The sequence below is a fragment of the Tiliqua scincoides genome, chromosome 3 (genome assembly GCF_035046505.1).
Source record: "Tiliqua scincoides isolate rTilSci1 chromosome 3, rTilSci1.hap2, whole genome shotgun sequence".
Lineage (NCBI taxonomy): Eukaryota > Metazoa > Chordata > Lepidosauria > Squamata > Scincidae > Tiliqua > Tiliqua scincoides.
The window spans coordinates 106853754-106997932 of NC_089823.1; positions in this window are offsets into that span (position 1 = coordinate 106853754).

Here is a 144179-nt window from a genome sequence, read left to right on the forward strand (position 1 = left end):
CTGCATTTTATGTGGGGTGGAGTAGCCACAGCAATCTCTTCAGGGTAAGGAAACTTTCATTCCCTTACTCTGGGAAAAGCCTCTGTTCCCTCAGTGGATTTCCCTAGTTCTGCGCCAACCATTTTCCTGGCTCAGAACCAAGGTAAATAAGGGAAAGGGGATAGGAAACTGGTAGACATGGGTGCTGCTGGTAACTGCCCTCTTTCATTCCTGTTCTTCCTCTCACCCTCTCACCACCCAGACACTCCTTCCCCTCCCTGCCCCATTCTACCCACCACCCACCCCCACCACCAGCCCACTGGAGCCAGCAGATGCTGGCCCTGGCCTCCCCACTGGTCCATGCCTACAACAGCCAGTCATTGTGCTGGCAGTCTCATTGCGCTCATTGGTGGAGCATCACTTCCACTAGCATCCTTACTTCTGCTGGCAGAATGCATGTTCTGAAGGAGGAAAAAATGGGATGTTTGCCGAGTTGTTCCCAAAGTGCTGTACTTAGTTGCCTCTCTCAAAAATGTGCTCACTACTTAAAACAATGTATGTATTTATTGCTGCTTTGTTTTTGCAGAAGTTGCTCAAAGGTACCACAATATAAACAAGGGCATTCCTTGTACATTTTTGCAAAGAAGAAACATATGACCTCACCGTTCTCTGTGGTCCTCACTGTTCTTTGCTGGTCAACCAATAGCAATCGCACAATTACCTTATCAGGCATCCCAAACTAGGACTCCTGAAATTTACATACTACATTCAGTTTGATATGGTGTGCCCTTATGACTGATACAATCTAATCAGGGGTCTCCAAACCCTGGCCCGGGAGCCAGATGCGGCCCGCAGTGAGCCTCTATCAAGCCCATGGCCAGCCTCTTGTCCCCTGAAGCCTCTGGCCCACTTGACTGAACATGACCAGAGATGTGCTCAGATTGCATTTGGAGGGTGTTCTGAGGGCCGGAGAGGCTGAGTGAATGAACCCACTCATTCATTTATTCATTCATCTAAGTTCCATCTCTAATTTATTTATTTTCATTTTATATTTAAATTTTTTTCCCGGCCCTCAGCACTGCGCCAGATATTTCATGCGGCCCTCTGGTCAAAAAGTTTGGAGACCCCTGATCTAATCATTCAGAAGCGTATTGTTTGCTAGATTCATCCTATTCAGAACATCTCTCTCTCTCTCTCTCTCTCTCTCTCTCTCTCTCTCTCTCTCTCTCTCTCTCTCTCTCTCTCTCTCATGCACAAATACATACACATACCCCTGAAATAGATTATAAAGAGGGAATGTGTTCCATCTCACTATATGGTAGCGCAGCACAACAGACTTCTGAAGACACCCAGCGTCTTGTAAAGCTATTTACTTTACAGCTGATGTCAGAGCATCAGGATTACATGAATATGACCTGGCATGTAAATTTAGGATAGTCCTCAGGGTGTGAGGAAGACAGCGTAACCGTAGATCTACCTCTACAGATGCTTCTCATGTGACTCTCTCTTACAACTCCATTCTTGACCTCATATCATCTTTTGTTGGATAAGATGTCGAGACTTTTGCATATATTTCCTGCATGAGGTTAGACAAGGGAATTTTTACTTCTTTGGCTATGTACATTATAAGATGCTCTGATCGGATTTTGAGTCTGGCCAAACTTCAGTCGATCGCCAATCTTCTGTTGTGGGTGATGCTTAAAGAAACCTCGAATGAACTTGCACGAGGCCATTCGAGGGCTTTTTCTTTCCTCCCTCAGCCCCAAGTTCATCTAAAAGTCTTAAAAACCACTATTTCTCTGCATAAATAAAGCTATTAGGGTGCCTCAGAGCCTCAGGGAATTTTTATATTTATCCATCCTGACTTCCTTAACTCCATGAGGATCTTTGCTAGCTTGTCAACTGTTTTAGCTGTTTCAACTGAGTTTTTCCCCCCCTTTTGACCTAAGAAAGTATTTCCTCTGAATAAGATAAAGAAATATTTTTTAGCAGTGCTGGTACCTAGATTAGCCCTTGCCATGGCATAATTCTAAACCTCTTTAGCTGGACAAGGTCTACAACAATGCCCATTACATTCGTTTATATGTGACAACTGTTTGGCCATGAGTACCTTTGTCATTTGAGGCAGATTCAGGAAGATGAGGTGAGATTTCAGTTGTTCCTGGGATAAGTGTCATTGCTTCCGTAAGGCAGCAGGGACATCAGGCAGCAGTTGTGAAGTGTTTATGTGGATAGTTCATTAAAATAGTAATGCTACTCAACTTCGTTATATCTGTCCATGATTGATTTTTTATTAGGCTATACTGTATTTATATTTATATCAGTGCTGTATCCCTGAATGAAATAATGCTGAGTCACACTCTATTGCTTGTAATGTGAAAGTCTCCCATTGCCACATCTACACATCAGTTGTAAGAAGACTACAATAAACACCCATTAAGTGAGTCTGGCTGGAATCTGAGGGTCATACTAGACATCCACTGAGACACTCATTATTATTTTTTTAATTACTAGCTTGTAGGGATGTTGTGAACCCTGGTGAACTGCAGTGAAGGGTTGTGGGGCTTTACTACTATTCTCTTGTCATTGTTATGATCCCAATCATGTCCCTTGCATTTTTAACTGTAAAAACATTTTCTCTTGAAAGTCAATGAAATGCTTTTTAAAAACTAAAACACGTGAGTGAGTGAGTGAGTGAGTCAGTGAGTGAGAGATCAGGTTCAGAACCATAGCAGGGGCAAACTACTAAAGCCTCCCTTCTCCCACTGTGTTTTCATGACCCCCCCCCCCCTATACACTGTTAATAAATGAATCTATTCCTCCCATCATTGCATATTTAGGGCCAATCCTATCCAACTTTTCTGTGCTGATACAGCCCTTCCAATGGGCCATGCACTGCATACTGCAATGGGGGGGTAGTTACCCTTCCCATTGAGGGGAGGACCCCCCATGAGGGGAGGCCTCATCAACATAAGGGAATATTTGTTACCCTCACTTTACCTCGGTGCTGCACTGCAGAGCTGGAAAGTTGTAAAGGATTGGGCCCTTCGGCACCAGGTTGGCCCTTGGTTGCAGAGATACATGCATAGCCATTAAGAGGCAAAAGAAATTTCTTTCTTTTTTTCAATTAGGTATAAAAAGAACTCAGTCTAACTCCTGCTTCTGTGAGAGATTTTGAGAAATGTAAATATGAATTAGTTGTTGAAAACCATCCAGAACACGAAATGGTTTTCATTTCCTTCCAAGTATCCAAGAATTCTTGCAGACATAAATTCACACATGGAAGCAGTTTTTCCTAAGTGCAAATAGCTCATTTTTCACAGTCATAATGCTTACAGAGCTTTTCTGGAAGCTCAGGGAGCTTACTGTAAGCTTTCAGAATTTACTCTATTTGATATTTACAGGTTTTAGGAGTTTCAGCTATTGCAACTCTCTTTTTTGGTGATATATTTTTTAAATGTAAACAACCTTCTCCCAAAAGATGCTGCCGCTAAGAAGGCAGCATGTATGTCATGCTTCTTTTAACCAATGCCATCTTTAAGAGGTTTTGTGATCAGAAAACCACAGGTATGATTGATAGTAGTATCCTCACTATCCAAAAGTCACTCATCCAGGTTATCAGCAGGTAGGCTCTCTGACTGACTCGATAAGGCATATAAAGAAAATCTAAAATGCTAGTTAGCTAGCTCTGGTGTGGTCTATGTGTGTATATTGTTTCATAGACTTTTGACCTTCCAGTAGTCAGTTGCTGTTACCCACAGATTATTGTTCATTTCTTTTTATTTATAGGGTAGATGGTGTCATTCATAGTGGAACCAGAAACAAACTTTTATTCAAGTGAAAGCTTGAAAGCTCAGGACTACATAAAGGGCCCAATCCTAGCCTCATGATATGCCAGCATACCATGAGTCTTTGGAGCGCTGCTGCTGGTGCAAAGGCCAGAAGGCCTTGTGCCATCAGTGGCTCCATGCAGATCAGCCACCAGTGGGATTCTTCTATTGCATGAGCTAGTATGGAGTGGATGGGGGTGGATCATGGTGGTACCAGCACCTGCTGAATCCAAAAATAACTCTGTAATGCCCAGCCTGGTGCAGGCCCCCACAAGGCTTCACCCCCACAAGGCTCTATAGGCCTTCAGTAATGACCCAAAGACCTACTCATCTACTTACAGCTGCCTGAGAGCGTTCTTTGGATAATTCCTTGCTGCATAGGAAGAGACTATCGAAACTATAAGTAGCTGCAAATGCAGTTTGTGATATGGCAAGGAGTCTGCCACACAAAGACAAATATCAAAATAATGCACTAGCTAAGCGCGTGCCCTCGGGCTAACCTAAAGTTGCTCATTGCATCTCAGTCATTATGTTGTTCAACATGACTTTTGATCATTTCTGTGTCACAGACTATGTGTTGATTCGGAACTGGTACAAGAAAATGGAATAGCTATTTAACACTTCCACTTCTAGATTCCATTCTGCTGAAGTTTGTGATGACTAGATGTATGTAGAGAACTCTGTTCCTTGCAGTTGTTTCTCTCTGTGTTAGGAAATAGATAATCCATCAAGGCAGCTGGAATGTCAAACAAACCACTTCAACAAGAGCCTGAGGAAATAGAAAACAGAGAAGAATGACTCCCCAGCTATTTGGTAAAACAGGAGTGACATTTCTGTTAAATGCTTCAGTGAGAAGGACTTAGATTTCAGTCCCTGGTGGTTCGTTAGAAGTCATGGATTTCCCTATTATTTCTTCTTACCTTTTGTTACATTCAAAGGCTAATATTTCAATACGTGTAACATTCAGCATCAGTAAATGTTTCCCAGCTTTTTTATATAATTGAGAGCGCAATTGAAAGGGCTCGCCGGGCCAGCGCAAGTCCCTTGCGCCAGCCTGAATGTGGCAAAGGTGCCGTAAGGCACTTCTGTGATGACTCAGGAGTTAGGGAGGCCAGCGCAAGGATGTGTGCCGGCCTCCCTGCGCTAGATCCCAACTGGTGAAAGGAAAGGTCGTGCTGGCCTGGGAAGGGTGGTGCAGGGGGATGGGGAGGGAGGAAGGCAGAACAGGGGTGTCCCACCAGAGGGATGGGACTGGCCTCCAGTGCTTAGGCCAAATCCTAACCCCCCTCCCAAGCAGCGTTACACTTGGACCAGCAATTTATCCCCATTGATGTGACTGCTGCATGACATGGGGTGAGAGAAAATAAATCCCCTTACTCTGAGTTGCTCTGGATCCACCTCCTACCCTGCGCTGCTGGATACGGCGCAGGCCAGTCAGCCTGTCTGCTCCAGAGCAGGCTAGGATTGGGCTGCCCGATTATCAAGAATGTATGTTGTCCGGCTTTCACCATTGCTTATGTGCTTACCTCTACTGTCACAGTCAGAGGTCCCAATGCTACACTCTCCCTCCCTTCCATGAAGCAGACCTGCTGGTCCCCATCCTGCCAACCCAGAGAAAAGAGACAGGTAAGGATGAAGTGGCAGGAGTAGAAATGGGACTCATTAGCAACCTACTTCAGGAATTGGGAAGTCAACCTCCTTTACTGTCCTCAAAGTGTCCATCCATAAAACAAGCTGTTGCCCAATACATGACTGGGGGCTGGATTTGGCTTGCAAGCTGTGCAATCCTGTCCGAGGATCCAGTGCCAAAGTGTGGAATCTTTAGACGTGCAGCCCTCAACAGTGGCTCTTTCCCGCTAAGAGTATCAACAATAATGAACTGGATAGCCAGTCAATGTAGGGTTTCTGGCTTTGTAAACAAAAGCTCTGCTGTTCGTAGAGTGAATGCAGCAGTGCAGAAAGCACCAATCAATTCCTTACAAACCCTAGTGACAAACCCACCCACCCCATTCACATCCTGACTCCTGATTCTGTCCTCAGAAGGAGTGCCAAGCAGCACACCACAGATGGAACAACAGGGACGGAGGCAGGAGGCATTCCAGTTCAACAAGCCAGGAGTGGACAGGCAGTGCATGTGAAGGAACAGAAGCGACAGGTGGGCAGGCCCTGAAAAAAAACTTAAGCCTCCCTCCTTCCCTCCACCCCCACTCCGCCTCCCGGAGTCAATCTACCCTCCTCTCTACAAGTCTCTTGCTTGATCTAGTTTGAATGTGGCTTCCGGATTGCCCACAAGGTCCTTTGGGGCACCATGGAAGCCTCAAAAAAGGTAAGCAAGCATGCACACATAGAGAGAGGCACCAAGCAGAGTGGCAGGCCAAAAGACTCAAGTTTCTGAGTTTGTATCTCCACTTGTTTCCCCCCAAAAAGTCCCGAGTCATTTCCAGTTTCAAAACACGCCTAACTTGAGTCCACGCAAGTCACCAAAAATGTGTGTTTGGTGACTCAAGTCTGAGTCTGAGTCGAGCTGGCCATCCCTGACTGAGTGCACTGAAGTCGGTTGTTGTAGAATGACAATGAAACCCAACAAACCTCATGTGAACTGGGGATATTGGATTTTTACCCACCGTCCTCTGCAACATACAGGGATTCTATGGTGGGTAATGCAGGAGTTGCTCAGCAGTTAGGTCAACATATAAAGGTTTATCTCAATGCTTACATATACATATATGTATATATAAAGGTTTATCTCAATGTTCCCTCATGTGAACTGGGGATGTTGGATTTTTACCCACCGTCCTTTGCAACTTACAGGGATTCTATGGTGGGTAATGCAGGAGTTGCTCAGCAGTTAGATCAACATATAAAGGTTTATCTCAGTGCTTACAAAGACTATTCACTATCTTCATATCAACTGGAAAGACACATTAAAAATAGAAATATAAATGTATTCGGAAAAATAAAAGTAAATTACAAAAAATATCCCTACATAATTAACAGTTTGCTGAATTCTCTCTAATGGTTTGTTTCTGAAATTGCCTGCAAAAGTTTGTTATCCTCAGTACTTTCTACCTCAGCTTCTCCTAACCTTATGGCTTATCAATCACAATGGAAGTTTGAGTCTACATCAGTTCACACTTCATTACTATTTCAACTGTCATATGTCATTGTAATAACTTCACAGGATAGATGATTTATCATCAGGTGAGAGGGAATACCAGCTGTCTTTCTCCAATATGTACCATGCTTCTGAGGGAAAACTGCATGCGCCATCAGTATATCTTGAAAAAAATCTTGCATCAAATCCTTATATTCATCCCCTGAACTCAGAGGATTTTAAAAAGCAGGTGAGGGAATGTATGGGGGACGTAATGTAGTATTCCAGTACATATACAGATTATCTGTTCCTGCCTTTCATAATCACACCCCATAAGCTTCAATAGTTGCCAATAACTAACTGGAGAGCTGTCTGCAGTTTTTATATTCTTATCCATCTTTGTCTTGTGCTCAATGACTAGCAAGAAAAGGACTTTTTAAGAACCTGGATGAAATCCATTCTTGAAATCTTGGCAGATGATGAAAATTAATAGGAAAAAAAATGGGGAAGAAAATTTTAATAGGATGGCAAATGGGGAAGAATTAATCTTTGTATCACATACAGTTTCTCATGCAAAATATAAGTTTTTAATTTGGTTGGCCCTTGTTTTCTCTTAAGTTTTTTCAGTATTTTTAAAAACAGATTGAAAGCCCATTTGGAAGAGAAATACATGTGCTTGGAAAAAATAATCCTGATATAATCTAACATGAGCCCTCAAAATCATGCAGGCAATAGATCTAACAAATAATTCTGCATGGGAATATTTTAAATATTTCATTCCTGATTTTATTTGTGTGTGCCTCTATTGTCTTCTCAGACTGACACTAAATTATATAATACATTCAGGAATGTTGAAAAGCTCTGTGGTTCTTTGAAAATTCTTAGATGTTTGACCCAAGTTGGAATTTTCTATTTCTCTTTAAATGTTCCCTTAGGTGGAATCTACGATGAACATAAGGATACTACTTTTCTACAAAAAGTTCACAAAGCAGTTGATAGGCTTACACCCCAATCCTATGCATGTCTATTCAGAAGTAAGTTCCATTAGAGTCAATGGGTCTTACTCCCAGAAAAGTATGGATAGGATTGGGCTGTTAGGCTGCAATCCTAACCACACTTTCCGGAGAGTAAGCCCCATTGAACTAAATAGGACTTTCCTGGTTAGGATTGTGCCATAAATAAAATAATTAAGGGCCCAATCCAATCCAAATTTCCAGCACTGGTGCAGCTGCAGTGCAGCCCCAAGGTGAGGGAACAAATGTTCCTATATCTTAAGGAGGTTGCTGTGACTGCTTACCCACCACAGGATGCAGTGCATGCCCCATTGGCACAGCTGCATCAGCACAGGAAAACTGGATAGGACTGGGCCCCAAATGGTTCACGAATTTCAACCATATTATCAAATCTTATTTAGCTATTTTTGAAATCCCTAAGTATTATTATGCCATAGTGGAATCTACCCAAATGTGCCTTTAATTTTGCTGAAGGCAAATTGTGTATATTCATGCTGAGCATGAATTCTGAGCATTGCTAAGCATGGATTTTGTTTTAGTTTTTCTACTACCAAAAGAGTTAAATGCAGTGAATGGGGAATATTTTCAATGAAGGAAAGGAATACCGAGGGTTAATGGTTGCAACAGCAGTTTAAACAAAAATTCGGTGAGACTTTGAACAGAGTTTGAATATTAAAAAACATTCTGCTTAGGAAAAATACTAGTCAACCTAAATATGTCACATCTTTTCTGCTTTTCTTCTCTTGCTTCTTACTAATAAAGACATCTTTATGAAAACAGGAATCATGGTTTCATAAGAGTTCATCTGCTTCTTTTGTTTATTTCCCAGACTGGCTGTGCTTCTCTGCTGCTCACATCACATGCACCACCCCAGAAAGTCAAGATGATGGTCAGTAAGAGATGTTAGATTGGGAATAAAAAGGAGAAACAAATACATTCTTCAGGGCAGGGCCTCTGAGGGTGTGTCCCCAAGGGATACATTGTATCTGGGCCTGGGGTATAAAGAGGTCCCAGGTCAAAGGAGGGAATCCAGAAATTTCCTGGTATCTCGGCTGGCCTCATGGAAAGCAAAATATGGAGGCCAGGTAGACCAGGAGGCCAGTTCTACTGGGAGGTTAGACCTGGGCTCCGCATCAGGAAGCCCGGTAGACCTGGGCTCCAGAGACTTTTTCCAGCTGTCAGCATCTTCCTCCAGGAGTGTAGCTAGAGGGGTTCAAAACACTAAGCCTTTCATGGTGCCTGACCATGCTGTGTAAGCAGCCCCTTCGCTTCACCACCAGAGCCAGTCTCCTCCACATTGTTTTTACTGTCCCAGCTGGCTCCAGCAGCAAGAAGGGCAGCTAACACGGCACGTTTGGCAACGTGAAGCACGTTTGCACCTCCTTGGGAGTAAGCTGGGCCAGCGCACGGAGGTGCACATGCCTGCAGAGGCTGACACAAGCCTCTGCGCTGGCTTCCTCGGCAAGCCTTGCCTCCAATAAGCCTTGCAGGGTAATAATTCCCCTAAACAAAACAGCCCTTTTGGTAACAGCCCCAGGGGTGGGCTGGTGGGGAGCGGGAGGTGGGGCTGGGATCCAGCAGTTACCTGGATCCCAACCCCTATTCCCGGAGAGTTTGGGACAACTTGAAACTGCTCTGCTCTCCTCAGACTTGTGGCGCAAGTACTCAGGAGGTGATGCAAGTCTGAGGAGACCCATAGGGGCAAAGGCGCCTTACCCAGAGGAAAGGGGAAAAGTTTCCCCTTGTCTCTGGCTGAGCCGCTTTGGGTCCCTATCCTCCACTGGATACAGCGCAAGCCTCTTGGCTTGCCTGTTCCAGTGCAGAGTAGGATTACGCCCTCAATGTTTTGCACCCCTCTAGCTATGCTGCCTCCTTTCCACCCACCCTCATCGCTGTCCTGTCTCAACCCTGCTTCACACCCTCCCTCGCACTTTGGGAAGGGGCCCACCAGAAACTTTGTACCCCCAATAAAATTCCTCTTAGAAGCCCTGCTGTAGGAAGACAGAAGAGTTGATAAATATTTTAGATTGCGTTTTTGTGTCGCAACTCAGGGGAAAAAATGGAGGATGATGCTCTAAATAAGAGTATACTCTAGAGCAGTGAAAGCTTTCTTTTTAATTGCGAGCTGGTCTGGAGGACACAAACATATTTACTGAATTTCCTGTTGGTCTTCCTTTCCCAAGTTGCTTGAAGCTGGGAAAGAAGAATCAAATCAAAGGCTTGCTAGTCTATTTTAGAACAAGCAAGATCAACTGTGGTCCAGAGGCCAGATGAAGTTAATGAAACAATTTTTCTTGTAGACCTAGTGACAATATTTTCCACCTAGCAGTGCAATCCAATGCATGTCTATTCAGTTCTATGGAGTTTCATGTAGCTTACTCCCTGAATTTCAGCCTTAGTTCCAGGTAAATGTGCATAAGGTCACAGTCAAAGAAATGTGAGATTCTGTTTTTTAAAAGTTACATCTCTCTTCTGGATATCGATAATATATAAATATATATCTGCCTCATGATGATTAAGGCTATTTCTGTATGCAGTGCTATGTTTGAGAAATGTACATGTAGATGAGGATGACAATAGTGGAGATAAGAGTGGCAGTCAGAGATTAATTGGAAATATGGATAAGAAATATAACTAATTTTGAACTTGTGACTTCACAATTGCTGTAATTTATTTATTTATTTATAGAATTTATATCCTGCCTTTCTGTTCCAATAAAGCACTCAAGGTGGCTTACAAAAGAAATCATATAAAAACACAAAATATATAAATACAGGTGCAACCTATTTATCCACAGATTTTTTATCTTTGGATTTGTCTGAACACAAATCTGGTGGGGGGAATTCAAAGTCGCACACACCTTTGCCTTCTTTGCCCTGTGCTGGCATCTCTATCCATTTCAAGGCAGCCCAAAACAATGCAAAAGACAATGCAAACAATGCACAGGCAGGGAAATAGCCCTGGAGCCATGGAAGAGGTTCCCCTTGGGAAGGAACTGAGGCAGCAGAGGCTGAAGGGGGGTGGAAAACCTCTGTAGACAGAACACATGCAGCAAGGTGGAGCTCTCTCTCTCTCTCTCTCTCTCTCTCTCTCTCTCTCTCACACACACACACACACACACAGGGGGGATTGCTTTAAGAAACCCAGGGAGTTTTTCCCAATTCCCCCCCCCCCTTCAGACTGAGATGGTGCAGGCTCTCCACGTGCCAGCCTACGAAAACAAAACAGCCCAGCAAGCAAGTCTTCCCAGCAAGCAAAGCATGAGATTTAGGCTACAATCCTCTCCACACTTTCCTGGGAGTAAGCCCCGTTGACTAGAATGGGACTTACTTCTGAGTAGGCAGGCATAGGACTGGGCTCTCAGGCTACAATCCTATCCACACTTTCCTGGGAGTAAGCCCCATTGACTACAATGGGGCTTAATTCTGAGTAGAAATGCATAGGACTGGACTCTTAAAAGCTCAGCATCCCATCTGTGAATGAAGCAAGGACAGCTGGCAAGGGGGTAGGGTTGAGTAGGGAGCAGAGGAGGGTGAGTCGGAGTCGACTGAGAACAGCTGCCTTAGTTTCCTTCCATCCTGAAGTGTCACGCTGTAGCATATTTGCATAACTCTATGCAATTTAGCACAACATGTTTTTTCTTAATCGTGGTGGGTCACTGAACGGAACTCACAAGTATAAATAAGCTCCACCTGTACGTATAAAAATAAAACATTTAAAAACAGTACAATTCAATAAACCTGGAACACAAAATTAAAATAAATAAATAAATAAATAAAATTGAAATAATAAAAAGCCATGCCGCCTTGCGTCAGCATTTAAAGGCTTCTTTAAATAAAAAGGTCTTAAGCCCCTGACAAAAGGACTCTAAAGAGGGAGCTGTTCTCAGTTCCTGTTGGGAGGGAGTTCCACAGACAGGGAGCCACCACCGAGAAGGCCCTCTTTCTTGCTGCCACCCCCCCCACCTCCACTGGTGGCGGCACTGTCAGAAGGGCCCCCTCTGATGACCTGAGAAGAAGGGTTGAATTGTATAGAAGGGGGCAGTCCCTCAGATACCCCGGACCCAAGCCATATAGGCATTTAAGGGTGTAGTTTTATATGTTTGACTGTTTTTTTTCTTTTCTTTTGTCTTGTTCTAAATAAAATAAATAAATAAATAAATAAATAAAAATTTAAAAGCCTACGCTTTATCTAGCACAAGTTTGGGACTGATTGTTGCTCAGCCAGGGGCAAAGGGAAACTTTTGGGTCCACTTGGATCTGCACCACCTGATCAGGTGTCACAGATCTGAGAAGAACGGAGCAGCCAGGAGCTGTTCCAAGCTGCCTGGGAACAAGGGCTAGGATCTGGCATAACTGCCAGGTTCTGGCCCCACCTCCCATTCCCTATCCACCCACTCTCCTCTTCCTCCTCCCCACCCTCAGCCCACCCTTCCAGATCCCTGCGCTGGCCAAGCTCAGCCAGCGCGGACCTACCATTTCCTTCAGCTGTGGAGGCTAGATTTGGCCTCCACAGGCTGGCACACCTCCGTTCACTGGCGTGCTTACTTCCATAGAAGCGCAAACATGTTTTACAGCACATTTGCATCCCTGACTTGCACCCATCCAGGACACAATTAGGATTGCACCCTTAATGTCAGTAATGCTTGCATGTTTACATTCATCCCACACAGAAACATTTAGCATGCTGAAACTGTAGTAAAACACTGCAAAGCTGCGGATGAGATATTGAACTGCATGGATTAGTTCATCTGCAGTAAAAAGTTGTTGTCTTTACGGAGGATGCTGCTTGAATCAGTTTACTAACACTAATTGAGAGGCCAGTGCAGAGCAGGACATTGCAGATTAATGGATTATGTACACCAGACAGAAAAGAACCTTCAGCAATGTACAGAATACCTGCATCTTAAAATGTTTCAGTTTTGCCATGAGATGTAGCAGTCGTAGTTTGACTCAGGCCATTTTCCCACCTAAGTCAATATTAGCTACAGTGATTGGCAGTATCTATTCAGAGATTTAAACAAGGGTCTTTACCAGCCCTAATTGGCAATGCCAGGGATTGTAAATCACATATAATCTTTCACGCAGAGCATATGCCTTACTACTGAGCCATAGTCCTTCTCCTGCTGCTTTAACTTTGCAGGGCATGAACTTAAACAGTTTCAATAGTCAAGCCCTCTTCCCAGAAAACCCTTGGTATTAGAAGCGTAACTTGGGCAGAACCTTAGGGACACCTGCCCCGAGTGCTGCACCAAGGAGGGGGTGCATGATTGCCCCCAGGCTCTGCCCTAATCACATAGAAGGAGCTGGTGGCTTTGAGCACCTTGCCCCTTCTCCTGTGGAGACTTCCCAAGGGCTGTGCACAAAGTGGCTGCAGCTGCACCCCGGCTCCAGGGGGAACCCAGAAGTGATGTCACGTGACAGGATGTCACATGGCATCACTGCCCTGGGCGCCAGGGCACTATGTTGCACCTCTGTTCAGTATTATAACTTGGAGGGAGAGGTATGGAATCACAAATGAATTCACAACCCCTTGCCAAACAAGAATTCCCAGAATTCTTTGGGGGAAGGCATGGCAGTTAAAGCAATATAATGTGATTTGTAATGTGAATATTCCATTTATCTTCTATCCTCTCTTTCTTTTCTTCATCTCATACTGTGAACTGAACCAATGTTCAAAACCAGATTTTGCTGCCTTGACCCTATATACTCCACTCTATCCATCCCCATCATTCATTCCCCCCCCCCCTTTCATGTTCAGTCTGGTTTTTTTTTTTGTCCTGGATACTCACACTCTCCTTTCAAGCATGTTCAACTCTCCCACATCCTTTCTAAATCACAATTTTAAAATAAGTCTTCCCAAGAACCACAGCTAGGGCACTGTTGCTCTTCATAAATGTTAATAAATGTTGAATAGTAAGTAGCTGCAATAAAGGGTCAGAAACATTTTGAAAGGTTTCTGCTAGCAATTGCTGAAAACTTGCAGTGATTTTAGTTAATTAAAATATCCACTCCTCCACTTCTAGAGTTGAAGCAGCTGAATGCGCTTGCCAAGAATATCCTCTCTACGCAAGCCTGGATCCCTTTTAGGTTGTAAAAAAGTCATTCCCCGAAGGGAAATTTATCTTATCCTTTCAGGAACTGAATAATGAAAATAAGGAGGTTATTTCAGTACCCTGAATGCAACTTTAACAGCCTTTGCTGCTGCTAATATCATAAAGTTTCAAATGAAAACATAGCAAAAGGAAGGGCAGCTGTAGTTTCTGTACCTCTTTCCTAGAGGTGAAGATATTTGTAGCAAATTGCTCGTTCACACTGATATGAAGTTAGTTGATCAGCATGTGCAAGCCACACAGGGACAACATTTGTTCCGCAGACTCAGCTGTGTGAAATTTATTCTCCAAAGCAACTTCATACAAAATGACCCCAATCTTCCACAAATGGAATACAGATCTCCAAAGTGATATATTCATTACTACAGAGGGTTTCCAGATACCACATCATTTGCTGGAATTAAACTTCTTGCTTACCTCTGGTTTCCACTGCTTGATGATATTTGGTTCTTTGCAAAACAATGACAATTTCACATATGAAGTAAAAAGGGTCTCTTTTATTCAGCCCATCAGAATGATGTAAGCACATGTTAATTTGCCCACTCAAATCAATGGAACTAGGACATAAATCGAGTAAGATCATACCCTTGAGCCTTGCATATTCCTTGTATACAAGGAAAATAGTGAGATATTCAATCTCCATCCTATGGATATTTGAGCACAGAGGGAGGTAAGATGTACAGAAGAATAACTTTACTGATTTTCTTCCCTTTACATGGGGCTAAGGACGATTTGACAGGGAAGAGAAGAAAGTGAATAGAATGTTTAAGACAGGGTATCACGGAGGATTATGTAGGAAGCTGCCTTATAGCCAAATTCTGAGCTCCTAGCACTGGGCCTACGCCAGTACGGAGTATTGCAAATGTGCCATAAGGCACACCATGACACTCAGTGCTGGGTCAGTGTTGGTGCTGGTTCAGTGCCAGTCCACACTGAGCCCAGCACCAGCTGGAAGCTTGCTGCACACCGCCTGGAGCAAGGGAAGACCTCTGGGTGGTGGAGAGGTTTGTTGGGGCAGGGGGGAGGCATTCTGGGGTGGAGGAGGGTGGGGGAGTGCTGGGTGGAGGGAGGCGGAGGGAGGCAGTGGAATGGGAGGAGTCAGGACTGGCAGAGCTCTGCTCCGCTACATCCGGAACCCTGTGTGGGACCTTCCGGCCTGATACAGGGACTCTCAAATTTGCGCCAGCAAAATAGCCGATGTAAACTTGGGTAGCCCTGTTGTAGGCCCTAAACCCTGGAGGAAGGAGATGCCAGCGGCTGCCTGGCATGCATGGGATGCAGTGGCAGCCATTTTGGTGCCACTGCTCCTCTGGGCGCTGGGTAGGACAGGATTGGGTCATTAGATCACAGCTCCATCGAGCTCAGTATTGCCAATATGGACTGGCAGCAGCTCTCCAGGATTTCAAATCAACTTCTTCTCTAGCCTACTGAGAGGTGCCTAGGATTGAAACAAAATCCTTCTCAATGAAAAGCAAGGACTCTGCCATAAGCTACAGACCCTCCCACAGACTGACTGCAGTTGGTGAAGAGCTAGAATTCCCAATAGGTAGAATTTTACCTACCTAGCCAGTCACAGTTTTCTGAAATGCAACCTTAGCAGGATCAGAAAAGTCAGTAAATTCCAAGTTTTCCCAGGCTATGTCCATGACCAATGGGATGTTGCTAGACACCTATAATATCTCCTGGCTCTGTCCCTATGCCATGTGAGCATGGTTAACTCATCTACAACTGTGCATCCATAGGCCTCAGTCCTCTTTGTGCCCTGATGGGCATGTGTCACTTCTGTGCCTTGCCACATATATACACATATAAAGCTATGCTGGGTGTGTGAAACAGCCTTAAGGCAACTAATGCATGTTTTCTGGCGGTTTTGATTCAGGGGAGCTGATGGATTTGCAAGAACACTCTCATTGGGCAGAATAAAATACAGGAGGAAGAATTCAGACTGAGATTTCATCATGGATCCTGGTGTCAACCAGCTTTGATCAGTTTAAGGAACTGTTATGCAGTGAGACTAGCTGATGCCACTGCAGGATATTGATAGCTTCGTACTATACTACTGATCCCATTGACGACTGGGATTGTCACGACGTATCTCTGTGTTGGAATGTCCACAGAAAAGAAAGGCCTTCTTGCTTGCATCTTTGGCAGTGAGGTATGAGAGGTTCAAGGGGGTTCCTTACTGCGACAGGTATTGTTCGTGTGAGCTAGGCAGAGTGGAGTCATTTGTCCACATGATTCTGTATTGCCCATTTTATTCAGTTAGTGACCCTGGCTTAGTGGAAAATGAGGCCACCTTTCTTAAACGAGTAGTAAAGAGTTGTAGATCAAGACATGGGATATTGGGGGCTTGTTAAATGTTTCATTGTTGTAACTTGCATTTATAACTGTGTATATATATATATATATATATATATATATATATATATATATATATATATATATATACCAATACCAATATATGCCAATAAAGGTTCTGATGATGATGACAGCTTAGTACCACAATTTTCAACTAGAGTACCAGGGCGCATTGGTGTGCTGCAGGACTTTGGGGGAGGGTCATATATTAGTATAGCTATTGGAAGGTGTAGGCCCCCGCCTCTAGCATGGTATGCCTTATCACTTGTCAAAAAATGAATGGTGTGCCGTGACAATTTTAGCACCTTGTCAATGCACCTGTGAGATGGAAAAGGTTGAAAATCAGTGGTTTAATACAAGGAACATTATGAGCTCAATCCAAGCCAGGAGGTTTGCGCTGCATCCAACGCAGGTTCGTTGGGTGCAGCAGCGCAGCCATGGGCAAGGCTTCCCCTTGCCCCTTACCCTCTTCCCCTTACCCTTGGGTAAGGGCTGCATGCACCAATGGGTCTCCTCAGACCTGTGCCACCTCTGGAGGTGGTGCAAGTCCGAGGAGAGCGGAGCGGCTGCAAGCTGCTTCATTCTCTCCAGGGATGGGGGTTGGGATCTGGCATAACTGCCGGGTCCCAGCCCCGCCCCCAGCTCCCCACGTGCCCACCCCCAGGGCTGACCATCGCCTGCACTCCCCCGCCGAGAAACGCCCCCTCCCGCCCCCTCCCTGCCCCCACCTACCTTTGCCGCTTGTGTTGACGTGAGCGCGCCAATACAAGCGGCAGCCCAGGAGCCACCACGGAGGCTTCTGCCTGCCTCTGCATGTTGGCGCATCTAAATGCGCTGAAGCGGCTCCCACCCACGGAGGCCCAAGGGACTTTTGGATTGCGCCCTATATGACATGCAGTGTCTAAGTCATGTTAAACAAAAGGTTATCGGGTTTTAATTAACTAATTTTTATTGCTTTTTACAATATGCAAACAATTAGAATAGAAAGAGCTCTAAAACTAGAAAACTGGAAAACTTGAGGTTAGTTGGCATTTTTTGTGTAGTCAATAGAGACTCAAAACTGTTTTCTCTCCTCACTATCTCATGCTTTCTTGCGGTAATATCAATATTCTGCTCACAAATATAAAGACAGGAAGCTCCAGTAATTATGCTACCGATAAGTTTTTAAATTATTCTTTTGAAATGAACAATTCATTACTAAAATGTGGATGACAATTCCAAATGCTTTTGACAAATGAGAAGGGGAAAAAGTAATCTTGGGGGCAAAGACATATACATATCACCACCACCACGCAGAGCCAAGTTGAGCTAAAATATTCGCAGTACTTGACATTTCTGATATCTTGTCATTACTTATTGCCCTGTATCTGATAAAAATACTGTGAAATTACATGAAGCCAAGAATGAAAATGTAGCTGAAGGTGTCCTCCCCCAGATTCAGAAACTCAATCTGAACAGAAGAACAGAAGAACAGCCCTGCTGCATCAGGGCACAGGCCCATCTAGTCCAGCTTCCTGTATCTCACAGTGGCCCACCAAATGCCCCAGGAAGCACACAAGACATGACCTGCATCCTGGTGCCCTCCCATGCATCTGGAATTCTGACGTAGCCCATTTCTAAAATCAGGAGGTTGCAAATACCCATTATGGCTTGTAACCCGTAATGGATTTTTCCTCCAGAATCTTGTCCAATCTCCTTTTAAAGGCATCTAGGCCACATGCTGTGGCAAGGAGTTCCACAGACCAACCACATGCTGAGTAAAGAAATATTTTCTTTTGTCCGTCCCGACTCTCCCAACGCTCAATTTTAGTGGTTGTCCCCTGGTTCTGGTGTTGTGTGAGAGGGTAAAGAACATCTCTCTATCCACTCTGTCTATTCCCTACCTAATTTTGTATGTCTCAATCATGTCCCCCTCAGGTGCCTCTTTTCTAGGCTGAACAGCCCCAGACACTGTATCTTTTCTTTGTAAGGAAGGTGCCCCAGCCCAGTAATCATCTTAGGGTGCAATCCTAACCCCTTATGCCAGTGCTTTCCAGCACTGACATAAGGACAATGAAGCTCCAAGGTAAGGGAACAAACATTCCTTCCTTTGAGGAGGCCTCTGTGAGTGACACCCAACTGCAGGATGCAGCACATGTCCCATTTGTACCACTATGCCAGTGCTGGAAAGCACTGACATAAGGGGTTAGGATTGTGCCCTCAGTCGCTCTCTTTTGCACCTTTTCCATTTCCACTGTATCCTTTTTTGAGATGTGGTGACCAGAACTGGACACAATACTTCAGGTGTGGCCTTACCATCGATTTGTACAATGGCATTATAATACTAGCCGTTCTGTTCTCTGAGAAGTAGTTATCTAGTAAAACATTATGTGCAGGGTTATGTAGAGGAAATGTATTTAGTAAACCTAATGGGCGAGCAAATGGAATGAAAAACAGATGGTTTCCAAACATATAAGTCTATCTGGAACCCACCCCCAGATGAAACTATCTTCTTGTTGCCTTAATTTTCTTGCAACTGTAGTGAATGACATTTGGGTGAATGACATTTGTAGTGAATGACATGCACTCGCATGTATTATTTATTTATTTATTTATTAGTAGAATTTATATCCCGCCTTTCCACTCCAGAAAGGAGCACTCAAATGTATTCACACAGAGTCATCTAAGCAGAGCCAAACAAACAGATGTTAACATTTCATAGGAAGCTGCCTTCTTCTGTCAAACCAGTGGTTCAGTCTAGATCAGCATTGTAGTTCTGCAGGCATTCAGGAGGTATTATCTCAACCTGGAGATGCTTGGAATTGAATCTGGGATTCTCTGTATGCAAAGCATGTACCCTACCACTGAGCTATGGCACTGTTTTCCCCTTTTCTCTAAACTATAGCTTTCAAAAGCAAACTCAAATCAATGCATGGGAGTTCCCAGCCAGCACAGGCTTCTGCATTTACAATGGATCAATTCTCTAACAGAAATGGGAACGTAAGTGCAGACCTTTTCTAATATTGCAATGAATAGGAAACCCTGTTACCCTGCACATGCCCAATCTCGTCTGATCTTGAAGCTAAGCAGGGTCAGGCCTGGTTAGTACTTGGATGGGAGACCACCTGGGAATACCGGGTGCTGTAGGCTTATACATAGTCTTTCAAGACTGAAGGTTGCCAGCCAGGAAACCCTTGAGCATACTGGATCTCTGTGTTCTTTGAAGCTCCACCACATGCAAAGTGTCTCTGAACTGGAGTAATAAAATGGATGTTTACTTTGGTGTTGTTTCCCCACCAAATTTTCAGAAATGTTTATTTTGGGGTTTCCTGTATAAAATTCTGTGTCAGCCGTATACTCCGCCTTAGGGCTTCTTTGCCAACACATGCTATGTCAGTTGGTTTTCCTTTCCTCAGCCCCATCATGGAGAACAGTTCATTTGGTTTGCTTATACACGTTGGGCATTCCCCATGCAGCGGAGACCCTCAAAATCGCAGTCACGACCACTTTTGGTTTCGTGTTCACGAAACCATTGCAAGTGGTCACAGTAACAATTTTTACTGTTTCTGCAGTGTGGGGAGCCCTGCAGAGGCTCGCACAGGGGCTCCCCGCATCCCTGAGAGGCTGCTGCAGGCTCTGCTAAGTTACAGCAAGCCCCTGTGCCCCTCCAAAGTGGCTCGATCCCGCAGATCGCATCACTGCCTTCCCCCCTCCCCACCCTTTAAGGGGCCAGGGCTTTCTGGCTGTGGCATCATGATGCCGCAGGTGAGAACCTTTGGGCAGGAGATGGACCAGGCCTTTTCAAAATTGTAAACAACTCTTGTTAAAAGTTTTAGCTTTTTCTCAAAATTCTCTGAAAAGGAGTGGAAAGAATAAGACCATTCCAAATTGAAATAGGGGGATTTGTCCATCTCTAGTCCCATCTGAGCAGGAAGAGAGCTAATGTGTGTGAATGCTTTTAATTCTGCAGAATAATCAATTTAGTAAACAAAGCCAAAAGCTCTTCTCTCTTGTCTTTTGGTGAGAACTTCATTGATCACATTATCCTGGATGAAAAAAAAAACTTCATCTTTATTCTAAAACTGCATACATTTGATGTACAGACTCCAATTTATCCAATATACATTTGGATAAATAATGACCTCTTTTTTATAAGGCTGTACTTCAAAAGAGGTAAAAAAAAAACAAGAGCGACAAAAAGACATGACACTTAAATCAGCCATCTGTCATGTAAGTCTAGAAAGGATAGTCATATTACCAGTGAGCTGTAAAACTATAATTTCATGTACTTATAGTCACATTAAAAATATATACGTGCTTACAGACACACACACACACACACACACACACACACACACACACATTATTTATTTTAACGTCTTCTCCAAAATAGTGTAACTGAATGAGTCAGATCCCTCTGAAGACTATTGATTGGAGCTCAAGTGTTTCCAGTCATAAGAAATTACACGAGAGTCACAATTACAATAGAGTCTCAGGCTGCAATCCTATGCACACTTCCCTGAGAATAAGCCCCACTGAAGACAATGGAACTTACTTCTGAATAGACAAGGATAGGATTGTGGTCTCAATTATCTTCAAGGCACCCATGGCTGACGTGATCCCTGCCTGCAGCAGGGATTTGGGTGTCTTAATACAGGGCCTCTGGGCTCCAAGTGGGGGTGGGGTTGCTCCACCCTTGCTCCTCTGTCACTTGGCCATTCTGCTCTATCCTGGGTGGGTGGGTTGGGTCCTCCACACTGTAGGCTTCACCTCCTCTTTAGCTCTTTGACTTCATTCCCAGCTGAGAGTCTTCATCACTGGCCTGGATCAACCATAAACAGTCTTTGTCCCCCAAGCTTGGCCCTTCCTCCTCCAGCTGGAACTGACCTTCATTCCCTTAAAGTTTCCTGCCATTTGCAGGTTGTCCCTTCCCTTTCACCTTGTCCAGTGTTCCTCCCCTTCCCAGGCTAATCCTTCTGCTCCACTATTCCTGTGTCACTTCCTTCCCTGGTGGTCTGTGGTGCTGCGCCAGCCTGGCCATGTGCTCCTTTGGCCATGTCAGCCTTGTGCCCCAGCCTTGTGCCCCAGTGCTGGCAACAGGTCAAGAGGGATCACAGAACTCCACAGGAGTTGGATGCAGCTGGAGTTGGATGCAGCTCCCTGCTGTTGTTTTCTGAGGAGGTGGCAAAAGGTAGATGAGCACATGGACAGTATGTGGATGAAGAAAGCTGTCTTGTGTCATCTATTTAATTTACAATTTGTTTCATCTACCCACAAATCAACACTGTGCAACAATTTCAGTAACTTGGGGCGCAATCCAAACCTGCGCTGGAGCAGGCAAGCCAGGAGGTTTGCGCTGCATCCAACGCAGGTTCGTTGGGTGCAGTGGCTCAGCCACGGGCAAGGGGAAGCTCTTCCCCTTATCTGTGGATAAGGGCTGTGTGCCCCTAAGGGTCTCCTCGGACCTGCACCACCTCTGGAGGTGGCACAAGTCTGAGGAGAGCGGAGCAGCACGAAGCCGCTCTGCTCTCCCCAGGGACGGGGGTTGGGATCCAACATAACTGCCAGGTCCCAGCCCCGCCCCTGGCTCCCTGCGCGCCTGCCCCTGGGGCCACCCTCCCCCCGCCCCCACCCAGAAATGCCCCCTCCTGCCCCCTCCCCACACTCCACCAAGGTCTACGTTTGCCGCTTGTGTTGGCGCGAGAGTGCTTCAGCCTGCCTCCGCATGACGGCGCATGTAAATGCGCCAACACAGTTCCCAGCCATGGAGGCACAAATGTGCTTTACGGAACATTTGCGACCTTCCAGGGTCTCCTATGCCGGCATAACTGCCAGTTAGGATTGTGACCTTAGTCACCTATTGGTCCTGTTGAATGGTCAGGATTCTACTGTATTTATCATATTACTTGGAGAACATTCAACCAATAGGGCCAGTGCTAGAGCAGAGATGGCTTTGGGGATTGGCCAGATCAGGCCCCACCTAGATGGACTGACCCCTGAACCCTCTGTATCAGTGGCAGTGCCCAGTGCGCACATAGGGGGCAGTGCAGGTCTTTGTCCAAGCCTCTCCAGCACTGGCATGGAGCCCAAGGACAGCGAAGTTGGACATTTCCCAGACATCCAAAACTGGCAAATAGCCCATCAGCACAACAGTGCCACCATTCTGTATTTACACTGGGCATCTAGAAAGTTCAGAGCACTATGGAAAAATCTTAGCATGCCTTTTCACATCTTCCATGTTGGAAAGGGGTCACTGATGACACTTCAACCCTGGGAGCCACCACTGTCAAGCTAAATTAACAGAGCTTCAGTCTGAGTAAACTTAGAACTGGAGTGCTTGTAGCTTATAGGGCTTCAATAGCCACATCCAAAAGCAGAACTCTTATATGATTACTGTCAGGTCTATGTTCTGGATAAGGCAGAAACACAGCCAACAAGGTGGTTCAGGAACAGGTGCAGATTGCTGGAGTCAGCAGGATCAGCAAACACCTGTGACTGCCTCACCCTGGGTGTGGCTTAGCCTACACTGATTGGCCACTCCAACTACTTAATGTTTGGTCTGTTGAGCTTCTAGTGCAGCAGCAGGAGATTACTGAACTGCTGCCAGTAAGTTGGGAGGCTGGATGTGAGTATATACACATGTTGTTACTGACCATGGAATGAACTTTGACTGTGTCTTGGAAAACTGATTTGGATTTGTTGTTTATGGACTGACTGCTCATCGTGCTGACTAGGACTGTTTACTCTACCTGTGATAACCCTTGCTCTGAAATATAACCACTGCATTCAAAGAACTCTGCTGGTGTATGCTGTTTTGTGTGCCTGCTCATCCAAGGTTCCATACAACTCCTTTACCAGACAAAGGGTTGCAACTCTAACAATTACTTCTGTAATACCTTGTAGGATGAACATGATTTTATATGGAAGGAATGTACAGAGCTTATATTGAATATAAGCATCAAGTGTTTCTTTGAAAGGATGTTTAGGTTTCTGACAAAACTGAGATACTTTGGAAGCTGTTCTCAGGGGAAAAATGTCAGCTGCATTTAGTAAAAGAGAAGCAAGGAAATAACGGTGCCTTGATTTGGAGTGTGCTTCTCTCAAAGTAATGAGAGTAGCACTGGAGCACACATGGGTCTGTTTTAAAGTTCTTTTTGGGGGGTGTCCTTCTATATAAGATGACTTTATGGAGCACCTTCAGTGCAGGCAACTGAGAAAAAAATGCCTGCTCAAACTGAGCACAGGCTTGTGATCCACAACCATTATCTAAAGCTGGCAGTTACACACAAGTAAATTGACTGTTCCCCTGCAGAAGCATCTCATTTTCCCCACAGCAGCAGTGTCAAGAGCAAATGTTGACATGCTGGGTTGTCCAATATCAACTTACAGCACGTCTATATGTATCTATTCAGAAGTGAGTCCTGTTAATTTCAATGGGACTTACGTTTGTATAGAATTGCAGCTTAAGTAAAAGAAAAAGAAAACATCAGGCAACTGTGTAACACTTTAGGGATCTCAATTTAGAAAGACATGTCTTAAATAGACTCATCTCTTAAAGTACACATATCTGGAAATGCTGTTGTTTAGTTTATTAATGTTCTATCTGGATCTAAAAAGATTTGAAAAATAAGTTGAAGATAAATAAAAGCAAGACGTCTAATCTCTCCAGAGTGCATGGAGACTGTTTAAAACAACAGTAATAGAGGCCCAGCTAAAGTGTATATCACAAAAGAGGAAGGGCTTGACTAGAGGCCCATTTCTATCCAATTTTCCAGTACAGGTGCAACTGTGTCAATGGGGCATGCATTGCTTCCTGTGGTGGGGAGGCAGTCACAGTGACCTCCTTATGATATGGGAACATCTGTTCTCTTACCACAGGGCTGCACTGCGGCTGCACAGATGCTGCAAAGTTGGATAGGAGTGAGCCGCTAAGTCCAGAAGGGTGGCAGCATGGCTAACAAGCAGAATTAGAGAGGCTATAAAGGGCAGGAAGCTTCTTTCCATAAGTAAAAGTCTTGCCCTAATGTGGAAAATTGATGTTATATGTCTGGATTTTTAGAAGGCATTTGACATGGTCCCTCACCAAAGGCTCCAGAAAACTCCACAGTCAGAGAATAAGAGGGCAGGTCCTCTTATGGATTAGGAACCAAATTGGTGGGCCTGTCTAAGATACCAGAAGCTGGACTTGGCCTTGGTCTTGTAACTGGGTCAGATAGAGTAGCAGTACCCAGCATCTATCCTCCAATATGCTGCTGCTCCTCCTTTTGGGTAGTACCAAGAGTCACTGCCCATAACAGGGCCTACATAAGGGCCAGCAGATGACATGTTGCTAGTGCCTGGGGTTGCTGAATGGCTGCATAACCATGTACTGCTCCTGGGGTTACTTTGTTGTAGGGTGCCCTCTGCTGGGGGGATTGTCCCAGTTGGTGGCTTGTCCTAAAAAACCAGGGTCATGCCAGTTACTGAAGGGTCTTTGCCAGAGGGGACTGGTTTGCCACAGCAGTGGATGCAGTGATCACAGTCTTGCCACCTCTGCTCAAGATGATGCTTTTCCTTTATTCTCGTCCATTTCCCTGGCCCACATTCTTTCAATCAAGCTTAGGTGTCTTCGCTTGGGTGGATCTGACTCATCCTCTCCAGCTATGGCCACTTTCTGTTTTTGCCCAGGTAAAGTTGCGGGACCCAATGTAGTCTGAGACATGACTGACTGAGCCGTAGCATTCTGCATTGGGGTGGTCAAGCTTTGGTGGCCCGTGGGGCCTCACTTAGTACAATGTTCAGGTGCAGAAAATCACAAGTATTTGTAAGAAGAAAAAGTATCCCAGTCCAACAGGGTAAGGATGTTGGTAGCATATTATATTTGATACTAACTTGTGGATTGATGCTAATTTGATGATATGCCCTCAGGTATCCGCATTAGGGTAGTAATTCACATTGTCCTTTTTCTTACAGTCTTGTGGTGTATCTGACATTCTTGAACCGCACTTTAGTTCTACAACTCTACTAAGAAGTCACAAAAGTAGTAAAAAGTCCATGCACATATATTTAATTTAGAGCCCAATCCTATGCATGTCTACTCAGAAATAAGTTCCATTATAATCAATGGGGCTTACTCCCAAGAAAGTATGGATAAGATTGTAGCCTTAGGGTTCCATCCTAACCCCTAATGTCAGTGCTTTGCAGTACTGGCATAGCTGTGCCAATGGGACATGTGCTGCATCCTGCAGTTGAGTGTCATTCATGGAGACCTCCTCAAAATAAAGGAATGTTTTTTCTCTTACCTCAGAGCTGCATTGCCCATATGTCAGTGCCGGAAAGCACTGACATAAGGGGTTAGGATTGCGCCCTCAGAAACCTAAAAGAGAAGCCTCTTAGGGCACTTCCACAGCTATATTTCACTTACAAGAATTTCCCATGTGCAATCCCACAAAGTGATGATCCAAATTTATTTTATCTTTATAGCAGAATGTATCTTTGCTCCTTGAACACAGATGGAACACAGATGGTTGAACACAGTGGTCCCATGCAAGTAAGGAAGTTCTGCATATGTGCTTTCATGTGCAGATAATGGTTAGGGATGCAGTCCCATAAAGTGTCTTCCATTGGCAGAGCTACCATTCTGGTAGCAGTGTTGCCACTTTGGATTGGGCTGTGAGTCTCCTTTGCTGGCAAAATATTCTTCTTGAATTGTCTGGTTGGTAAGGGTCAACAGAAATATAGTGTTGCACATCATCTTTCCAAGTTCAGAAAACAGCCCTTGTTTGGGGGATCTGACCCACAATGGGGAGCTTTCACCATTTTCACTGCATTATTTTCCAAGACAGATTGCTCCCTGAAACTGCTGTTTATCCTTAGAGCAGTGGTACTCAAACCTTTCCGGCCAGTGGCTCCCTTGACCCCTGTGGCTGTTGGTCTCATGTTCCTGAGGGCTGGAAATGACATCATTAAACAGGAAGTGGCCAGAAATATTAACTATATTAAATATTATATTATAATATTATATTTATTATAATATAATATTGAATATATTAACTATATTAATATTAATTCTATTAATCATATTAATTAAATGCAGATCTTAAAAACGTATTAATACACAGCAATATACATGCTTTAAAAATGATCAGCTGCTGATCACTGTTGGAGACAGGATGCTGGAGTAGGTAGATTTTGTCTGGTTCAGGAAGACTCATTTTTTTAACTTTGTAAGCATACCAATAGAATTGTTTTATCAAATGAACTTTGTGAACAACCAGTCTAACCAACATCACACACGCACACCCTGTGGACCCCAATCCAACTAGTAATTTCTACCATTCTCCTTGGATAGGATTGAACCCTTTATTAATTTAATGAAATTAAATTTTTCCAGCAGCTGGTGGGGAAAACAAAATAGACCATGAAAATATATCAGAGCTGATAAGGGTTTGGTTAGGAAGCTGATTTGTCTCCTATACTAGCACAGCTCAAGCCTATGCGCAGCAACTGTTACCCTGCACATGCCCGATCTTGTCTGATCTTGGAAGCTAAGCAGGGTCAGGCTTGGTTAGTACTTGGATGGGAGACCGCCTGGGAATACCAGGTGCTGTAGGCTTATACCATAGTCTTTCGAGACTGAAGGTTGCCAACCACCAAGCCTATGCATGTCTACTCAGAAGCAAGTCCCATTAGAGTCAATGGGGCTTACTCCCAGGAAAGTGTGGCTAGGATTGGGCTGGCAATCCATCAATGGCTGATAAGTATTCCCTTCAAATAGCAAGATTCATCACTTTAAAAATACAGCCTCTCCTCTTCAGTCAAACAACAAGATAAATAAATCACTTTTAAAACAGTACCCTTTTTCTGCTCCTGGTCAAGTAAAGTGTGTGCTTGTCTCTCCCCTCCTCCCCGTTGCCAACTGCATGAAAGCCACTTTAAGACCCCTGGTGACTGGTAAAATAGGAAGTGTTTCATTTGGGGAGGGGTAGGAAAGTGGGAAGGTTTGGAGATCGAAAGGGGGGAGTGGAAGAGGGAGGGGTTGAAAAGAGAGATTTCACTTTGATGAGAAGCGATCCCAGGCTGGGAACTAGGAACCAACCAGACAAGGATCAGCGAGGGTTAAGGACTGCAAGCTGAGCATGCTCGGAACTTGCCAGATGGGGGTTGGAGTCCAAGAGCTTTGGAAACAACATGCAGCGAACACAGAAGGCGGCAGCCTCGGAGTGGAGGGAGAAGAGGGCGGGGCATTTCTTCTGCTTTTAAAAAAACCACAGACAACGGGCAGAAGATGCGCTTGTATTCTGCCCAGGGGTGTGACTGTATCGCTGCGAGAGGATATCCCGTGCCTCCCCTTTGAGTTCCTGGCGCCACCCTAAAGAGCCGTGCCTCACAGTTTGAATAACATTGCCTTAGAGGGAAGCTGCTATCAGCTGTAGCAGCACTTCCATCCTGAGGCAAACTGGAACTGGGGAAAGGGAGTTGGTGCCTTGGTACTATATCAAGGATATAGTACAAGGCAAAGAATTTAAGACCCCCCCCCCTTCATGGGCCTGATTCAATCACTTCCTCTCTCCAAAGTTGCTGGTTTCTTTTTAAAGAAAAAGATGGAAAATGGTGACACATTTAACATCATGTGTGGTTTGACCTAAGTTCTGAAGATTTTTTTTAAAAAATAACACTGTTTATTTGGTCCCATAAGCACTTATAAACCCCATTTCCTTTTAAAAATATAGCACCACTATGTTTTATAACTGTACTATATATAGCTGTATAAATGGTGAGTCATATGCATGTAACCCTTGGCCAAAAGATATTTTTTTCTAAGTGTTTTAAAACAGTGGCAAAGTTTAATTGGGGGGGGGGGTGGTTTCAAAATGGGCCTGCACAGCTTGTGACCTGCCAAAGCCAACACACCCTGCTAGCCATATGGAGCAGCCCATGTGGGGCTCAGTAAACTTGTTTTTGCTGCCTGCCAGAGATTGTAGCAAGGGGATTGCAGTACCTGGCAGGACATACCCAAAAAAATGGGCACACAAAAAATATGTGATTCCACAACCTTTAATTGTAACATTCCATGAACATCATCTAGCCAGTGCTAAGCACAATTTCCATCTCATTGACTTCAAGAGGAAAGTAAAGCACATGTCTAACTCTTTGTCACTGAGATTGCAATTGCCTAAATTTGAAATGATCACCCCCAGAGCTAGCAATGATTCACTGCTCTATCTTGAATTCTGACAATATTAGAAAGGAGGACTGATACAGAAAGATGTGGGGAGTAGACTGTTCTTGCTTAACTGCACATCTCTCTCTCTCTCTCTCTCTCTCTCTCTCTCTCTCTCTCTCTCTCACACACACACACACACACACACACACACACACACACACACACACACACACACACACACACACACACTCTAATACCTTCATTATTATTTACATTATTTCAAATGGTGGGGATAATGGAATAAAATACACAATATTTCACAAGAAAGGTTAAATGCTATGCTTTCCAGCTACAGTGCTAGCATCAGGTGAGCAATAAGAATGAGTTTAATTAATTAGATTAAGAGTTTGTCTATAATAAACCTTGCTGTGAAAAGAAAACAAAATATGGATTTTTGCCTTTCCTCCAAAAGGCAAGTGCAGACAGGAGACTCCACAAATTGGGGGCAAAGTTAGCTACCTTCTTAAACAGGCATGAAGGAGACTTGAACCATTGATCTAGGATCAGTTAAATCAAAACTGGACGTGAGAGGTGCCAACAGAAGACCAAGAGTTACTTCAGATGTTCAGATACATACATGAAGCCAACGAATGATGACTGTTTGTGTAAATGCTTTAGCACAGGGGTGCTCACACTTTTTTGGCTCAAGAGCTACTTTGAAACCCGGCAAGGCCTGGAGATCTACCAGGGGGGAAGGAAGCGTCTGACAGACACCCCCTTTAATGTATGGAGCCCCTGCTGGAGTCTAGTCAGTTTCGTCAGTTTTGTTGCTGCATGCCTGAAGAGCAGCTAAAGTGTCAGTTTCAGTGTCAGTTTAGTGTCAGCTAAATATGTCAGTTTCGTCTAGTCACTAGACGAAACTGACATATTAACAGTTTGGAGAGACCTGGCTCCGCGATCTACTCCGCGATCAGTGAAGCCAACAGAAGGTACCCGATTGGTGTGTGCATATGGGGGAGTGCCCGTCTTTATCTGCCCACTTGCCTTCACTGTCCCTCCTTCTCTTTCCTGTTCCTGGACTGGAAGAAGAAGAGAGAGAGAGAAAGAGAAGAAAAAGGAATGTAGAAGGAGGAGAATACTGAGCTAGAACACTAGAGAATAGGAGGAGTAGTGGCGGAAACACTACTGGGTAAAAAGGGAAGTGTATGCCATGCTGCCTCAGGAGGTCTTGGACTGGTCCTGCTTCTTAAGGGTGATTCTCACATGAATGTTCATCACTCCGTGACTACAGCATTAAGTGATGAGTTGAATCATCACTTGTACAAGAGTTGAGCTTGTCTCAGAGAGGTTTTGGCTGGGTTAGATCCAGAAGACATACATCAACCACTCAAGTTCCATCATTTCAGCGGACATGTTGACGGAAGGTCTAATCTAATATTATTAATTGTTCTGTAATATTACAATTTGGGGTGTGCAAGTCCTAAAACATGAACATGTGCAATTTTCGTTGGGTGTGGTCAAGCAAAAGTTATCCTTTATTTCACCTCTCCCAGCTTTCACCTTGGTTTCAGAGACAAAATAGAGCATATGATTAACTCAATGTGATTTCCCATAAAAGCAGAGGATATGTAAGTACTTAACGACTGGATCCTGATCCATGTTAATAAATGGACCGTAAATCTCACACCAACCCTGCATGGCATATAAAACACAGTGGCTGAACTAAGCTATTATTTTTAGGGTGCAATCCTAACCCCTTATGTCAGTGCTTTCCAGCAATGCCAATGGGACGTGTGCTGCATCCTGCAGTTGGGTGTCACTCACGGAGGCCTCCTCAAAGTAAGGGCATGTTTGTTCCCTTACCTCAGAGCTGCATTGCCCTTATGTCAGTGCTGGAAAGCACTGACGTAATGGGTTAGGATTGTGCCCCAAGTCCATTAATCCAAACATTTGTGGATTCAGGTGCCCACTGCAGCCAATATCAAAACTTCCACTGATTTCAACAAAGCTGGATTCCACCTTACCTTTTGATAATAATTCCAAACTCAGCTAAAATGCTGCTGCTGTATCATATTTGTCTGCAAAGATACTTTATTTCGCCAGTGGCTTCCAAATTATATCTGCAGTGAAACCGTATTTAAAAATTATTTAGATCAGTATGTATTTCCCACAACCATTTTCCATCTGCCACCAGTCTTCAAAATCCGTATATATATAGCCCCTGCATCCTAGGACCATCTGGTCTATAATTTCCATCCCTCAAGCTAATAAACTACAGTATCTTCAAGAGACATAGAAATGAGGAAACCTGGAGATAACTCAGACTTCAGTAGCTTAAGAGTTACCTGGGTTGAAGCCAACCAAAGTCTGTTTAGGTCAAGACTCTGCCTTGAATAGTGACCCAATGAATATTCATGAGAGATTCACAAGCAGAACAAAATGGAAATCATAGCTCATAGTAGCACCTTATGAACATACAGTAGGTAATCACAGAATAAAAACCAGGTTTCCTGATCCAAGTCCACTGCTTTGTCTATTGCACCATTCTGCAACTGCTTCTTTTACTGGCTAATGTAATGTTGTGGCTCACAGCCCAATCATATCCACCACCAGGAGTAGCATAGCTACAGGAGATGCCCCGAGCACTATGTTTTGCAGGGCACATGAACACACCATGTAAGCTGCCCCTTCCCCTCACCATCAGAGCCATTCCTGGTAGTGAGAGCAAAGCAAAGGTATCCCCTTCACTTCACGGGAATTGTGTCAACGGTTAGGGGGGAAGCTTACAAGGCTTGTTGAGGTACCCTGCATGAATGGATTTCCTCAGACCTACAGCAGCTATTTATCTGGCATGGTATGTCAGGCCAGAAAAAGGGGGATAAGATCTTGGTGTGAGCCACTGCTATGAAGATCCTCCTCCTCTCACCCTTGAACCACCCCTGGTTTGACCCATTCCTTCCCCCAAGCGTCCCCTAAATTGGCTCTGAACTTACACCACTGCCACTTGTCATGCCCCAGTGCAGACTGGATGACCAGTTAGTGCATGCATGGAGGCTACAGCCAATCGCGCTGGGAGCCACAAAGCTCATAGCAGTGGTGCACCTCTTGTGGCGCTGGACCACAACTCATGCCAGCAGATTGTGAGATCTGCTGCCTTAGCCCTAGATAGGGTTGGGCAGTAAGAGACTGACAGCCCAATCCTAACCTGCCGGGGAGCCTGCCTCACATCCAAAGCAGGGTTGGGGCCAAAAGCAGCTCAGCCTGGGGTAAAGGAAATCACTTCCCTTTACTCTGGATAACGGGGCTACTCAGATCTGTGCTACCTCAAGAGGTGGTGCAGTTCTGAGCAGCCCAGAGCTGCCCTGGGCTGCTCAGGAACGGGGATAGAGTTAAGTAGTTTAAGTGCTGGATCCTGGCCCTGTCCCCACTCAACCCCTGCCTGCCCACGGGCTCCCCTGCCAACCACCCCCCACCCCAAAATTGCTCCTCCCCATGTCCCCAGGCCCCCGCACCGGCCTGACTTGGCTGGCGTGAACTTACCACTTCCTGTAGGTATGGAGGATGGATAGGGACTCCGTGGGCAACACCTCTATGCACTTGCCAAACTGACTCTGGAGTAGGTGCAGACATGCTTTACAGCACATTTGTGACACTCCTGGACTGGTGTAAGGGACCTGGATTGCACTCTGAATTATACATTGGGAAGTTCCTAGTTTGAATCTCACCTCTTGCCAGCCATTTTGCTAGTGCAGACCCGAGAAGTGTAAGGGAAGGGGAAGACAAGAGGGAATGGAGATATGTTACTGGTGTACACCAGTGACTTCAGGATCCACCCCTTAAGACCCTTGTTCTGTCTCCCCCCACCTCATTCCTCCCCCATCCTGTCCCTTTCATACCACCACCCACCCCTTGCGCTGGCTTTCCTGCATTCCCCTATTAACTAGTAGCAGCTGCAGGTTGCCAACACCACTGCCAATTGTGGCAGTGGTTCAAAAATGGCTTCTGACAGTGAGATGCACATACCTTCATATAACCATTTACACCAGTTTAAGCACTGTTGTAACACTTAGTTTGGATTGGGCCAATAGTGGGGCCTACTTTCAAATTAACACACACAATATCTGGCTGTAAGTCATGTGTCATGACTTCCTCACACTTTCTATGTCAGTACATATAATTAACATCCAAAATGACTCCATTTGTGTCTTGTTAAGCCATCACTTTTGTTGTCTAAGTCCTGCCTTTGTTGCCGTCTTTGTTGCATCTTTTTTTTGGCATCGATTATGCTATTCCCTGTTTTGCCTTCCTGACCATCTGTCGTCTCAGAGTGGGTTTTTTTATTTATATTGTATTGTCAAGCAGGAGACATCATTGTGCTGAATAGGTAGGATTCTGCAAGCTTACATCCCCTGTCCCATCTCCCTTCGGATCCCAGTAGAATGATGCTGAGATAAACAATAAGCATCAACAAAGAGTCCACTTGAGCTTTTAAATAGTGGTGATTATTGTACTGATGGAAAAGCAAAACATTTTAGTGGCCTGAGCTTTCAGTTTAGCCCTTCTGATACAAGTGAGTGACCCTGTAATGCTCTGTGCCTCTCTCTGAGGAAGGAGATAACTTAAATTCCAAGCTATTTAGGCTTCTGTGATACATGTATACAGTTAATTGCAAACCTATGAGTATGGATTAAGAATAAATCCTTTTTCTTTGCTTGATAACTGCCTTGTCCGGCACCATTTTACCTGGACCAAGAAATAAATAGAAGTCCATTTTCTTTTTCGTGAGGATGGGGATAGTTGAAATGTGAATCGGTAGGAATGAAGTCAACCAGTTAGACTGAACCAGCTCGGGTCATTCAAATTCTAATCAGGGCAGGCTCAAGGCTTTCAGAACCCTTACCCAATGATGGACCAGCAAATGCAAGTGCTCTTTCTCAGATGCTCTACCCCACTACTTTGCTCTCCTCCACATTTCCTTCTCCACAGTTTCCTTTTGAATCCGGGAAGCAGGAAGACCAGGACAAAGCCCAAACAATGCAAGAGAAGTGGATAATCACTGGTGAATAATCATATTGCTGCATGGAGGGTTACCAAAGATTATCTCCTGACATATGACCTGGTGATCACAGAGGCAAAACTGGGTGTTAGTGAAGAATGGAGCACTTTGATTGGAGAATATCTGAGATGACACCTGCATGTCATTGCCTTGATCTGTCCAATGGTGTCACTAGGGATTGTGCCACCCGGTACAGAAGGCCAGCACAACACTCCCATGATGGGCCTCCTCCCATGCAGTGGGCGGGGCATCACCCCAATTGCTAGCATGATGACACACCATTGCCCCGCTGGTTTTTTGACTATAACCTTTGATAGAATAGAGATATTTCAACGACATTTGTTTCGCAGCATTCCATATGAAACTACACATTGAAAGATATATAACATGAAGGTATTATTTGAAAATACCAAGATTTTAAAAATGTTGACTAGTAGCGGTGTCATCCCCCCATGTGTGTCACCCGGTGTGGCCCGCACCCACTAGCAACACCACTGTATCTGTCCTACTCCACCCCCTGTCATTTCACCATACATATCCCCTCCTCCCCTTCCCTACATTACTTCTGCTCACCCCTTTCCTTTCTGTTTTATGTACCTATTTTCCAGGCATTCCTATTATTTTCCACCTGGCTTGGATCAGATCAAAGCTACACCAACAAAGGGATATTGTCACCCCTCTTTGCATCCAAAATACTATCTGGCTTTGGAAGGAAGGTTTCGTCTTTGTTCATGTTACTATGTCACGTCATCCTTATTCTAGCATTCACTGCTAGATAGTCAAGTTCAGGCCTTGTCTCACTACTGGGCTGGTGAGTCGTCACCCTGAACAATGCTTTTTGGGGGGGATATGGGAGTCTGGAGGAACTGATGGAAACAAACTTACCTTCAGTACCATGGAAGGGGAAGGAATGGGCTATCGTTAAAAAATACCCATTGTTCTTAGGTTACAAAGTGATACATTCTTATTAAGCAGACTGCAGTTTTGTCAGTTAAAAACTATTTTTCTACCTTGGGGAAAGCATGCCATGCAAGGTGGGCTGCTCATTAGCACATGTGCCATGTGCTCATAGTTATGGTTGGCCTTTGTCCACTTACCAACTAGTTAAAGTACCAATTCACTTTCCCCTTTGGAGGTTTGCTGCTGAATAGAGAGGTTGGTGCCAGTGTTTTTGTGTTTCGCTATGGCCTTGTTGGATTTTATTATTTGCCATTTATTATGTGATTTTATTGCTTTCTCATGTTATTGTGTGGTTTTGTATGATCCTAAAGTATATCGCCCTGAGAGTCTTGTCAATGTGACAAAGTGGCATGAGAGCATTGACTGTGGTACTAGAACTGTGTGGCGGCTGCAGCATTTAGCTCTCCCCCCAACCGAGGAAAACTTACCACTCTGGTGTTATTTAACAATTCCCAGGTGCTCCAGACTATGACACAGTGTCAGGAGACAGGACATCCAAGAGTTGTACGTAAAATGGCACTGGAGGAAGAAGAATATGGCTCAATGCTTCTGCTGCTGGTCCCACACAATCACCCACTGAGCACCCCATGGCTTTGAACTTTCTGGATAGTGGTGGAGAGATTGGCATCTGTGGGTCTTCACTGCTTTAGAGGTTGGCCTTAGGGTTAGTGAGAGCCATGACGCAGGGCCCCATGGGCATGGGCTCCACCAGACTTCCCCTGCGAAGTCACACCTGTGATAGTTCATTTATTCAAGCAAGCTATTATTTCATACTGCAGGTTTTGTGTGATGGACATTTATCACCAGCGAGCTAAAATCACTTCTTGCTGAATAAGTGGGCACAAGTGGGCACAAGTGGGCTTGTGAATCAGCCCTAAGTGTCTGACAAAATGCCACCTTCAAGATATTTAACCTCATAGCTGTGAGAAAAAGTCTGTATGCAACTATTTCAAAGGATGTAGTTTCACCTGGGAGCCTAAGAACGTATGAGTGAGGCAGAGCGCTTTGAGTTTGGAGCTTAATAAACCTGTCCCTGTGGCCCAATTCACAGATCCATTCCTGATGCTGCCTTTTGTGTTGTAAACCACCTTTGGGGCTGAAACCAGCCTACTTAGCTCAATGCTGCAATATCCCAGAAAGTGTATACGGTAGAACCTCTTTAAGTTGAACACTCAAGGGACTGGAGGAAATTGGTCAACATAGGGAGGTGGTCAACATACAGAAAAAAAGGCATTTAAATATTATCATGTTTCGCTCCCAGGACAACAAATGCAAGGCCAAGTTATTATTTAGATTGCATTTTTGAAAAGTTTTATTGCAAATATCAATGAGAATTGATCCTCTTGTGATGCTTACTATTTATATCATCTATATCTATATCTATATCAAGAGACAGAGAATAAACAGCCCACAATCAGTGTTTAAAAAACCCCCTGAAAATTCATAAGCTTAAAAAAAAATTGTAAGTTAAAAAAAAGACTTGGTTTCATAGCAGACTGGCAGACCAATGCTATCCCTTGCTAGCCCATAGCATGTAGCCCCAACAGCTAAAAAACCCAAAAACAAAACACTTTTTTACTTAGGCTGCCTGGCCTCCACTGGGTCTCCTCAGATTCACTAAATGCCAGAAAGTGTTTGATATGGTCCCTCACTAAAAGCTGTTGAGAACTCCACAGTCAGGGAATAAGAGGACAGGTCCTCTCATGGATTGGGAACTGGTTGATGACCAGGAAACAGAGAGTGGGTGTCAATGGGCAATTGACAAAAAAAGTGGAGAGAGGTGGAAAGTGGAGTGCCTCAAGGATCTGTCCTAGGACTGGTGCTTTTCAACATCTTCATAAATGACCTGAAAACAGGGATAAGCAGGGAGGTGGATAAGTTTGTGGATGGCACTAAACTTTTCTGAGTGGTGAAGACCAGAAGGGATTGTGAAGTGCTCCAGAAGGATCTCTCCAAACCGGGAGAATAGGCAAAATAGCAAAACTGCAAAATAGCAGTTGTGTTTCAATATAAGTGTAAAGTAATGCACTGGTGATGGGAACCAAAAGTGAAAGGATGAACCAAAAGTGAAAGGAATCATCAAATGAAAGGCTTCAGTATGCACAAGCAACCTCATGTCCCTCACAACTTGGTACAATTGTCCAGGCACAATTTGCAGCTGGTGCAGGTCTGTCAGCTATGTGCAGTGTGCCCACTTATAAAAACCCTTTTGCACACACACTAGCAGGTGTAGGGGAGGGATTGTCGCATGGCTTCTTGCTTTTCCAAGATGGGACAAACCAGACAAAACACAGGCCCACAGTATCGCGTTCAGTGGGCAACTTACGGAGGGTAAATTAATACTCTGTGCAATGGTCAAAGTGGTCAAGATACAACTTACAGAGGTGGTCAATATAGAAAGGTTGGTCTCCCTTAGTGTATATGCAGTGTCTGTTCATACTGTGAAAATTAGGTCAACTTAAGGAGGTGGTCAATATAGAGAGGTGATCAACTTTGGAAGTTCTACTGTATTTTAAAACATTTTCTAGGACATAACAAATAGCCAAAATGGTTAAATGAATTCAGTCTTCCTCAGTGAAACACTGATGGAAAAACAGAATTGGTTATTTGTTTTTAAAAAAGATAAAGTCTTCATTTGTTTCATAGCTCCAAATGTTATATTATGCAAAAACTATTATAGTTCTATCTTTGTATCATGTGTCTAGTGCTCAGAAAGATATTTGTTTGTTCCCCTGAGAGAGCCACCCGTTTTCTGCAGCATAAGTTGGATGATTCTTACCACAGAGCTTGTAAAGATCTAAGACAGTCTTGGTGATAAAACATATACATTTCTGTATATAAAATGTAACAGATGCACTGGCCCAGTGTTATAAAAGGTGTAGCTGAGACAGCAAGCATTTAAATTAAATATGTATTCAAATAATAAGTTTCTAGGAGATTTGGGTTTAATTAAAGGCACATTATAGGTTATCTGATCATAGAAATATTCACCTAGACTGGGGTCAGGAATCACTGAACTTGAATCTTGGTTTTCTTCCAACTGTGTGGGTTGTTGTGACTAACTGAACTTTATCGTTCCAAAGAGGTATAAATCCTGTGTACACTTTGGCCTCCTCTCTGCAGAAGCAATAAATAAGGTAGAATTAGTTGATCCTTGATTAGTTGAACGCTTCAGACGTAAAATGCCAACTTCCTTGGCATTTGTTTTGTTGCATACATTCTTAATGTGCCTGGGCAAATGGAGAATGCTAAGTGATGAATTTTGTTTCCATGAGATAAAAGTTCCAGTATTAGAAGTGACTAAAGTAATGTGTTATTAACAGCTCAGATCTGAGGGTCAATTTATACTACCTGCAGAATCACATTGCATCTGTTTTTCAGCGTTGCTGTTCATGTGCGATCATGCATCACAGATCTTTGCCCTGACCCCTTCTGCACACTTGGCAGAGGCAAGAAAAAGTCTTTGGGTGGGCCACTTCAAGGGGTGGGGGTATGTTGCCTGCTGTGGGCCTCAGTTGGCTCTGCTGGGCAGTCCCCAACCGTCTCCCTTCATGAAGTCTTAGCTGTTTGTCCTTTGTGGGAGACGAGTAGGAATTTTTGCTATCAGCCTGATTGGCTGGAACTGACAGCTTTTCACATACCCCAGACTGGTCGGTATTTTTCTGTCTCAGGCAAAGCATATGACGCAAAGCAAAGCAAAATTCACGGAATGCTGGCAAGTGGGCTCCCAGAGTGGCATAGTGGCATGCTGGTGTCGAAGATTGAGTCTACTACTGAGCTAAGTTAGTGCAAGCTTATATAGGGAGGTCATAGGTGCTTATATAGGAAGGTTAGTAGGTGCTCATTGGAAAAAAAAAATGCTGGTTGACAGCAAATGATATATGTGTATGACCATTGCTGGGGGTTCTCATCATCTTATCAAGCCACACTTAGCTGACAACAGCCAGGCTGATTCCAGAAAGACATGTTCCCACCATTAGGGAGTGGGGGTTGCCTCGCAGGTACAGCGTAATTAGCGCACTTGAGACCTGAACAGAGCCAGGAGTGTGGATGATGGTCCTGGTCTTATTGCCCAATTCTCATACTATTGGCAGGTGCAGTTGTTGAGGTCATTGGCTCGTGTCCAACTTCTCTTCGCTTCCCATGGGAACAACTCAGCCAGAAAGCAGGCAGTTCTCAGGGACTGGTAGGCACTAGACAGGCGTATAAGATAGAGGACAGTCTTGCACCAGCCGTTACACCCCATACTAACTATTTAATTAAGATAGTATATGAATCACATGTGAGGGAGCTATGTAGATGAACCACTGTCTCATGCAATTACCAAAAGAAGGAAAACTCAGTGGAAGCAGGAGCAGGACATGTACAGTCCAGCTTATCATGCAAAGCAGGCCAATTTAAAAAGTATTAGTCAAACCAGCCCTGTACTGGCTTTCTTTACCTTACCCCACACTCAAATTTACAATGACTCGCAGCTGAATGTGTCATTTGCCTCCACTGAAGTATTACATCTGAAATGATATCAGGCAGTATGAAGGCAAGGTATGTTTGGTCATTGAGGGCAAATCATCACTTGATGTTGAAATAATTAAAGGTTAGCAATATATGTGTGAACCAGAGGTATAGTCCAGGGGAAGTGGGGAAGAGCAGATCTCTGGGCCTTCTCCAACAGCGGACGCATGATGTCATCAACAGGAGAGCACAGGTGCTGCCTCTGAAAATGATTTCAAAGGAGTTTAGCTCAATAGCAGGATCAGGCTCACCAGAAGGCAAAATAAGACATTTGCCTAGGGACACATATTCATAGCTAGGCCGTTGCTTTTTTTTCCGCAAGGACTGCCTAAGAGACTGTGTGTAGCTTAATAATTTTCAACTTTTTTCACTGACAAGGCACTAAAATTGGGAAGACACATCATCATTTTTTTTTTTATAATTGACAAGGAACACTGCACTGCCAGTGGGGGCCTCACACTCTATGGCCCTACTAATAAATTAATATTTATTTCCAATGCCAGTGTCCCTCCCCCAAAATTCCATGACACACCTGTGGACCATTTGTAGGATACCAACGTGTTGTGGCACACTGGTTGAAAATCACTGATTTAGCTCCTGTGACCCCAATAACACAGTCCTATACATGTTTACTCAGAAGTAAGACCCCATGTATTCAGTAAGGCTTACTCTCAGGTAAGTTTGTATAGGGTTGCAGACTAACAGCCCAATCCTGAGCTCCCATGAAGGGCTGCTGCAGCACTGAAAATAGCTGCCACTGCATCCTACGCTCCCATGGCAGCTGCAGGCAGCACCTCGAGAGAAGGGGACTTTCATCCCCTTCCCCTGGGTAAGGGAAGTAGGGATGAAATGCGGCAATGGGGCAACTCCACAATGGGGCTACTAGATTCCCCGCTAACCAAAAGGTCGTTGGTGAGGGAAGAGCGTTCATGTTGGACCTCCCCCCCACGCTCTCCCCACCTCCCCGTCATGCCTCCCCCCACACTCTCCCCACCCTCCACCCACTTCCCCCCTCTCCGGAATGCCTCTTCCCTTCCTCTCCCCCATGCCCCTGCTTTCCTCTCCATGGCTCGGTCATCCGTGCAAACGCCGAGCAGCGGAGGCCAGGTACCTGCCCAGCACTGGGCAAGCACAGGCACTGGCCCGGCGTTAGGCCTCACAAACATGCGTTACGGCATGTTTGCGACAGTGTGTGCCAGCGGTAAGCTGGCGCATCGAGCCCAGGATTCGGCTCTAAGGCTAAGATGCAAATTTACCCAGGAGTTATTCATATTGAGCACACGTGTTATTTACTTGTCTTGTTTCTGCGTAGTCTTAATGGGCTGTGGCAATTGGCGATGTCATGATAAATTCCTGCACTTCAAAATGTATCACTATACTGCTGTGCGTTCATTCACATTTTGAGGTGCTTGAAGGCTCTAGGGTCCATTACTACTAAAACGAAGCTTAACAAACTCATCTGAAATGGGAGTGAGTAGAAATTCAAATGGTCAGTGATTAATTGGAACCTAAAATACAGTGACAACTACATTGGGAGTACTGCTGATATTCTGTATCATTCCACTGGCTAGCCAATTCTTCTGGCATATGTGAAGCTCAAAATTCCATGCTGACATCTAGCTACAGCCTGACACAGAACCAAGCATGTGGTAACCAACAGATTATGAAACAATGATAGAATTAGCCGATCTCTTCCATCTCTTAATTGCCTTGAAATAATCCATTACATAAGATCCACCATTCAGCTATGATAGTGACATAGTTCTACTTATTTATTTATATTTGCATTTGCAAGTCTACATTCAGTGTCCATCACATACATATATGTGACATGTTTTGTTTTTTTTTTTAAATCCAATGTAATCATGTCAGTAATCTAATTAGGAGTGCAATGCTAGGAGCACCCTGGGCCAGCGTACTTGCGTCTCCTCAGGAGTCGGCTTGCACAGGGACTTGTGCTGGCCCACAGAGGCTGAATCCAGCCTCCGTACTGACTTCACGGGGAAGCCTTGCATCATCCGAATTTGACCAACACAAGGCTGTAGGTAGGGCAGGTTGGAGGAGAAGAGGATGTGGGGAGGATGTGTGAGGGAGGAGTTCTAGGGCAGAGGGAGGAGGGCGGAGGGCAGTCCCGGGGGTGGGTGGGTGGGCAAGGAGCAGGAGGTGGGACAGGGACCTGGCAGATATGCCAGATCCTAGCCCCCGTTTTCGAGCAGCCACTCCAGAGATGGCGCAAGTTCGAGGAGACCCATTGGGGCTGTGTTTGACCCATTGAAGAGTTTCCCCTTACCTCTGGCTGGGCCCCTATCTTGCACTAGATACAACGCAGACCTCCTGGCCTGTCTGTTCGAGGGCAAGATAGGATTGCTCTGCATGGCTGTCATCCTACAGTCCTTTCCTAGGAGTCAGTTCCATTGGACTCAGTAAGTTTTACTTCTGAGTAGACATGCCTAGGCTTGCACTGTAAGTTAAAGCCCATATGATCTGAGCATTCATCACACTTCCATTCCCTTGCTTTATTTATCTTTCATCAGGATGACAGTGACAAAGTCAATTGGCATTTTTAGACGATAGAAAAGTATGTGTTATTAACTATACTAATTGTATGAACCAGTGGGTCAGTTCCTGGCATTTGCTAAAGAAAGTAGTTAATTATACCGGGGATGGATTGTATTATTTTATACTCCTATTTCAATTTGTTCAAAGCTGCTTTGAATGCAGGAATAGTAGGATAAAATGTTAACTAATAAATGGATAAATAGCATGCAGGCATATTAATGCGTTTTTATTTAATTGGTACAGAATTGCAAGTGGCACATCTTCCTTTGGGTGCTTAGAAGTGAGAACACATGCTCTTAACTGATTTGGACCACTCATGCAACCAGGCCAGGTAACACTGCCCTCACTCCAATTCTACTTTGTCTGCCCTCATTGACATTATCAGTGCGTGATCCCTCATTGCTTAGGTTTATTTGAAGAAGGAATGAACAGAAGGGGGGGGGGAGATTTTGAAGCCACAGTACTGAAGGTACAATAACTGTGAGCAATGCTGAAAAAGGTAAAAATTGTCCCCCCTAAATTTTTTTTCCTTTCCTGACAAAAGTATATAACCCCCCCATCCCCCAATACAGACCTCCCTCATCCTCAGATTCGGTACCCATGGATTTCATAATTCGCTGGTTCTGAACCCACGGGCAGGGCCCAGCTGAAGCCTCCGAATGAAACTGGAGCTGTGTTCCGATCATGTCCAAAGGTTGTCCTGAGGCTGCGGGCATCAGAATGCCCATTTTGGGCAAAAAGAAAAAAAAATGCAACTTCTGTTTTTTTGTGGAAAACAGAAGTGATATTTATATGCCTTTAAAACACATTCTGAGGGCTGGGAAGCTGCTGAGTAATATCCACAACTGTAGGTGCCTCAGGCCCAAATCCTAACCAGCTTTCTCGAACCTGACGTAGTTGTGCCAATGGGACATGTGCTGCATCCTGCAGTTGGGTGGCAGTCATGGAGGCCTCCTCAAAGTAAGGGAATGTTTGTTTCCTTATCTCAGAACTGCATTGCCCTTATGTCAGTGCTGGAAAATTGGATAGGATTGTACCCTTATTTGCATACCTTGACTGCATCATATGGTGCAATGATAGTGTTTGGGGTATCTTGTTGCCAACCTTCAGTCTCGAAAGACTATGGTATCGTGCTCTGAAAGGTGGTTCTGGAACAGCGTCTAGTGTGGCTGAAAAGGCCAATTTGGGAGTGACAATCCCTTCCACGCTGGGAGCAAGTGCAGTCTGTCCCTGGTCTGTCTCCCTGGCTATGGGCCTTCCTTCTTTGCCTAAAACATTTAAATAAAAAAGAAAAGTGGAACGCACATTGATTATGTAAGGTAGAGTCGGAAGAATGGATTTTGCCCTCCGGCCTGGTGACAGAGCACTAACATTCCAATGATTCAAAAACTTAAATTAATGTAGGAATCTTGCACTTTAGAACCTGAGGCAAAGAGAATCAGCTGACTATGCTATGTTGAGAGAGACATGCCAAGAGCCAAATAATTTTGCAACTCAATGCATCGTCAGACTCATTGGCAAATGTGTCGGATAGAACATTTCTTCCTCAAAAGTGCCAGTGAAGCCCTAATCTTTCAGAAGTGGTTGTGCATCCTAATAGCCTGTTTATGTGGGCCAGTGTTAAAAATTATTGTCAGTTGTAGACCTCAGGGAGGCTTTCGACACATGATTTTGTAGCACTGCTTGTGATCCAACAAGCCAAATATAGCCACATATAGAATTGTGGATTCAATGAGGTATTTGTGTTTGATTGATTGATTATTTTTTTTAAAGGCAAGGTATACATAAAATAAATGACTCTTGTTTCTGCTGTCCACCTGGGCCTGTATGATGTGCTGTCAATGCATGGTTGCCAGGCTACATTGCCTGATGGGTCAGAACAGGGCTAGCCTTAGGAATTGCAGGGCCCAACGTGAAACATTTTAGGAATTAGCAGCAACGGCAGGCACAGAGCCGATGGTGCGCTGCTCAAAGTGCGGCAACTGGAAGAAGGTGGCGATGATGTGATAACGACCCCAGCAACTGCTTTCATCAGAACTGGGGTGGGTGCAAGTGCCACCCAGCAGCAATGCTCTGCTTGCTGCCCTCTCCTTGTGATGCCTCAGCGTCTGCTACAATCTGCCGGCCTAGTGCACAGTCCCCTTAGGAGTGGCATCCAATTGGTCAAAAAACATCCCTGGATCAGGAGCTCTGTAGGTCTGCTTTGTAGCCTCAGTTGCCCACCTGTCCATATTTGTTTCGTATGGTCCCAGCCATATTGCTTGAACTAGCTCCACACAGTAAGAGATGTTCACAGAGTTTGTTCACAGTTCACAGAGCTTACACAGTCTTGAATCCACTCCTTGCGTCTGGGAATATTCAGTCCTTTTGGACATTCAGACTTTCTGAGGGGTTCATACAATAAAGTATCATTCATACTGGCCCGTTCTTTGGTCATACTGCCCTATCTTGCAAGACTGTAATCAAGTGAGTCAGCATTGAGCTCTGCACATGCCTGATCTTGTTTGATCTCTGAAACTAAGCAGGGTCAGGCTTGGTGAGTACTTGGATGGGAGACTGCTTGGGAATACTGGGTGCTGTAGGCTTATACCAGTGTTGTCCAAAGTTTTTGGCAGGAGGGCCACATCATCTATCTGACACTGTGTTGGGGGCCAGGGGAAAAAAGAATTAATTTACATTTAAAATTTGAATAAATTTACATAAGTTTACATGAATGAATATATTAAAGATGAACTTATATGAATGAATGAAGGTCTTGCAATAGCTCAAGGCCTTGCACAAAGCAAGGCTGGCCTTTCCTTTGCTGCTGCTACTGCATCACAGATGTGAAACAACAAGCACTGGAGGGAGCCCTCATCCCACAGCTCAAGCGAGAGGTCAAACAGTTGTCCTCACGCTGAAAGCAGCTGTGTCGGGCCAGTGTGGGCTGCAACAAATCTCCGGAGGGCCAGAGGCTCATTGGAGACTGGGGGCTACCTGAGGGCCACATTGAGAGACCTTGAGGACCGCAAGTGGCCCCAGGGCCGGGGTTTGGGCACCCCTGGCTTATACCATAGTCTTTCGATACTGAAGGTTGCCAACCAACCAACCAATGAAGTGAAACAGCATAAAGATTGCAAAACAGTTTATGCTTCAGAAGTACTATATCCTAAGATCATCACTCAATATGAAGTGCATATACAGGCTCACAAAAGTTTCACCTGCCAAATTTAATCTTAGAGGAATATGAGTGTTAAGAAAAAAAAATGTTGGCAGCCCTAATATGATCCACAGAAAAGTAGCAAGAGAGAGCTTTCTTGGCAAAATCCCCTTCTCTCCCCCAAGCCCCCAATTTATTCACTATTTATATTTTGTGGAAATGTCTGTTTTAAAAAAGAAGTTATAAGAAATGTAACTGAGCTAGGCAAAAATTCTGTTACTGTTCGCCAACTCTTTCCTGATAGGCTGTTGTATCCCAAACAGTTGCACAATATGCAGGAATCTTTGCAGGTAAAGGTTTTCCCCTCATCTTTGCAGGGAAAAGCTTTCGCTGCTGAATTTGATTGTCACACAACGGTTAACAACAAAAGAAACAGCAGTGGGGAAGCTAAATGTTGTTTGGCTATATGATATTTCTGCCATGTTGCTGATAACCGCTCCACCAGGAGAAAATGGTGTTCTGCTATACAATATATTTATTAAGACCCTTTTTAAGCTGCATTTCTATCCCGTCTGGGACCCCCCCCCCACAAACACACAAGGTGGTTGCAACATTAAAAACAAGAGCAATAAAATATCAAAATTAGAGCCCTGTCCTTTGTATATCTATTCATGTGTAAATCCCATTATAGTTAATAGGGCTTACTCCCAGGAAAGTGTGGATAGTATTGCAGCCTTAATTGTATAAATGTAAGCAATACAGCACACTTTTCACCTGTTATCTGAACCGGACAGAAGGTAAAGAGTCCATAGTCCAGGCACCACAACTAAGAAAGCACCATCGCATGAACTCACTAGCTGCATTTACGCCAGTAACAGAACAGTGAATGAGGGCATCTCCATGAACTTCAGTGAGCGTCCATTGGGAGGAGACAGTCCTTTAAATGTTCTCAATCACTTACCAGGGTGGCCCAATCCTATCAAGGGCCTACGGCATCACGTGCATGCCAATGACTCACCCCAGCCATGCTGGAGAAGGTAAGGTGCAGTGGGGCAGTTCATGTGCAGTACAGGGAGGAGCAAGAAGGGAAGCAGAGTGGGTCGTTCATGGGCAGGAGGGGGTAGATCTCTGTGATGGTCATGCATGTCAGGATCCTATCCCCCTTACCTCAGCCCAAAACACCCCCCCCATAAGGTTGTATGAATGCATGCCAGTTAAATGGCTGGTGTAGGTCCACATGAGCAGCCACTACTTTTACTTATGGGAAGGCAAATAAAAAAATATTTTTACTTACCTCTCCCAGACTGTCGCCACCCCCACCATGATAAAGCTGTCGCCAGCACTGCTCATTCACATGCACACATGATTTCTTAACAACTGTTACCCTGCACATGCCCGATCTTGTCTGATCTCGGAAGCTAAGCAGAGTCAGGCCTGGTTAGTACTTGGATGGGAGACTGCCTGGGAATACTGGGTGCTATAGGCTTATACCAAAGTCTTTTGAGACTGAAGGTTGCCAACCACCATGCATAAAACAGACACACACAACTCAGATTGAACCAAATTGGGGGGAATTGGCAATACTTCTGAAGAGAGAGGTCAAATTCAGCAGCGTCAGACAGTTTTGGGATTGTTGACGTGGTTGACCAGAGCAAACAACCTCAAAGTGCTTCACAATTAGGCTACCAGTAACTGTGAGACTGAGCGTTTTGAAAGAAGATAAAGTTTATTAAAGAATATAGGCAAACAAGAAAAAGGCACATTTACTTTCAGTTACTTGATTAGGAGACTGATTACAGAGCATTAAATGGTAGCAACTGAAAGAAATACAAGAGAGAGAAGGCAAGAGGGAGAGGGAGAGAGATAGAGAGAGATACGTTATGAGGCTCAAAGTGGGGGACAGATTATCAGTCCTATTCTGCTGAACAGGTTTTGAGTACAAAGAAAGAGCCAAAATGGAGAAAGGGTCCTTACAAGGAAGAGACCCTCAAAACGCACAGTAGTGTAGGCACTTTGGCAAATAGCAAGATGGAGAAAAACTCCTTCTCCACTTGGGTACGGTTGGAGCGTGAGTGAGCGCATGCTTCTCAGTTGGCCTGGTGATTTTGTCCAAACAGCTGCTGAGACGGTGCATGCATTTCAATTCCTTCCCCGCTCGGGAAGCAGTTGGGGTGCAAGGGCATGCTGAGCAGTCGGTTGGGAGATTTTGCTGGACCAACTGCTGAGAGGGCACATGCGATCCAATTGCTTTGCAAGTGGGGAAGCAATTGGAGTGCATGCTCTGGTGTCCATGCTCTTCCAGGGGGGCACCCAGGGACATACCACATTGTGCCCCAAGGGGGGTACGCCACTGAATATGGACACTGGGGAAACAGATGACCCAAAATAAAGGAGGCTTCTATGGAGAAAGAAGCCGCAAAACATGCAGCATGGACACTTCTAGAAGGTTTAGAAGTGCCCAAATTCCAGTTACAGGATTTAGCACCAAGGAAACAAAAGCATTTCTGGGCGGACAAAGAAGTTTGGAGCTTCTCTTTGGGTATGCAGTCTGTGTCTCTATAATCTAATGGTAGCAGCTGCATTTTGCCAGCAAGATATAGATTTTAATTCACCCTGTGACCTTTTCTCTTCTATGTATTGCATTGTAATTCAAAAGGAGCATCTAATTGTACAGAAGGGGAGCGCTAGTATGCTAAAGCCTTTAGCAGGAGAAGTTCTTAAACAAGCAGTCTGTATATATGCACACACAGCTTGAGCATATACTACTACTGTCAGAACTGTAAGCACAGATAATAGTTTGTTCCAAAAGGTTTGGTTTTCTCTCCATCCATTGAAGCACTTGTGCTGTGAGAGCTACATCACATTGACGAAGACCCTCTTTTTTAAGTGGAACATTCAAGTGTACAGTTGAGAGAGAGAGAGAGAGAGAGAGAGAGAGAGAGAGAGAGTGTTCTTAAAAACTGCATGGAACTGCCGTAAGGAAATGCTGAGCACTCAGTCAAAAATGATCCCGGGTCCAGCCTGAAATCTTGCTGAGGGCTACTATTCTGACGTATGCCCTCTGTGCTCTCTCTCTAACCTGGCTTTGGACTTCTTCAAGTTGTTCAACTGTAAAAAATATTTCAGTCTCAAAAAAAAGGATTTCATTATTTCCATTGCATCACATCAAGTAGGAACATATTATTCTCCTTCCTTCTGTGGTTCTTACAAAAGAAAGAAAGCCCTGTTATTATAAACCCTGAACAGTTAAAACACTTTAAAAAACAACTGCTTATATAAAACAGAAGTATAAAACACATGTACACACACAAAGAAAAACTGGGAATAGTGCTTTAATATTTCTGCTTCTTAGCAGTAAATGTTCTTAAAAACTCAAAATGTTGTAGCATGCGTGAAGTCTCTCAAGAGCTTGTTATAAAATGGCTTGGAGTGGCTCAGAAGGACATGTCCCTGAGTGCTCAGACAATGCTTACAATCTACTAATTGAACATGTATTCATTTATATAAAACTCCAAACACATTTTTTTGTCCTAGAGTCCCATATGGCTTTGTATACCTCCGAGTGGTAACTATGCTCTCATTAAAACAAAAGTCCACTTTTCTTTTCAAGTAAAGCTGTCTGTATTAATTAAACAGGGTGAGAAGGGAGTGCAACCACAGTCACTAGCCCTGTTCCCTGATGCCAGTGGGTTTGCTGGCCACATACCCCTCACTGTGGCTGCAATCTTATATACACTTTCCCGGGAGTATGCCCCACCGAACACAGTGGGGCTTAATTCTGAATAGACATGCATAGGATTGCACTGTCTCAAATTCATGAGAAGCACAGGTATGGCCCCATTCTCAAAAACATCAAACAAGCAGTCTCCATAGGGCAGAGAGGAAATGTCAATATACAGTCTCTCTCTGTAATAAACTTAAGAGTCTCTGTGAAGGTGTGATGCTGACATACTGGAGTCCTACACAGATGACTGTAGGTTAAGATAAAACATGAGTCAAGCAGTTTTGCTGAAAAACGTATTTGAAATGGAAATGTCTAGACCAGTGATTCCCAATCTGGCAGTTGTGACCTCCCAGTGCAACCAGAATTACAGTATTCCTCCTTAAAGGGAGGGGTGACAGCAGTGACAGTGACACAATGGTGATGGCACTTCCAGATTGCACTGCCGCTGAGCAAAAAGGGATGTTTCCCACTTACCAGGGTTGTGCACTGGCCCTCTGGAGGGTACGGGGGAGGGGCTGCAGCCCCCTTTGCAGGCCTCCCCATGCCTCAGAACGGCCCTCTGACATGATCATGATCCACTTCCAGTTTTCTTCACAATGTTACTGTGACTTTGATTTTTAACAAGAACCCCTGAGATTTAAGTGATGACCTGGGAGGGTTTTTGCCCCAGATGGTGCCCCACTGCCTAGTCTTTGTAACCTGGGAGGATTCTGTAGTCTGACAGAAGCTAGAAGCTACCAAAGTTTCCCCTCATTCAGCTGTTGACCCAATAAAGGAAAAGTAGGACATGGGAAAGGATACGGAAGTGCTAACCACTAGTTCCTACTTCCTTTGATCAGCCTGTCTTCTGGTGCCTTTCCAGAAATGTGCATAGTTAGAACATAACATAAGAACATAAGAACATAAGAACAGCCCCACTGGATCAGGCCATAGGCCCATCTAGTCCAGCTTCCTGTATCTCACAGCGGCCCACCAAATGCCCCAGGGAGCACACCAGATAACAAGAGACCTCATCCTGGTGCTCTCCCCTACATCTGGCATTCTGACTTAACCCATTCCTAAAATCAGGAGGTTGTGCATACACATCATGGCTTGTACCCCATAATGGATTTTTCCTCCAGAAACTCGTCCAATCCCCTTTTAAAGGCGTCTAGGCTAGACGCCAGCACCACATCCTGTGGCAAGGAGTTCCACAGACCGACCACGCGCTGAGTAAAGAAATATTTTCTTTTGTCTGTCCTAACCCGCCCAACACTCAATTTTAGTGGATGTCCCCTGGTTCTGGTATTATGTGAGAGTGTAAAGAGCATCTCCCTATCCACTCTGTCCATCCCCTGCATAATTTTGTATGTCTCAATCATGTCCCCCCTCAGGCGTCTCTTTTCTAGGCTGAAGAGGCCCAAACGCCGTAGCCTTTCCTCATAAGGAAGGTGCCCCAGCCCCGTAATCATCTTAGTCGCTCTCTTTTGCACCTTTTCCATTTCCACTATGTCTTTTTTGAGATGCGGCGACCAGAACTGGACACAATACTCCAGGTGTGGCCTTACCATAGATTTGTACAACGGCATTATAATACTAGCCATTTTGTTCTCAATACCTTTCCTAATGATCCCAAGCATAGAATTGGCCTTCTTCACTGCCACCGCACATTGGGTCGACACTTTCATTGACCTGTCCACCACCACCCAAAGATCTCTCTCCTGATCTGTCACAGACAGCTCAGAACCCATCAGCCTATATCTAAAGTTTTGATTTTTTGCCCCAATGTGCATGACTTTACACTTACTGACATTGAAGCGCATCTGCCATTTTGCTGCCCATTCTGCCAGTCTGGAGAGATCCTTCTGGAGTTCCTCACAATCACTTCTGGTCTTTACCACTCGGAAAAGTTTGGTGTCGTCTGCAAACTTAGCCACTTCACTGCTCAACCCTGTCTCCAGGTCATTTATGAAGAGGTTGAAAAGCACCGGTCCCAGGACAGATCCTTGGGGCACACCGCTTTTCACCTCTCTCCATTGTGAAAATTGCCCATTGACACCCACTCTCTGCTTCCTGGCCTCCAACCAGTTCTCAATCCACGAGAGGACCTGTCCTCTAATTCCCTGACTGTGGAGTTTTTTCAGTAGCCTTTGGTGAGGGACCGTGTCAAACCCCTTCTGAAAGTCCAGATATATAATGTCCACGGGTTCTCCCACATCCACATGCCTGTTGACCTTTTTAAAGAATTCTATAAGGTTTGTGAGGCAAGACTTACCCTTACAGAATCCATGCTGACTCTCCCTCAGCAAGGCCTGTTCGTCTATGTGTTTTGAGATCCTATCTTTGATGAGGCATTCCACCATCTTACCCGGTATGGATGTTAGGCTGACCGGCCTATAGTTTCCCGGGTCCCCCCTCTTTCCCTTTTTAAAAATAGGCGTGACATTTGCTATCCTCCAATCTTCTGGTACCGTGGCCGTTTTGACGGACAAGTTGCATACCTTAGTCAAGAGATCTGCAACTTCATTCTTCAATTCCTTAATAACCCTTGGGTGTATGCCATCAGGGCCCGGTGACTTATTGATCTTTAATTTATCAATGAGGTCTGAAACATCTTCTCTTTTAACCTCTATCTGACTTAACTCCTCGGTCAGGAGGGGCCGTTCGGGCAGCGGTATCTGCCGGAGGTCTTCTGCCATGAAGACAGATGCAAAGAACTCATTTAATTTCTCTGCCATCTCTAAGTCTCCTTTTATCTCCCCTTTCCCTCCCTCACCATCCAGAGGGCCAACCGCTTCTCTGGCGGGTTTCCTGCTTCTAACATATTTGATGAAGCTTTTATTATTCCCCTTAATGTTGCTGGCCATGCGTTCCTCATAGTCTCGCTTGGCCTCCCCTATCACCTTCTTACATTTCTTTTGCCACAGTTTATGTTCCTTTTTATTCTCTTCATTAGGGCAAGACTTCCATTTACGGAAGGAAGCTTCCTTGCCCTTCACAGCCTCTCTAACTTGACTGGTTAGCCATGCAGGCACTCTCCTGGATTTAGTGGAACCCTTCTTTCTTTGCGGTATACACCTCTGCTGGGCCTCTATTACTGTTGTTTTAAGCAGCCTCCATGCACTCTGGAGAGAATGGACTCTTTTTACCCTCCCTTTCAACCTCCTTCTAACCAGCCTCCTCATTTGAGGGAAGTCCGCCCGTCGGAAGTCAAGGGTTTTTGTTAGAGATTTGCCTGGTATTCTTCCCCCAACGTGCACGTCAAAACGGATCGCAGCATGATCACTGTTCCCCAATGGCTCAGTAACGTTTACATCTCTAACCAGGTCCTGCGTACCGCACAAAATTAAATCCAGAGTCACCTGTCCTCTGGTGGGCTCCGTGACTAGCTGATCTAAGCCACAGTCATTTAGCACGTCAAGAAATCCGGTTTCCTTATCGTGACCAGAACACAAATTGACCCAGTCAATATAAGGATAATTGAAGTCCCCCATGATTACAACCCTGTCCTTCCTTGTCACCTTCCTGATCTGTTTCCTCATTTCAAGGTCCCCATCAGATTTCTGGTCTGGAGGACGATAGCACGCCCCCAGTATTACATCGCTGCACAAGCCTGGTAATTTAACCCACAGAGATTCTACGGTGGAGTCGGACCCACCTTCAATCTCTACTTTGCTGGATTCTATCCCTTCCTTAACATAAAGGGCCACCCCACCTCCAACACGCCCCTGCCTGTCCCTCCTGTAGAGTTTATAGCCCGGGATTGCGGTATCCCACTGATTCTCCGCATTCCACCAGGTTTCCGTTATGCCCACTATGTCAATATTTTCCCTTGTCACCAGACATTCCAGTTCTCCCACCTTTGCTCGTAGACTTCGGGCATTCACATAAAAGCATTTATACATGGAATGCCCCAGGATGGGCTGCTTATTAGCTCCTTTGTCCCCGCATCCTCTCATTGTGCCAAACCGTCTATCACATCCCATCACCCTACCTTTCCCAATTTCTTCTCCTACCCTGCCTTTGTCTTGTTGTTCTCTAACCTCCCCATCCTCATCCCATAGGGATGAGGAGTCCCGAACCGGATGCCCCTCAGCTCCTGTCGGCCTTCCCCCAGGGATCAGTTTAAAAGCTGCTCTGCCACCTTTTTAATGTTATGCGCCAGCAGTCTGGTTCCATTCTGGTTCAAATGGAGCCCGTCCCTCTTGTACAGGCCCCGCTTGTCCCAAAACGTTCCCCAGTGCCTAACGAATCTAAACCCCTCCTCCCTACACCACCGTCTCATCCACGCATTGAGACCCCTGATCTCCGCCTGCCTAGCTGGCCCTGCGCGTGGAACAGGTAGCACTTCAGAGAACGCTACCTTTGAGGTCCTGGCTTTCAGCTTCCTGCCTAAAAGCCTAAATTTGGCCTCCAGGACCTCCCAGCTACACTTGCCCACGTCGTTGGTGCCGACATGCACCACAGCTGCTACTTCTCCCCCAGCACTGTCTACTAGCCTGTCTAGACGAGAAGTGATGTCCGCAACCTTCGCACCAGGCAGGCAAGTCACCATGCGGTCCTCACATCCGTCGCAAACCCCCCTCTCTATGTTTCTAATAATTGAATCCCCCACTACAAGAAGCCCCCGACCCCCCTCCCTCCGAGGAGTATCCTGAGTGCGCTCGGATACGGGCCCATCCCCTGGAGAAGGGATCCCCCCTAGGGGATTGTTTCCCTCCTCTCCAGGATGACGTCCTCCAGTCCCGAGACTTCCCACCCGGGCAGCCGAGGAGCTGCACGCCTGAGGTTGGGACGAAGCCTGATCGTCCCCAGAAGTCTCCCCACGGTCCTCCTCTGGCTGCCTGCGCTTCTCCAGGTCGGCCACCAAGGCTTCAAGGGAGCAGACGCGTTCCCTGAGAGCCTGGAGCTCCTTGCACCGAGGACACACCCATGACTTATGCCCCAGAGGCATATAATCATACATGTGGCACTCGATGCAGAACACTGGATAGCCCCCACCCTGCTGCTGGCTGTCTGTCTGCATAGCTTTTTTGTTGTTGTTGTTGTTGTTTTATTTAGGGGTCCTTTTAAAAACCGTACACTGGGTAGCAGCCCTCTTCTCAAGGGAAGAGGAAGGGCAGTGTCTGGGGCCCTGGCCTCCTCGCCCTGCTGCTGAACTCGCCCAGATGCTAAACTCTTGTGCCTTACCTGGCACTTAGTTCCCGAGGCACTTGGTTCCCAGAGGCCACACGCGTCTGCAGAGGCCAAACTGCGTCTGCAGTTTTTCTTTTGTTTGTCATCATTTTTTTAAAGTAGCCCTAGTCCATAATGGGATCATGGATTGGACTTTTATCTTCCTGAAGCTACTAACGCTATTGCCTTGGAAGGGAAGCAATCTTTTGATGTTAATGTTTGTCTAGGGTTAAAATCAGTTTGGAGGGAGGGAGAAACACCAGCACCATGGTGCAGGGGGAAAGGGCTAAGCCCTCCTGAAATCAGAACTGGGGCTCCCATAGTTGTTATTTATTTAGCTATATAATCTATAATGCATTTTTAAAGAGCAGAAAAAAGTTAAATCAACTAAGTTGTGTACTTGCTCTTCATTGAAAATATTGAACTGGTGGATTATTTTTCAGATACCTCTACATGCTTGATGTGCTAAGGAACTTGTTTGTCTTAAAAAAAAATAGTCTTCCTTCTAATTCTCTGAAAAGACTTTAGCCTTGTTTTAATCAATTTCATGCAAAAAGCCTTGTTTTAGTTCAGACTGCACCCTCTACAACAGAAATTGCCCTAATTATAGAACCCATCCTCTTAAGCCATTTCTGCCTGAGGTTGCATATATGCAACAGGGATCAAATGTGTACACCTGTGGGCCGGGCAGAAATGGGTTAAACTAGTTTGAGTTGGATAGGAAACACTAGCAGCTACCTGTACAAATGATGAAAATATCAGATGCTGCAAAGGAGGAGGTGGTGAATTGAGCTTTCTATACTACGCACCTGACCAGATGGAAACATTTGGACATCTCCTCCCACAAGGTGGGAGGAAAAAGGATCCAGTTTCCGAAAGGGACTTCCAAAGCATCAGTTGGTACAAAGCAACTGCATTATCTCTGCAACTTGTTCCTCTGGCACATGGCAATGGAACCAGGAAGAGTTAACGGGCACTAGGAAAACTATCTGTAAATAGATAAGAATCTTTAATAAGAGTTTCACAGGAGGTGACTCAGGCTTCCTTTGTTAAAGTTTGAAGATGCTTTTTAGCAGCTGACATCTGTTTCCTTCAATATTTATGATGAAAGGGAAACTTTGACGGTGGCATATAATCTCTCGGAAGGATACCAGCATTATGCCAGCCTGAGGTAGCAAAGCAGCATTGTTTCTTAATGAAACAAATGGTAAACAGAAGGCATAGCGGCCTCTTTAGAGGGAGACAGCACCTGTTATTTCCAGATAAGAGGGACGCCCCTGATGTTTTTCCCCATCACATGTAGTTAAAAATGCATTTGGAAGTGCAGTAACAGGTGTGAATGGGATGCAATTGCAAAATCATCTTTTGCCCCTCAAGCAAACAAAATCTGGATTATTACCCCCCCCCCCAAAAAAAATTCTTTATTTATAAAAGAAAAAGAAGCAGTGATCAGGAAAAGAAAATCAGCAAAAGAGGATCACAAATGCAAAGAGTGCAGCAATGCAGAGGGAAGGATATTCTGGTGGCTGCAACACAGGACTGCCTATTATAATAACACCAGTGTATTTATCTACAGTAGGTGTCACTCTGATCTAATTCAAATGCATAACAATGATTCCCAAATCCAGAGCACTTCAGCTCCAAGGACAAACATACATAGCTTGGTTAGAGTTTCTGCTGTGTTCCTTCAAAGGTAGATTTAAGCCACAGGTTTTCTTTCTTACTCCTTTTCGGAAGGAAATGATAAATGCCTATCTAGATGGTACAGTAACCCTGAATAAATTGCTACCCAGCAAGCTAGTGCAGCGCCTTGGCCATGAACTGGGGCCAACCAGGTGTTTGACACCTTCCCATTTTTCAACCTCAGTGAAGAAGCTAAAGGAGGACATTTATCCAGCTACAGCAGACTGCCATGAGTGTGCAGTGGGGGAGCTTTATTCTTAAACACAGACCATAAGAACATAAAAGCCCCGCTGGATCAGGCCATAGGCCCATCTAGTCCAGCTTCCTGTATCTCACAGCAGCCCACCAAATGCCCCAGGGAGCACACCAGATAACAAGAGACCTCATCCTGGTGCCCTCCCCTGCATCTGACATAGCCCATTTCTAAAATCAGGAGGTTGCACATACACATCATGATTTGTAACCCGTAATGGATTTTTCCTCCAGAAAACCCTAACAAGCTTCAAGTATGAAGAGAGTCTGGGCAACGTGTCCTAAGTGGGCCATCTCCAGTGTCAGTGACCCTTCTTCCATGTAAGTGTTGCGTTGTTTACAGCCCTCCAACCTGCTTCCTGTTAATGTTTCCAGATTCCTGTTAGCATTTGCAAACAGCACAGAAACAGCCAGACACAGGAGGCAGTGACAGGAGCACTGCAGTCAGAGACCTGAAAAGTCATTTGCATGATGGAGGGGGATCTGTGAACTGCGGATAAGTTAAACCGTTAAAGTTAAATATGCGATTTGCCTGTATAAGGCAAAACTTTTGGTTCTCTAACTCTATTAAACAATATGCAAAGTGCATATCTATGCAAATGTACAATAGAGTCTTAAAAATAAGCTTCTTCATAACTGGTGTATTTGTAAAATATCATTTCCATATTAATTATGTTTTCTTTTTCTCAAAATGGATTCAGATATGTTGAATATTTAAATAGGTTGAAAATCAGTCAATTTCACAAAACATCAATAATGCACTTCAAGATGTGCGTTACATTTTCATACATTAATTACACTTCCTGATAGCCAAGTATAATCCAGCTGGTTGGCATAGTTCTGGGTTGTAAAATACATCTGTGTTATTGCCATCCTTTGTCTGGGCACAGTCCAAGGAACACTCGAGACAACACACGTGGGAGAAAGGGCCACTTTATTAGCATTTTAATACAGAAAAGGAGGCTGAGACCTGCAGTTGCAGGGGTAGCGAAAACCCCTTTGTGGTGTGGAGGTGGGACCACTGGGCGGCCCCAGAACCAACTCTGTCCCCCAGGCTGGATGTGCACCCGACTCCAAGCTGCGCCCTGTTCTTGGGCGACGCAGCTCATCCAGGTCTGTCCCATAAGGGGAAGATAGCTGAGCCTCTGAGGAGGACCCCCGTGGTCCTGGCCAGGGCCCCAGTCAATGTCCTCGTGCCGCTGAGCCACTGAGGACTGCTACTGGGTTCTGCCCTGCTTATGCTGTCTGAAGGTGCACTCCACGGTCCCAAGCACGCCTCTACTGCACCACCTGCCACAAGGAGGGGTCAGCTTAGCACCTGACCCCCCCCCCCGCTCCCAAACAGGGGGAGAAGCGCCTTAAGGCCATCCTGCAGGTCTCTCAGAAGGATGTCCGCCCCCTGCTCAGACAAGTGCCCCCCATCTCCTCTGTAGAGAGCAGGCATCAAGAAGGCAATGGCTGGATGCACAATGACCCGTCCACCGGTCCATGCCACAAACTGGCCAATCTCTTTGGCAACCTTCCTCATCATCTCTACCTTAGCACAGCGGCTGATACCATGCCACACCCGCCGCTGTAGGAAGCTCAACCAGACCACCATGATGCCGGGCAGCCAACCCGAAGGGTGGCGAGCTCTTTGCCTACTCTGGGCCTGAACAGCAGCCTGGACATCCAACACAGATCATTTTCATGCTGGTGGATCACCAATATGTCAGGCGACAAGTTCTCCTTCAATTGCTCTGCCATTGCGAGCAGCAGCTGGCCCCACTGCATCCCCTGCTTGGCCGGCCAGCCAACTTGCATGGTGGGGCCAAGCCCGACCTGCGTTCCAGATTGCCTTGCGGCCGCCCACTTACAGGCCCAAACTACCATGGAATGGCTGCAGAACAGTTGACGAACCGGCTTTTCACCGCATCCTGCAGAATGGGAAAGAGAAGTTATTACCACAACCCTTGCCCTTTCTAAGCAGGTTGTCATCAGACCATCACTCCTCCCTCACCAGAGCAGGGACTGCTCACCTGGTAAGTGAGTTGGTGGCATCGCCCCACTCTACAATGGAATAGGGGCTGCCTACCTGTTAGCAGGTTGTTGACAGCACATCCCACCTCTCCCACTGGAGCAGGGACAGCACGCCCATTAAAGCGGTTGGTAACACTGCCTGTTAAGCAGGTTGGTAGCAATATTGCTGACATAACCTCACACCTCCCCCGCTGGAGGAGGAGCCGCTCATTCATTAGGTGGGTTGGTAACCTCACCCCTCTCTCAAGGAACAGGGGCAGCATACCTGCTGGCGGGGTGTATTACCAACCCTATTACCAAGTGGGTTGGTAATAACATCGCCCCTAAATTAGTGGGGGCCGAGCACCCGTTAAGCATGCTGTTAAAAGCAAAAATCCTCCCTCTCAAGGAGAAGGGCCACAATCCTGTCAAGTGGACTGGTAACTGGACATCACCCCTTTCCTAGGAGGAGGGGCAGAGCACCCATTAAATGGTTGCTAATAGAATGCTCCCCTCTGAAAGAAGGGGCCACAAATCCATAAGTGGGTTTGTAACCAAACATTGCCCCTCCCCCAGGAGCCGGGACAGTGCACCCATTAAGTGGGCTGGTAACCAAACATCTCCCCTCTCTAAAGAGAAGCGGCTATGTGGGTTGTTAACCGAAACCTCCTCCCCTCTTCCAAAGGCCTAGGGCATTATGCCCACTAAGTGGGTCTGCATCAGAACACCCCCCTTCTCTGAAAGGAGTAGGGGCAGTACTCCTGGTAAGCACGTTGTTGACAGAACACCACCACCCCCACAGGAGTCGGGTAAGCATACCCGTTAGGCAGGCTGGTAACAAATCGCCATCCTCCCCTAAGGAGAAGCGGTAGCAGCCTGTTAAGCAGGTTAGTAATGGAACGTCAGTCTTCCCTTAAAGGTGTAGGGGGCAGCGTACCTGTTGAGTGGGGTGCTACGGGACATATCCCCTCTCTCAAGGAGCAGGGACAGCATACCCACCAAGTGAGTTGCTAAATGCCCTGCTGATGCCCGGGGAAAACATAGTATTCAATGCGTCAGCGTGTCCCCATCCACTCTGCTCAATTCCTTGGGTGCTGAAGCCTGGCCAGGCAGCTTTCAAAGCGGCTCCCACATAGATGGAGTGCATGCTGTAAGCAATCCTAGATGGCCAGGGGCTCCCCATGTGCCTCTAAGTTTCCTCTGAAACTGATGAAGTATTAACCAGGAAGAGTTCAGGTGCCTGGGAGGAGATTGTTGCGGGTGGCTGGGCTGGTGTAAGCTGGGCAGATGCAACAGTTAGGGGAGCCACCACCGCACCATCGTCCTTCCCCCTTCTGGTCAGTCTCATCCATCTGCAGGCGCCAGTATGTTGTGTTAAGACTCAACCTGCAATCCTCATGCCACAATGCTTGTTAGGGGGGACGCAAACCTGGATTTGGCAAGCAGCTCGTGGGGGGGAGAGAATGCGCCCCCTTAAAGATACCCAGTTACTAGGCTGCCCAGTGAAGCCTCACAAGCCAAAGGGCAACATAAGCAAATTTCATGTTAATCCTCGCACATGATGCTGGGGTAGCTGGCTTTTGCCCATCAGCAACTATAAAGGCGGCTCTACTAAAACCCGCCGGTATCGTCAATATTTTGCAAGTCCCTAGTGTAATCCCACCATCTGCTCCTGGGCCTAACTGAATGGCCTCGTTATCTAGCACCAGTAGTGAAGGCATGAGAGACAAAAAGGGGGGGGGGGAAACCTTCCTTTGGGAAGTGAGCTGACCTGCCAAATCTGCTGAACCTGCATGTACATAAGAACAGCCCCCCTGGATCAGGCCATAGGCGCATCTAGTCCAGCTTCCTGTATCTCACAGCGGCCCATCAAATGCCCCAGGGAGCACACCAGATAACAAGAGACCTCATTCTGGTGCCCTCCCTTGCATCTGGCATTCTGACATAGCCCATTTCTAAAATCAGAAGGTTGTACATTCACATCATGGCTTGTAACCTGTAATGGATTTTTCCTCCAGAAACTTGTCCAATCCCCTTTTAAAGGCATCCAGGCCAGATGATGCCGTCACCACATCCTGCGGCAAGGAGTTCCACAGACCAACCACACGCTGAGTAAAGAAATATTTTCTTTTGTCTGTCCTAACTCTCCCAACACTCAATTGTAGTGGATGTCCCCTGGTTCTGGTGTTATGTGAGAGTGTAAAGGGCACCTCTCTGTCCACTTTATCCTTCCCATGCATGCCTTCCTTGCCAACTTAGAGGCAAGCCCCATCATAGCCCCCACGGGGCTTACGCCCTGGCAAGTGGGGCGAGGACTGGAGCCCTATGTTCTAAGCCTCTGCGCGCCCCCTCGGAAGCAAGCCCCATTATAGCCCCCACTGAGCTTACTCCCTGGAAAGTAGGCGAGGACTGCAGCCCCATGACCAAGTCTCAGTGTGCCTATTCAGAAGAAAGTCCCCTTATAGCCCAAGGGGATTACTCCTTGGAAAGCGGGGCGAGGACTGCAGCCCTATGATCCCATCCTGCATGCCCATTTGAAAGCAAGGTCCCTTATAGTCCATGGGGCTTACTCCCAGGAAAGTGTGGCCAGGATTGCGGCCAGAGTCCAAGGCTCTGCCTGCCTGCTCAGCAGCAAGGCCCAGTATAGACTATGGGGCTTACTCTTGGGAAAGAGTGCCTAGGATTGCGGCTAGAGTCTAGGATTGCAGCCAGAGTCCAGGCTCAGCCTGCCTACTCAGAAGTAAGGCCCATTATAGCCTATGGGGCTTACTCGCAGGAAAGTGTGTCTAGGATTGCGGCCAGAGTCCAAGGCTCTGCCTGCCTCCTCAGAAGCAAGGCCCATTATAGCCTATGGGGCTTACTCGCAGGAAAGTGTGTCTAGGATTGCGGCCAGAGTCCAAGGCTCTGCCTGCCTCCTCAGAAGCAAGGCCCCTTATAGTGCAAAGGGCTTACTCCCTGGAAAGTGGGGCGAGGACTGCAGCCCTATGGTCCCATCCTGCATGCCCATTCGGAAGCAAGGCCCCTTATAGTCCATGGGGCTGCCTCCCTGGAAAGCATAGTTGGGGTTGCAGCCCCAGCACTTAAGCCTCTGCCTGGCTCCTCAGATGTAAGCCCCATTACAGTCCCTGGGGCTTACTCCCATGGAAGTGGGTGATGGTGGAGGCGCTGAGCTCTCTCACGGCGCCCCTCTCCAGGATTACTTACTCGGGATTCAGTGCAGGAGGCCTCCTCGGAAGTTGCACTGGTCCTGAGTCCAAGGTGGCTGGATGGGGTCAGGTCTGCTCGTTGCCCACGAGCAAAGAAGGAAGCGGGGCTGTTGCTGTGTCCTTAAAATACCTCTGCTCCCCCCAGCCACAGCCCTCCACCAATCCCCTCAGGGGAAGGGACTCGTGTTTTCCTGCCTGGCCATACAAACTCCGATCTCCCTGCTGTAATTGGGCAATCGGGATAGTCCTCTGCTTCTACTTAGGTTCTCTGGCTGCATGGCAAAAAACCAATTAACTAGCATGAAAAGATATAAAAATGTCTAACAAAATGAGACAGTAAGCTTTCTTGAAATTCTGAGAGGGCTGGAAGTGTACATAACAAAATGAGCATAGTGTAATGTCTGGAAACATAAAAGCAAAAGACATACTAAGATAAATCAATGTTATTTCAAATAATGGAGTGGCAGAAACTTTTTTTAACCACTGAAGCATTCTCTACCCACACATCTCTTTGTCACTGAGTGCAGAAATCTATTGTAAATCATGGCATTGGAAGGTAGACCAAGAACTAGGAATTTTGCTCCAGGCTCTACATTACTGGCAGAGTTGGTTCTTGGCCAGAATGGGGAGGAAGCTTACAGCTCCGTTCTACCTAAATCCACCTGCTGATGCAGTCATACAACAGAGTACACACCTCATCCTGGGGGGGGGGGCAGTTGGAAAGATCTAAGCAGGGTAACATACCCCAGGGAAAGCCTCCACTGCCACTATGGGACTCCTATCTAGCTGGCGTAAGTTCAACACATGTTAACAGTGGTGGAAAAGGAGGCATAAGGGGTTAAGGTAGAGATGCATATGAGTACCCCACCAGTCTTCCTACCTCCCCATGCTCTGCCCTGCCAAAGAAGACCCTAATTCCTCCCCTCCCCACCCTTTTCTGCCTGCACCACTGTCAGACTCATCATTCCCAGACCAGCAGCCGGTCTCCTGCTGTGCCACTGGTTGGGGCAGAATGGCACAGGCAACATACTGAGCGTGCTGTGGGAAGCCATTTTACAACAACAGAACTCTGTTACAGTGTCATAAGCTGCTCCATGCTGATTGGCTAGGATTGGATCATTAATTTCAGATAGTCTTTTCTTCCCCTGTAAGTTGATGGCGGTGCATGATGTTGCCCGATGTGTGTGCATGCTACATGCTTCAACAGCAGCAGAGCCTAATTTAGCATAACCGGAAGAATGGTATGGAAGAATTAGGATTAGGGGACTTGTCAGCCACCATGAGGTATTGTTTGGTGAGGCGCTTTCCTTGGGCCTATGCTTCAGGGACTGGAATATCAGGAGAGAGTGACAGGAGCCCTTTGAAGACGGACTGATTCACATGCTCAAGGTCATAGGTGCATGTGAGTGTTGACAAAGAACTCCAAAAACCCTCTTGGCAACTTAGGTGTGGCTACAACATGTTTTGATCAGGAAAATGCTGATTCTAGCTGTGGAACCAGGTTGAACTTGCCCTAAACATTTCCAACCATTTGCAATTATTTTTTTGCTCCCCTTAGCAGCCTTTCTCAGGTTCCAAGCCTCCCCCCATCAAATAAGAATAGAACACAAATAAGCATAAAATCATGTATTATTTTCAGTTTTCTGTCTGTGGCCCCCTTCAAATATGCCAGGGAACGCCAGGGGGCCATATGGCTTCCATTGACAATGGTTGGTTTTGACTGTGGGTGGTCACATTCATTTTGCCTCTGCAGATCTAGTAGTTATCTATACTGGCATGGGTTTCATTAACTAATACCTTACACCAGATGTTCTCAAACAGGTGGGTCACAACCCAGCAGAGCCTCTGAGAGAAATTTTATCAAGAGGTACAAAGTTTCTTTTGGGTCCCTTTGCAAAGGGGAGGGGTGAAACAGAGTGGGACGGGCAAACAGAATGGGGGGCGGGTGGGGGGAGGGCGGAGACAGCTGGAAAAGTCTTTGGAGCCCAGGTCTACCCACCCATGTGGCATCCACAGCTAGATACAGTAATATGGAAAACCAAACACATGCCTAAGTCTCTTTAAAATATTTTAAATATAGAAAATCATGCAGAAAATGAGCATCATTGTATTTAGGTTCACACTAGAATGGAAAGTGTCCTGTGCGGACCAAAACTTGCTTCTGTGGCAGCTGTAGTCTTGCAGCTGTGTCCCTGAGCTCCTACACACTCCTGCATAGTAAGCTGCTCCACAAGCCAAAGAGCTACTGCAGCAGGCCAGTTTCCTCCCAGATTTGACACTGTGATAAGTGTCACGCATGCATTCTTCAGCCCAGCATATATTGCTTGCCAGTAGCTGCAGCCGCACGCCCGTGGAAGTGTCCCCAGCATCCCATGTGGGTAAGGTTGAGTAGATAGGAATAGGTAAGATCCCAGGAAATTTCTGGGCCCCTTCTTGGGCCCCCTTTTTGACCCTGGGCCTGGATACAACCATTTACCCCCCTCTCCTAGGCCCTGCGACCCACCAACCTAGGAAGTCCTGTGTCTGGTCCCTTAAGGGACAGCAAAGAGCGGAATGCAACAACTTAATCTTCAGGATCGTGCTGCTGCCAGGAACAAGGGAGGGGTTTCCAGCTCCAGTCTCTGGGAGGGTCTCTGGAAAGCCTGTGAACCCCTCTGCAGGGCTCCCTAAACTGCTGTTTTACACAGCTATTACAATCATTACATATCCTTCTGATTTTTCAGTAAAGTTGTAGCCTTGATTTAATTCACCTGAGTCTTGCCTTATTACTGCATTCAATCACAATGTGATGGCTGAGTGATTGTCTTAAGGCCAAACTAGGGATCACATTAAAAACTGTTGAAATCCTATCCCTTGATTGGTGCTTTCTGCATTCTTTCTTATGAAATGACGCAAGTCCCCCACATCAAGATCAGGGCCATGGCATGAGGGGAAAGGGCTTTAACCCTTGTTCCCAAAGCTGCTATTTGCTCCAGTTTGTCAAAAGGCACAAATTGCAGCTTCAAGAAAGATTTTCAGCAAGAACATGGTACCGGGAGGCGGGTTAAATCCTCTTCCCACACCACAGTCCTTATCCAAATTAGATTCCTTGCTGCTGCTTTTTATAAAGGAAAGGCATTGAGAACCCAGTCACAGGATTCCAACATACTTTTAAAGTAACATCTAGTTTAGTTCTCAGACACTCGGGATGAACACAAGCATCCAGTGATGAAAATACTAAAGTACAGACATGAGAAACCATCCACATGCAATGTCTGCCAGCACTATGTGTTTAATTTTATCACAACTCTTAAACCATAGTTTTCTTAAATCAAATGGCAAGATTGCACGTTACACTAAATACATGGCTATCACTGACTGCTGTAAAGCAGTCAGGGCCTGTCACAAAAGGTGTTCTGAAGGTGCACACTGCCAGGGGCACCAGCCGGAAGATTTGTGTCTTCCTGCCCCCATTGCTGGAGGTTCCCCCACTTGCCAGAGCAGGTAAGATGATGGGAGATGCAGGAGGGAATGGCAGGATGGTGGAACAAAGGCTGGGGAAGGTGGGGATTGGGCAGATCTGGTTCCAGTAGGGGAATGGGAGCTGCAGCATCAGCACTGCTGATATTCTAACCCCTTTCCTGGGCCAATCCTGTGGCACAGGTCCACATGAACCAATATGAGCAAAATAGCTATCATAGGCCTGAGTAGACCCACTGTGCTGTGGAGGCTTACTTCTGGGTAAGGGAACAGTTGTTTCCTTACCTACAGGAGACCTCCTGGACTGCCCCCACCAGAAGATGCTCTCTGTTGGCAACCTTCAGTCTCGAAAGACTATGGTATCGCACTCTGAAAGTTGGTTCTGGAACAGCATCTAGTGTGGCTGAAAAGGCCGATTCGGGAGTGACAATCCCTTCCATACTGGGAGCAAGTGCAGTCTGTCCCTGGTCTGTCTCCCTGGCTATGGGCCTTCCTTCTTTGCCTCTTAGCCTCAGACTGTTGGCCAAGTATCTCTTCAAACTGGGAAAGGCCATGCTGCACAGCCTGCCTCCAAGCGGGCCGCTCAGAGGCCAGGGTTTCCCACTTGTTGAGGTCCTCTCCTAAGGCCTTCAGATCCCTCTTGCAGATGTCCTTGTATTGCAGCTGCGGTCTACCTGTAGGGCGCTTTCCTTGCACGAGTTCTCCATAGAGGAGATCCTTTGGGATCCGGCCATCATCCATTCTCACAACATGACCGAGCCAAAGCAGGCGTCTCTGTTTCAGCAGTGCATACATGCTAGGGATTCCAGCACGTTCCAGGACTGTGTTGTTTGGAACTTTGTTCTGCCAGGTGATGCCGAGGATGCGTCGGAGGCAGCGCATGTGGAAAGCACTCAGTTTCCTCTCCTGTTGTGAGCGAAGAGTCCATGACTCGCTGCAGTACAGAAGTGTACTCAGGACGCAAGCTCTGTAGACCTGGATCTTGGTATGTTCCGTCAGCTTCTTGTTGGACCAGACTCTCTTTGTGAGTCTGGAAAACATGGTAGCTGCTTTACCGATGCGTTTTTTAGCTCAGTATCGAGAGAAAGAGTGTCGGAGATCGTTGAGCCAAGGTACACAAAGTCATGGACAACCTCCAGTTCATGTGCAGAGATTGTAATGCAGGGAGGTGAGTCCACATCCTGAACCATGACCTGTGTTTTCTTCAGGCTGATCGTCAGTCCAAAATCTTGGCAGGCCTTGCTAAAATGATCTATGAGCTGCTGGATGCAGCGGTTGTCATTTTGGCACCACTGCTTCATCAGGTGGCAGAGGGGATAGGATTGGACTCTGAGCCCCCTATGCACAACTTATTCATGTCCTAACACCACAATGTGTTGCCTTCTCCATTCTACTTCTTTGGCTGTCACTGGCAGAGGTTAGAAAATAAAGAATATTTTAATGTCAGGTTATGGGTACTTTATTTAAAATGCCAGGGCTAGACATTTGGCTGCCATTTTCAGTAGCAGCCACACATTTAGCAGAATATCTCATTTGGTCCGGAGATTAAAGTGATTTAGAGCCTAATCCAAAGAATATTTACTTCAAAATAAGTCCCACTGAGTTCAATTTGATGTATTCCTAAGTAAATATGCATGATTGCTTGACTTTGACATCAGTGGGCTGCAAATGAGCTTCACTGATTCATAGATTGCTATTATGAGCAGCAGGGGTCCATATTTATTTAAGTAAATAAAAGGAAAAGCCGAAATGATACATTTTCTTCATTAGCATGCATTAGGTGGTAGAACCGGGAACAGGTAAATAGCCTGAATGTTGGTTTAAATGAGAGGCCCTCTCTGCTCTGAATCAACAGCATAAATGTTGAGCTATTTAGCAAACTGGAGCCACGCTCCCATCATACAACCATTTTTCTAATTAAGACTCTGCTGCAACAAATGATTTCCAAAACAGCCTCATTTCAGATGTTTGAATAAATGAACGTGCTATTTACATTGAGTTACACTGGCATGGGGCCACACAGAGGGAAGGAAAGAGATTGAATCGGAATGACTAGTAATGTGAGAGAGCCCAAGTTCGATCATTTGGTTACTTTTTCTGGTAAATTTGTCAAGAATGAAGTAATGACCTCACCAGCCACACGCTGATATGCATGTATGTCTGGATCTACACATATGCAGATGTTGTCCTATATTTGCTGTTGCCTGTAACTATTATCCTAAAAAGAAAGCCAAGATAATTTCTAATTAGAAGACGACAATTAGCTGTCTTTCGCAGATGCCAGGATGATGCTAAATTGCCAGTGAGTCATATTCTTTGGGATGTAATGACTTCCATACAGTACAAATCATAAAGTTTTCCATGACTGACTACTAGAGAGATTAGTACCTCATCGCTGTAGGCTTCACCTTCGAGTTTTGAGTTGCTACATACAGAACAGCATTAGAAGTGAATTGCTCTGCTTTTATTTGAGTTTTGGAAGCCTGAAAATTCATTAGATAGGTCTCCTCTACAAACCAAACACTTGCTCGGTTCACCAGAGTGAACTGGACCAAGCGAACCACAGTACTGATTGAACTCCAAATTGGAAGAACATAATTTACTCTCTGTAGCCCTCATGAGAAAGCAAACAGAGCAGCCTGAAATCATCTCCACCTTGGAAGAGCATGAAGGTGATAAGAAAAGTATGTCTTTTTGTTTGTGCGGGGATGAATGACATTTTAAACAAGAACCACTAATCTCATCAGCCAGTGTGCCATAACTTAAAGTGGCTCTTCTCATTGTTCACTTGTTGAGCCAGAATTGTTGTAGTTTCATGAAGGGTCTGCTAATGTTCTGACAAATGTTGACATGGGAAAAGCAAGTGAGACCCAAATCCTAACCCACTTTCCAGCACTAGCACAGCTGTGGCAATGGAATGTGTGCTGCATCCTGTAGTGGGGGGGGGGCACTCACGGAGGCCTCCTCAAAGTAAGGAATATTTGTTTCCTTACCTAGGAGCTACGTTGCCTTTATGTTGGTGCTTGAAAGTGGATTAGGATTGTGCCCCGAGTCATTCATCCTGGTTTTGTGCTATCATGAATTTTCCCCGTTTTTCATATCCAGGGCCTAGTTTCTATTGAAGGATGTGGGTCAGGCCAAGCGTCTGCCCTGGGGTCCTTCCCCACCATAATGCTTTTGCATCAAGCAAGGGAGACACTAATAGGATATGGTATCCATAATACTCTAAAGCAGTGACTTTCAATCTTTTTAATCTCACAGCACACTGAAAAGGCACTAAAATTATCAAGGCACATCATCAGTTTTTGGAGAATTGACAAGGCATACTGCTCTGTTGGCTTGGGACTCATATCCCCCAATGGCCCTACTAAAATGTGACACCCCCCCCCAATTCCCACAGCACACCTGTGAACCATTTGTGGCACACCAATGTACCATAGTACAATTATTGAAAACTACTGCTCTAAGGTCTTGAGCCACGGGGCCTTAGACCTCTAGTGCAGTCCTGCAACTAGGGAAAAAATTAGAATCCACTCTCAGGAAGAGGCTAAAGAATATATGTGATATCTGTCCAACAATTTCCCTTCTTGGTTATAATCTATGATCAGTCTAGATTCTACTATGGTTGGTGTCCCATAGTTGAGTCTCCTTGCCCCTGTGACTGTTATAAAATTGTAGCCTGTTTTCTCTTAGCTTGTGTGGCATGTGGTCCACTTCCTATCTCTTTTTCACAGCAGGAACAGCTACACTGATTTGCTCCCACAGACAAAACTGAACTATTTTTTTTTAACCCACAGATGTCTGAACTCTTAATGCTTAAGATGGTCAGAATCATCTCACTAAGAGGAGCTTTGCAAGGATTCTCGTTTCATGCCCACTAAACATAGCTTTATAGAAAATGGCACATCTCCTGCTCCATCTAACAAATTACAAATCGTGTGCAATTACCGCAACAGACCTGTCGTCACTATTGGTATTTTGCAGATAGGGGGAAAAAATCTGAGAGCAATATAGTGACTCATCCAAGATCATGCTTCAGATCCACAGTAAAACTCAGGCACCAACTCTTTGACTCAAGTCACATTTCATTTCCTATCGCGTGCTGCATCAGCTCTTCTGCAGATGCCTGCTTCAATGCACATTTGATGTCTGCTTAAATCAGATTGTTTAAACTCTTAAAGTTCTAGCTAATGAGGCACAAAGCATTGAGACGCTGAAGCAATGGATGTGTAACTCTTTTAGTCCATCACCATTTGCACACAGCTACTTCCCATGAGTGCAATAAAGCTGATTGTTGCCACAACAACACTAAGAAATGAAGTGTATGTTGTCCATGACTATGAGTGCCATACAATAGGTCAGTGGTTCTCAAACTCTCTGGGAGAGTTTGAGAGCCTGTAATTGCTTGCACAGGCAGGAGGAAGGCAGGGGGCAGGGGGAAAGCAGCAACGCAATGCCCAGCATCGCACTGCTGTGGAGGGGCATAGGGGTGCATTTCCACTCACTCCCGCCTGCAGCAGCCTCCTGGGGGTTGGAGGAGCTTGGCACCAGCCTCAGCAAGGCTCTCCACACAGCACAGATCCCTGCAGAACGCGATCGCAACCACTTCTGGTTTTGTGATTGAGAAACAGGATCGCAATCTGCAGAGGTCTGCACTGCGTGGAACGCCTTGCTGAGGCTGATGCTGGGCTCCTGTTACTCCCAGGAGGCTGCTACAGGTGGGGGTGAGCGGAAGCACGCCCCTGCACCCTGATCCACGGCCCGATCCAGGGGGTCACGTCTCTGCCTTCCCCCCCACCCCTTAAGAGGGCAGAGCACAGGGCCCTCAGGCTGGGGCATCGCGACCCCCCAGTTTGAGAACCACTGCTATAGGTGACCCTTTACCCAGTGTACTATTTGTTGAAATTTGGATGCAACACTGCCTGCAGGATTCTGGAGAGCACTGTAATGTCCGGTCACCTGAGATCTCTTTACCTACCCTTCTATGGTTCTTGCAGGATGTGTGGTCCTTAGTTTCTATACCTCCCTTTCTCCACATAATCTCTTCCTCCTAGTCCATCAAAAGAGAAGGATGTGTGCTCCGTCTGCACAATGACAGACCACATTCTTCCTTCCCCACATTTCCACACAATTAGAACAGCTTTTAGGGGTCCCTGTTCCAAAGTAGTAGGAGCCTCCGATACTTTAGAAGCCATACGTAAGCAACCATGAAGTGTGAGTAACATATCCCTTATGAAATCTTAACCAGCATCTCCTCCTGCATATATTTTATTGGTAGCAACTAACCAGGTGGTATAATTTACCATAGGCAGAAGTGTGATTTTTTTCCCCCCGGTAGTAATGAAATAAAAACACATAACAATACTTTCTGCACCTCTCATTTTTGTAAAAAAAAAAATCATCAAAATCAGATAAATAAATAAATAAATAATGTTTTATAACACCTCTACATATTGGTCACTGTAGGCTGGTTGGGCAGGACTGGGGAGGTACACATGGATAATGACTGTGGCTGCATCTGCTAACACTATACCACCTAGCGAATACACTTTTAAAGTGATTATAATTTATAATTATAATTTATAAAATGTATCCTTGGAATAAAAGAAAACCTATAACACCACTTTCTGCACCTCTCATTTTTGTCAAAAAACAAAATCTGTAAAAAAAATTAAAACTTAAAAATTGCACCCCTAACCATCAGGAAGTAGTGTGTTCACTGACTGCTCTGCTCCCCTCTTTCCCAACACTGTCTTGCTAGGGGCAGGGGAGTTTTCAAACATGTAATTACTTACCTGTATTCTGAAGCCATTTTGTTCCATGTGAGTCATGCTGATTGTAGCAGTGGTCCCGTCTCATGAGATCCAAGAGGAAGATAAGGAGCCAGGAGCCATGAGTTATTTGATTTTTTTTCTGTAAACCACTTTGTGAACTTTTTGTTGAAAAGCGGTATATAAATGCTGTTAATAATTAATAATAATTATAAGACCGTGCCATCAGCAATTTTGTCTTTGTTGTTGCTTGATGCATTGGTGACTTGAACTATTTCAGATAACTTTAAAGATGTATACTCTGCATTTTGGTTAACTTTCCTACAAGGAGGTTTGCAACAGACTGACAACCCAGTCCTGAACAGTGCATGCTGGCTCACCACTGGCGCACACTGTCGCAAACATGCTGTAAGGCACGTTTGTGGGACTTAGAGCTGGCCCAATGCTGGAGCTAGCCCATAGAGAAGCGCCAGGTGGCAGAGAAGTATGACAGGGCATGGGGAGAGGTGTTTCAGGGAGTGTGGGGAGAAGGCATGGCGGAGGAATGGGGCAGGAGGGGGCGGAATAGGAAGCAGGCCCTACCCCCTTCCCAGTCCGGGAATCCTGACACAGGTCTCCTCAAATCTGCACCCGCTCTTGAGTGGGCTCAGATCCAAGGAGAACCATCGGGGCTGGCTGGGGTTTACACAGGGTAAAGGGGCATAAACTCCTTAGTAGACACCATGCTGCTTCACAGCCCCATTGGATGCAGCGGTAGCCATTTTGGCACCACTGCATCCCTGGGTGCTGGGAAGCATAGGATTAGGCCCTGAAATAATTTTTAAAAAGCAGCGCTCAGCACCGTATGACAGGGGTTAGGCTGGTCTCTTCCTTGCATTTTCCGGAAGTATTGCTGTAAGTAAGTATCCTGAAAGTTGTATTTTCTGGAAGAAGGTGTAAACTTCCAACAGTCCTTGTTACTCAAGCCAGTGGCAAAGGCCAGAATGTTAGCAACATTTCTGGAAAGAAAATGTTGTATCATTTATTTATTTTTTTGAGATCTTTAAAAAAGGATTTCTTTATCACCAAGATGCAGAATATAGATGGCAAGTACAAAACCTCCCCAAAACTGCAACTGCTAAAAATATTCCTTTTGATTGTATTTTTCTATCTCTGCACAAGATCATAATTCATGAGTCACCAGGCAGAGGAACTGATCATAAATGCTTCCTTATTTAAACTGCCTTTAAAACATACCTCTAATCCTTTTTGAAAAGTTCTGGGTATTGACTTTGAGTCACTTAGCTGTAACCTTTCCCCCCCCCCCTCCGGATGGAGTCAGCAGCAGATTTTGTACTTCAAAACTGAAACTTCTTTGGTTCTGCCCTGTGAATCTTTCATGTGAAAGCGACACAGAAAAAAGCACATTATAGCCTTGGTTGACATACCTTCTCTCGGGATGAATGACTGTCCACGTTTTCGCAACGCTTGCACTTTAGCTTCTCCTCCTACTTTTATTTCTCAGTGGCTTTCAGCTCTTCTGAGCTGAGCTTGTCAGGTTTTTTTGTTTAACACAATCTAATTTTGAGAGGTCAGAGGATCTAAATACTCTACAGTTGGCTCAACGTTTGATCATTTGGAACCACCAGGTTGCCATCTTCAGGCCCATCAGGATGAGAACCAGATTGAGGCTCTGGGTGGGGGTCGGATCGGTGGTGGCAGTGCCCGCTATATCTTAACCTCCACTCCCAGGCCTCAGAGCCCTACACAGGCTTCTCAGATTTGCACCAGCCAAATAGCTGGCGCAAATCTAAGTAGCCCCATGGGGCAGCTCGGGTGTTACATGGGGTAAGGGGGAAAATATCCCCAGCAGGTGAACTCCAGCATCCTCCCAATCTGTATTGGATACAGCACAGGCCTCTGCAGCCTGGCAGTACCAGCGCAGGTTTGAATTACGCTCTAAATTGTCTTAGGGTTCATTTGTAAATACCACAGAATCTATCCAGGATAACCAGTTACTTCTCTGAACAAATAACTTTTTATTTTCCTTTTTTTCTCTCTTTCCAAATGAGATTAAATGGGGAACATGTGAAGCAGCCTTATATTGATACCGACTGGCTGCCCATTCAGGCCAATTTTATTTTCTTTGGCTGGCACTGGCTCTCCACGATCTCAGTCCGAGGTCTTTTCTCACCCTGTTACTTGAACTCCTTTCAGTGAAGGTGCCAGGAATTAAACCTGTGGCTTTACATATCCGAAGTACAGAGATACAGAAGGCCTTCCTCTGAATATAACCTCCTGCGGGACAATGCTTACTGCCTGATAATGAGTGCACATAACATCCTTTGGCAGTAAAGTATGCTCCATTAAACTGCTTAAACAAAGAAGAGATTGGCGCAGATATTCCAAGGCATCCTTTTATCTCATGCTCTGAAGCATTCTTTTCATCTTGGGCAATTTGGGATTTGCTCTTATGTTTTTGAAACTTGTTTGGAAGAGAAGCCTTGTAAATAAGACAGTCGAGCTGAATTGTCCTTGAAAACAATTTTCCAGTAAATGCGTACATACATTAAGTTGTGATTTATGCTTTGGGTTCCAGGAAGAAATGAGACTGCCTGCATAACAATAGAGATGGTCAGAGATTATGCAACACAAAAAAGCCAAGCGAGGTATTCCTCAGGATGGTCTTTCTGATGAAACATGAAGCATATAACAGGAGCATGAATTATAGAGACGTCACGCAACACATCCCTTTTTATCATAAGGCAGCAGATTTAAATTTCACAATTGCATTTCATGTTGGCTTTGGAGATTTGTCTTGTCCTGATGTGCCATTTTGGGACACACGCTACTGCATTTAAACATATTTGCACGGATACGCATACCATGCATTCATACATGTGGTGGTCTGTTCACCATGTGATCACTTGTAGAAGCATGTGGGTTTGCCTGTCTCATGAGCTAGCTAAGATCATGGAGAGACTTTGTATGAAATAATGCCTTCATGTGTGTAGTGTAGTTGTGGCCACCTCAATTCCCACTCTTATGACACCTTGAAAAACTGCTACCATCCTAGGAGTTGAATGACTATCACTGAAAATATATCACCCAGGTGGAAATGCTGGCTAATTACTTTTACATCATGGTGGCCATCATATATATCAGTGGTTCCCAAATTGTGCATGCAGTGCTCTTTGCACTCACACGGGTGCCATGCAGCCTCTTCTTCCTGGCCCAGAACATGCAAAATCTTGTGTGATCATGCAAAATCATATGAAATCTCATGCAATCGTGCACATGATCTCAGCCCAGCAAGCTGGGAAGAAGAAGCTGTGCGGCGCCCCTGTGAGTGTGAAGGATGCCACGGCCACTGGGAATCACTGATATATTTTATGATATAATGGAGTGGGGAGAGGGAGAAACAGGGTAGGGATTGGGGCCATCAGAAGGCATGGCAGTGGCAATAGCACCACCAATAGGCTATGCCTCCCAACCAATCTTGCCACACCCCATTGGGTCTGCTCCAATTGTACCACCCAAAGAGCCAGCAATGGTCTGGGTAGATGCACAGGGGGCTTATCCGTGTGTAAGGCAACAAAGTTCCCTTATCTTGAGAACTCCAGATTGCCCGTCCACCATAGGACACAGCATGTGCCTCAATGGTATGGCTGCATCAGCACTGGTGTTGAGAGCTAGGATTGGGTTTTAAGTCTCCAGCAAGCTCTCAAAGATTGTATATTTTTAAGTTTCAAAGGAAGTTTTCATAAATGCCAGGAAAAACAATATTGAAAAACTATTCATTGAAAAAACACTAAGAAAAATGATGTAATAAAAAATTTATAACAGCTCTGCAAGTGCAATTAATATGTTTGAAACACACACACATATGTACACACACGTTACATAGATTGGCACGGAATAATCAGTGGGAGTGGACCTCAACAGGTGGGAAACCCTGGCCTCTGAGTGGCCCGCTTGGAGGCAGGCTATGCAGCATGGCCTTTCCCAGTTGGAAGAGACACTTGGCCAACAGTCTGAGGCAAAGAGGCAAAGAAGGAAGGCCCATAGACAGGGAGACAGACCAGGGACAGACTGCACTTGCTCCCGGCGTGGAAGGGATTGTCACTCCCGAATCGGCCTTTTCAGCCACACTAGACGCTGTTCCAGAACCACCATTCAGAGCGCGATACCATAGTCTTTCGAGACTGAAGGTTGCCAATCAGAAGCAGAATCAGTATACAAATTTGAAAAGTGATGTTTAATGCTATTTTTTATGTTGTATTTAATTTGTAGCCAAGAAAAGGGTGTGACGTAACAAAAAAAGTAAAAGCAAAGAACATTTTCAAGCTTGTAAATAAACCTTGACTATGCAATGTTCTGTTTTTCAGCTATTAGTGTGCCTGAATGCTGCCTATATATGAGTGTCATGTAAATGACCTATGTGAGTGTGTGTTCCTATGAATATTGGGGTGAGTAGTATTAGTAGCAGTGGCAGCGGCCCAGTAGTAGTAGTAGTAGTAGTAGTAGTAGTAGTAGAGTGAGTGAGTGTGGGTGAGATAAGGTGGAGAATAGACACAAAGATGGTATTACACATTCAAATATTTGCAGTTTTGAATAAGCACATACAGGTGAGCCTCAGTATCTGTTCCCGGATCCTTTGTGGATACTGAAAACTGTGGATAACAAAACCAGCAGTTTCAGCCCCTATAAGCCCTCCAAAGGCGACTGGAGCTGTGCAACCTGGAGGGCTTCCCTGGGCCTCAGAATGCCTTATAATAAGGCATAAAACGTCACTTCAGGTTTCCCTCTGGAAACTAGTAGTAGTTTTTCTTTCAGCCTTTTCCACCATTCTGAAGCTGGTAGCTGCTGCAGGCAGACATGCGTGACCTCTGTGGGCTTCAGGAAGCTCTCCAGAGGTGACCAGAGCTCGGGTTCAGGTTGGGCCAAGTCTGGCTCAATGCAGGTTCAGAGGCCAAATCTCGTATAAACATGCTTTACCTGCACTTGCAATTTCTTATGGGGTATAGCGGCATATCATAGACAACTATTGTACCTTGAGGAGATAGTGACCTCCATATGCCCCTTCTGATCCTCTGGGGCCATTTAAGAGTAGTAGAGTAAGAAATAGCCGGCTCTGGAATATTTCTGCTGCTTGGCAGAAGCTTTTGAAGAGCATTGCTTTTTTCTTGTTCTTCTACCTTAGCTGGGCACATCTTCAAAATTTGGTTAGTGTTCCCAGGCAAAGATGGCATCTGGAAATGACTGCATAGTTTGCTGAGTCTTCTTCCTACTCCTTATCTCATCATGGACATGGTTTCAAGGTCCATCACCTGCAGTTGAAGGGCTCAGGATGTTGAAGGGTTCAGGTTTTTCTCTGACATGATTTTACCCCCTTTCTTGCTAATTAATGGGGATATGGATATATAAATAGCTATTATTAATAGCAGCAGAAGCGCCGCCATGATGACAGGCCATCTTTATGCTGTACACTTTATGTAGCACTTGCAGTACACTAGTGCTGCCTAAGGATAGGATTGGGCTATTACAGCCCAATCCTCCCTGGTGTGCGGGTCTGCAGCAGTGCCGAAAATGGCTGCTGCTGTATTCTGTGCACTCCAGGCAGCTGCCGGTGGCTCCTTGGGAGAAGGGGACTTTCATCCCTTTCCCCCAGGTAAAGCTGGTAGCCGCGTAATGGGGCTACTCGATTCTATGGTGACCAAAAGGTTGGCGTAGAATCAAGAGCCTCTGTGTCAAGATCCTCCAACATGGAGACTCTGGATCTGGTGGAGCAAAGCTCCACTGGTCCCGTCCCACTCCCTCACCTTCTCCCCGCCCTTCCTCTGCCTCCCCTCTCCCTGAATCACCTCCTCCCTGCCTCCCCCCACACTCCCACCTACCTCTCCGCTGCTTGGCAGTCCACACAACCGCTGAGCAGCAGAGCTGTGGCTCTAGCCCAGCGCCAGCCAGCACTGGGAAAGCACCAACAGAGCACTAGTGCGCTAGTGCCCGCAAACATGCCTTACAGCACATTTGTGACAGTGCACGCCGGCGGTGAGCCTGTGCGCTGAGCTCAGGATTGGGCTTTCAGTCTAATAAATCCTATTTCCTTAATTGACATTTTAGTTCTTCTCATATCACAAAAGAGCCATTGCTTCCTGCAATACAGGGGAGTGTGCAAATATGCCATGAGAAAAGTTGCTTGTCTTGTAGCAACACACTTGGCTATAGAGTGTTACTTGTTATTTGGCTATTGGTTGTTACTTGCGTTTGCAAAGGCAGATAAAGGAATACAAAAAGGATACAACACAAAGTACACTGCCTAATTCTAATATCTCTTGAATGCAGGTTACAGCGCATAAATGTTGCTATATGTGCAAGATGACAACTTCCTTTAAAAACCTATAACGCATGTAAAAATAATAGCCTAATTATCCTGCCTTTCATAATTGGCTCTAAATTATATAACTAAAATGGGTATCATTTTAATGAAACTATGTAGGTCATAATAATTCAAATGAATCTATGGTATATATCGTATAATTTAAATGGATCCTTGCTTCGGAGATAGATTAGATAGATTAATCAGATTCAAGAGAATATGTGTGGGGAGGGAGCATAGCAGCAATAGATACTTTCACAGCAAGAATTCAATTAAATGGAGTGCGTTCATTGTTAGAACATGCAGGCCTCAAGAAGTTGCCATAATGTGTTCGTGGGATAGAGTAACTCTCCTTTTTGTACCTAAAGTGGCATTATGAGAAAATGGAGTACCACAGCTTTATGTGAGAGTCAGTTTTCACTGTATGTCCTCTTTGTGCATACTCTGCTAAATGGCATCACCAGTGTCCCAAGATCACCACAAGAGATACCCTGTCCCTTCATGCAAAGAGTTAGCTCTTGCCATTCCATTGGTTCAGCATCAGCCAACTCAAGCATGAGACTGAGTGTCCTTGAGCTTTCAGAAAGCCCTGAACCTGTAGGGACCGCAGACAGAGATGCTACACGAATATCACTATCAAACTGTAACCAAGAAACATAAATGCTAGCAGAGGTGTAACTAGGACAGAGCCTGAGGGGCACATGCCCTGGGTGCAAAACAAAGGGGGTTGAACAATTGCTCCTCAAGCAGCGCTCTAGTTATGGAGGAGGTGCTGGTGACTTCATGCTCCCAGTTCCTTCACCTTCAAAGGGAAGTCCTCATAGGGGCGTGAAGCCACTGCAGCAAACACTCTCTCCTCTGGGAAGAACTCAGAAGTGACCTCACAATGTCACTTGACATCACGACATCACTACTCCAGGTGCCGTGGCAGACTGTTACATCTCTGGCTTCCTGGCTGGTCCTTGCCAGACATTTGTTCTGTGTTTTGCACCTAGGAAGGGGTATAGCTCAGTGGAGGAGCTCATGTTTGCACACTAGGGCCCTCCATCTGAAACCCTGGAGAATTGCTATCAGTAAATGCAGGTGGTGCTAATCCATGATCTGGCTCCATAGAAAGCACCTGCCTTTCTTCCTATTATGCACCCCTTTCTTGAGTGGAGCAGTCATCTCAAGGTCCTCAAAATGACCCTGCTTCCTAGTATATGAGTGCAATGTTATGCTGCTGGAATATTTTACTAAATAGCTTGTAATGTTTTGAAAAGGCCATGGGATTGGGCAATTCCATATTATTCTGACTTGCCCACAACAGGCTCTTAGTCTGATTCTCATGTGAAGCAGAATATCAGTGTAGTCCTCAAATGATAGATTGAACTGAACCAATTAGGGGCCCAATTCTATCCAATTTTCCAGTGATGGTGTAGCCATGCCAATGGGGCATGCACTGAATCCTGTGGTGGAGGGACAGTCACAGAGGCCTCCTCAAGGTAAGGGAACATTTCTTCCCTTATCTTGGGGCTGCATTATGGCAGCACCGGTGCTGGAAAGTTGGATAGGATTGGGCCAAGTGCTTACTCCCAATTTTGCTCTTCCTTTAAAAAAAAAAATACACTCTTCAGATATCAAATGAGCACATCAACTCTCCCCCCAACTGTTCCCATTTGTCAGAAATGATCTCTATTGCTTTGATCATGTTTCTGATTCACAACGGACCCTATTTGCTCTTTTTTGTTGACTTTCAGGGATACCTTATTAAAGTTGTCTGATGATATATCTTAAGCATCTGAATTAGTGGGTGGTCAATGCATTTAGTCTCTGAATGTGCACACCCATGAACATAAATGAGAACATGAGCTCTTTGGAGGAAGGGTGGTATAAAAATGTGACAAACAAACAAACAAACAAACAAACAAACAAAGGAGCCCTGTGGTCCACAGCCTGCTGATTCACCACCAGTGAGACTCATTTTGAACTGTTAATAATAGATTGTAGTACAACTCTGTATTGCTAGCATATATAACCAAAAGCACAAACTGATAATTTTTTTTAAACAGCACGACAAGCAATTGCAGAGTAAATGAATAAAATATAGCATAAAGCAGAACCCTCAGCAATTTGCACTGGGGAAAGGCTTCTAACATATTCCTTGGTATTAAAGGAAGAGGTGTTGTAAACTTGTCTCTGATTTCATCTATGACATGCTAGAGCAGGGGTCTCCAAACCCCAGCCCAGGGGCCAGATGCAGCCCGCAGCAAGCCTCTTTCCAGCCCGCGGCCAACCTCTTTTCTCCTGAAAGCCTCTGGCCCATTCAACTGAATATGACCAGAACTGTGCTCCGATTGTGTCTGTAGGGTGTTCTGAGGGCCAGAGAGGTTGAATGAATGAGCCCATTCATTAATTTATTCACTCATCTAAGTTCCATCTCTAATTTATTTATTTAAATTTTATATTTAAATATTTTTTTTGGCCCTCAACACCACACCAGATATTTGATGAAGCCCTCTGGCCAAAAAGTTTGGAGACCCCTGTGTTAGAGGGTCTGACATCAGAGGAGAGAATATCCAATCTGTTCCTTGCTATGCTAGTTTTCTGCTCCCAGGGATTTTTTCAGGCTAGAGGACCTTGGAATGGGCACAAAAGTGAACAGGCCCCCCCCCCCATTTTCACAGTTTCCAAAACACCACTGGTGAGAAAACTACATTAGTGAGTAGCAGCCACTAGAAGGAACACTTTCCCACCCTCGCAAATCACCGCATAGTTCTCCAACCCCACACTCATGCTGCTGCACCCTGAAAATGAGGATAGCGTCATCTGGGATAGAGTTAACTGCTGTGAACAGCAGATAGAATATGAAATGACAACACCAAACGCTCAGATCATACAATGTAGCCATAATTGCAACCGACGAAGACTGCAGACTTGATGAAAGCTCAGAAGAAGCTCTTGAATCCATATGCCTCCTCGTTTCAGAGGACCCTGTTCAAAGGAACATTGATGAGCGCAATTGGGAGCACACAACTCAAACTTCAATTTTTTCTGTCCAGATTATTGACAGATGGGCCTAATTAAACTAGAGCACTAAAACTACCAAACCAGAGTTAATTTTATTATTGACTTTTTTGAGCTTGCAATCAGATTGTTTATAAACAGAAACTTAATCTTGTCAAAGGGAAATGGAAATGTCCTCACATTTAAATAAAAAACCAGTTCAAATAACTATTAGCTGGGGAAGTTTTTAGTTTTCATTTATTTCCTAAGAGAAAAAAAAGAAAGAGATGGAGGCAGATGCGTAACAACAATAAATTAAGACCCATTAAATGAGCATTCAGTGTATCCACTTCTTTATTTACTCCCCCATCCCCTAGTATTGGCATTCAGGAAGTAATGAGGCCATTAGCAGAACTATAGTAATAGAAATTTAAGATTCGCAATGTGCAAAGTATTGATCACTACAAATCCCAGTTCTGTGGCTTTATGTAAAATACTACTTTTCCCCCTCCTCACAATAGATATTTGATATCTATAATCATAATAGGTATTGAACCCAGGGCATGGTCTGAGGGCACACAACACAGGCAAGGTCTAATCAATGCCTGTGTGGATGGCCACCTGAGAACTCTATCATCTTGAATTTCACCATAGGAGGAAGGTAGCGTAACATTAAAAATGGCAGGGTCTATATACCAACAAAATGCATCACCATACTAGGATTTGATCAAGGAATTTAAAGAGATGAGAACAACTGTAGAAATATTTTGTTCCCAAAGAAACTAGGAGGGCGATAAAGCCTATTACACAGGCCAGCACACATTTTGCTTCCTTAAACGTTACACCAATTCCTGGGTATATTTGGGGTGCTGATTCCAAAAATAGCATCTGTTTTGCCCTATCACGTCTAGTTTTGGAGACACGGCATAGCTTATTTGGTGAATGGTTCAAGCAGCTTCCTCAGGAGGAAGCCTACACCATGGCTTCCTCATGAGGAACCTGCTTGAACCATTCACTAATGAGGCTATACTGCATCTCCAAAACTAGATGTGATAGGGCAAAACGGATGCCATTTTTGGAATCGGCACCCCAAATTCATATCAAATCACCATAAAGTTTGGGGAACACTTTTCTGATCCTCAATTTTGCAGGCCTGTGTTATTAACTGTAGGATCCCATGTTCAGCTGCAAGCTCACGTTGTCAAAATCATTGATCCCATGAGATTGCAGTTTCAGGTTCACTGGAGAAATCACAACTCACACTTGTAGATTTCACAGCTACAGGTGAACACATGGATGGAGGTGGGCCAGTGGATATGATTCCATTTCCATGCATAGCGATCGCTATATGCGTAGTGAGGATAAGCTTCTATGTCCCTCCATTTATTCTGCATTCTATGGGAGACTGTCTCAGGTAATTGTTAGCTCACTGCTTTACATGCTGAAGGCCTCAGATTCAACTCTTGGTATCTCTGGGTAGGGTGGGAAAAGACCTCCCACCCAAAATGTCAAGAGCAGCTACCAGACAGCATTGAGTGGGATAGACCAGCAATCTGTGCATGTCTTTCCAACAAAGAAACCAAATTATCAGTTTCATGGAGCTGCTTGGTCCATGCCTCTAGACTTGGCCAATCAAACTTAGCGTTAATTCATTGTATGGCATGTTTCTAGAATCTTTGTTTGTTTGTTTGTTTGTTAATAAAGTTTCAGATTGTCTTCTTAAACAGCACATTGACCTTTCATTCTCTAAAGGCTGAGGGCTTTGTGCTACGGAGTCTTGTCTTTTTCATTTATCTTGCTTTTATAAGTACACAATATATGCATAGTTTGTTCAGCTTCTGCAAAGACAGGTCAGAATGCAGTTTTGTTTCTGGGAAACACTTTATAAAGATAACTATGACAAATGCATCCCTGGTGTATTCCGCTTTATTGTTCCACATTATTACTTTATTTGCAGACTTCATGCAAACTTACTGTAAATGTTCCTTTTGTTTCCCTAGGCCTTCTAGTGGAAATTAGACTATCTTTTAATTGTGTTGAACATACAAGGCACCCAGTTTCAAAGAAGTGGAATAGTGTTTCTAATTTACAGCACAACCCCATGCTTCCTCCCCCTGCCGCCACCAATGCAAGCATGCCAAAACAGTTCCTTCTGCATCATGTGGGGGAGGCAGTTCTGGAGGTATCCTTTAGGTAAGGGAACAATAGTTCCTTTACCTGGGGGTAAGCCTCCACAGCATGGAGAGGTCTACCTGGACCTGCACCAGTAAAACTGCTGAACCCAGTAGTTATCACCAAACCCACCCCCTTCCTGAACCTGATCTGTCATCTTCCCATTGCTGCCCCATTCCACCCTCCTCTTCCCCGCCCCGCTTCCCTCAACAACTTACTGTAATTAGCAATCCTTTGGTGAGCCGTCACCATTTGCAGGGCTACTCCAACCTTGCCACCAGTGAGCCGTCACTATGTGGCTCTGACCACTACCAGCAGCCCGTTCTTGACAGCCATAAAGCACTTCCTGCTCTCAGAACACAAATTGTGGAGGTGGGTGGGTGGAGGGTTAAGATTAGGCTCTTAATTATGTTTTCACTTGAGAAGGAATTGTATGGCATTTTAGATCTTTTCTCACTCTTCTTGGCCTCACTATCAATGCCTTTTACAGTCTTGTTTTTGTTAGTATTGTGCATTGTAATGCTTAGTTTTTGTTTCAAGTTTGTTTTATTGTAAGGAATTTTTTTTTTCAGTAAGTCACTTGGACCCCAGTCTTATTTTCCCACCATCCTATACATTACAGCCTACACTCTGCTGGAGTGTACACTCTGCTGGAGTGTACACTCTGCTGGAGTGTACACGGCATAGTATGGTCATTGGCGGGAGGGGGGAGCAGATGGCCCGGGAGGCATAAGTAACAATATATTTTACTTACTTCTCTGTAAGCAGCTTGGCAGTCAATGGGTCTCCTAAGGCAACTACCGGTTGAGTCTCAGTGTTCGTGAGGGTTCTATTCCCAGAACTCATGTGGATGACAAAAATCACATTAAAGCAAATCCATTTAAAAAACCATGTCCCTTTGCTAGGTGATTTGAAAACAGCCTTGCTTACCTCTGTGAAGTAAGACAGAGTCATTAGGCAGACAATCCATCAATCAGTATCTGTCCAGGTGCTTAGAAAGGCTTCACTCTGAGCCGGTGACCCCTCCCTTCACACAGTTTGAGAACTACTGCTCTAGGCCAAAGATGTTCTGTGTAAGTATCGGGGAACCCCCAGCATCAGAAAAGAGGGGGTCCTAGCATAAGATTTGGGCCTTTTTGTTAACGCTGTGCACAAACTATGCTGGAATAAACAGCTAGAAACAGCATAACCCAGTGGTTCCGGCAGATCTAGAGGGTAGAGCCTCCGTTAGCCCGAAGATAACATCAGAAGGTCACCAGTTCGAAGACACCGGCAGCTCCCTGAACGACTGAGAATGGCGAGACCTTGAAGCAGCTGACAAGCTCAGCTGAGTGATTCCACCTGCTCTTGGTGTGAGCAAGAAGCGTCTTGGCTGCCCTCCATGCGAGAGATGGAGTTGCTTGTCAGCCAGTGGAAGAACTGGAGGCCAGAAGTGAGACCAAACCAGGAAGATCCATTCTGAAATGTTGTTGGTTCTTGAAAGAGAGAACCTCCCTTGAGGGATTTAGAAACGCCTGCCTATGTAAACCGCCTTGAATAAGAGGAGTAATCTGATGACCAGAACGGTAGTATATAAATACCAAGTTGTTGTTGTTGTTGTTGTTGTTGTTGTTATATTCTTACTCCTTTAGCACTGGGATTCACTTTTTAGAATTGTCAGGACCTACTAGAAGTGATGTCATGACCAGAAGTGACGTTATCAAGCAGGAAAATTTTTCACAATCCTAGGCTGCAATCCGACCCACACTTATCAAGGAGTAAGTCTCATTGACTATCATTGTTAAAAGCATCTTCATAGTAGCCTGTTAAACGTACAGATCTGTGACATTTCCCCAAATGCAGTCACTTACCAGGGTAGCATCAAGTCTAATGTATTAAAAATAAAATATTGAAATGAATGGGGACCCACCTGAAATTGGCTTGTGACCTTCCTAGTGGGTCCCGACCAACAGTTTGAGAAACACTGGATAACCCCAGTGTGTTCTCTTGGGTGGGTATGGAATTCAGGGTGCGATGCTATTCTGTGCTGGAACAGTCAAACCAATATGCTTGAGCTGTATCCAGCACAGGATAGGGGCCATAAGCGGCTCAGGCAGAAGCAAGGGTAAACATTTCCCCTTACTTCCAGGTAAGGGCCGCTGGCCCCTATGGGTCTCCTTGGACTTTCGCCACCTCTTGAGGTGGCTTGTGACCTCCTGAGGTGGCACTAGTCCGAGGAGAGCAGAGCAGCTTGGAGCCAAATCCCATAAAAGCCAAATCCCAGCCCTGCCTCCCATTCCCCACCCGCCTGCCCCCGGGACCACCCACCACCAGTCCTCCCCCTGCCCAGGAACACCTCCCTCCCGCCTCCTCCCCGCCTCCCCCCTGCCTACCTGTGGTCCTTGCGTTGGCGCAGCTATGCTGACACAAGGTGCTTGGAGGAAGCTGGCGTGGAGGCTCCACAGGCCAGCGCTTGTTCAAGCATTGGCCCAGCTTCCTTCTGAGGAGACACAAACATGCAAGGGACTTGTGCCAGCCCAAGTCAAGGTCTGGATTGTGCCTTCAAACTGCTTTATTCCACCCCCTTGACATGGAACTCCATCCTTAGGAAGAGGTTTAGGGAACTGGGGCATCTACATTTGCCCTTCTCTCTGTGTCACATGTACAGCTTTTTATATAACTTGGGTACATTTGTCACTAGATCCTTTGTACTTACAAACCTGAATAGTTTGAATGTTCATACACAGGCCGTGACGCCAAAACTACTGAGCCAGTGTCTTGGGAAAAAAGGCAGGAGTCTCCCAGTCAATAGTTGTAGACATTTCAAGCAATACAAATTGTTTTTCTATCAGATTATTTTTTGGTGAAGTTTTCCTGATTGGAGGTACACATTTGAAGATGACTAACATTTGGCAAATCTCTGTGCTTTAATTCGAAACCTCATATTTCCCTCTGTGTGACCATAATTTTGCCAGAGCTGATAGCCGAAGCTGGCTTTAACTTTGAAAACAGATCCTGTTACACCAGCAAAGGTGATTTTCAAGAAATCTGATCAAAAAGAATGAGGTGGCATCACATAAGCATATTAGGAAGGAGTTCCAAGCTTAAGGGATAACAAAGGGAAAAGGGCAGACTAATTTAAGCAAGAAAGAGACCTTCAGGCAGCTGAGGGAGTAGACTTGGATGAGGAAAGTTCCCAGGAGGACAAATGTAACTGTGAAGGAAAGAGGAGTCAAATAAGACTATAGAAGGCTTTAAAAGTGAGAACATTTTATCTGATATCAGAGGAGAATGGAAGCTAGAGTACAGATATGAGAAGGATGCATCATGTAGCCTATGATCAGGGAGAACTGAATTATTCCAGAAACATCCATGCTGTTCTGTTTCCATAAGATGGGATAATTTTGCTGTAATGCCAGTATAATATATTGAGTGATCTCTTGAACTGCTAATATAGCTAATTTTAAGCACTTCTGAGATGGTGCAGGAACTCTTAGGATTAAGGTGTTAAGTCTTTTTAATGAACAGACTGAAAAGTCATCAATCATGTTAACTTGGTCTATAGAGTGAGACATTAAGCTTAACTTTTCATTCCAGTAAATGTTGAACACTGATGAAGTCAAATCAAATGAGACAACTTGGATTATATAATCACCCAAAAAGTAAACACATTGGCTGCAATCCAGACTTCTATGCACTGGCGTTTCCGACTCATGCCTAGGCCAGAAAAGGCTGAGGGTACATTACTTGCACTTGTGCATTGTTACCGTGCAGTTTAAACACATGTAAGATGAACACATGGGAGAAAACCAGTTTGTGTGCAGGTGTCCTGTGTAGTGGCTCATAGCACAGCTATGCTGTTAGGCAAGAAAAAAAATAAGGGAGGTGAGGTAAAAGGTGCAAGGAAAAGGTTTTATTATGAGGATTTCACAGTATAAAAGGGGGAATAAAAAATAAAACAGTGCCTAGCTAAGCATTCTCACTCACAGTTAACTAGACAGAACCAAGAAGTATTTTTGGCCATTCACTCACAACTGGATTCTATGTGTAAGTAGTTGTTAAGGAGAAAGGGAGGGAGGGAGGTGATGGGAGTCCTTAGAAGAAACAAAGATGTGTGATAGTGGGGGAAAAGAAGGGGGAGAAGGGGCATAGAAAGGTTAGTTGGGTTTCCCAGATAGGTCCAGGGTTGAGGAAGTAGAGATTTTAGAGCTTTGGTTCCCAAAGTGATGGGTTGTGACCCACCAGGGAAACTGAAAGTGGGCCACTTACCCTTAAGGGGAGCGACCTAGGAATGGGTGCCCTGATGGCACAGCAGAGATCAGGGCACTGCAGGGTTCCAGATGCATTTAAACATACCTGGGAGGGTTGTGAATAAATTTAGCTTTAGTTTTACCTTTAGCTTAGCTTTACCTAAGCTTTACCTAAGTTAGCAACTAATCTAATGTGAGGGAGGGATTCTAAGGTCCAGCAAGTTGGGGCACAGGAGCTAAGTGAGGGCAATAAAAATAAATATGTATGGGCGTACAGAGGTCTACTCTGAGCAGGAGCAGAGTCCAACTTGTGAGTAAGAGCCCAAGGTACAGGCACTTGGAAAAATAAATAAAACAGAGGAGGATAAAGTGGAAAGCAAGTTTTTCTACTTGGTTTAAATTAACCGTATACTAAACCCAAGTTAAACTTAATCTAAATTAGAACATAATCTAAAGGTTCAGGAGATAATACAAGATTATTCACGCTGGCCGTTAGCCACCCAGGGGGGGAATAGGTGAGTTGGTATTTCCCCTGCTGGAGTAAGTACAAGATTATTTTTTTCAATGGTATGTACCGAAGAGAAATAAATAAGTAATCTTCAACGAAGGAAATAAAGTCTACTTTCATTTTCCCAGCAAAAAGCCTTGATTTAAGTCTGGTTACGGCTACTTTCGGTTTCTCAGCAAGAGGCTTAAATTTTTTTTGGTCATTTAAAGGCATACTAACCTAATTTGAGTGTGTTGATTTGACTGATTTTTTTTTTTTTTTTGGATATTAAAATTGGGAAGTAGCCCTGCAGGAAGTGGTTCCAGTTGGTGTTGATAAAAATGGCTTTTGAAAATTTAAAAGATGGTTGTGAAAGCCAGGCCTGGTTGATGGACTTTGTGATGGATTTTAGAAGAGAAATGGAGCAACAGGTCAGAGAACTATCTGAACAAATTGGGCAAATAAGTTCCTCCCTTGTAAACTCGCAGGAACAGATTATAAACAATAGAGAAGAAAAAAGAATGGATCAGATGTCCAGCGAAGTTAAAGAAGTGGAGTATTTTGAGATGGGACACGAGACGGAAGAAGCAATTGTCATAATAACTAAGAACCTTAAGGAAGAAAAAAGAGGAAATGTTCAGAGAGCAAGCTGTCTCAAGAAGAGGAAGAATTCATGGACTGAATTCAAGAATAACAGAATGAAGAAGAAAGAAAAATACAGGGGGGCCAAGAAATTCAATAGACTTAAGATGAAAAAGAAGAAAAAGAAGAAGTGGAAGAACCAGTTGGAAGACTAAGAGGGAACACCAATAAGATAGAGCACAAAGCAAGCAATAAGAAGAAGGTCAAAATGGTTGAATAATAAGTAGAATTTTTTTTAATTATATTAAATTAAATTAGATTTAAATGAAAATTTGAAATATAAATATTGCGGAAATTAAGTGGTATTAAGATAAATATTTTATTAATTATATTAAATTAAAGTGAATAAAAGGGAATTTGGAATATAAGTATTGTGAAAATTAAAGTGGTAATCATATGAAATAAATTAGATGGAACTGTAAATTTGGAATATAAGTATTGTGTAAACTAAAGTGGTATTAAGATAAATAAAAGGGTTATTTTTTAAAAGAGAAGGTAAATAAAATAAATTATAGATGTTTATTTTGGAGAAAATATTAAACCTGTATTTTGGGTTAATAAATATGTGGTGGATAAGCGAAGTATAATATTATTGTAATTGGAGATATTTGTTTTTAGATGTGATATTAGAAATTAAGAATTAGATAAGAGATTTTATTTTAGAGGTTAGTTTAGTGGTAAGAAGAGTCTATAAGCAAAAATTTGAAGTTTTTTTTTGATTGGATAGTTATGGAAAATGATATATAATATGTTAGAAGAGATTGAAGGGGGTAATACCATTGTAATCAGAGACTTCTTTTTTAGATGTGATATTAGAAATTAAGAATTAGATAAGAAAGATTTTATTTTAGAGATTATTTTAGTGGTAAGAAGACATAATCTAAAGGTTCAGTAAATTAGGACACAGGATCTAGGGGAGAGCAATAAATAAATAAATAAATAAATAAATAAATAAATAAATAAATAAATAAAATAAAGGTGCACACTTAATAAAAGGAGGATTTTAGCAGGGCTAAACAGGATTTAAATCTTAGTGTGTAAGTTCTGCCAAGTCAAAAAACTCTTAAGCCAGTGTAGTTTAAACTCAAATAAAAAACCAGCTTGAGGTTAAAAAGTCCAGCCTCAGACAACTGAAGTAGTAGGATAAGGGCAATTTAGCATAGCCATCGTCCTTTAGGTCATAACAATTGACCTTTAGGAGTTGATAAGAGCCCCATTAGGCAAGTCCAAGTACCCCATTCAGGGAAATCTCACTGGGAGACCAGCCCCTTTTCAATCAGCAAGGAGAAAGGGAGGAGGAGCTAGCTAGGAGTATAAAGCTAGTGCCTGCCACTGCGTGAGCCTCTCTGCAGAAGTGTGCGTGGCCTCTGGGGAACCCAGTGCTTCGGGAACAAAGTACCAGGTAAGGCACCACGAGTGTAGCATCTGTGCAAGTTCAGCAGCAGGGCGAGGAAGCCAGGGCCCAGATACTGCCCTTTCTCTTCCCTTGAGAAGAGGGCTGCTAACCAGTGTAGGGTTTTTAAGTACCCCTAAACAAAAACAAACAAAATTTAAAAAGCTATGCAGTCAGACAGCCAGCAGTAGAGTGGTGGCTATCCAGTGTTTTGCACCGAGTGCCACATGTATGACTATATGCCTCTGGGGCATAAGTCATGGGTGTGTCCTTGGTGCAAGGAGCTCCAGGGACTCAGGGAACGCGTCCGCTCCCTTGAAGCCTTGGTGGTGGACCTGGAGAAGCAGAGGCAGGCAGAGAAGGACTGTGGGGAGACTTCCGGGGACGATCAGGCTTCGTCCCAACCTCAGGCATGCAGCTCCTCAGCTGCCCGGGTGTGAAGTCTCGGAGCTGGAGGATGTCATCCTGGAGAGGAGGGAAACAATCCCCTAGGGGGGACCCCTTCTCCAGGGGATGGGCCTGTATCTGAATGCACTCAGGATACTCCTTGGCAGGAGGGGGGTCAGGGGCTTCTTGTAGTGGGGGATTCGATTATTAGAAACATAGAGGGGGTTGCGACGGATGTGAGGAACACATGGCGACTTGCCTGCCAGGTGTGAAGGTTGCGGACATCACTTCTCATCTAGACAGGCTGGTAGATAGTGCTGGGGAGGAGGTAGTGGTTGTGGTGCATGTCAGCATCAACAACATGGGCAAGTGTAGTCCGGAGGTCCTGAAGGCCAAATTTAGGCTATTAGGTAGGAAGCTGAAAGCCAGGACCTCAAAGATAGCGTTCTCAGAAGTGCTATCTGTTCCACGCGCAGGGCCAGCTAGGCAGGTGGAGATCAGGGGTCTCAATGTGTGGATGAGACGGTGGTGCAGGGAGGAGGGGTTTAGATTCGTTAGGCAATGGGGAACATTTTGGGACAAGCGGGGCCTGTACAAGAGGGGTGGGTTTCACTTGAACCAGAATGGAACCAAACTGCTGGTGCATAACATTAAAATGGTGGCAGAGCAGCTTTTAAACTGATCCCTTGGGAAGGCTGACAGGAGCCGAGAGGCATCCGGTTCAGAACTCCTCATTCCTATGGGACAAGGGTGGGGAGGTTAGAGAACAACAAGGTAAAGGCAGAGTAGGAGAAGAAATTGGGAATGGTAGTTATTTGATTTTTCTCTGTAAACCGCTTTGTGAACTTTTAGTTGAAAAGCAGTATATAAATACTGTAATAATAATAATAGTGTGATGGGATGTGATAGACGCATCCACAGTGAGAGGATGCGGGAACAAAGGAGCTAATAAGCAGTCCATCCTGGGACATTCCATGTACAAATGCTTTTATGCAAATGCCCGAAGTCATTTGCATAAACTGCCTGAAGTCATTTGCCGAACTGGAATGTCTGGTGACAAGGGGAAACATTGACATAGTGGGCATAACGGAAAACTTGTGGAATGTGGAAAATCAGTGGGATACCGCAATTCCGGGCTATAAACTCTACAGGAGGGACAGAGAGGGGCGGGTTTGAGGTGGGGTGGCCATTTATGTTAAGGAAGGGATAGAATCCAGCAAAGTAGAGATTGAAGGTGCGTCCGACTCCATAGAATCTCTATGGGTTAAATTACCAGGCCTGAGGAGTGATGTAATACTGGGGGCGTATTATCGTCCTCCAGACCAGAAACTGGAAGGGGACCTTGAAATGAGGAAACAGATCAGGGAGGTGACAAGGAGGGACAGGGTTGTAATCATGGGGGACTTCAATTATCCTCATATAGACTGGGTCAATTTGTGTTCTGGTCACGATAAGGAGACCGGATTCCTTGACATGCTAAATGACTGTGTCTTAGAGCAGCTGGTCATGGAGCCCACCAGAGGACAGGTGACTCTGGATTTAATATTGTGTGGTACTCAGGACCTGGTTAGAGATGTCAATGTTACTGAGCCATTGAGGAACAGTGATCATGCTGTGATCCATTTCGACATGCACGTCGGGGGAAGAATACCTGGTAAATCTCTCACAAAAACCCTTGACTTCTGACGAGCGGGCTTCCCTCAAATGAGGAGGCTGGTTAGAAGGAGCTTGAAAGGGGAGGTTAAAAGAGTCCAGTCTCTACAGAGAGCATGGAGGTTGCTCAAATCAACAGTAATAGAGGTCCAGCGGAAGTGTATACCGCAAAGGAAGAAGGGCTCAACTAAGTCCAGGAGGATGCCTACATGGCTAACCAGCCAAGTTAGAGAGGCCGTAAAGGGCAAGGAAGCTTCCTTCCATAAATGGAAGTCTTGCCCTAATGAAGAGAATAAAAAGAAACTGTGGCAAAAGAAATGTAAGAAGGTGATATGAGAGGCCAAGAGAGACTATGAGGAACACATGGCCAGTAGAATTAAGGGGAATAATAAAAGCTTCTTCAAATATGTTAGATGCAGGAAACCTGCCAGAGAAGCGGTTGGCCCTCTGGATGGTGAGGGAGGGAAAGGGGAGATAAAAGGAGACTTAGAGATGGTAGAGAAATTGAATGAGTTCTTTGCATCTGTCTTCAGGGCAGAAGACCTCAGGCAGATACCGCTGCCCGAACGGCCCCTCCTGGACAAGGAATTAAGTCAGATAGAGGTTAAAAGAGAAGATGTTTCAGACCTCATTGATAAATTAAAGATCAATAAGTCACCAGGCCCTGATGGCATCCACCCAAGAGTTATTAAGGGATTAAAGAATGAAGTTGCTGATCACTTAACTAAAATATGCAACTTGTCCCTCAAAACGGCCACGGTGCCAGAGGACTGGAGGATAGCAAATGTTATGCCGATCTTTAAAAAGGGAAAGAGGGGGGCCCAGGAAACTATAGACCAGTCAGCCTAACATTTATACCTCAGATGTAAGATGGTGGAATGCCTCATCAAAGACAGACTCTCAAAACACATAGAGGAACAAGCCTTGCTGAGGGAGAATCAGCATGGCTTCTGTAAGGGTAAGTCTTGCCTCACAAACCTTTTAGAATTCTTTGAAAAGGTCAACAGGCATGTGGATGCGGGAGAATCCGTGGACATTATATATCTGGACTTTCAGAAGGCTTTCGACATGGTCCCTCACCAAAGGCTACTGAAAAAACTCCACAGTCAGAGAATTAGAGGGCAGGTCCTCTCCTGGATTGAGACCTGGTTGAAGACCAGGAAACAGAGAGTGGGTGTCAATGGGCAATTTTCACAATGGAGAGAAGTGAAAATCAGTTTGCCCCATGGATCTGTCCTGGGACCGGTGCTTTTCAACCTCTTCATAATTGACCTGGAGACAGGGTTGAGCAGTGAGGTGGCAAAGTTTGCAGATGACACCAAACATTTCCGAGTGGTGAAGACTGGAAGTGATTGTGAGGAGCTCCAGAAGGATCTCTCCAAACTGGCAAACGGGCAGCAAAATGGCAGATGCGTTTCAATGTAAGTAAGTGTAAAGTCATGCACATTGGGGCAAAAAATCAAAACTTCACATATAGGCTGATGGGTTCTGAGCTGTCTGTGACAGATCAGGAGAGAGATCTTGGGGTGGTGGTGGACAGGTCAATGAAAGTGTCGACCCAATGTGCAGCAGCAGTAAAGAAGGCCAATTTTATGCTTGGGATCATTAGAAAAGGTATTAAGAACAAAACAGCTAATATTATAATGCCGTTGTACAAATCGATGGTAAGGCCACACCTGGAGTATTGTGTCCAGTTCTGGTTGCCACATCTCAAAATTGACATAGTGGAAATGGAAAAGGTGCAAAAGAGGGCAGCTAAGATGATTACTGGGCTGGGACACCTTCCTTATGAGGAAAGGCTACGGCGTTTGGGCCTCTTCAGCCTAGAAAAGAGGCGCCTGAGGGGGGACATGATTGAGACATACAAAATTATGCATGGGAAGAATAAAGTGGATAGAGAGACACTCTTTACACTCTCACATAACACCAGAACCAGGTGACATCCACTAAAATTGAGTTTTGGGAGGGTTAGGACAGACAAAAGAAAATATTTCTTTACTCAGTGTGTGGTCGGTCTGTGAAACTCCTTGCTGCAGAATGTAGTGACGGTATCTGGCCTGGATGCCTTTAAAAGGGGATTGGACAAGTTTCTGGAGGAAAAATCCATTATGGGTTACAAGCCATGATGTGTATGTGCAACCTCCTGATTTTAGAAATGTGCTATTTCAGATGCAAGGGAGGGCACCAGGATGAGGTCTCTTGTTATCTGGTGTGCTCCCTGGGGCATTTGGTAGGGCCGCTGTGAGATACAGGAAGCTGGACTAGATGGGCCTATGGCCTAATCCAGTGAGGCTGTTCTTATGTTCTTATGTGAAGCCCCATCTGCGAGTCTCCATGCTACTGCAGTCAGAGGTCACTTCCAGTTTTCAATCAGAGCTCTGATCACAGAGGAGGCTGCGAGCTTCCAGGTCCCTCTGGGGAGGCATCACAACACTCCCAGCAACGTTTAAATGCCTCTTGGTCCCAATCTCTGCAGCGCAGTTGGGGCACACACCCACCAGTCCCACCCTGCCCCCACAACCACTCACAGGGTTTCTAACTCCCTTGGAAGAGTTTGGAAACCACTGTTTTAGAGTATAGAAAAGGGAGGAGAAGGAGGAAAATGAGGAGACTAATGGCAGTGAGAAAGAGAAAGTTGCCTGCAGTTTAGGTCTTGGCAAATGCAATGCTGAAGAGCTGTTTGCTACATCCTGAACCAGAGAAGCTATAGGCAAGGGGTGAGCCTACAGGTAGGCTGTGAACACTTCACCTACTGCAGCTGGAGGAGCTGGTCTCTGCCACCAAACACCTCCTTTGAACTTGTGGGCATCCCAGAAGCATCTGGCTGACCATTGTTGGAAACAGGACACAAGGGACCCATGCTGGAGCCTTGGACTGTACAGACAAGCTGGACTAGATCTAGCAGGACTCTTAACATTTCTAAGAAGTTCTCTTGCACCAAACCCATTGAGATAAATGGGAACTGGAGCTCTTTTGCAGCTTTCCTTCATTAGAAGCCATGCCCAGGAGAATTTTCTGAGTTTTCTGCCCATGGCGTTTACGAGTTAAGGGATTTACGAGTAAGAAGTTGAAAAAAGGGGGAGGAATGCAATGTTTTCAACTGATGTGGTGTTCCTTTTGAAACAGCCCACAGAGAGAACAAGCTAAATTAGATCTAATCTAGGTCTGTGTTTTTGATTATGTATATTCGTAGCTTTGGGCTCTGTCAAAGAAGGCAAAAATAAGATGCAGTTCTCTAAAAATGTAGTGTAAGAAACTGTTCTGTTATCAAAAGCATTAACTAAATAGTACATCTTGAGTGAGCTTTACATCTGTAGAGTTTGATCATCGGGAACATCCAAACCCTTGCCTCGTGGGATGTCTCCACTGAGAAGATTTAATGAGTCACTTTGAGCAGTCAGTTTTCATTTGAAACTAAAGTTTCCATGTGCTTTTCAAAGATTCCCAAGTTAGTCTCGTCCCTCTCTGGGCTACATTGCATTCAGATGCGTACATAGATACATAATATTGCAGAAAATGGGGCTCTGAGCCCCCTGAAGGCAATATCATAATCCGGTCATGAAAATTAATGTAACTTTATACCTTCCAAAGCTATCCCCATGCTAATTCAGGAAGTGGGTTTTCTTAAATGAGTAGGGAGGCACGGTTTCTTACAAAAAGAAATGTATCCTTTGGTTTCTTGCAATAGCCTATTCAACTCGTTGATGACAACTCTCATTGCAGCCCCAATTAAATGCCATTCCTTTAGCTTTCTGCAGCCTTAGAATAATAGGCTGCAGAAAGCTAATTTAAAAGTAGTAGTTGGCAACCTTCAGTCTTGAAAGACTATGGTATCGCGCTCTGAAAGTATGGGTTCTTAAATTTGTGGAAATGTCACAAACTCCGATTTCTAGGCAGTAGGGTACAAGCACGAGATAAAGACATTGGTCAGGCTTTGTTAAAGAGTTGTTCTTTGTTTTGTTCCACTTTTCAAAGAACCAGCTTTTCAGTTCCGCTGTTACGAGTACCACTGCCACCAGAGATGTCTACTGTATGTCAAAATGGGCAGCTTGTGCCACAGTTGTCCCTGCAATGAGGAAGAAATGTGTCCACTTTCTCCTGCTTCCTGATCTCTCCTCAGCACTGCACCCTCCTTGCTCAATCTATGCTGCTTATAAAGGTTGGGATGCACCCACACACAGCCACACCTTGCTGCTAGGGCAGCACTGCCCCAGCCAACCCCACGCCCAGTGGTGTCAGGCCAGGTGGAGAAGCAGCATCCAGTCTTCATAACAATGGCACCAAGTTACAACTGCCATATAATCTGAGGTACCACAATCACTGAAGTACCACCATCAATTCTATACCAAGGACTGAAAAGCTAGCCTATCGGATATACACTTAGAGGTCCTATACCCAAACTCACGCATTAATTCAGTGGATGGCATTGATCGATTCACTAGGAAGCATGGCCATCTGTACTCTGGAGCAGAAATCTATACATTCAATATCTTGGGCAGTGTCAGACAACTGCCAGGCCAGGCACTGGTCAAGGACCTATCACTTTTCCTGTGACTACCCAACAGACCCCTGAAGCCTACCAGCACCCATTCTTACATGGCACCAACAGAATTGTGGGCCTTAGTTGACAAAGATGTGTTTTACAGAGAGGATGATACAGATTTCTCAGGGTGCAATCCGTAAAGCACGTTTGCACCTCCTCAAGAGTCGCATGGCACAGGGACATGCGCCAGCCCGCAGAGCCTGAATCCAGCTTCCGCGCGCGCTGACTTGGGCAGGGAGGGTTGTGTTGGCCTAGCTCAGCTGATGCAAGGGTCTGGGGATGGTAGGGAGGAGGCGAGAGGAAGTATTCTGGGGCAGGCAGAGGGTGGACGCGGGGGTGGGCGGGTGGGGAGCAGCAGGAGGCAGGATTGGAACCCGGCTGTTATGTCGTATCCCAATCCCCTTCCCTGAGTAGCATGGAGCGGCTGCAAGCTACTCTGCTCTCCTTGGACTTATGCCACCTCTTGAGGAAACAGAGGAAACCCATTGGTGCTGTGGTGGATTACCCGGGGTAAGGGGAAGAGTTTTCCCTTGCCTCCGACCAAGCCACTTTGGGCCCCTATCTTCTGCTGAATAGAGCACAAACCTCCTGGCCTGCTTGTTCCAGCGCAAGATAGGATTGCACTGTCACATTGTCTTTAATTATTTTATACCTCATATAGTAATATAGTTTTAATACACCATATGCAATCAGAGCTTCAATTAAGGAAAATGAAGGTTTCATTTAGCTGAAAGGAAGCAGATATCCTGATGGTCAGAAATGTCTCAGGATCACATCGTAACATGTGTACACCATGAATATTTACTATTGTCTTCCATGGAGATTTGCCTAATTAAGAACATGGATTGTTTACTGTATAGTCATTAAAAAGAGCTGTAGCTGTCCTTGGTAATGTTCTGGAGACCTCTCTTGATGATCAAATTATCCATTATTCCATGAATGCTATGGGCATAGTCACAGTTTTCCTGCAATTAAAAAAATAACCTAGAGAATGAAGATAATGTCTGTCTTCTTCTCTTTGGCGGTCCTCTCAGTCTGGAAACTGGTGAATATTTGTTCATCACATTATAACAGCAGGCACATTCCTCAGTTGTGAAAAATGAACATTAGTTGAAGTCAATCGAGCGTGAGGGACAAAATGGTCCAGTTCACTCTAGCATGCATATATCAAGAATGAGATTGGTGAGATAGGAGAAGGACGCTTGCCTCTGTTTGTGCTTTTAAGACTGCTCTTTTATGATTACAGACAATGTCACATTGGATGGGAACTTGGCGTGATCTAGTTAGGAGATGTTCTTTATCCAAATGCAGTACTAGTCATATACATTTACAATAGAGTTATACATTTACATGTATACATTTACATTTATATTATATATTTACAAATAAAAAGTGGGAAACAGGTACTTGATATGCCATGGCAAAAAACTCACAGATATGTCATGGACAAGGAACCCCACATTGATTCTGCATCCAAACATGCATTTATTCTGAAGGAAAATGCTTGCTTCCATGTGTGTTGTTTTTGCATGCCTGTTCTGGACTCAGCCAGATGTACGGGATGACCAACACAAAGGTAGTAGAGAACCAGGATATGAAATCAGGTTAACAGGCCAGTCAGGGTAGCATATATCATGGCAAAATGAGACATGGTCAGGTATAATCAAGTTGAGGCCAGGTAGATATTCCCAGTTAGACAGCATCAGGAAGAACTGAAGTCAAAAATCTGATCATCTGTCTGAGGGAAGGGCCCAGGGAACTGGTGAACAGGGGAATGCAGGCTGAAAACACAGCACAGGCACTCTGAGAACAAAAAAGGTATGCAGCACCTAACAGACTGAAAAACAAAGAAGAGGAAGGGAACCTACTTATAAAGAAAAGCAAATGGTGGAGCCAAAATGCATTTGGATGAATCAAATACTTAGAGCACGAAACCAAGTGGGCTGTTGTTTAGGGAAGGAGACAGGCCAAACTTGTAAATATGAATGGACAAACTATTAGGTCAGGAGGAACCAAGGGAGCTGCCCAGGCGAGCTTAGAAGGGCAACTATATCATATTCTTGGACATATTTGGAGCATTACCCCTGCTCAATGGACAAAGACACACTTTTCCAAGTGGTGCTCCTCTTATACTTAGCAGGGGAAGAATAACTGTCCCTCTTCACCCCAGCAGAGTGTCTTTTCTAGTGCTTATTTGCTGGTGTTTCTTTTGCATCTTTTATATTGTGAGCCCTCTTGGGAAAGGGAGCCAATTAGTTTTGCCTGTAAAAAGCTTTGTGAACTTTTTTTTGTTGAAAAGCAGTACAGGTATGTGTCACTTAACAAAAGGGTTACATTCTCCTAGCCTGGCATTAAGCAATTTTATTGCTATGTACCTTGGTGGTGTTGGTAGTATCCTTAGGAAGTCCCAGAGGCCCCCTCCGGCTTGCAGGGGGTCTCCACAGGACTCAGAATGGTCCTCAAAAGTGTCCAGAAACTATTTCCAGTTTTCGGAGGCAAACCAGAAGTAGTTTTCTGAAAACTAGTTTCTAGAGGCTTCTGTGGGCCATTCTGAAGCCTGTGGAGGACCATAGAGGCCTGGTGCAACCTGGAGAAGGCCTCTGGGGCCTCCTGAGGACACCACCAACCACCAACCGCTTTACAGTAAATCAATGATGGACCATTGTATATTGGGAAACCCTGGCCTCTGAGCTGCCCGCTTGGAGGCAGGCTGTGCAGCATGGCCTTTCCCAGTTTGAAGAGACACTTGGCCAACAGTCTGAGGCAGAGGCAAAGAAGGAAGGCCCATAGCCAGGGAGACAGACCAGGGACAGACTGCACTTGCTCCCAGTGTGGAAGGGATTGTCACTCCCAAATTGGCCTTTTCAGCCACACTAGACGCTGTTCCAGAACCACCTTTCAGAGCGCGATACCATAGTCTTTCGAGACTGAAGGTTGCCAACATACATTGTATATGCAGTCATTCATTGGTTGGAATGCTGCTAAGTGGCACACATCTGTGTAGCAGCAGCAGCAGCAGCAGCAGCAGTAGTAGTAGCAGCAAATATTCTTCCTTCACTATAAAGCCACAGATGACTCACCATTCAGAACATCCACATACAAATTCTAAGGGTCCTGATTCAAATCCCTCTCCAGGTCCTGATAAATTCCCTAGCTTCAAGGAAGGGATAGGCACTTGGTTACACCATCTAACCATGCATGCACTCTGTATTGGAAGCCACAAACTCCAAGTACTACCTCCTTTCTGTCTGTGTAATCTGGTTCCTTTTTTGTTCTGCCGCATTGTCCCTTAGCCCCACTTTTATTTGTTTTGCACATCGCGAACTCTTACTTGAGCTGATCAAGGGAGGTGTTTGTGATGTGCAAAAGCACACAGAGTCTTATCATTTTATATCAAATTGTGACTAGCTTTTTTTGGGTTGAGTTTCTTTAAAGACTTTTCATTCGTCGAAGGAGAAAGGCAGAGAAGCCCTGCTGTTTCTCTAGTGCCTGAGCCAAGTCATTTGAATAATGTAGTCTGGACTGTCTGAAAACTGAAGATAACTCCATTATCCAGATTAAACGAAACCCCTTCAAACATAGCAGATGAATTATGTATACAGGAAAGTGTACTCACCATAATAATTTAGTGAATAATAAAGATATAAAGCTCAATTCCAGTTTCACTTGCAACCTATGATTATTTGGAGTTGAAAGAGTTCAGATGGAAAAAAAGTAAAGACGTTTTCATCTCTAATAGCAATGTCATCACTTTGTCTCCTACAATTCTGAGCATAGGGGATGTTGTGCTAGGAAACTTGGAGTGAGGGGGAAGAAGCAGGCCATTCTGTGTAAAAAAAAAATACAATTCAAATTGGATTAATATTTGCTTAGAAATTCTGCTTTGTCCTGTATGAGGAGCAGGATGGAATGAAAACAGCAACATGTATCTCTGATCCTAGCCCTGATGAAGATAGATCCAGATTTTTTTCTTCTTGGATTACAACTGGTTTTCAAATAGCAGTATTCAATGGTAGTGCTAACAAATTCTTCTGGATTGGACCAAAAGTTGACTTACAACCCAATCTTAACCAACTTTCCAGCGCCAATGCAGCCGTGTCAAGGGGGTACACGCTGCATCCTGTAGTGGGAAGCAGTCTTGGGGTCCTTATCAAAGCAAGGAAATGTTTGTTCCCTTACCTCAGGGCTACACTGTGGCTACATTGGCACTGGAAAGTTGGTTAGGATTAGTCTAGCATCCTTCTTCCCTAAGTGGCCAACCAGATGCCTCCGGGCAACCAGCAACCAGTGAATGAATGGAATAACCATCTCCCAGTATTGTCCCCAGCAACTGGTATTCAGTGCCATATTGCTTCTGAACTTGGATTTTCCATGTCACCATCATGACTAATATCCCTTGATAGTCATATCCTCTATAAACATGTCTCCATGTATCTTTCTTTAAAACTGTCTCAGCTAGCAGTCATCAACACATCCTTTGACCGTGAATTCTATACATTATTTCTTGATAGTGCTTCAGGATGCGGAAGCTCTCAACTTTCAGACATATTTGCTAACATCTCCCACTCCACTCACAATCTTCAGCTGCTGCTGCTTCTGCTATCAATATAATTGAAAAATACATCAGCCATTAGATGTTTGATTTTCTCTGTACTTTGCGAACTTTCGGTTGAAAAGTGGTATATAAATACTGTTGTTAATAATAATAATAATAATAATAATAATAATAATAATAATAATAATAATAATTATTATTATTATTATTATTATTATTATTATTATTATTATTATTATTATTATTATTATTATTATTATTTGCAAGATGGAGTTAGAGAAGAAACTATTTAGGGCAGGGGTCAGACATTGGGTTCATCAATACTAACAACGTATTCAATATGTATGTGCAAACCTCTTGATTGAGCCATAGAGCTAAAAAAAAAAAAGATGGACAAAGAGTGGAGAGAGGCAGAGAATGACACTCCAGGGATGCTTTTGCCCTTGGTCTGCTTACACTATAAGCCTTACGGAGACAGACTTACAAACTTGAATTCTTTTTTAGGACCACTGCAGGCTGGGTTGTGATATCTCTTGGGGACTACTGGCCAGATGATTTCAGGTGGCGGGCTGGATTCGGCCTGAGGGCTGCAGGTTGCCAAACTCTGGCTTAGGGAATGACTAGAAGAAGTCAAGACCAAAGAAGAGAGTGAATCTTGAAACAATGCAGTGGTTCACTTTGGGCTCACGAGAAGCTTTAAGAGTTCAATTCCTTTATATCCCACAGCACACTAGTATGACTTGGAACACAGTTTAGGAATTAATTCTCTATCTACTATATAGCTCTTATTTCACTCTTTACAGCACTAATAATAGATATTTCATCATCCACCAGGTGTTTTTAGAGATGCATTTGTTGCCATCTAATGCATCCAAAGTAGCATTATGCAGCCTTCAAGTTACAAAATAATTCACTAAATAAACAATGATATTTCCTTCTCTTCCTCTTCTGCTGAAAACTGGGCCTAAAGAGGTACTTTGTCCTGGATGACAAGCTGAAGTAAACATAATGATAGAAAAGGCTTTCACTGAGTGACTAGCTGTGCACGGTTTCCCAAGGGAGCAGTTCTGCAAATGAAATCTGGATTCCACAGATTTTGTTTCCAGAAGGTCCAGAAGGAATTCTAATAAAAAAGACAAAAAGAAGAAAAGAAAAGGCAAATAGTTGTGAAAGTCTAGTGGGGAGGGAAGGAGGAGACACCCAAGAGATGACAAACATAAATGTAACATAGACACAGTTGCACACTCAGGTATTAGATATAGGGTGACGTGCCAGAGGGGGACGTGCCCTGGGGGAGGATGCGCTAACTTCATGGCTTTCTGAGCTACCCTGTCATGCCATACACCGTTGGATGTGGAATGTCCAGTGGAGTGCAATGCAAAAGCAGAATTGAAATAGCTCCTTTCCTTCAAAAGTTATGGCCAAAAAACTGGAAAGAAAAAATGCATGGAGCCCTGTGGAAAGTGAAAGTGAGCTGTAATGTGTGTTTACTCGTGAGTAGGCGCACGTCCCGATCCAATGAATGCAGCCCCCAAAAACACGAGAAGGGGGTCCCTCCCTCCCAGTTGCGTCTATTGAGCCCAAATGAAGCCACGTGGCCGCGTTTACTCGCGAGTAGGCAAACTTGCAAGGACTGAGAAGACTCAAGGCAGGCTGGGAGGACTCCAAGGATGTCAGAATAGTCCTGATCTAATGAATGCAAACCCCCAAAAACACAAAAGGGAGAAGGAGGTCCCTCCCTCCCAGGCCTATGGAAAGCGAAGCAGCCTCATGGTCGCATTTACTCACGAGTAGGCAGATGAGCCTTAGCTGGTGGTCAGGCCAGGCAAAAGGGAATGTGAGAATAGTCCCAATCCGATGGAACTGAAGCTCAACATATGTTCCAGAAGGCAGCCTCTCTCCCCCCTCTAAAAAGGACAAAAAAAGAGGCTTGAATGGTAACAGGAAAGTTTTCTATTTTGCACTTGCAAAGCCAGGTGGGTCTTTATCTGGATATGCCTGAAATAGAAGAACTTTAAAGTGGGCACTGGGGAGGGCTGGAAATCTCACTGATTCTTTCTGGGGGTTGTTATTGCAGGCAGGCTACAGAGTAGGCTCCATTGACCTCTATGGGACTTACTTCTGAGTAGACTTGCATAGGATTGGGCTCACAGGCTGCAATCCTAGCCACACTTTCCTGAGAGTAAGCCCCATTGACCACTATGGGACTTACTTCAGAGTAGATTCACTTGGTGGAACAGGACTGGCTCCCCCTTATTTAATTATTTCTTTTATTTTAATTATTTATAATTATTTATTTTAATTTGCTTGATGATGTCACTTCTGGCCATGACATCACTTCCAATGGGTCCTGGACAGATTGGATTCTTTTAGATTCATTCTAAAAAGTGGGTGCCAGTGCTAAAAGTTTGAGAACTGCTGCAATAAGTTGTTAGTAAGTTGACACGGGTGTGTGTGACTACAAGTTTTCAAAATCACTAAAAGCAGTTTGGAGGAATAAGACCATCATGTTATATATCAATCAATGTGTAATTTCATGCAGAATGCAATGAAACAAACCACATTGAAATATCTTTGTTCTATCAAAAGCTACTGCCAAAAAACCAGTGGGGGCGGGGCGATGGTACATCACCACGCCCACCACCTGGGGCGTTGCACTGCCCTCTTCATAGGGTGATGCGCAGGCCTCCCTCACTGGGTGACGCGAATCCTAGTGACGCCACTGATAACACCATATCTCCTATTATGTCTAGCAAGGTCTGACACACAGGACAGGCCTGGACTTGAAGAAGCTCATGATCAGGCAGACACATCTTGGCATGTTCGACATTCCCTTTATCTAGTTACAGATATCAAAGATCTGAGGAGGGAAAAAAACAGGTCTTTTGTTTTCCTTACCAATGAAAATAAATTGAGTGGGATTTTTGTGGTAGTTCATCTATGGAAGCCAAAACAGCTGTCATTTTGTTTCTCTTTCAAAGCAAACTCCAGGAACAGCAGCAGGAGAAAGTTGCTCCTTATCCCCTGTCATATTTTCAAATGTAACACTATCAAATGTGATTATCTTTCCTGTGGCACTGAGGGAATATTAAGAACAAATAGACTCTGTGGTGGCTCAGAACAAAACAAGACACAACATGGGGGGGACAGCAGGCTTCCTCAGTGAAACATGGGCCTTGTCGTTGCAGAATGTAAACATAAAGAGAAGTGACAGAACACACACATGCACATGGATTTTTCATTACTTTCTAAAAGAGAAAAAGAGGACGAGGAGGATTGGTTGTTTGCTGGCAGTTATAATTGCTTTGTCGAGGTTGGCCTTCAATGCAACTGGCTTTGAAACCCAATATAAGTAGTAATAATAATAATAATAATAATAATAATAATAATAATAATAATAATAATAATAGTACAGATATTTATATACTGCCTTTCTTGGTCGTCAGATTTCTCCTCAGACTTTATTCCAGGCAGTTTACGTAGGCAGGCTGATTAAATCCGTAGGGATTTTTACAATTGAAAGAAGGTTCTATCTTTCAAGAACCACAACAGTCCAGGTGTTTCACTCTGATCGGATTTCACATTCTGGCCTCCATCCTCCCACGCTCAGAGCAGATGGAATAACTCGGCTCAGCTTGTCAGCTGCTTCAAGGTCGCCTGGTGCCGGTGGCCTCGAACTGGAGACCTGTGGATGTTATCTTCAGGCAAATGGAGGCTCAACCCTCTAGACCAGACCTCCTGCCCATGAAGTAACATTTCAGAACACCATTTTTATGGTTGGACTCATACAGTGATAGATGTGAGACAGTAAGGTGAGTAGTTGAGAACTTTTTGGCATCTGCATCTCATCAATCAAGGGTTCGTTGCCCCTTCCTTATGTCTCAGTTGAGGGAATTAGCCAAGCAGTCAATCTGAGGCAAAAAAAAAAAAAACTGAGAAGGAAGGAACATTCAGGAATATTCAGGTAGAGGCAGTGGTATAGCAAGCAGAGGACACGGGGGATCTGTCCTGGGTACCATGCCACAAGGGGGGTGCCACGTAGCTGCAACGTGGCCATGTGTGTGTGTGCTCTGGAGTTTTAGAGTCTCCAGAGAGCAAGCAAGACTCTTTAGACCTCTGGAGCACACGCATGGCCACGTCGCTTGCCAGAAGACATTTGCTAGAGACTCTTAGAACTCCACAGTGCTTCTCAGCAGACACCTTAATATCAATGTGGCCACTTGTGCTCTCTGGCGTTCTAAAGGGTCTTGCTTGCTCGCTGGAGGCTCTTGAAAACTCTGGAGCGCATGCGTGGCCATGTCACTTACCAGCAGACGCATGCTGGAGCATGCTGGATGCTCTACTAAAGCATCTGCCAGCAAGCACTTTGGAGTTCTAAAGAAAAGAAAAACTGGCAGTGATGTGATGATATCATGTGATATGATGACACCATGTGATGTGAGGATGTCATCTCCGCCCTGGGTGCTCCTGTCCCTAGCGATGCTACTGGTTAGAGGTAAGGAACTGAGATTGGTGAAAGGGAACAAGAAGCAGGAAGGCTGAGAAGCAAGCACAGAGTTATCACATCATGGCAACACTGAGTATATAGAGATGCATTATGGGGAAGAAGTGGCTACTGCTTCATCATGCCTAAACACAGCTGTAGTTAGGAATCCCCTCGCCCCTCACAGCTAACAATGCCTCATTTCTTTTCCCTACACCTTTCCATGTACGTCTTGTCTTTTCTTAGACTGCAAGCTACAAGTAGGGACTATTCATTTATAAATCTCTGTAAGGCAGCTACATGCCAGGTTGACACCAAAACAAGTGAAATTCAAAATTATTTTCTGGGTTCTTCCTAATGAGAAATGTTTGAAAACCTGACATGGAAACCAAAGTATTTTTAGTAAGACAAGTGACATTTCTCAGGCGTTTTTTGCATGTTTATGATACAATCCTAAGCCCATTTATTTAGAAGTAACTCCCTTGGAGTCTAGTGGGACTTATTCCTAAGTAAATGTGCTTCCATATTTTTCTTTAGATGCCTAGTAAATAATATTGTGCCACTTGCACAGGGACCAGCAATTTAGGACTTCCTTCTCTCTCTCTCTCTCTCTCTCTCTCTCTCTCTCACTCACTCACTCACTCACCCACCATAGTGATGGCATTCTATTTGTTATATACCATTTGTTATATATTACCAAGCAGTACTAGCTCTTGCATTGCAAAAAAGTAATCTGGGAAGGCAAAAGAAGTCATCTCTCCTTGAGCTGTCCCAGAGCTGCCTTTTATACTCAAATAACACTGTCAAAACAGAAGGTGTTAGAGCGGGATGTGGGGAAAGGAGATTGCTAGTTAACTGGTGGATAAAAAAGAGGGAAGAAGAACATCCTTCCAATTGGCAAGATCTTCACTTTTTCGAATAGCTGATTTCTAGTGGCAAAATTGGGGTAGAAGAAAGAGACTAGTCAAGGTGCCACTAACATTTTTGGAGAAAGCCTATTGTAGATTCTCATTGCAGAGGGAGCATGATTCAGCATGGTCTCTTGAAGACACTCAAGAATAAATGGCAAAAGGCAGTGTATTTTTAGTGCCTTTTTATTAACAAATCCCCTGTCTGTGTGCCTCATTCTCCCACTCACTCATTTTTCACACTTCATAATGTTATCAACAAAGGACAAACAAAAAGACACTTTACTTTGGAAACAAAGGAATCTGTGCTTTTGACAAACGTACTCGAGACTTAGCCCACTGACTTATTTATGATGATAATGAGTGCATGTATAAACCCTGTGAGAAATATAGAGGCTCCTGGGACCCAATTGCTTGTTGACTGAAGTACAAGAAGCGGGACAAGGGACTGCCTCCTCATGAAATGATACCCTTGCCATTGGTAAAATGGGGACAGAAACAAAAGTAAGGGGCAGTGTCTTCATGGTCTTGAAAAAAACTTGGGAAAATCCCTCCTTATCTTGGCTTAGCACAGTCAGCACCATGAGCTAAATGGTTGGGGTGTGAAACACCCACCCCTTATGCACAATGTGCTCTGTCCTAATGCCAACACCTGTTCTTTCCATGGAGTCACCTCTTCCTTCTTCATCTATACCCCCTCAGGCCCAGTTCACATGCCAGTGTTTAGTTGGTTCTGGTGGATTTGTCATGTTAAGGAGGCATGGAGTAGAACCTCAAAGTAGTTATCATTGTTTTTGGAGCTTTAATATGTACTCTTGCTGAACAGAATATGAGGACTTCTGTTAAGGCAGGGGTGCTCAATAGGTGGATCGCGATCTACAGGTAGATCGCGAGGCAAAATGAGTAGATCGCGGAGCCCTGTCTCTCCAAACTGTTAATATGTCAGTTTCGTCTAGTGACTAGATGAAACAGACATATTTAGCTGACACTAAACTGACACTGAAACTGACACTTTAGCTGCTCTTCAGGCATGCAGCAACAAAACTGATGAAACTGACTAGACTCTAGTCAGTTTCATCAGTTTCGTGGGGCTGCATGCTGGAAGAGCAGGAGCTAAAGTGGGCGGCTGTGCCTCTTGGGGGGACCTTTGGCTGCCCCCAGTATGTGGGGTGGGGAGAGAGGAGAGGCCTCCCGTATGCTTTCTGAAGCATCTGGTGGGCCACTGTGGGGCACAGGAAGCTGGACTTGGTGGGCCTCCTCTGACCTGGTCCAGCAGGGGCTCCATACATCAAAGGGGGTGTCTGTCAGACACTTCCTTCCCCCCTGGTAGATCTCCGGGCCTTGCTGGGTTTCAAAGTAGCTCTCGAGCCAAAAAAGTGTGAGCACCCCTGTGTTAAGGAATCAAGTATTAATACTTGGACGACCTTTTGCAATCAGTCCCTTGGGCCTGCTATTTTTATTTTTAAACTTCAGGGCTAAAGTTAAGAATTCTAATTTCCTAGCTTATCTGTTTGTGCCCTAGCTTCACTGTTAACTGACATCAGTGCACACTGCATTTAATTGGGATTTTTTTTAGGGTTGTTGTGTTTTTTTTTAGTTTATGCATCCATCAGCACTATCATGCCCGAGAGTTGCACATAACTAGTCAATGAGGTTTAACATGGTGGTAGGTCCTTTTTTTAAGGTGGGCAGCGACAAACCTATTGATTCCCCTTCTGAGTGCCACAAATGAGCAATGCTTTTGAGCATCATGCACAGCATTTTTAATTGGAAATTATCCTAATGATTTCTTAAGATCCCTAATGGTTTCTTGAGTTCCCAGAAACATTGTATACTATAAATACCTTGGCTGATTTTAACACGCCCCTGAGACAGTGAAGCACCAAATGATGAATCACATAGAAGATCCTAATGGTGTGTGATTTAAGTAGGTGAAATGAATATAAACTACCTAGTATGAAGCTATATATATATATATTTTTGGCCTCCATGCAACCTCCATTATCATACAGTTTTTTTCTTGCTCTTGTAGATTTGAATAGCTTATGACTTCATTTCTCCTTTAGCTTAACTGCTCTTTTTGTTACTTACATTAACAAGTTCTTTCACCCTGGATATCTTTAGATTACATACATTAGCGCGCTAAATTGTATTCTGTGTTGAAGAATACTGGACAGTTAGGTCGAACTTTTGTAACTATTAACCCATGACCAATTATCCTATTAGACAAATAGAGTTCCACAACAGCATGATGCTCTACTTCTTGCAGTGAGGAAGAAGAATGAGGAAACTTCACATATATATGTGGGGTTGCCAGACACCCATGAAAGCGTGGCTAGGATTGCAGCCAAAGTCCAAGGTTCTGCATGCCTGCTCCTAAGCAAGGCCCCTTATAGACTATGGGGCTTACTCTCAGGAAAGTGTGTCTAGGATTGCAGCCAGAGTCCAAGGCTCTGCCTGCCTCCTCAGAAGCAAGGCCCACTATAGTCCAATGGACTTACTCCCTGGAAAGTGGGGTGAGGACTGCAGCCCTATGGTCCAAGCCTCTGCATGCCTACTCAGAAGCAAGCCCCCTTAAGGTCCAAGAGGCTTACTCCCTGGAAAGCGTGGTTGGCGTTGCAGCCCCAGCGCTTAAGACTCTGCCTGGCTCCTCAGATGTAAGCCCCATTACAGTCCCTGGGGCTTACTCCCATGAAAGTGGGTGATGGCGGAGGCGCTGAGCTGGCGCCCGCCTCCCATGGTGGGGGTCGCGCGGCTCCCCATGTGCACGATGCCGCAGGGATCCGGAGGTTGTCCGCTCAGCGGGACACCTCCTGGAGCCCTGGGCTTGCCTGCCAGTCGAGCGCAGGTGGCTGCAACAGTCCTGCAGCTCGTGCAGCGCGTGGCCAGGTGCCTGCGCCTTTGGGAGGGCTCCGCGCCATGCGGAGCCTGCTCCCACGTGGAGCGCACTGCAACCTTCCACCTGGGCAGGCGGGAGCCTTGGAGCAGCTGCATGATCACAGCGCCCCTCTCCAGCAACCCCTGTGGGCGCCCTCCTGAGAAGCAAGCGCCACGTGCGCTGGAGACCCTGGCGAGGCCAGTAGGGAGACCTGGCTCCTAGTTGGAAGGTGGCAGCCTGCCCCCTCCACCCTGCAACCCATGTGGGCGCCCTCCCAGGAAGCAGCAACAGGAGCTGCAAGCGCCACATGTGCTGGAGACCCCGGTGAGGCCAGCAGGGAAACCTGGCTCCGAGCTGGAAGGCTGCAGCCTGCCCCCTCTGCTCACCAGGCCAGGGACTGAATGCACACTCCAAGCATGTCTGCTCAAAAGCAAGTCCCCCTACGCTCCACGGGGCTTACTCCCAGGAAAGTGTGCCTTGACTGCACCTGATCTTTTCCTTAGACAGAGCCTGTCCAATCCCCTGTACCCACCTTACAGATCAAAGGTGCACCTTAGAGCTGCACGTGGGATCCAGCGCAGGAGGCCTCCTCGGAAGTTGCACTGATCCTGAGTCCAAGGTGTCTGGATGGGGTCAGGTCCACTCGGTGCCCAGGAGCAAAGAAGGAAGGGGGGCTGTTGCTGTGTCCTTAAAATACCTCTGCTCCCCCCAGCAACAGCCCTCCACCAATCCCCTCGCAGGGTAAGGGGCTCGCAAGTTCTGGCCAGGCCATACAAACTCCAATCTCCCTGCTTGTAATTGGGCGATCGGGATTGTGGCTAATTTAAACCTTTTACATTTTTAGTCTTCATGAAGGTTGAGAGAATATTGCAAGTCTTTGTGAATTGTATTCCAATGATTTAAAAACCAGACTCTGGGTGGAAGACTGACATTCTGGCCAGAATGTGGAAAGATGAAGGGGCATTATTCACAGTTCTGCTAATCTCAGCAATAGGCTTAAACAACTGGTCCAGCTCATCAGAGCATGGCAGGTATGGCAGCTTGAGAAGCAACATCTGTCCCAAGAAGTCTGTCAGCAAATGAAAGTTCATGGGACTGTTAGTGAAGCAAATATGCAAGTAGCATCAATTTGTTTGCTAGAGCGTGCAGACGACAAATTTTGATGGTGGGAATTCATCTTCACTATACATTTACTACCATGATATAGGTATTATACAGGTACTTGTATGATTGCTGTGAAATTGAGTTCTGGAATCTTTTGTACATTTACATAAACATAACAAAGTTATCACCTAGGTTCTAATCCTTTGCATGCTTTTCTGGGAATACACCCCATTACACTGGGAATTACATCGGAGTAAACATGCATAGAATTGCGTTCATAGTCTGTGAGCACCTGAAGAAACAAAAGATTTCTAACACTGTCAATTATGTATAATGATCACCGAGGAATTATTATGTTTGGAACTCCATAGTGCTGATTTTAAACATTTATTGGACCCAAGCCAGTTCCTGATACAACTGCGCACTTGCATCAGATATCACACAGCCTACATTCGGTGTGTGATTAGTAAAATCAAACATATTACTTTAGTCACTGGGTGCCATTTTGTTTCTTAATTAACTCTAGTCTGCCAGGGATGTGAGTCACCCACCATCAAAATGTGTAATCTGCATGATGCAATGAATACTTTGATACTCCTATGTTTCCTTCACTAACCACCCCACAGACCATGTCTTTATGTACACTTGCAGACCGGCTAAAGTCTGTTGCTTTGGTGGTGATGCAAAGGGCATGGTTCCTAGCTATTTCACATTCTCCCTCACCCCCAACAATTGCTGCTCTTTCTATTGACCCTGCTGTGGCTTTATTCGTTACATCAACCTCCATTATACATGCTGATAGGCTATTGAATTCACAAGACAATGCAAAAAGTAGACTGTAGACCTACTGTGCACTGATGTGTTTTCCAGAGTGAATTACTATACCAAAAAACATATGTGAATGGTCACACTTTGTCAAACATAGACAATAGATGTCTCAAGAATAGAAGGAGAGAGATATTCTGATATTATGCCTTTGACAGACAGGAAGGAAAACAATCCTGCATTATCCAGTCATTACAAAAGGCTTTAAAATAATACAATAATAAGCGACTTGTAGTGTCTTGGATAACAGAAGATGTTGGATACCCTTTTCTCGCAACTGACAGTAGAGCTGAGGCTATGTTATTCAATAGGCTTCTAAGAAAGCAGCAAGGTGACTACAGATGTAGTTGTGCAATGAATACGTGTACGACTGGAAAATCTGAATTATTTAAATGAAGAATCATATATTTGGCTCCTGTAAAACTGCTTGTAGACAAAAGTCACATAACATGGAATAGGAATGATTTTAGTACAGTCAGAAAGGAAATTCCTTAAAATGAAGTTCCAATAAGATTGCAGTGGTTGTATTTCGAAATCTTTGATGAAAATGATTTGCAGTAAAGATATTTTTAAAAGACAATTTCCTTTGAACCTTGGGCAAAGATCAAACAACCACTTATAAAATGAGTTATGGAAACATGTCATGCATTATGTTTCCAGGATCTAGATATTTTTTTCTCCTTTGTGTTTTTTCAAAGTTGTAACTTATTGTTGAGGTTCATAATTCCTTGGCTTAGACTACAACATTGGACATTGTAATGTTTGCCTTTGAAACCGTCACTCAGATTTTAATGCAAGATAGGCATGCTGGCGGCCATTTCCCACACACTACCGCAAAAGTGGCAGCGACTAAACAAGAGTGCTGGACCCTGCTGAACCTGCCAGGATAGGTAACCCACAAGTGAGGGGTGGGGGTCGGTGGAATGGGGATGGAATGGATATCCAAACCCCTGTTTTGTCTCTGACATGCCCCCTTCACTCTACTCAAACTTGCACTAGTTAAACAGCTGGCACAGGTTTGGTTAGACCCTTTGGGGACCATGTGGCAGCAAATCTACTTCCGTCTCTGCTCCCCGCATGGTCTCTGGCTGCCCATGGAATGCACCAGAGTGACAGTAAGCACTGCTGCATCCTGCAGGTGGCTTTACATTAGGCTAACCAACATACCTCTGTGGGGGCCCAGCCGTCTTCAAGGTCCCTTTCTTGGCCTCTCAGCAGACCTATTTTGTGGCCAGCATGTCCCTGCATGACAAACTCATTTTACTAACAAGGTACATGATTATATATATGGAGAGAAAGTGAGAGAGGGACAAATGGCCATTGTCCTCTTCCCCCCCCCTTATACTACTAGTTCAGAAATTGCTTCATTCACAGGAATCTCTCCTGTGTATTTATCTGTGAGCTACATATGAATTCTCTTTGCTCTTCTAATGAATGTTTTGCTGTTTAGCATTTATAGGTGTGAAGCTATTAAATTTGGCAGCAAGAAGTTAGCGGCTGCTCTGAGGTTGCACTCCTACAAACTGGCGGCAGTTGGCTAATTTAATATCTTCTCTAGCTGGTAAGCAGTCGCAGTAATTGAGTACTTGCTAATGAGTAATAGTAAGTATTTGCTAATGAGTTTCTTCAGAGTTCTTTTCCTCTTCCTGAGAAGATGGCATGTTTACATAACCATCATCCACTGCAATATAATTTAAAGAGACTTATGGCAGTATACAATTATGTTAATCAGATAGCCATTTAGCAAATTAATATACTGCTAGAACTGCTGCTCGGGAATACCAAACGTTTTGCGTAAAATTTGTGGTGACTTCGATCTGAGCAATATATGGACATTGTAATACATTAAGACTACAGTTATTACTGCAGCACAATGACAGATGTAATGAAACAGGAGAGCTCGCAGTGCATGTCCTCAGCCATAAGATGAGTGCCTCCTCCTGACTTCACAACAGATATGATAATCCCAATCACCCCAATTACTGCAGGGAGATCGGAGTTTGCATGGCCTGGCTGGAACACATGAGCCCCTTACCCTGAGGGATTGGCGGAGGGCTGTGGCTGGGGGCAACAGAGGTAATTTAAGGACACAGCAACAGCCCCTCTTCCTTCTTTGCTCATGGGCACCGAGCGGACAGCACCCTGCCAAGCTTGAGGCCAACAGTGGAAGCGATCCTCCTCGCCGTGGTGAGACAGCTTGGCGGGAGCAAAGGGGGGCCGGGGGGCCGTCGCGAGGAGGGGAGTTTTCGCAAAGGACCTAATCAGCGGCGGGGTTGCCTGGGGGCTTGAAGGCCCCCCCGGAGGCATTTGGCGGCAGCCTCTCCCAGCTGGGACCCCCCCAATAATCGACTGCGGGGTGGCCTGGGGTGCCAAGGCCCCTCCCGGGAGGCAACTGGCGGTAGCCTCTCCCGGCTGGGTCCAAGGGTGGGGGGGCATGATGACAGTTGGGTGAGGTCACTACAGCGGCCCCCCCACACGGGAACCTGCCACCCTTTCACTGCGCGTGGAGGCGGTGTGCCCCTTTCATCATCCCTTTGGTTCTGAAAGTATTTGGAGGTTGTCAAATTATCATGAGAACAATTTATCACTCTTGGTTTGTTTTTCAAACCATAAATTCTGAACTGTCAGTATTTATCAGCTAACAATGAGGTTGTGCACCCCAGCTTCACTGCCCTTTAACATGCTCAGTGTGAGGTCCAAAAATAAGGTACTGCCGGCAGTAAAACAAAACGGAATACTGATGGTTGCAAAACGCTTCAAAACTGAAGTATGAACATACAGCTGCTCCGGAAATCAATTCATTCAACAGCACAGTTTACCAAAGTGGGTTTGTTTGTGTAGTCAACGAATAAGCAATCTGTAATTACTGTCTTGTATAATATGTTAGATCTCCTCTCTTCTTTTAGTTGCATATATTATTGATGCAACTTTGGCAAGTTTTGGCGTGTTTGTGAATAACTTGCCATTGCAACAAAAAGCATAGATACATAATTTACTAGCCACATTGAAACCAAACCTCATGCGGGTGTATCTTTGAAGATCTTATTGCACTTACTTTGTAGGGTTTTGTAGTTTTATTTATTTTTGACTGAAACAACTCCTTTGGGGCAGGCTGCCTCCCAGAAAATTGTCATTTATTTTATATGCTCTTTTGTGGATGGATGTTTCTAGGTTTGGAAGATAAAACGTCTTTTGTTTGGGATGACTCCAGAGACAAAAGATAGTAATGGGTTTAACTTTTAAACTGGCCAAACTCTTGCACAAGGTTTTGATTATTCTAAGGTTCTTCAGACAGCTCTGAGAAGGCTAGAGGTAGAAATTTTAGCCTGCATAAATAGGAGTATCTAGTAGATTTTTGACCCAGTTCTATCCTCCCCGCTACCCCGCTGGTGCAAGTGTGCCAAAACGGTGCATATCCAGCTTGGGGGGGGGGTGCAATGAGCAGAAGCTCTAAGTCTCCCACCCTGTAATGTGTTTCTTTAGACTGTGCCCAGTGATTCTGCTGGTGCAAATCTGAGGAAAGTAAGGCGTCAGACAAACTGCTGCCGGAGGAGATGGGATCCAGTGTGCACCATCGCTGCTGGATCCAACCTCTCCTGCAGCCTCCCCGCCCCCTGTTCTTCCATCTCCCTCCCCACCCAGTTTTGCCCCCACCCCATTGCTTTGCCACCTCCCACATAGACTTACCTGCTCCAGCGGGTGTATCACTCCAAAGACACATTGGGAAGATGCCAACCTTCTCCTACCTTCCTGCTGATGCTCCGGCAGTACAAGCTGCCGCAGCTTGCTTTATGCCTGCTTTACTGCAGCCAGCACTGCTGGAATACTAGTTCCACCAGCAGGGCCGCCTAATAAGTTGGGGCTGATCATATTCTCCTATATTTTTAGACCACCCATAATGTTTTCTTTGTTTCAGTAGTTTAGGGTCGAATGTGAAATCAAATTTAACATGGCTAGGTGTGAAAGAAACGAACAGTCCAATTCTATTTGTACACCAGGCCAACAGTTCATGGGTGCTGAAGTGAGGACTGCCACATCCTAAGCCCGTCCTGACAACACCATGCTGATGGCACACTGATTCCATTGCAGAAAGGGCCATATACTGTTAATAATAATATATCAAGCCTGTCCTGGCAAAGCAATGCTGGCAAAGCATTCCCAGAAACAGCCCCAGTATCCATGGAAACATTGCCCTGGTTTGTCACGAGCGTGATGACGGTGTGTCTTCAGTATGATGTCCAAGGGGCCAGTCACCACATGCCATCAGGTGCAACACTGGCGGCCAAGAACAATCACCAGAGTGAGCAACACAGCAACAGGCATCAAGAGGAATGCTTAATTATATCATAAATGGGATTCTGTATTCTGTTGCAGACTTTCCTATTCTATGATGGCGAACAGCTGGTATATCATAAGAAATAACTTGCATTAAACAATTAAAGGCTCCCAATCGCCCAAAGCAGCCTCAGAGTCCAATCCTGAGCTCAGTGCGCCGGCTTACCGCCGATGCACACCGTTGCAAGCATGCCATAAAGCACATTTGCGAGGGTTAGCACCAGCCGAATGCACAGAGCTCAGGATCAGGCTCCAAGTCTCATCACAAATCTTATAGTCATTGGTGAAGATGCCTGGCGTGGGGTTGGATTGGTCCACAGTTCCCCCACAAAACCAGAGTGAGAAAGAATAAAATGTTTCATTCCAACCTATCTGCTGAAGGCACATAATTTAGATTTATACTAAATCTATCTGCTGAAGGCACATAATTTATTTATACTGCTGTTTCTCAAGAATAGTCCAAAACCAAGCATCCTTTCCTTTGATCTAAAATTATTGACTTTTTTGAATTTGATACATTCCATTTGCTATCCAACATTACACAAAATTATTCTTCTCCAGCCAACCGCACTTCTTGACTCTTCTTTATGCCAATAAAGGTCTCAATCAATCAATGAATCAATCAATCAATCAATGAATCAATCAATCAATCTTGACTCTTAACCATTGTTTAATCCCAGTAAGGTATAAAGGAAGAAAGAAACTTGCTTACCAAGCTAGTGGATTTGTCATTCTTGGAAGGAGAAAAACTTGGTTGAAAATTTTGAGTTCCTTAACCCAAAACTTTGGATGAATCAGTCATAAGGGCAGCAGTTGGATCAAAATTAAACAAACATCAACAGAAATATAGCCATTTCTTTTTCTCTCACATCCATGAGTTGAGGCTCTGGCTTGATCTCCTTCGAAAATGTAGGCACACCCAGATTAGCAAGGCACAAATACATACTATAAATATTTTTACACAGTGGTTCTCAAACTAAGGGTCGAGATCCACTGGTGGGTTACGGCCTGATTTTTGGTGGATCACCAAAGGGTGATGGAAAGATCAGATAACTAATTGCCTCAAGCCCTGAGGCTCTTCAAAAATCAGATACTATAGCTGCTAATTAGCTATAGCTATATTAACTATAGCTCCTGCAGTTTGCAACTATGTGTAAATATAAGGAGATAAATGTTTGAGGGCTTTTTTTCCTGGTTATTATTACTTATAAATAAACAAAATATTTCTTTCTAGATTTTTTTTAAAGTCTTGTAAACCTATGTGGGTCCCAGTGCTAAAGGTTTGGGAACCACTGCTTTTACACATTCTAAAAGAAAACCTTTTTTAGTGCAAGAATGAAATATAAGAATTTAATTTAGAAAGATGTGCCTCAGTGATCAGAGGTTTGGGAAACAAATTGTATTGGCTCAAGGGAATTTTGTCTTTTCTGAAGCTGATCATAGTTGCAAGCATTTTATGTATTTAGAATGAGATATAATTAAAAAAAATTGTTACTGTTGTGTGTTAGTTTATTCTTCTCAATGTAATATATTATTATTATTATTATTATTATTATTATTATTATTATTATTATTATTAACAATATTTATATACCGCTTTTCAACTAAAAGTTCACAAAGCGGTTTACAGAGAAAAATCAAATACAGGAAGCTGGACTAGATGGGCCTATGGCCTGATCCAGTGGGGCTGTTCTTATGTTCTTATATTCTTAACTAAATGGCTCCCTGTCCCAAAAGGGCTCACAATCTAAAAAGATGCAAATGAATACCAGCAGACAGCTACTAAAACAGACAGTACTACTACTCATTTGCCTTTTTAACAGTACAATCCTAACATTGTGAGGGGTGCCCCAAAAAGGGGGGTCTCTGGGGGTCATCCAGCGGGCTGCCGAGGGTTGGCTGGATGGTCTCTTGGGACCCCTGGGTTGGGTGTCCACCTCCCTGGGGTCCCTTGCAGGGGAAGCCTCAGAGCAAGCCAGGGGGAGGGGGTTCATGACACCCTTGTCCTACTCCCTGGAGGCAGGACCTGAGGCCCTTGGTCTTCAGGCAGGGGCTCCAGCCTCCTGCCTTCCCTTTCCAGAACTGCCTGTCATCACCGGCTTCCTTGCTTTTATCCTCCCCAGCCACACCCTCGGCTCCTCCCCTTCCTCCCTCTCTACGCTTAAAGGGGCCCTGACCCTGGCCTGCTTCCCTCCTCTTTGGTGGTTAATGATGACCCAGCCCTGCTCACTGCTCTGGTCAGGTGAGCTCTGGGGGGGGGCAGTTTCTCCTGCCCTGCGTCTTGTCTGGTCAGATGGAGAGGCGGTGGTGGCTCTGTAGCCAGGCAGTTCTGCCCCTAGCCTGCAGCCAGGTAAGGCAGGGGTCGGACAAGGGGTTGACTCCTGACACTTGTACTGAAACAGATAGGCCAGTGCAAGTTTGAGGTTGGCTGTGACTGTGGCTGGGCCCAAGGCAAGGGAAAATAATTCCCCTTACCCTAGGTAGAACTGCAGTAGCCCCAATGGGTCTACTTGAATCTACATCTCCCAAAGAGGTGGCGCAAAATCAAGCAGCCTGGAGCTGTGTCAGGCTTCCCAGGAACTGGGTTAGGATCTGGCATAAGTGCCAAATCCTGGCCCTGCCCCCGTTCCCCACCTGTCCACTCATGGGACTGCCTGCCTCCCACCTACCCTCCACCCCAAAATGCCTCCCTCCCACCCTCCCCGACCCTTGCGCCAGCCTGTAGAGGCTGGCACAAACTCACCTTGCCTGGGGCCCATGTCGGTGCAACGAAGCCGGTGTGCATCCTTGCACCGGCCTCCCCAACTCACCAGTTGGCACAAATGTGCCTTATGGCATGTTTGCGACAGTCCTGAGCCAGTACAAGAGACGATTGCACCTAAAGCATCTTTCATTCCATTCCGTTTTGCCTTATGCAGAAAGTGGTGTTCATTTCTATTTGGTACAGCTCAATCCCATCAAATGCTGATGCAGCTGTGCCAATGAAGCCACGCCCCCTGGGTGTGCTCTACATCTTGTGGAGGGGAAGTCCTGGGGGTCTCCTCCAGGTAAGGGAACATTTTTCCCTTTCCCTAGGGTAAACCTCTGGCAATCAAATGAGTCTACTCAGACTTGCACCAGCTATTTTGCTGGCACGAGTTTGAGTGGACCCAGGTAAATTGATCAAGGCCAGGAAGGGAGATATCAGTGGTGCCACTGCTGCCAACACCACCCCCTTGCCGGCCTCAATCCACCCCCTCCCAGTCCTGGTCTCTGACCCCTTCCTGTCCTGTTCTGCCTATCCCCATATCCAGCCTACCCCACGCACTAACTTACCAGCACCAGGGCTCCTTGGCAAGATACTGCTGCATGGTTGTGGCCTGTCGCTGCTTGCAGCAGGAGCCCAGCCACACTCTATGGCATGTTGCCTTTTGTGACAGCCGTAAAGCACACTGTTTTACCAAAATGTGAGTTCTGACAGAGCAGCGGCCAAATAGGATTGAGCCCTAAATTAATAATGGAATTAAATAGTTAATGAAAAGGATTCACAGAGCTGGCAAGAAATAGCAAAGGTACTGTCACCAGTGGTAAAGATGCTGAAATGCATTCACAGATGCATTTGCATCAAGCCAAAGGAATGACCTTTGAGTCTATTTCCTACGGACCAATTTTTATTCATAAAATAACTGGTCCAGCAAACACCAAGAAATATGCAGACTGAAGAGTTTTGCATATTGCCACATGTTTGAAAATTACTGGGCTTATTTTCTTTTTGCCAACCTGCTATTAATGATTTAATTTTTAACGATATTGTTGCCTGTTTAATTCAATAAAAGGTGTAATACATCTTGCGATGGAAGCTGAGGCCAAATAGCTGCGTGTGTAAAAGCTTCATTGAGACTTTGCTGGTTTGGGATTGGCTGGGGCAGGTTTGGGGAAATGACCATTTCAGACAAGACCCAACGAAGCATGAAATGGGCAGATGCTGAAACTTGCATAATACGTACAAACAAAGCTCATCTGCTATGTATGGTACGTGAACTGATGAGAAACTGGCTGTTCTAGGCTAATCTAATGACAACCTTTAACCATCTGCTAGAAAGATGTACTTTATAGAATCTTTACACTGACCTAGGTAAGGAGGTCTTTAAAAAAAAAATCCTTTACCCATCAGTTTTCTGTAGCTGCTAAACAATAGTAAATTTCAGTGTGGGCCAGTATGGTTAATAGAGGGCTGGCAAGTTGCCCAGGTTCACTTGTATACATGTGACATTTCAAGGAATTCTGAACCTCCCCCCCGCCGGCTGTTTTATGCAGAATCTTTGAAGCTTCCATTTGCTCTTTATTGTCTGTGGGTGGCGTATAGTCCAATCTACTATAACATTCTGTGACTTCATAATATAGTCATGTGCCACTTATGGCAGCACATGCACATGCCCAGTCTCGTCTGATCTTGGAAGCTAAGCAGGGTCAGGCCTGGTTAGTACTTGGATGGGAGACGGCCTGGGAATACCGGGTGCTGTAGGCTTATACCACAGTCTTTTGAGACTGAAGGTTGCCAACCACTTAACAGGGACTGCGATCCCTGTTGTCAAGCGGTGCTTGATGCAAGCCGGACCCTCTGCAGGGAAGGGGATGCTCCACTCCCCTCCCCTCTGGAGGGTCATCTGAGCATCCCAGAGGCTGCACTCATCTGCTCACTGCCTCTGTGGAGCTCAGACAGAGGGAAATTGCATCTCTCGTACAACTTCTGGTTTTGGGGAAACCAGAATTTCCCTCAGTCTGAGCCTTGCAGAGGCAGCACACAGAGGTGTGGAGGTGTGGAGGCTCAGACAACCTTCTGGAGGGGAGGGAAGCGTCCCCGACAACCATGTGACCACACCTGGTCACAGGTTATGTGATCCTGGCATAAGCCGTACTTACCATTTATATAGCATTTTCTGAGTGTGCAAAAGACTTCACATGTAGTAGGTTAGAACAATGCAGCTAGGGACATAACTATTATTCCCAACTGAGGGTGAAGCACAGTGGCTTCCTAGGCCCATCTAGGGTTCATGGCCCCCTAAGCAAAATTCAAGTCCAGAGAGTCCTGATTCACAGTTCAGTCTTTTAGGCACTATGCTACACAACCCTTAGACCTGGACCCAGAGAAGTGAAAGTGGAAGCGCCTCCTCCAGATTTTTGTTGATTGCCCCTCTCACTGCAGACCATTATGCCACCCCTGATGCCATTCCAAGCTGTTTGCCAACTAAAGGGAAGCAGATTTTCAGGGGTTTCAAATGGTCAAAGGTAGCAGGAAATCCTCCTTGCATGAGTATACTTGGGCTTCTCCAGATCCAGCATGAACAGCCCAATCCTATGGGCTTATAGTGCCAGTGGAACAAGCATTCATTCAGTACTACCTGCCTGATGGCAGTAGTAACAGTACTTCCAGCAGTGCATGAAGTTGCTAGAGCGCTAGCTACAACTCCTCTCTTGTACCACAATTCTGCAGCCTAAGGGAGCATTCAGAATTTCTTAGTGCTACTGTGCTACTTAGTGCTAGCTGAGTGCTACTGTCATTCGAGCCATGAGAAGAAAGAAAGAAAGAAAGAAAGAAAGAAAGAAAGAAAGAAAGAAAGAAAGAAAGAAAGAAAGAAAGAAAGAAAGAAAGAGCCAGCACATGATGTGTGTGTATGGTGATGTGGTGGCTTGTTTTCATTGGCTGAAATTACCAGTAGTGATCAGTGGACAAAATATGGCTCAATGGTGTATAACTGCAGATTACTTTCCCTCAATGGTGTCTCAAGCTACAACTACTCATAAGGTGGTTGTAGTTGCATGGGTGTTTTGCTTATAAAAAGCAATGAGGTCTGTGATGCCCAGTACAAATACGATTATACAGCAGGTACTTTAGAGTGGCTTATTGTCTCTTAAAAACAAAAAAAAAGTCTCATTTGCCCAGTAAAATTGGAATTCCATACCACATGCGAGAGTTTTAAAACTGTTTTTTTTTCCTCTGAAGAACCTGCCTCTTTAGTATGCAAAAGCAGTGTCCAAGCAGCAAGAACTTATTTCCCCAGAACACACATTTTAGAAAGTCACACTAGCCAAGATCTTCAAAGTGGGGAACACACACAATATTCTCTACTTGTCATGCATGAGTTTTCCCCATACCTGGCATCAGTGGAGCACGATCAGTTCAATATAGTTTAGTAAACAGCTTCATAAATCACCCGGGTTGTGACATACATTCTGATTCAATGCTGATTTAAGTCCTGGGGCACTTAGGAAACTTATTTCAGTCACTGATATTCAGATGGAGTTTGTTTGATTTAGATATATCTGTGAGAGTCAAATCGAAGAAAACAACCACCATGAATCTTCATTGCCCAGTTCTTCATTCCTTTAAACAAAATTTTTGCATGCCAGTAACACAGCAATTAAATAGATTGGAACATACCAGTTTCTGACATATGGTCAGGGAGCCATAAAAATCCTCATGCCAGGAGGAAATCATGTAAACGTAAAATCTGGAAAGCCATGAATGTGCATGATGTTGATGATTGCCATGTAGATTGTATGAATGATGGGGGGAGGGGTGCTGCTGGTTTTAAATTAAGGCTAGACTTACTAAACAGACCCAACATGGCTTTTCGATGGAATGGTGTCATCTGAGAAACTCTCGAGAAATGATCATAAAAGAATGTTTCTAGAATGGAAGAAAGGGGTATGGTTTGAAGGCACATGAGATCAAGCCTGCTGAAACTATGCACGTCTGACGGCCCAATCCTATGGTTGCCCTGTGCTGCTGGAACTCATTTGCCAGCAGCGCAGGGCACTTTTAAGTGGCGCAAATGCCGGGCTGCTGTCTCGCTGCAGCAAATGGTGCAGTGCACATGGCAGCTGCTCCTGGAGGTAAGCAGACCCTGCTACTGACCCTAGTAAGCTGGAGGTGAGATAGCAGCCCGGCATTTGTGCCACCAGAAAGTGCCCTGCGCTGCTGGCACATGAGTTCCAGCAGCACAGGGCAACCATAGGATTGGGCCATATGGCCATGGGTGGAGATGGGAGTAATGGGGAGGCATTTTGAGGGAGGAACTGGTGGCATGGGTGGAGCTGGCAGCAGTCATGCATACCCGATTCTGTCTCCCATTTTTTGGCCTGCCCTGCACCCTGATTGACAAGCTTGGACCTATATAGCTAGCATAGGTCCAAGGAGACCCATTGGAAATCAAGCTTATTTCCCCTTACCTTATTTTTCCCCTTATCTCTCACATGCCTCCCAATTGCTTCCCCCCCCCCGCCCCACGGGGCATGCAGCAAGTGCCTCCACAATATGCCTGTATTCTAAAGAGCAGTGGGGGATAGAATTGGGCTGTGAATCTGACCAGCATCTGAAAGGGAGACTATGTGGGTATTGTATGTACATGGGTTGAGTTCAAAATATTTTTGCTGCTGAAGCCAGATATCAAAGTCATCCTCTCCTGTGCTTCACTGCCTAGCAGCTTGCTCCATGGTGTACAAGGAAGCAAAAAACCATAAGGTCAGCAAACAGCCACTGCATTTCCAAGAGGAAAAGGGGGAGCAGAAACAGAAGTGGAGGAAAGGGACCCCCATAGTTGGACCAGAGCAGTGTTTCCAAACTGTGGGTCGGTCACAATCTGATTTTTGGTGGATTCTGAAACTGACAAGCTGAAAGCAAATGTATTGAAAATGAAACTGAGTGGCACATGCATGCTTACTCGTGCGTAGGCAACAGTGCCTCAGTCCATTTTGAAGGACAAGCTGAAAGGAAGGCTTTGCCTCCAGAATGGCCCTGATCCTATGAATGCCACCCCCGAAAAACACTCAAAAAGTCCCCCCCTCAAACTGGCACATGTTTGGACCTCTATGGAAAGCAAAACAGAACCACATGTGCACATTTACTCATGAGTATACAAGCATGCCTCAAGGCCAGGTGAAGGGGAATAGAAGGTTACCAGAATGGTTCCAAACATGGAGCTCAACAAACGCTCCAGAAGGTGCACCCCCACCATAGAAAAAAGGATAAAAACAGAGGCTAAGGCATTTGGTAATGTGACACTTTTTTATTCTTGTGAAGCTAGGTGGGTCCCAATACAGAGTCATCTTGGGTCCTAGCGCTAAAATGTTTGGGAACCACTGGACTAGAGTTTCACTCTTCCTTAGGAACAGCAACCTCAGCTGCAATGAAGTGAGAGCGTAGACTAGAGCTAGATTTCTGAGCTAGATTTTCTTTCTAGTTCTTAAAAAAAAAAAAAATTCACCATCAAAAATTAAAAACATTTCTTCAAATGGCATATGCTGCCTTTTCCTTGGTATAATTTTCATTCCTAAAGGGTAAATGAGCTTTGTGGCCTGCACAGAAATATTCCCCTAAAGATCCCAAAGATACTGAAGTGGAAAACAAAATCTCATTTGCATTATCCCGAACCCTTTGCATATTTAATCTATTCCCCCCTCCCCCGCAACAAGTCATTTAACTTTAATTTAAACACGGTATGTCTTTTAGGGGCACAGATGCCTCCGAGAAGTCTCCAGCACAATAAGTCTGAAGCATTAAGCTATGTTTAGTCAAAGCTTTATGAAGCATACCAAATGTTTTCCAGTGAAGTATGTGTTTTGCTTTCCAGTATATAAATAGATATAGTCACCACCACTGCCCCGCCAGTAACACTTTGCATCTCACCTACATTGTTTTGTTAGTGGCAAAGATTTTTTTTAGTGTTGTATCAACATTTTTTTTAGAGAAGGAAATAAATTCATACAACTAGCTACAGTCAAGTCATTCAGAACAATTAAAATGAATACATGCTAAATACTTTGAGTACCCGAAAGTGCTATCAAAAGGCATATTAGTGTTAAACAAAAAACTATGACTTGAATCCAATGACGAGTGGAAGGCCCATTCACCAGGGTGGTGGTGGTTTCCTGTCCCCAACCTTCTGTACCATCATCAGCAAATGGGCTCTTGAAGTCATAAGAACATAACATAAGAACATAAGAACAGCCCCACTGGATCAGGCCATAGGCCCATCTAGTCCAGCTTCCTGTATCTCACAGCAGCCCATCAAATGCCCCAGGGAGCACACCAGATAACAAGAGACCTCATCCTGGTGCCCTCCCTTGCATCTGGCATTCTGACATAACCCATTTCTAAAATCAGGAGGTTGCGCATACACATCATGGCTTGTACCCCATAATGGATTTTTCCTCCAGGAACTTGTCCAATCCCCTTTTAAAGGCATCTAGGCTAGACGCCAGCACCACATCCTGCGGCAAGTGTTCCACAGACCAACCACAGCCTGAGTAAAGAAATATTTCCCTTTGTCTGTCCTAACCCACCCAACACTCAATTTTAGTGGATGTCCCCTGGTTCTGGTATTATGTGAGAGTGTAAAGAGCATCTCCCTATCCACTCTGTCCATCCCCTGCATAATTTTGTATGTCTCAATCATGTCCCCACTCAGGCGTCTCTTTTCTAGGCTGAATAGGCTCAAACGCCGTAGCCTTTCCTCATAAGGAAGGTGCCCCAGCCCCGAAATCATCTTAGTCGCTCTCTTTTGCACCTTTTCCATTTCCACTATGTCTTTTTTGAGATGCGGCAACCAGAACTGGACACAATACTCCAGGTGTGGCCTTACCATAGATTTGTACAACGGCATTATAATACTAGCCGTTTTGTTCTCAATACCCTTCCTAATGATCCCAAGCATAGAATTGGCCTTCTCTGCCGCCGCACATTGGGTCGACACTTTCATTGACCTGTCCACCACCACCCCAAGATCTCTCTCCTGATCTGTCACAGACAGCACAGAACCCATCAGCCTATATCTAAAGTTTTGATTTTTTGCCCCAATGTGCATGACTTTACACTTACTGACATTGAAGCGCATCTGCCATTTTGCTGCCCATTCTGCCAGTCTGGAGAGATCCTTCTGGAGCTCCTCACAATCACTTCTGGTCTTTACCACTCAGAAAAGTTTGGTGTCATCTGCAAACTTAGCCACTTCACTGCTCAACCCTGTCTCCAGGTCATTTATGAAGAGGTTGAAAAGCACCGGTCCCAGGACAGATCCTTGGGGCACACCGCTTTTCACCTCTCTCCATTGTGAAAATTGCCCATTGACACCCACTCTCTGCTTCCTGGCCTCCAACCAGTTCTCAATCCAGGAGAGGACCTGTCCTCTAATTCCCTGACTGTGGAGTTTTTTTCAGTAGCCTTTGGTGAGGGACCGTGTCAAACGCCTTCTGAAAGTCCAGATATATAATGTCCACGGGTTCTCCCACATCCACATGCCTGTTGACCTTTTCAAAGAATTCTATAAGGTTTGTGAGGCAAGACTTACCCTTACAGAAGCCATGCTGACTCTCCCTCAGCAAGGCCTGTTCGTCTATGTGTTTATAGTATGTGTATAATACGTATAGTCAAGGAACCCTCTAGTGCAGGGGTGCCCAAACCCCGGTCCTGGGGCCACTTGCGGCCCTCGAGGCCTCTCAATGCAGCCATCAGGGAGCCCCCAGTCTCCAATGAGCCTCCGGCCCTCCGGAGATTCGTTGGAGCCCACACTGGCCTGACGCAACTGCTGTCAGTGTGAGGGCGACTGTTTGCCTTCTCGGGTGAGCTGTGGGATGAGGGCTCCCTCCACTGCTTGTTGTTCCACGTCTGTGATGCAGTAGCGGCAGCAAAGGAAAGGCCAGCCTTCACTCATCCATATAAGTTCATCTTTAATACGTATATTCATTTATGTAAACTTATGTAAATTTATTCAAATTTTAAATGTAAATTCATTCTTTTTTTCCCTGGCCCCCGACACACTGCCAGAGAGAGACGATGTGGCCCTCCTGCCAAAAACTTTGGACACCCCTGCTCTAGTGCAGCATTTCTCAACGTTTGTCCCCACCATACCACTTTGCCTAGCCCACCTATTGAAAGTACCACCGGAAGTAAGTAGTGATGATATCATTGCTGGTTACTTTCAGACCGGGAGGCCAGGCATGACACAATAAACACTTGTAGGAGGCTCAGGGCGGATGGGAGGGCTTTTTTGTTGTGTGCAAAAAGCGCTAGAGCTCTGCCTGCTGAGCCAAGCCTCCTACCACTAATTGTCACATTGAGCTGCTGGTCTTGCTGCCAGGTGACAGGGGTCTGGAGGGTCCTATGAGTAGCACTGGACCACCTCAAGTACCACCAGTGGTATGAGTACCACTAGCTGAGAAACACTGTTCTAGAGTTACTTTTGGGGAGGTACTACTGAGGGCATTATTACCATATAAATCATAGAAATTCGAGTTGGAAAGAACTCACAAAACTATGAAGGTCATGTAGTCCATCCCCCTGCCTGTGGCAGGAAATCCTCCCAGAGCATTTCCAGCAGGTCCCTGTTGAGCCTCTCCTTGAAGATCTGCAGTAGGGAGAATCCACCCTACTCCCTGACCAATCTGTTCCACTGTCGAACTGCCCCTACCATCAAGATCTTCTTTCTGATGTCCAAGTGGAATCTCCTCTCTTACAGTCTGTACACTTTTGATTAGTTCTACTCTCAGAGGAGAGACAAACGTGTCCCTTCTTCCACATGACAGCCCTTCAGGTATTTGAAGAGTGCTATCATATCTGCTCTCGGCCTTCTCACATACCAGGTTTCCTCAACCTTTCCTCGCAGGGCTTGTTCTCCAGGAAAAGGATACGATAGAAGGATATTAAAGGATATGATAGAGCTGGAGAAAGAGGACAGCCAGAATTATCAGAGGGCTGGAGCATTGCAGTGGCGCTGGGGCCAATTTTAGGCTTACCAAGGCCCGAAGATGCCCCCTAAAGGGTCGGGGGAGACTGCAGGGCCCTCAGTAAGCCTCACCACACCTTAGAATTTTTGCAAAATGCTCGCGTAACCCACTTCTGTTTTCATTGCAAAACTGGAAGTGGGTCACACGAGCATATTTCAACAATTCTAAGGTATGGCATGGCTTGCTAAGGACCCTGCAGGTTTCTCCTATCCTATGGAGGGCATCCGCAGGCCTTGGTAAGTTAAAATTAACCCCAATGTCCCCAGTGCCGGTGCGATTGCAGGAGCGCCAGCACTGCTGTCCAAGTTGTCCCACCCCTTAAGGGTGTAGGGTCAGAGTTTCTCAGGCTGGGGCATCACCCCAGTTTGAGAACCTCTATGCTAGGGTTAGGTTCCGGGAAAACCTAGTGGATACCAAATTAGCAGATACTGAATAATTGAGCCTATGGGGAAAAAGGGGGTTGTGTTCCAGGGGACCCTCTTTATCATATACTCTATGAACTTTAAGAACCTGAATCTTAACTTGAAGTCTATGGGGCTGGGTGATAGAGAGGACTGATCAACATCTCCAAAATTCAATGTTTCCTCCTCCATGCTGGATATCCCTAAACGCATTGAATGTTGCTGGCCCAACAATGAGGCCTCAGAGTTCAGAAGTGAGGCGGAGGTTGCTTCACCAGTTCTCCTCCTCCACCTCTCTCTTGGCTCCTTCCTTGCGCTTCTCCCAGCCCCAGAGCAGCCCTCAGGTAGCCTTCCAGAGACCTCTCATCATGGTCCTAGCTTCATCACCGGAGTTGTGAAAGTTCAGTTGGAGTTCCCAAGATGATGGTGCAAGTCTGGAAGTAGACACAAATGTGTCCGACAATTCTCCATTGGTCCATTTGATGTGGAAATTTGACTCGGTTCTGACAACTTTCAGCTTGCACAGGCACAGTATTCACAGATAACAAGGTTGCAGAGAACAAGAAACAGGTGGCAGTTCTGCCATTCGCAGATAACGAATTCACAGATACAGAATCTGCGATAAAGAGAACTGACTGTATTGTTAATATTATCGTACAGCTTGCAGCTCTCCTCCCTCTGCTTTCTCTACCCACCACAACCCAGCCCTCCCCCTCACTCCTCCATATCCCACAATTCGCTCCTCCCTCTGCAATCCTCTAACTCCACAACCCCAGTTTGGCTGCACTTGTCGTAAGAGGCGACTAAACAGCCACCGAGTAGATGAGGCTCGTCAGCCTAGGAAGGCAGCTCATCTAAGAGAAGGAAACTCTGACCTCAAACCTCCACTGCCTTGTGGCTATATCCAGTTGTGGAAAAGGCTTCAGGAGTCAGGAGCCTGAGTCCTTGAGGCAGTTCACGGCTGAACACAGTCACATTCTGGCAACTCCTGCAACTCCGCTGGAACCAACCATATTGGCCTCTGCCTTTCCATTGGACCATTCCAGTGATGTAGAGAGGGGGGATTTGCTGCATGGGTAACAGCCTATCCTCCATACCCACTTTACCCAGGCCTCGTGCACTGGAGAGGACACTCCAACTTTGCCATACGACATCAGCACAACATGGGAAGCAGCAGTTTACCGGTTATAAGTCTTTGCTCGATTGGTGTAGAGCGTGAAAGGGGCTGCTTTCAACAGTGGGAGAGATAATTGCATCTCATTGGGCAGCTACTGCCCGCCTTAAGCTGGGCAGTCCCCAGCCAGTAAGGTGCTGCCTCGCCATGATCCGTTAACCTCACGGGCTGCGTGGGGTTTAGGGTGAAAACTGACAAGCGGATCGACAACTCTGCACCAGGCAACAGAAAACTCCTGCCCTAAAGCTGGGTTCCTGGAACATTAGGACAATGACACCTGGCTTCTCTGATGACCTGCAAGAAATAGATGACGCACGCAAAACAGCTGTCATCGAGCTAAGCAGACTGCAGATGGACATCGTTGCCCTTCAAGAGATGAGGCTGCCGGATTCCAGATCTGTCAAGGAGAGAAATTTCTCATTTTTCTTGCAGGGAAAACCACCAAACGAGACCAAGGAACATGGCATTGGTTTTGCGGTCAGAAATACCCCGCTGAAATTCATCATCCCACCTTCTGCAGGAAGTGAAAGAATTTTGTCCCTACAGCTCCACTCATAAGCAGGATTTGTCACTCTCATCAGTGCATATGCACCAACTCTGTAATCTTCAGCAGAAGCTAAAGACAAATTCTATGATGACCTGGCCACCACTATCAAGAAGATCCCTGAAAAAGAGCCATTGTTCATCCTCGGCGATTTCAATGTTAGAGTTGGTGCTGATCACAGTTCATGGCCCACTTGCTTAGGGCAGTTTGGCACTGAGAAGATGAACGAAAATGGCCAACGCCTGCTAGAGTTTTGCTGTCATCATGGTCTCTGTGTCAGCAACACCTTCTTCAACACAAAGCCCCAAAATAGGGTGTCTTGGAGACACCCAAGATCAAAGCACTGGCACCAGCTCGAACTGATTCTCATCAGATGCTCCAGCCTTCCCAGCATCAAGATCACACGCAGTTATCAGGGTGCTGCCTGTGACACTGACTACTCCTGGTGTGCAGCAGAGTGAAACTGCAAACTAAGCAACTGTGTCACACGAAAAAGGAAGGAAGACCTTGCATTAACACCAGCAAGACCCGGGATCAGGGAAAAGTGGAGGAATTTGCACGAGCACTTGAGAAATCTCTTCCAGGCCCGGCCAATGCAGGTGCATCCAACAGATGGGAACATTTCAAGAATGCTATTTACAACACTGCCTAGACAGGGGTGACTGCAATAACTACCGTGGCATCTCTCTCTTTATCGTTGTAGGAAAGCTGTTTGCCCGAGTTGCACTGAAGAGGCTCCAGGTACTTGCAGAGAGCGTCTATCCAGAATTGCAGTGCGGATTCTAAGCCAACAGGTCCACCACCAATATGGTATTCTCCCTTAGACAGCTGCAGGAGAAATGCAGAGAACAATGACAGCCACTCTTTATAGCCTTCATAGATCTCACAAAGGCTTTCGACCTGGTCAGCAGGGACGGCCTCTTCAAAATTCTCCCCAAGATCGGATGTCCACCTAGGCTCCTCAGCATCATCAGGTCTTTTCACAAGGACATGAGGGGCACTGTAGTCTGATAGCTCAACATCAGACCCCTTTGACATCCGAAGCAGAGTGAAGCAGAGCTGTGTTCTCGCGCCAACCTTGTTTGGGATTTTCTTTGCTGTCCTGCTGAAGCAGGCCTTTGGAACTGCAACAGAAGGCATCTATCTCCAGACCAGATCAGATGGAAAGCTCTTCAACCTCTCCAGACTGAGAGCAAAGTCCAAAGTCCAGCTGAAATGTCTGCGTGACTTCCTCTTTGCCGACGATGCAGCTGTCACCGCCCACACCGCCCACTCTGCCGAAGATCTCCAGCAGCTCATGAACTGTTTTAGCAAGACCTGCCAAGACTTTGGACTGACAACCAGCCTGAAGAAAACACAGGTCATGGTTCAGGATGTGGACTCACCTCCCTGCATTACAATCTCTGCGCACAAACTGGAGGTTGTCCATGACTTTGTGTACCTTGGCTCAATGATCTCCGACTCTCTTTCTCTCGATACCAAGCTAAACAGACGCATCGGCAAAGCAGCTACCACGTTTTCCAGAGTCACAAAGAGAGTCTGGTCCAACAAGAAGCTGACAGAACATACCAAGATCCAGGTTTACAGAGCTTGTGTCTTGAGTACACTTCTGTACTGCAGCGAGTCATGGAATCTTCGCACACAACAGGAGAAGAAGCTGAACGCTTTCCACTTGCGCTGCCTCCGACGCATCGTCGGCATCACCTGGCAGGACAAAGTTCCAAACAACACAGTCCTGGAACGAGCTGGAATCCCCAGCATGTATACACTGCTGAAGCAGAGACGCCTGCATTGGCTTGGTCATGTCGTGAGAATGGGCAATGGTCGGATCCCAAAGGATTCCTCTATGGAGAACTCGTGCAGGGAAAGCACCCTACGGGTAGACTACAGCTGTGCTACAAGGATATCTGCAAGAGGGATCTGAAAGCCTTAGGAATGAACCTCAACAGAGGGGAAAATTTGGCCTCTGAGCTGTGCAGCATGGCCTTTCCCAGTTTGAAGACACACTTTGCCAACAGACTGAGGCAAAGAGGCAAAGAAGGAAGGCCCATAGCCAGGGAGACAGACCAGGGACAGACTACACTTGCTCCCAGCATGGAAGGGATTGTCACTCCTGAATCAGCCTTTTCAGCCACACTAGACGCTGTGCCAGAACCACCATTCAGAGCGTGATACCATAGTCTTCTGAGACTGAAGGTTGCCAACAACAGCTTGCATGGGAAAGAGGTTGTACCGAGAGGTCTGTGGCCCCTCTAAGAACTGGCTCCCTCTGATGAGGGACTGTACATATGGAGAGATCTACTGTTCCTGGCAATGGGTCTTTTTGTGCCTTACAATGTACTTGTATACATTAGATGCTAAAGCTCCTCTCCCTCCACCCAACACATCATGTGTCCATGTGAAAAATATCTGAAAAGGGTTTATTTCTCTGTCCACTAAAGCTAGCTAGAGCAGGACAAGCTTATTTTGTTAATTGTGAGAATTATCGAGGAAAAAGTGGCAACTTCAAATCTCTGCAAATGCATAAGGGAGGCTATAAACCCTTGACTTTACACAAGGGCGTAATGGCTTGCTACCATAGCAAAAAGCTTCATGGGTTCTCTCAGTGGTCATATTGATTAGAGAGAAAAGCCAGGTGCTCTTTATGGCATTGAGGTCTTTAGCATCTTTCTTGGCATTTAAGTAGGAAGTTAGGAATGCACATTTTCATGGAAAAGTAGCAAATGCGCTACAACCAAATTGGTGGTAGATATGGGAGCAATGGTGATATACTGGCACCTTAGATAACATATTCACTGAACCCTCTGCTGCATAAATGCACCCCACAAGGGAGGAGGAGTGTGTGCGTGTGTGTCTCTTCTATCCAGTCCATTGTCCTGTTGCTTTATAATCATTTGCCCAAAATACCCCTCCCTCCCTACTCAAATTAAATATGATTTATGAAATACAATATTAACATGGACGTTATCATAGAATTAAATATGCATATTGGGGGCAGTTTGGGTGAACTTAACCTCATGCAATTTCTTATACAGTGGTAGAATAGTGCACTGGAGGTGAAGGACATAAATGCATACATTCCCCCCCCCCATCATGATGTAAAGGGTGAGCACAAGTTATTATCCAAACTGGCCCAGTGGTAGAATTATAATCATAATAATTAATAACACTAATAAATCTTCTACCACAATATCTATAAGCTTGTGCTCATTTTTTTTAAACTGTGTAACTTGCAGCATGAAATGCATTTTAAGAAATAGATTCAGAAAGAAATAAAGTTATTTGAGGCAGAAAGCAATTTTATTCAGTTCCAACAATATGGTTCTTAGGAGAAGAAAAAAATAATCGAGTCTTGTGAATTTTCTATTGCATGGAAGTTTGATTTCAAATATTTTATGGATGCAAGTAAAAAAAAAAAAAGATGATAAACCATTTGGTGTAACATGCCATTGCAGTACAATTAAATGAGCATGTATTATGAACGTAAGGTGAATGCAGATACAGGTATCTGGATAATTCTCCATTTATAACTTTTCTCTTCTTCTGCAGCTGCTATTGAAGCAGCTGAATGCACCCTCATAGTGGTTTTGGAGGTGCTGTGAACATATTTTACTATAGAACAAAATTCCAAAGAACGGTTAAAGGGTCATTGTGCAACTCTGGGGTCACCGATGAAAAATATAATCAAAACTTTTCCTTCTTTCTTTATAAAAGAAGACATAAATGAATGAGAATGTCATATAAAGGAGAAAAAACCCTTACAGAGAAAAGCTGTGATAAGGAAAAAAGACGAATAAGTCTTATCAATTTTCAGATAAGAATAGAAAAACGTCTCTTAGGAAAGACTACATGGAACACATGGCATATAAGAAAAAGGAAAAAAAAAACAGAGCTGTGATAATAACACTACTAAAAATACCCCAGATGTTCTGGAAAAAGAGACATTTTTGTTCCTTCTGATGTAAACACTTCAGAATACAGATAAATGTGCCTGACACATCTATATGCATATGTTCATGGTACTGGGTGCCTGCCAGACAAGCATGACTTAAGCCAGTCTCATGGTATGTGGCTTTGGTGGATAGCAAGGAAGCATCAGATCCCACAGACAAACTTTGATTCATCAGAGCAACTTCCCCGTGCCCCACCATTTGCTGGCTGCGACTCATCACATCTTAACTGGTACGCCAATTTAAACCTGTAAGTAATGCCACATCCTGGGTGCCTCCTGCCTTCAAAGTAAACAAGATAATAAGTGATCTACAAGAGAAGTGCGTTCAATCTTGGCTTCCCTCACCAACTTCATTGACAATTCAAACATGAGCTGCATGCAGCAACTGTTACCCTGCACTTGCCCAATCTTGTCTGATCTTGGAAGCTAAGCAGGGTCAGGGCTGGTTAGCACTTGAATGGGAGACCGCCTAGGAATACCGGGTGCTGTAGGCTTATACCATAGTCTTTCGAGACTGAAGGTTGCCAACCATTTGTTAAGTTAGAGGCAGGCCTCCAGAGCAATCAAGGGGTCCCCTGCTGTACCTTTATCAGGATGCAAAACAACAGAGGGCATCCTGCTCCACCTGGGGATGGATCACTAAGCTATCTTTAAATAAGGCAGAGAAATAAAATCCTCCCTGAAATCATAGAGAGCTACTGTCACTCATATCAACAATACCAAGCTAGAGGAATCAAAGGTTTGTCTATCAGTATCAGACAATTCCCCATGTCCTTACATGGTTGGAAGAGATGCACAGAGAATGTTATTTGTCACTAAGGACAGGCCTCATGAAGTCTCTGCCAGCTGGTCCACCTTTTCCTTTCCAAAATATAAAAGCTGTTTTTTTTTTTTTTTCTTTTTCCTGGGGGAAGAGGGATTGAAGTGGGGAAGAGGAAACAGAGAGACTCTGGGAAGGAAAGGGGAAATTGGGCTGTTTGCATATTCAGTTGGAACACTTGGACAATCCAATTTACTTTCTCAATAGATAAGGTGATCAATAATATCTGTTACTACAGCTTAATGATGTGATGTATAGAAAGATCCTCCACTTTAAATGAATGCTTCTCCTGTTGCCACAGATTAGCCTCTTAGGAAGAGAGGTAGCATTTCTCTGTGTTAATTATGCAGAAAAGTGTCCTTTAAATAAAAATTTTAAAAAAGCAAAACGTCCACTTTCCTCTATGCATGTGGCAACCTAGGTCCTGCCCCAATTCACAACAATCTAGCTCAGGGGTCGGCAACCTGCGGCTCTAGAGCTGCATGTGGCTCTTTCAGCTGTCTGCTGCGGCTCCTCCAGGTGAAAGTGGCAAAGGGGGTAACAGGAGGCACCTGTGTTGGGAGGGCAGGCTGCTTCCCTCCGCCCCCTGAGCTCACTGCCCTCCTCTCCCTTCACCCCCACCTGCCCCGCATTGGTTTCCCTTTTCAATTTTGCCTGCTCTGCAGGCTTAAGCTCCCTGTTTTTCCCTTCCCCAACTCTCCAGCAGGCTCAGCCAATCAGCATCCAGCAGGCTCCTGGCTTTTTCTGTTGGAATGGCTCAGGGCCCTTCACTGGCTGACCACCAGCCAATCCTGAGCCGCCCTCCTCCTCAGCCATTGCAGCCCGCCTGTCCCTGAGCAGGTCCCCACTCAATGCAAGGAGAGGCTTTTCCTCCACAGCAGAGGAGACATCCTGTGTGTCTACTCAGTAGTAAGCCCCATTACAGTGGATGAAGCTTGCTCCCAGGAAAGGGTGCCTGGGATTGCAGCCGTGGAGCCTGCTCCTATGCCTGTCTACTCAGTTGTAAGCCCCATTACAGAGGATGAAGCTTACTCCCAGGAAAGGGTGCCTGGGATGGCAGCCTTGAAGCCTGCTCAAGGCCAAGCACAAGGACAGGTGAGTGGGAGCCTGTGCAGGTCTGTTTGAGAGCAAGCCCCCATGTAGTCCCTGGGCTACTCCCAGGAAGATGTGGAGGGCTGTATCCTCAGCCTCCTCCTGTGCAGGTCTACTCACAAGAAAGCCCCACTGTAGTCAGTGGGGCTTCCTCCCAGGAAGGTGTAGAGGGCTGCAGCCTCAGCCCCCTCCTATGCAGGTCTACTCACAAGTAGTCAGTGAGGCTTCCTCCCAGGAAAGTGTGGAGAGGACTGCAGCCTGAGAGCTCCAACCAACTTGTCTGCTCAGAAGTCCCATTGTAGCCAATGGGGCTTACTCCCAGGATAGTGGGGAGAAGGTTGCAGCCTGAGTGAGGGCGGGCGGGCTGAAGCTGGCCTGTGGCTGCCCCCCCACCTCCCCCCCCCCCAGCTCTGGCTTCTTCTTTTCCATCTGGAGTCTGTGTCCTTTTTTCCTTCCAGCAGGGTGCCTCTGGAAGGTGGGGAGAGTTCTTTAGTATCCATGTAAGATCAGTAGATGTCATAACCACCATATGTATTGGAATCCTGGAAGATCTGGTGAGGAGGTTGCATGTGGTGTCAGCAGTGGCCCCTTTAAGGGTAAGGCCTGGGCATCCAGCAGAGTGTGTTGCACAGCTGCAGCCACTTGAAGGCAATAGGGCCCCTCAGGGATATAAGGAGCACCTGAGGCAGGAAGGGGGTGTGGGCTGGAGAAGGAGTGCAGGTTGGAGATAGGAGACTGACTGGGTTTATTGACTTTGATATTCTGACTGATTTGACTGACTTACTTTGGAATCTGACCTTGGACTGTGGCTTGGCTTATTGACTTTGGACTCTGCCCTGGATACTCTGACTGACTTTGTAACTAAGGGACTGCTGGAGACACTGGAGTGTGAAGTGTGGCTGCTGTGCCCAAGACCTGCTGAGGACCCAGGATCTGCTGTAGTGGTGGGAGGCTGCTGGCAGGAGAGAGGACCTCTGCAGGTTGAACAGGTGATCTACCCTGGAGGTGGGGTCCAGCAGGACTGCAGGGCAGAACCTGGGTCATTTGTTGGGGGAAAGAAGGGGAGCTAATTTGCTTAAAGTGGGCATAATTCTCCAGACAGAGAATGGCCTTGGAATCAAGTAAAACACCATAGAGGACCAGGTGTCTGAAAACACAGGACAAGAATATATGCCAAAACTAACTAAAAGCTACAAGAGGGGGCTAAATTATAAAAACAGGACCGATAAGAGCATAAAGGTTTTATATATATATATATATATATATATATATATATATATATATATATGCGTGCAGTATTATCTTCATTTTAGATGTCAAAAGGGTTTTGTGGCTCCTGAGGGTTTTTTTCCTCTGGAAAACAGGTCCAAATGGCTCTCAGACTGTTTAAGGTTGCCGACCCCTGATCTAGCTGATGCATGAAGCATGGATTCAGGAAGCAAGTTGTGAGGAGGAAATGAAGTTAATGGATTTGGATGCTGAACAGCTTGGAGTTTCAGAGCAAGGCTACAGCTGTTTCATAATTGTCCTTGGTGTGTTGGCATTTAATTGCAGCAATGTCTGTCATCCCTGAAAACATCACCTCTCTTGTGCAAAAGTGAGTGTGAAATTGTCTGCTGGTAAAGCAGATCGGAAAGGACAACACCCATCTGCTGACAATGAGTTCTGCAGATGGAAGAATGCGGATTGCTGCAGTAGTGAGGGGCAATAATTCAGTACCTCTGATAAGGTTGCAAACACTGTGTGTGGGGGGGGGGGGGAGAGAGAGAGAGAGAATGTCTTGCTAGTGCAGCAATTATTTGGACATGGCACAGAGCTTCCATATGCTTAAACGTCTCTACTTGTGACCAACCACGTGGTCTAAATCAGTTACAAATTCCATGTCCACATGGTGATTTTTCAGAAAACAAGTGATATTTCAGTGGCACACAGGCTTATGCGCACACTGCTGTTAGCGAGTTGACCATCTGCAGTGGTCCAGACAAGTGCAGTCAGTTTTTGGTATCCACAGGGGTTAGGTTCCTGGAAACCCCAGAGGATATCAAATCCTCAGATAGGGAATCATTGATCATATGAGATCAGTGGGGTTAGGCGGAGGGGTAGCTTACTCGCCAGCGGCAGAGACCTTCAGAATCCAGTGGATATCCTCAGCAAGGCAGCAGAGACCTTCAGAAGGCAGGAGAGACCTTTAAAATGGCACCCATGAATACTGAGGAGACCATTAAGATGGCAGTGGGAAACTTCAGCTCACCAGCGCATTGTTGGCCACTTTTCTGTATCTTCCTGTGGCTGATGAGTAGTGTGTTTTCCTGTCTCCACTTCTCTAGTCCTTTTAATTTATTTTTTACAGATGGAAAGCCCAGCGGCCTGCCTCCAGGCCCCCGTAGGCACAGCTCTCCAAGAACTTCAAACAATAAAGGAAATCAGTGCTTCCTCTCACCCTGGCTTGGAGTTTATGAAATTAGTTAAGGTATCTGAATGGCAGGGAACAAACTCTGTTGGGAAGTGCCAGCTGAGTGACAGCTGATCTGAGACCTTGTGTTAGACTTTTGAGTGTGACCCCTTTCTTAGTGAGAGACAAGTTGGCCTTGCATCTGAGTTAACCTTTCCAAAGTTCCTATGCACATATTGGTAGGGTCTATGCTCTCTCATTATAGATTCTGTATTTCTGCAAAAACCCTTTTGTCCTCTAAGTAACTAATCTCATATCCATAGCATATTTAGCTCTCTCAAATTCTGTTTCCCTAGTCAGCATACTTCTTTTTTGCTTCCTCCTCACACCATTGGAAAGCAACATTCTGTTTTTCTTCTGTTCCAAGCCTGGTGAGTTTTCAGGACGCTGTGTCTCTTGCTCTGTCCTAATTCCTCTACTAGTCCTGTGATCTCTTATTTATTCCATTTGGATCAGTTTTCCCATTCTTATCAGACTTTGGAAAGACACTGGTTTAGGAAAAAACATAGTGTTGCAGTAAAGACATAGTGCTGCTCTAACAGACAATTATTCTCTCAAATGCATTATTGATCACACACACACACACACACACACACACAGAGCGCGTGCCCAATCCTGTGTCTGTCCCCCTATCTTCTCCTATGAAGAGACATGGACAGAATGCACCCTGCATACAATGATGGAGTGTGTGTGACCAGGCAGCCTGAGAGAGGTAAATAATTTTTTACTTACCTTTCCATAGGCTGCCTGGCTGTTGATGAGTCTCCTCAGACCTACACCAGATATTTTGCTGGTGTAAGTCCAAGGAGAGGCAGGGGGTATGTTGGGCCAGGAAAAGGGGGATAGCCTCCTGGTGTGTGCTGATGGGATTCACCCTTTCCAGACCTTAAAATGCCTGCCCTGCTTCCCACTCTAATCCTGCCCTCAAACTGCCCCCCCCCCCACCTGCTCCACCACCAAGAAAACTTTTTTTCTGGGGAAACCTTTTCCTTTTCTGGAGGAAAAATCCATTACAGGTTACAAGCCAGGAAGTGTATGTGCAACCTCCTGATTTTAGAAATGTGCTATGTCAGAATGCCAGATGCAAGGGAGGGCACCAGGATGCAGGTCTCTTGTTATCAGGTGTGCTCCCTGGGGCATTTGGTAGGCCGCTGTGAGATACAGGAAGCTGGACTAGATGGGCCTATGGCCTGATCCAGTGGGGCTGTTCTTATGTTCTTAAACCACTGCCAAATGATCTTCAAGTAACCAAAAGGGTCCAGCAATATTGGAAGGGGGGGCAGGTGGGGACCTACATGGCTTGGGGAACTGGTTACACTATGCTCCCCATTCCCCTGTTCCTTTTTTTTTTTTTTTGCCCAGGGGGAGTGTGTGATGGAAAGCCAGTCAGTTCCTGGCTGGCTGCTTCTGCCTGTTCATTTCCAGCGGGCAGGTTCAGAAGATTCTGGAAACTGTGCAACAAACTTGGCTTGCAACGATTTCTAACCAGGGCTCCTCTCTCTCTCTCTCTCTCTCTCTTACTATCACCCACATGAATTATGAGTGCACTGCACCCTACAATCCAGCCAACATTTCCCAGGGGCCACACATTTCAGTGAGGGTTGTTGGTAATAAGCTGTCTTTCTGGGAAGAGTGCCTGTCTGTCATTGTAGAGTTTTTTCCCCTATCAGAAGTCCTTGGTAAACTTGCAAGGAACTTTACTGTTCCCCAGAACAAAATCACTTTGCTTCAGAATCTCCTTAATTTCAAATGAGTGCTCTTTTCCTCTACGTTTCCAAAATGTCATTTGAAGTTTCTCAAGAAAGCAAAGGATAAAAATGCCTTTCTTTAAGCATGAGCCAGTATGTTCTATGCCAACTTGATTTGAAATCAATCCATTTAAAAAATGAGGGAACTTGAGTAAAGGGATAAATATTCCATTCTCAAATCAAATTGTCTTAAGGGGTAAGAGACCAATCCTATCCATGTCTACTCAGAAGTAAGCCCCATTAGAGTCAATGGGGCTTACTCCCAGGAAAGTGTAGATAGGATTGGGCTGTAAAACAGTTGGCCATCATTTGTTGTTTCCATATCCGCTTTGATTTGGACAACGTTACTTTGAAATATTTTCTTTACCTTCTGATCAGATGCTCCGTCATAGATGGGCTTTAGGGAATTCTTAAAATGATAAATGTTGTTTTAATTTGGTTTTTAAAATATGCTTTCTTCTTAGACGTCTCTTTACAAAACCCGAGGCTACTCTTTCTATCTCTCGTGGACAAACTGTTCTTGGCTTTTCCTTCTATCTTTCTCTGGTTCTTTGTGCCTTATTATCCCTCTTTTTATCCTACCTGGTGTGCCCTTTTGCTTCTTCACAGCTTTCTAGATTAAAAATTCCAAACAAAGAGCTAACATAAGGATGGAGGCCAACAATAGTTCTGAAACACCTTAGCTAGGGATAAAAACATTGGCTCTGTCCCCAAATGCCCATTAGGAGGTATACAATGAACTAATGATTCCTGAACAGTGTACACTTGTCATGCCTACAACAAAGAAGGCAACGGTGGAAATGGTATTTTTTTCCCTGTTCCAAATGTGTTACATTCACTTCTCTTTGTCACCAGAAGGGAATCCTTTATTTCTGCTGGTGAAGCACACACGGTTTAGAACAGAAGCACACAACCCACAAAGCTCAATGGAACCCAGCAGTGATTTTTTATGACTTGCCAACACTTCTTTTTTTCCAGTCTCTGGCAGCTGACAACGAAAAGCAGGAGGTTTATCTAGCCTCTGGTGAATGGCCATATACATTCGAGGGGTTGAGAGGCAAAGTAAAATCCCTCTTTAAATCAAAAGACTAATAAATGTATGACCTTTGTGGGATGGTGGGATACAAGCTTGACACAGAATATTCTCTCAAGCATACCTTGGTCCCTGAGATCAGGTTGCAAGAAAGGCATCTTGGGACAGCTGACTCTGGAATAAATTGCAATGAACTGCAAAAACTCTTCAAGTGGGATGGTTTCTTCACTTTGTGGGTGGGAGTAGCCATTATTACACCTAACCTCCTGAAAAAAAATTCCACAGGAAAAAAAAAGCTCCCACTAATACAACAAATTGCACCTTCAAACCTTGCAGTTGGTTTGAGCCCTTCTGAACGGGTTCAGATTGGTCACTGAATCCATTTCATAGAAACCCAAACAAGAATCAGATATTAGTTCCTTTAATTGCTTCATAAAATCAGTATTTTTTTTGTCTCCTCACTGTTTAACAGCTCTGATAAAAATGGAATTATTTACCTTCATTTTGTTCAGAAACCTCAAGATTACCTTTAATTTCTTCATAAAACCAGTATTTTCTCTGACTCATTGTTTTACAGTCCTGATAAGAATGCAATTATTTGCTTTCGTTTTGACCAGAAACCTCAACGCTGAAAGCATTTGCAAGATGTTCTCAATATATTTTCAATGTTTGGTAATTATCTGTGTCTAAGTTCCATTTTTCTAGTAAAGGGCCCAACATATTTAAATTGATTTAGAGGTAGCTTGCTTTTATGCACTTCCAGGAAGAGTGACATTATCCCTTGTCAACCCTGTAAAGAAAGAAGTTAAGTCAAGCCTGTGAGTCTGCGGTTTTCAAACTCTCCCGGAGTTTGAAACCCGCAGTAAGTCCTTGCAGGAGTGGGGGGAAGCAGCAGGGGCGGGGGGAAGGCAGGGACACGATCCCCAGGATCGCACTGCTCAGGGGGGCTGCAAGCACTGGGGTGCACTCACCAGTCCCTGCAGCAGCCATCCCTGGGCGTGGGGAGCCCTGTGTGAGCATATGCAGTGTTCCCCAGGTCAGCAGCAGTGAAAGTGAGCAATTGTGCTCTGTGTCCACAAAATGAAGTGGAGCGCAATCGCTCCACTTTCACTGCTGCTGACCTGGGGAGCACTGCAGAGGCTCACGCAGGGCTCCCCACACCCAGGGACAGCTGCTGCCAGGACTGATGAGGGCACCCCAGTCCCTGCAGCCCCGTTAGAAATGGAAGTGGAGCAATCACGCTCTGCTTCCAGTTTAGTGGGGCGCGATCGCTCCACTTTCACTTCTGGAGCATTCGGGAGCCCTGCAGATGGTAGTGCAGGGCTCCCTGCATCCCTGGGAGGCTGCAGGAGGCTGTGGTAAGTGCAGGCAAGCCCCTGCAGCCCCCTGAGCGGCACAATCCTGGGGATCACGCCACTGCCTCCTTCCTGCCTCCTGGCTGCCCTCACCCCTTAAGGGCCAAGAGGCCAGGTCCCTCAGGCTGGGGCATCGTGACACCCCAATCTAAAAACCTCTGCTGTAAGTGATAAATTTTATAACATGAATGTGTTTTGGTCCACCGCTCTATATATGAGGTGATGTCAGCCAGTCCTTTTTATCTGGCTGACTTTTGAAAGAAATGTGGAGATGTGCATCAGGAATGAACTCTTTTAATAAAAACTTTATGACCTTTCTGTCAAAAAGCAAAGATACCCTCCCAAACACAACATATGGTCCATACAAAAGCTGAGTAGGGGGACAGCCTATTTTAATAGATATGATGCTGCAAACCTTCAGGAAATGTAACCTTCAAAAACAGACCCACCTGGTGATGAGAAAGAAGCACTGTTGACAGAACTGACAGTGAGGACATTGCAGTTCATTGCATTATACATGGTGGTGGTGGTTAGGGGGTAGACAGAGGGACTTATTTACATATTTGATTGTAAAGGTTTTTGAAAATCATGTAATAAATTCTTGGGGTCATAAATATGTTGGTACCATTAATGGCTGAATAAAAACTGCATATTACCCCATTCATATGAATGTTGCATTGCATTGTATATATACAAAGGTAAACATTTCTGTTTGCAGGGGAATATTTAGTTGCTCTTTAGTTGGATGTGAGATTGTCTGGGAATGTACTGTCAATTCTCATTATCAGCTAGGGTTAGATTTCTGGAAAAACCAATGGGTACTGACTCAGCGGATACCAAATCATTTATCTTATGGGATTAATGGGATTGGGAGATGGGTAGTTAACCTGGTCAGGAGTGCCAGAAGGGGGTAGCTTCAGAATGGTGCAGGTAGCTTCAGAATGGCTGCCATGGATAGTTTCAGGATAGCTTCATGGGTGCAGAAAATAGCTGCAGAATGACCACGAATAGATGAGAGGAGCAGTTGATGGTGCAACATGAGTTACATTCTTGTTCCTGCAGAGAAGCAAATTTGCAGGAATGGAGTGTGTAGATAGCAAGAATTAACTGTAAGTGGACAACCTAAATGAACACAGGCTGGTTCTTACATGACAAAGGAGCTACTGGTATAATTCTTGATTTGAGCAGAGGTGGTGTTTACCCTGCACTTGTGAATCCACTTGCTATTCTAACATGTGTCCTTTTTGCTAGTATCTTAACTGGCATACATTGGAGGAGGGGGTGATCGGTCCTCAGAGCAGCAGAGTCTTGTTGTGAAATTGCATATGGAAGATCAATAACAATTTGCTCAGATCAATGCACTCGTAACTTGGTGGCCACCACTGCAGAGAATGCATAGAACATTCACAACAATAGTAGACCAAGAGAACTGTGAGTTGAACTACTGAATTGCTATCCTGTGTTTCTCCCTTTAGGGTCTCAAAGCATCTTACACATGATAAAAGCAAGCCAGCTCACAAACATGGGGGGGAGGGGGGGTTGAGACCCAACCACAGCAATTAAAACAAATCCACGGGCATAAGGAACAAACATCAGAGAGCATGATAGATAATAAAACTCAAAAAATGTCAGTGAGAAGAGCCAGGATTTCAACTTCTAATGAAACTCTGGCAAGGAGGGAGGCAGACACATGCTAGAGGGCAGGGATTTCCATGTTGTGGGGGTTGTTACTGTGAAGCCCTCTTGCATGATGCCACCAAATGAACTTCTAAAAATGGTGGGATGTGCAAAAAATAATTTTAGTAGATCATAATAGACAGATTGTTATGGAAGAAGTTGGTTCTTCGTGATGCAGTTCCTTTTCTATGTATATGCATGGTTAGATAGATGTTTTGTTTTAAAGAAAAGCAGCAGGAACAAACAGCAGCATCGTTTGCAGGCATTTTGCTGCTCAAAGTGGACATCTGACTGGTGACCCCCCATCTCCACCACCCCCAATAATGTCCTCCTATTGTTCTCCCAGACTTGCAGTCCATATGTTTGCGTGACAGAGCAGCACACTATAAAGTGCTAAAAAATGAGACTGCGGCACTTTTCAAGACAAATCATGATGATGGCTCCTTCAGCTCATTTGCCAGCACATTAAACAAATAGGGTTCCTCAAACAGGCACACACACACACACACACACAATTGGTACATTGTCATTCTTTTGAATCAATTCCACAGGAAGACAAGGATGCTCTCTGAGCATGTATAATGTCTGCTTTCCCACAAACAGATTTCTTTCTGCAGATCCTCTCCCCCACCTTTTTAAAAAAATCTTTTAGAAGCCACAGATCATCACTTTCAACAGAAAATAGTGTACAGGCACATCCATGAGATCAGTGGAGCAGCTATAACTTTAAATATTGTTGCTTTTAACTTAATACATATGGTGCACTCACAACCACAGCAGTTAAAGCTGATAAATAAGAACCATGTTCTCCATTCCCCCGCCACAATGATGCAAGCCTATATGTACAGAAGACATTTTGATAGGTTGCAGCAAATTGCGAGTAGACAGTGGTGGTCAGGGTCATAACTAGGCTTCCTTGCTAGGTGGGGGAAGCAACCTTTTAGGCAGGGCTTCTTCATAGGTAAGAAGCACAGAATGTTTGAATTGAAAGTTGCCTTAGTGGTAGTCTAACACTACTAGAGCAAGCAACCAGTGACTACCTCAGAAACATACATACCAAGATCGGAACATACCAAGATCCAGGTCTACAGAGCTTTCGTCCTGAGTACACTTCTGTACTGCAGCGAGTCATGGACTCTTCGCTCACAACAGGAGAGGAAACTGAGCGCTTTCCACATGCGCTGCCTCCGACGCATCCTCGGCATCACCTGGCAGGACAAAGTTCCAAACAACACAGTCCTGGAACGTGCTGGAATCCCTAGCATGTATTCACTGCTGAAATAGAGACGCCTGCGTTGGCTTGGTCATGTCGTGAGAATGGATGATGGCTGGATCCCAAAGGATCTCCTCTATGGAGAACTCGTGCAAGGAAAGCGCCCTACAGGTAGACCACAGCTGCGATACAAGGACATCTGCAAGAGGGATCTGAAGGCCTTAGGGATGGACCTCAACAAGTGGGAAATCCTGGCCTCTGAGCGGCCCGCTTGGAGGCAGGCTGTGCAGCATGGCCTTTCCCAGTTTGAAGAGACACTTTGCCAACAGTCTGAGGCTAAGAGGCAAAGAAGGAAGGCCCATAGCCAGGGAGACAGACCAGGGACAGACTGCACTTGCTCCCGGTGTGGAAGGGATTGTCACTCCCGGATTGGCCTTTTCAGCCACACTAGACGCTATGCCAGAACCACCTTTCAGAGCACGATACCATAGTCTTTCGAGACTGAAGGTTGCCAATACAAAGTGTTTCCCAAACTGTGGGTCAGGGGTTGATTTTTGGTGGGTTGTGAAGTTTTTGAAACACTAAAAAAAAATTTTTTTTGCAAGCACCCTTGCCTGGTTTGAAGAAGAAAATCATAGGCTAGAATGCTAACCTGTAGTATGAGCTAATCTTCTTACCACCAAATTAAAATGTCACATTTTCCAATTTTCTCTAGCAGTTGGTGTGCTGAAGATGAGGTGTGAACCCAGTTCCAGCTTTTTTGCCTGGCCTGGAAGTCCCTAACTTCACATCTTGCTCTCCAGTTCAGCCTTCTAGGTATCCTGGAATGACCATAAAGGATTGGAGGAACAGTCCTTGAACTCCATTTCTAGGGAGAGTCTAGCAAATGTCTACACACACATACTATATGTAAGGTCTGTAGCAGCCTCAGGAGTAGAGAATTCTGATTATTATGAATCAATAATTAATGATTAATACAGGTGGTATCCACGAGGGTTCCATTCCTAGGACCCACATGGATGTCAAAAATTGCAT